This window comes from Rhinolophus sinicus, linkage group LG10 (genome assembly GCF_036562045.2).
Source record: "Rhinolophus sinicus isolate RSC01 linkage group LG10, ASM3656204v1, whole genome shotgun sequence".
NCBI classification, from domain to species: Eukaryota; Metazoa; Chordata; class Mammalia; order Chiroptera; family Rhinolophidae; genus Rhinolophus; species Rhinolophus sinicus.
In genome coordinates this window covers 12,818,204-12,958,750 of record NC_133759.1, presented here as the reverse complement: position 1 = coordinate 12,958,750, position 140,547 = coordinate 12,818,204, and the positions used below count along the sequence as shown (strand labels likewise).

The 140,547-nt window shown below is 43.8% G+C and overlaps 5 protein-coding genes, 2 non-coding genes and 1 pseudogene across 16 annotated transcripts; 7 read left to right on the top strand and 1 right to left on the bottom strand.

The window, feature by feature from the left end:
- Positions 1–20,032: 20,032 nt before the first annotated feature.
- Positions 20,033–89,025, bottom strand: CX3CR1 (C-X3-C motif chemokine receptor 1). 6 transcript variants are annotated; one of them, XM_074312589.1, is made up of 3 exons: positions 34,040–34,196; positions 24,910–25,059; positions 20,033–23,049 (listed from the first exon to the last, which is right to left on the bottom strand). In XM_074312589.1, exon 3 carries the CDS (start codon positions 23,038–23,040, stop codon positions 21,976–21,978), a length of 1,065 nt encoding a protein of 354 aa, XP_074168690.1. In that variant the 5' UTR covers positions 23,041–23,049; positions 24,910–25,059; positions 34,040–34,196; the 3' UTR covers positions 20,033–21,975. The 6 variants fall into 6 exon arrangements, 4 of the variants coding, with proteins under 4 accessions (XP_074168690.1, XP_074168691.1, XP_074168689.1 ...); XR_012489613.1 differs by lacking the exons at positions 20,033–23,049; positions 24,910–25,059; positions 34,040–34,196 and adding exons at positions 55,064–59,460; positions 59,823–59,968; positions 88,398–89,025; XM_074312590.1 differs by lacking the exons at positions 24,910–25,059; positions 34,040–34,196 and adding an exon at positions 88,398–88,542.
- Positions 80,139–86,871, top strand: CCR8 (C-C motif chemokine receptor 8). Its single transcript, XM_019727763.2, has 2 exons — positions 80,139–80,275; positions 84,435–86,871. The coding sequence occupies exon 2, from the start codon at positions 84,465–84,467 to the stop codon at positions 85,524–85,526; it is 1,062 nt and encodes a 353-aa protein (XP_019583322.1). The 5' UTR covers positions 80,139–80,275; positions 84,435–84,464; the 3' UTR covers positions 85,527–86,871.
- LOC109445397 (small ribosomal subunit protein eS6) lies at positions 81,916–83,069 on the top strand (annotated as a pseudogene).
- A 3,204-nt stretch (positions 89,026–92,229) lies between the features above and the next one.
- On the top strand, positions 92,230–103,983 carry SLC25A38 (solute carrier family 25 member 38). 2 transcript variants are annotated; one of them, XM_019727587.2, is made up of 7 exons: positions 92,230–92,613; positions 98,127–98,248; positions 98,862–98,946; positions 99,638–99,817; positions 100,084–100,252; positions 101,718–101,884; positions 103,199–103,983. In XM_019727587.2, exons 1-7 carry the CDS (start codon positions 92,545–92,547, stop codon positions 103,319–103,321), a joined length of 915 nt encoding a protein of 304 aa, XP_019583146.2. In that variant the 5' UTR covers positions 92,230–92,544; the 3' UTR covers positions 103,322–103,983. The 2 variants fall into 2 exon arrangements, with proteins under 2 accessions (XP_019583146.2, XP_074168688.1); XM_074312587.1 differs by lacking the exon at positions 101,718–101,884 and having other exon boundaries at positions 92,403–92,613; positions 103,199–103,421.
- Positions 103,984–107,166: 3,183 nt separating this feature from the next.
- On the top strand, positions 107,167–130,417 carry LOC109445320 (caspase-14). Of its 3 annotated transcripts, XM_019727586.2 has the most exons (7): positions 107,167–107,694; positions 109,649–109,701; positions 110,998–111,147; positions 114,262–114,487; positions 114,955–115,071; positions 124,070–124,179; positions 126,279–130,417. In XM_019727586.2, exons 1-7 carry the CDS (start codon positions 107,349–107,351, stop codon positions 126,378–126,380), a joined length of 1,104 nt encoding a protein of 367 aa, XP_019583145.2. In that variant the 5' UTR covers positions 107,167–107,348; the 3' UTR covers positions 126,381–130,417. The 3 variants fall into 3 exon arrangements, with proteins under 3 accessions (XP_019583145.2, XP_074168686.1, XP_074168687.1); XM_074312585.1 differs by lacking the exons at positions 124,070–124,179; positions 126,279–130,417 and adding an exon at positions 120,771–124,063; XM_074312586.1 differs by lacking the exons at positions 124,070–124,179; positions 126,279–130,417 and adding an exon at positions 117,277–118,396.
- A 364-nt stretch (positions 130,418–130,781) lies between these two features.
- Positions 130,782–136,044, top strand: RPSA (ribosomal protein SA). Of its 2 annotated transcripts, none has more exons than XM_019727585.2 (7): positions 130,782–130,918; positions 131,795–131,959; positions 132,837–132,955; positions 134,156–134,401; positions 135,214–135,342; positions 135,450–135,615; positions 135,879–136,044. In XM_019727585.2, the coding sequence occupies exons 2-7, from the start codon at positions 131,827–131,829 to the stop codon at positions 135,971–135,973; spliced, it is 888 nt and encodes a 295-aa protein (XP_019583144.1). In that variant the 5' UTR covers positions 130,782–130,918; positions 131,795–131,826; the 3' UTR covers positions 135,974–136,044. The 2 variants fall into 2 exon arrangements, with proteins under 2 accessions (XP_019583144.1, XP_019583143.1); XM_019727584.2 differs by having other exon boundaries at positions 135,876–136,044.
- Positions 132,624–132,772, top strand: LOC141567361 (small nucleolar RNA SNORA62/SNORA6 family). The gene has a single exon (XR_012489957.1). It is a non-coding gene; the product is annotated as a small nucleolar RNA SNORA62/SNORA6 family (small nucleolar RNA).
- Positions 134,462–134,615, top strand: LOC141567429 (small nucleolar RNA SNORA62/SNORA6 family). The gene has a single exon (XR_012490009.1). It is a non-coding gene; the product is annotated as a small nucleolar RNA SNORA62/SNORA6 family (small nucleolar RNA).
- Positions 136,045–140,547: the final 4,503 nt, after the last annotated feature.

Below are 140,547 nucleotides of genomic sequence, written 5' to 3'. Positions count from 1 at the left end.
TATGCAAAGCCAGTCATGGGAGGGCAGGCTTTATTTTCCTTTTTAACCACTGGGCAGGACTGGTTATCTGAAGATGTGTTTTATTTAACCCATTTATGTATTTATTCACAATGTTGTTGTTCTTGTTGTTGTTTTAACAATTTGAATTGGCTGCCAATTCACATAAGGAGATTTCACTTTTAAAAAATTCCTATTTCCAGATGTTAAACTATTTGGAAACACAGGTCCTGAGCTCCCCAAAGCACTGTGTCCTGAAGATGTCACGGCTGTCATCCTATGATGGGACATGCCTACTTCAGTTTACTCACTCCTATGTTACTTACCTGGCTCCGTCAGCATTGGGACTATGATCCCTGTTTTGGTGGTTAGCAGTCAGAAAAAGGGCCTCTGGGCAGGAAGGAATCTACGTGTCTGGGCTTTGGGGACCACCTGGGCCATGTCAAGGCCCCCTGAGCAAAGGACAGAGGATACTCATTATCCAGCAGGAAAACTAAAATAAATGAATTAAGTAATCTTTGTATGTGGAGTAATTATGAAAATAGTCTGAGAGACAGGTAATAAAGGGAGTGGAATGTACACCAAGCCTCCAATCTGCTTTACTGGCATCAAAGCAAAGCCAGAACAAGGGGGATTGTACTTCTCTGTGCCCACCTCTGTCAGAGCACAGGCCACAGGAGGCTGTAATGAGCTGTTGAGGATTTGCCTCTCACTAAACCTCATGTTTGTCATCTGTAAAACGAAGCTAGTAATCCTGCCGCACGCCAGGCACCCACACTTCTGCAAAGAAGCACCATATCAAAAAGGGCTCTCTCAACGGCAAAATGTTGTGCTATTAATTACTGAAGAATTATTAAGCTAAAAGCTAAAATAAACGAATGGGACTCTATGAAACTTAAAAGCTTCTGCACAGCAAAAGAAACCATGGACAAAATAAAGAGGCCACCAACTGAATGGGAGAAGATTTTTGCAAACAGTGCCTCTGATAAGGGGCTAATATCCAAAATATACAAGGAACTCATGCAACTCAACAACAAAAAACCAAACAACCCAATTGAAAAATGGGCAGAGGACCAGAAGAGACATTTCTCCAAAGAGGACATACAAAAGGCAAATAGACATATGAAAAAATGCTCAACATCACTAATCATCAGAGAAATGCAAATAAAACCACAATGAGATATCACCTCACCCAAGTCAGAATGGCTATCATCAACAAGACAAATAGTAACAAGTGTTGGAGAGGCTGTGGAGAAAAAGGAACCCTCATACACTGCTGGTGGGAATGCAGACTGGTCCAGCCGTTATGGAAGGCAGTGTGGAGGTTCCTCAAAAAATTACGAATAGAATTACCATATGACCCAGCAATCCCTCTCCTGGGTATCTACCCAAAAACTCTGAAAACATTTATACGTAAAGACACGTTTGCTCCAATGTTCATTGCAGCTTTGTTTACGGTGGCCAAGACATGGAAACAACCAAAATGTCCTTCGATAGATGAATGGATAAAGAAGTTGTGGTATGTATATACAATGGAATACTATTTGGGGGTAAGAAAAGATGATACAGGAACATTTGTGACAACATCATGGATCTTGAGAGTATAATGCTAAGTGAAATAAGTGAGACAGAAAAAGCAGAGAACCATATGATTTCACTGATATGTGGTATATAAACCAAAAACAACAAAAGAACAAGACAAACAAATGAGAAACAAAAGCTCATAGACACAGACAATAGTTTAGCGGTTACCAGAGGGTAAAGGGGGTGGGGGGTGGTAGATGAGGGTAAGGGGGATCAAATATATGGCGATGGAAGGAGAACTGACTCTGGGTGGTGAACACACAATGGGATTTATAGATGATGTAATACAGAATTGAACACCTGAAATCCATGTAATTTTACTAACAATTGTCACCCCAATAAATTAAAAAAAAAAGAATTATTAAGCTAAACTTCAAAGCATGTTGTAGGACTGCTGGGGAGCAACTGAATTCACGTCAACAAACCTGTATTGGAATGTTTACATTGCATTGGGGCTTGTGATGGTTAATTTTCTATGGCAACTTGGTTGGGCTATGGTATCTAGTTGTTTGGTCAAACACCAGTCTAGTTGTTGATGTGAAAGTGTTTTTATAATATATTATGAACATTGAAATCAGTAGGCTCTGGGTGAAGCAGATTACCCGCTGTAATGTGGGTGGACCTCATCTAAGCAGGTGAAGGCCTTAAGAGAAAACACAGGTCCTCCGAGGAAAAAGGAATTTTATCTCCAGACTGCCCTGCAGATTTCACACTTGCCACATCCTACAACTGCATGAACCAATGCCTTAAAGTAACTCTCTCTCATATATATAAATACACACACACGCATAATATATATAACCAATAGGATATATATATATATATATATATATATATATATCCTATTGGTTATATATATATTTGGTTATATATATATATATTTGGATCCATTGTGCATATACTTTTGAGAATGCTGGAAGGACAGGGAGATTAAGAAACTTTCCCACATCATAGGGAAAACAGGTGTTGGAAGGCAGGCATAGCTGGATGGAGAACCATCACATTGAGTCAGAGGCTGAAATAAGGAGAAAGGGGCCTTTTTATTCTACTAGATCCGTCTCTCCTTTCATCCTCTGTCAGGCTGTCCTTCTTGATCCCCCTCCAAATAACACTCATCAGGAGACCATCAGGGGGCCAAGGTGAACTGGACAATGACAGTGTCCCAGCAAGCAAAGCCCCTCGAGGGTGTGCGTGCGTGCAGCTTGGACAAAGGCACCTTGAGGCAAAAGTGGCTGAGAAAGTTGAGTCTAAAAGCTATCTCAGGGTGAGATTATGTTCCATGTTCTTTATTGCCCAATTCTTTAGGTTGTAAGTGATGAAAATTCAAATCAAACTGAAGTAAATAAAAAAAGGGAATTTACTGGCTTACGTAATGAAAAGTCCCAAAGTTTGGGTGTGATGGGATTCAGGTTTTTAAGCTATGTCATCAGGACTCAGTCTCTCTTTCATCATCTTTTGGTTCTGCTTTTCTTTGTGTTGGCCTCATTCTCTAGCAGATACTTAGTGGTAACAAAACAGTGATAAACATGTCTAGAGTGCCATTTCACCAACTGAGGCCAGAGAAGAGAGAGAGAGAGAGAGAGAGAGAGAGAGAGAGAGAGAGAGAGAATCTGCTTCCTGACAGTTCTCATGATGCCCTGAAATTGACTCTCATTGGGCCATCTTGGAACAGGCCCTTACCACGCTCTGTAGCCAGAGGTGTGGAATATGATGGCTTCCCCAATGGGGTCCATTGAAGTTCTGGACAGTTGAAAGTATATCAACGTCCTTCCTGCTTTCTGACATAACAGTATTCACAAAGGAAATAATTAGTAGATTTAACTAACTGAAAATTAAAAGCATTTGGATGTCAACATCCATGATAAACAAAACCAAAGTGAAAACAGAAAATTGGACAAAAATATTTGCCAAATTCATGGTTAACAGTCTTAAAAACATAAAGAGTACACATATTGATAAGAAAATGGACTCTAGGACAACGGGCAATTGGCAGCACCACTTAAGACATCTCACAGGCACCTCAAAATCAGCTTGTAAAATGGACCCTTCATGTGTACCAGATCAAATACTCTCAGAAGCTAGTGACAGAAAATCGGACTCATACCAGTTTAAATCATAAATATAAAGACTAGAGGTGTGTTGGCTTCAGATATGGTTTGATCAGGGCTCGAGTTCTATTTCTCTGACATTTCCTCTGCTCATTCTTTTTTGCCCGTAGCCAACTAACTTCCTTTTCAGGCTGGCTGCCCTCACAGTGACAACAGGCTGCAGCAGATACAGGCTTCCTACAGTCACACCATACTGTCTGAGACACTTGATCTTCATGTTGATTGGATTATTCTTGAACTCATCAAAAGATAGGGAAATGTCAATAGCTGATTGCCTTAGGCATGGTTTTTGAACGAGTCTCTATGGAAAGAGAGACGAGATGATCTTGTTTCATCTAAGTTCAGAAAGCAAGGACATGCTCAAATACTAATGGGGACATGTGAAAAGGACATAGGAACCAGCTTGAAGGGACTCCCATTGACCAAATCTGGGAGAATTTGAGCATCCAAAAAGAACAATGATGGGAAATAATTATAACACACTGAATTGAAAAAAAAAATCCATGAATCCATAGTAATACCCGGGGTGGGGGAAAGTAAGTATGAGTATGGGAGAAAGGCACCTTTTACAGAAGAATAGATATCACAGGATGAGTTCCCTAGGAAATAGACTAGAGAAAGGAGATTTGTATGCAAGACATTTACTGGGGAAGGCTTCTAGGATGGGGGGACTTAGAAGAGCAGGACTGGCAGAGGAGGGAGGTGAACTGTGATGTCATCATCGCCGGAGCAACAGCTGCTCTCATGAGGAGCTCTGGAGTTGAGATGACCCATCAGACTTAGCCCAAGTTGGGGCGAGTGGCCTGAGCCTTTGGATTCCCTCCCACCAGTGTTTGAGATGAGGGCTGCCCTGGGGGAGTGGCATGACCATGGGGAAGGGAGTTTCTTCCCACTGAAGGTAATTCCTGGGAAGGGCTCAGCTGAGAACTCTCAGCAGGGAACACGCTGAGGAGCTGGAGGAATGAGTGGCCCAGTCCTGAAGGGAGAATCAGGAAAGCACACCATAGCATCTGCCAGTGCCAGTAATAAATATAGAAGGAGGGATAGAATTAGAACATCAGTTTTGCAAATTTCAGTGTGATAAGTGACCTGGGCAAGGACCCTCAGTGTATGGATGATCAATGCTGAAACCATTAGGTAAAAGGTTTGGGGGAAACAAAATATTCATGTGGTCTGGTCTGGAAGTTTCTCCTCTCTTTTGAATTTAATTTAATTGCTTTTTAATTACAAAGGGGAAGAAAGTGCCTTTACAATGGAGAGATCTGACAGACATCACCTTAACCAAGGGGTCAAATTTAGTTTTACCAATAATGGGATGAACTGACCTCCTATGCCTCTTGGTGTGGTGCAATGGGAAGTACACAGTTTCATCTATCTTGCATTTTTGTTCAACATTTCTAATCTTTTCTAATCATGAAGAAACAATGAGACAAACCTAGTATATGGATATTCTTCAAGACAATTGGCCTGGATTCATCAAAAAGGTTAATGTTTAAAACTCATAGACACAGACAATAGTTTAGTGGTTACCAGAGGGAATAGGGGAAGGTAAAAAAAAAAGTAAAGGACGTCAAATACATGGTGACCGAAGATTTGACTTTGGGTAGTGAACACACAATACAATATACTGATGATGTACTATAGAATTGTACATTTGAAACCTATATGATTTTATTAACCAATGTCACCCCCAATAACTTTAATTTTAAAAAATGGTTTTGAAATGTCAGTGTTTTGAAAGACAAAGATGGTGGGAAATGCCTTAGATCAGGGGCTGATCAACTACAGTTTATGGGTCAAATCTGGCCGACCTCCTCTACTTGTAAATAAAATTTTATTGACTCACATCCACACCCATTTGTTTACATTTTGTCTATGGCTGCTTTCACACTGTAACAGTGGAGTTGAGTAATTGAAACAGACCTATCTGGCACTTCACAGAAAAAGTTTGCCAATCCCTGCCTTAGATTAAAGATGTCTGAAAGGGACAAGACAATCAACTGCAAATACAATGCTGAAACTTGATTGGATCCTGGATTTTTTTTTTTTAAAAGCTATAAAGGAAAATTTTGGGGCTATTGGAGAAAATTCAAATATGAACTCGATGTTAAATGAACTTTTTAAATCTATGTGAAATTTCTTGTGTATATTATAATGTCCTTCTCTTTAGAAGGACATTATAAGAGTCCTTCCCGTTAGAAGAGACACGCTGATGTAATCAGGAGTTAAATATCAAGATGTCTGCAACATATTGTCAAATGGGTTGGCCAAAGAAAAACCAATCTCTTTCTCTCTCTTAATCTCTCCCCACTGTCTCTATAAAGAGAGATCCAACAAACGTGGCAGGTAGTTAAAATTGGTGAATCCAGATAAAGGTTATATGGTATTTATTGTAGTACTCATTTGACTTCTTAGTTTTGAGATTTTTTTCAAAATAAAAAAATGGGGGAAATTAATGAAAGAAACTTTCTTAATCTTAATTCTTAATCTAGTTCCAGAGGTCAGTTTTCAGGCTGCTTGAAGCAGTTCATTTAATTTTTTTACATTTGATGAAAACATTTGAGATTAATTTCCTGAGTCCCTCTGACAGGCACTTTGCGTTCCTGCAGACAGAACAATAATTTTTGTTCAAGAGGAAAGAGCCAGGTGCTTGCAGCCTGGGTGAGGTCCAGGCGACACCAACCAGTGGGCTAAATGGGAAAGCTACCATAACTGAAAAATAACCAGTTACACACTGGTACCATGAGAGAGGAGGTGACCTCTCCTTTTAGTTCCTAATGCTTGGTTTTAAACTTTAAGCAATGGAAGTTTCCAAATTAAACACAGTGGAAAGGGTGTGACTGAACAGGAACATGGTACTGCCTTCAAGTCCCAGCCTGGCGACGTTCTGGTAGCTGGACATATCTAATGACAACCGTCAGTCCCACAGCTGATATTCATGGGATGTGTTATATGCCAGGTCCAGGTCTAAGAACTTCACCAACAGGAATCCACTGAATTCCTACAGCACTAGGAGGTGAGCTGTCATATCTCATTTTACAGAGGAAGAAAGAGTCCAGAAGCCTTAAGAGCTGGCCCAGAGTCTTGCCGCTGGTGAGTGAAACAGCTGGGATTTGCCAGGTGGTGTCCCTCTGGAGCTCCTACTTGTCACTCCTGTACCATTCGATGTGGCCTTAGGGAGAGGAGTTATGGTGAAAGGCAGCTGGCTGGTGGCTGGGTTTTGAGGAGAGGCCGGATCCTATGCACATTAACCTTTAACACCGTCAGGCAGATCATGCTCTCTGTTACCCGTAGTGGTCACCCTATGATTGGACCATTCCAGATACGGTATCTGCAAGGACAACCCCAATCCACAAAAGGGGAGATCCTTTCTAAGGAATGAACTAAAAGTCCATCAGATTCCATTCTGGGTGACAGGTGGGCCAGCCAGCAAGTCCTGGCGAGCTAGCCTTTGCACTGGGGGTATGTGCCTGCTCCAATTCCTCCTGAACGTCTGGGCGCTTTCTCATCTCCCACCATCCCCCACTGATGATGGGAAGAGAGACCCCAGAGTGGCTATCACATCAGCTCAGCCAGAGAGGCTCCCTGCCCAGGGAGTGGGGGCAGGAACCAGATAGTCTCAGAGAGTGAGGGCGTGAGCTCAGGGAAAGGCCACACACTTGACTTTGTCAACTTGAAGTCAGACCCCGCCCCCCGCCCCAAACCTCTTTATTAGCTTTTTGTGGGTAACAGCCAGCACAGTGGTGTGACCCTGACTTAGAAGGACACTGGGACTAGTTTCTCGGATTTTGGGGGCTGCCCTGAGGTTGGGTGCCGATCAGGCCAGGGGCTGTGGAGGGCTGCAGACACCGCTGCCACGGTTACCTAGCTCAGTGCCTCTCCATGGCAGACACACACAAATGGCAGTTCCTCTCTTTGAGTCAGTCTGTACTGGGATGCTGCGTTTCCCTGGGCAATGCCACTCTTCTGGAGTACGTGCAATTCCCAGACTTCCCAACCTGGCTAGGTTCCTTGAATTTGCAACACAAGAGAGGGAGTCAGCTTGTCCTCTCAGAGTGCTCCATGGCACTTCTCTTGTCCCATCAAGCATAAAGGTGACTCTTCAATCTCTTCGCTCCTCCGAGGGCCTTGAAAACTCATTTCAGGATAAGTCGTGGCTCCTTTTTTCCAGTCTTAGAAAGATGCGATGTGGATTTTTGCACATAGCTATGAAAGTCAAAACAGGATTTATTTTGCTGGGGATTGAGGAAGAGTTTTGCAACTCACCCCAAAGGAGAAGTATTGGCTTTCTCAGCTTCCCCCTGACAACGGGGATTGATGACTCTACCACCTTGGTGACTAGTAAGACATGGAAACTAAAATAGTCATCACGCAGGGAGGAGGGTGAAAGCATTGCAGGCTCTCAGCTTCCCTCCCTTCTCGGCTGAAGGGCTGACAAGTGAAGGCTGGATGCTGATTGGCAAAGTCTCCCTGTGGAAAATAATGTCGTTTAGAGGCCCAGGTGCAAGTCCTGTAGGCGGGGAGCGTGGCCACAATCCTGGAGGCAGCCTCCTGTGTGGACCACACTGTGCTGGGGGCCCAGCCTGGGGAGGAGGCGGTGTGTGGGCAGTCGGTCCAAGCCTTGTCGCCTCACTTTAGGGCCGTCCAAGCCCCACCCACCCCTCTGCAGCTTTTGTGGCTGGGGACTGTGGCTAGAGGGCAGGTCTTGGAAGGGACTCTACAGAGAAAGGAAAAATGAATAAGAAAAGGGTAAAAGAATAAAAAAGAGGTGGGGAACAGGCATTGAGAGGAAATGGAAGAGTAGGGAGAAGGAAGGTGGACCCAGGGGGCTGGACGTTGGAGATGTTTGTGGAGGCTCAGTATCAATCCAGCTCTATTCTAAGCACTTCTACCAGAGCTAAGCAACTCCTTAGTTCATCTGACAGCCCTGGTGGTGTGAGAAAGTGCCCTCAGACCTCTGACTGGGGGCGTAGTTGACCACTGCGCTCTGTCCTGGCTCCGCATCCAGTGAGTGTGGCAGGAACACTGGGACAAGTCCATTCCCAGCAGACATCAGCAGTGGCTTTGGCTCCATGACACCCAGTGGCATTGCCCAAACCGCCCTTCCCTCTCTCCAGCACGGGGGATGCACGTGCATGGTGGTCTGAAGGCCAACTCACCCAGAGCACCCTGGGTTCTCATGGAGCTTCCCTCTTCCTCTTCTGCAGACAGAAAATCCACCCCTCCATGGTGTTAAGCCACGGCCACTGCCCTCTACAAAGCTTACCCCTCTTTTTGCCATCTGGGAAGCTGTATGTGTGTGTGTGTATGTGTGTGGTACTTCAGGACTCTTCTCTGCCCCACTCACTCCTGGCTGTACAGCTCTCAGGACAAGAAGAGTGACAAGGTCACAATGTTAATGGTGGCGTAAAGACCACTAGTGCTGGTGGCCTTTTGAGGAGATGAGAAGAAGGAAAGTCACGCTGGCAAAGGTGATCCCCATGTCCTCTCTCAGGCTGTGGCCTCGGACTGGGAAGGCCTGGGGACGAGTGGTCATAAGGTCAGGGCTGGGGACTGAGGCAGGAGGTTCCGGTTTGCAGGAGGTCACTAGGCAGTGTGGGGCCAGCTTCTGTCAGCAGTGGAGAGGATGGAGGCTGCTCAGAGTGACAGCAGGGCCAGGCTGTTTGTGAGAGGCCCTGGGGATGCAGGACAGCAGGGAGAGGGCCACTCTGGGCTGGCTGTGAAGGGCAGGCATGGAGAGGACTTCAGCTGCTGTGTCCTGTGCCTCTGGGACGGCTCCTCCATCACCCCATCCACACTTGACACACCAGCCTCTTACGAGGCCCACCTGTGAGATTCTTCCAGCCTTCTTGGTCTCTGAGGCTGCAACCACAGTGCCCACATTGCCTCATTCTTCTGCCTAAAACTTCCCACCTTTGACCTGGGGTGGCCCTGAGGCTCGGCCATGCCCCCAGCCATACTGTCCTTCTTTTCTCTCATTCATTCCTTCTTTTTCAATCTATTCATATCTACCCAATACCCAGTTTGTACCAGGCTCTATGGGACATGGAAAGTCACGGGGAGTTTTCACCTAATTTTTTTTTTCTGGTTACACCTTTCAAACACCTTCAGCATTGGTAAAGAGGAGAGTTGCCCCTTTCCTGTCCTTCTAGACCCTAAAACGATACCTTGGTCAGGAGGAGGGAGTGGGGTGAGGAGCCAGGCGGTCAGGAATTTTGGACTTTGGCGGGTCTCAGAGAGGGAGGCCCTGCCCCTGCCTTCTGACAGAGCCCCGGAGATGCTGCAGCACCATGACCATCTGTGAGGTCCAGGGGTACAGGGGAACCATGCCCTGCTCCCTGAGCAGAGTCCTGGGAAGGGGTAAGAGCCTGGGGAAGGCGTGCATCTAGGCAGACAGCTATAACCAGCGTTACGGGAGGCCAGCTCTCTGGTGGGCTACGGCATAAAAGCAGCAGAGTGAATTCTGGGCCCGTGTTGTGGCGTGGAGAAATGAGGAGAGCAGCTAGACCGGAGGGCCAAGGCCAACTGGAAGGGAAGCCGGACCACCTGCGTGGCTCAATGGCTCGGCTGTGCGGTGTACGCACACAGGAAGGTGGCTGTCTTGTGAGTATTTGCACGGAGAGCAGGAGATGAAGGGAAGGGTACTATCAGCTAGGATGGGTGGAGCTGCAATAGCACAAAATCCAATCAATGGTGGTGTGAACAAGTGGGTACTTTGTGACGTCTGCACTAGGAAGTCTGGGGGTGGGCAGCCCAGAGAGGGCGCAGCATGCTGACTGCATCAGCCAGGACTCAGGCGCCTTAGTCTTCCTTTTATGAGGAAACAATAGTGACCGCTGGTTTTCAATTTAAGAAATCATTTAATTCATGCCAATGATCCATCCTCTAAACACAGAGTAAGTGCATTCTTCTTTAGACATGTTTAAATATAGCTCACAATATCAGTGCACCAGTAACTACAGCTACTCCTATACCTTCAACGTTCTTCTGCCTCAGTCAAATGTCAAGATTTTATCAGTGGAAACTTAGTCACTATTCCCCCCCCCCCCGTTTTATTGAGATACATTTTACAAAAACATTGCGTAAACTTAAGATGTATAATGTGACAATTTAATACAGGTATATATTGTCAAGTGATTGCCGCAATAAGGTTAGTTAATGTCGCGTCCAGCCCGAGGAGGGTTGTGGGGAGCAAGGAGAGCAGCACAGGGTTAAGAAAGACAGTAGATGAGAATAGAGTGCAAGTGGGGCCAAGGGACTCCGGCCTCAAGGACTGAGACCTGAATTGGGCCTACGCATAGCTTTTATTAGTTACAGAGAAAGTAAAGGAGATAAAGCTTGTCAATCTCAAGATCTGTGAATCCCACACATTATAATAGGAAACTGATGCAAGCCAATCACCCTTGCCTGCAGGCAGCTGAACTGAAGTCTCAGGATGAATGTACTTCCCCAAGGGACAAAACCTTTATGCATATGAATAGATGGAGAGCACATCACTGAGTCACTTCCCCTGCAGGTGGTGGGAAGGAATGCAGCCACAGAGGCAGAGGCTCTCCTTACCCAGGGGAAGGTGGGGGGCTGTGCCCACCTCTGTTGACCCCGTGAGTCCTCCAGTTGGTCCCCACTCGACTGCGCCTGTCTTAGGTTGCTTTCCACGTGGAAAGTCGTGCTCATCTTTGACTGTCCAGTCATATTTCTGGGGCCAAACAGGGAGACATAAGGTGTAAACACAAAGGTGAAGCAAAGTCCCTGAAAGGATCCGTCTCACAGACTCTCCTTGCTTTAGGGGCAGGTACAAGGGGACAGACCAGTAGGCTGCTGCGTGGCAACAAGTTGACCCATCATCCCTTACCTCACATAATTATCTTTCTTTGTGCGTGGTAAGAACCTTTAAGATGTACCCTCTTAAAATCTTTCAAATCCAGTAGTGTTAACGATGTAACTGGAAGTTTGTACCCTTTGACTGACATCTCTCCATTTCCTCCATCCCAAGGCCTCTGGCAACCACCATTCTATTATTTGTTTCTGTGCGTTCGACTTTTTTAGCTTCCATATATGAGATCATAACAGTATTTGTCTTTTCTCTGTCTTACTTCACTTCAAGTATAATACCTTGAAGTTTCATCCATTTTTTTTTGCAAATGGCAGGATTTCCTTCTTTGCATAATTGATTAATATGCCTTTGAATAGACGTTGTCCATCTTCTTAGCCATTCATCCATCGATGGACACATTTCTGTATCTTGGTCATTGTGGATAATGTTGCAGTGAACATTGGGTACAGCTATCTCTTCAAGATACTGATTTCATTTCCTTTGGGTAAATACCCAGAAGTGGGATTGCTGGATTATAAGGTAGTTCTATTTTTAATTTTTTGAGGAACCTCCACACTGTTTGTCAGAGTGGCTGCACCAGTGTACATTCCCACCAACAGTGCACAGGGGTTCCCTTTTCTCCACATCCTTGCCAGCACTTATCAAATCTTGTCTTTTGAGAACAGCCATTTTAACAGGTGTGAGGGGATAACTCAGGGTTGTTTTGTTTGTATTTCCCTGATGGTTAGTAACGCTGAGCACGTTCTCATGTACTTGTTGGCCATCGTATGTCTTCTTTGGAAAAGTGTCTATTCAGGTCCTTTGTCCATGTTTTCATTGGTTACTCACTACTTTTCTTGCTGCATTCATTTCATGCCAGTAAAAACCTTTATTACTTGATTCCTACTTTTCACATTTTGAATAGTGGCTGTTGAATTTCCCCAGCACATATCACTAAACACAGAAGTTATACATTTCCAAGGGCCCACTCATGCTGAATCCAGAGCAGAATAACATCCTCACGCTTTCCACCCTTCGTATTCTGATCAGCAGAACTGTGTTCGTGAAAATGTATATAAAACTTCGGGTTTTTATATAAGCCCGTAAGCTTATGGGAAGCTTTATATAACTCCCCGTAAGCCCCAAGGCGGGTACAACTCTGCACATGCGGCGTAGGCATTCTGGGGTATTACCACAGGCTACGTGTCCTCGCCCCATTCTACTCTCCTGAAAAGGTAAGAGAACTGAGGGCCCGCGGGCAGCTTCCTAGACACTAGAATAAAGGCCACCTGTGTCCCCACGGACCAGACAGTGGCAAGATGGCCTTGGGACCTTGCTCGTCTCCCTGAAGACTCTATGAAGTCAGAGATGACAGGCCCAGTGGCTGACACATCTGCAGGACTTGGAAGGAGGAAGGAGTATGTGTGGCAGGTGGTCCCTTAGCCTGGTGGCCATAGGTGGCCAGGGCTAGAGGAGTAGAGCTTCCCAAAAAACTGAGGTGGAGAACCCAGGCTCCTCGTGTCTCCTAATTCTCCCTCACATCATACTGAGGGTCTGCACAGAGAGTTTTGAATTGTCCTCTTTTGCCAGTAAAGGGACAAGAAATTTTAGAGTCTCAGTTTTTCATTGCTGCAAAGGTATCATCCCGAGACCAAGCATTTCAAAACCCTTCTTCTGTAAAGTTCTGGTACTGTCTTACTGGGTCACACCTCTTCAGCTAAAATACCTGCATGGCTTTAGAAAGTAGCCCAGAGGCGTGTGACAAATACTCCAAAGAACTGGCATTGGCATCAGCTGCTATTTATTTCCCAGCCTGTGTGTACCTGCCTGTTCTCTGAGTAACGATGAACTGAGACAGTGTGTTTCTTCTCCCTCGGGTCACCCTAGGTTGCTGACTGTGGTAAACGTGTTGGAACTAAGAGCCAATTTCTCGACTTGGAGGTTTGAACAGCATCTGGCTAGCAGCCTCTGGGCAGCCCCTTCCAATATTTCATTAAAATGCTAATAGATACAGAGGAAAAGATGAAAGTGCGCAACAATGTCACAGACTAAGACCAAAAACAACCTTGACAGAATTGGGCAGGAACCTGCACTTAGAACAAGGTAGGGTCATTTTTAAAAGAGAAACCACTGTGAGGTTTGCCTTATGAAACAGGAAAATAGTAAATGACAGCAGGAAAAAAAATATTTGTAAAATGTATGACAGACAAAAGATTCTTATATTTCCTCTATTATGAGCTCTTAAAATCAATCTTAAAATGTGAAATATAACCAATAAACATGTGCAAAGACACCAAGAGGCAACTCACACAAACATATAAATTAATTCACTCAGTCAGTGTTTGTTGAGTTCCTACTATGTGACAAGCACCATTTGAGGCACGGTGGGTCTGGTCTTTACATGCCAATATGGAAGATAAATAAGAAACAGACAAATATATAACATAAGGTCAGGTAGAGAAAAAGGGTAAGAAAACAAAGCCAGGAATAAGGATAGGGAGTGAGGGTGGTGATGAGGTCTGTATCTTAGGTGGGGTGATTTGTGAAGGCCTATCTGAGGAGGTGACATTGAAGCAGAGGGTGAGTGAAGTGGCAGGGTGAGCCATGCACAGATCTGGTAAAAGAGGCTCCAAGGCAGAGGCAGGAACAAGTGCAAATGGCCTGTGGTAGGGAAGAGTTCAGTTTGTGTTAGGAACAGCTAAGAGGACTGTGTGACTAAATGGAGCGTGGGAGGAAAGTCTTAGGATACAGGACTGGGAAAGGAGGCAAGGGCTGGACCACGTAGGACATTGCAGATCCTCGTAGAAGTTTGGGTTCATTCTAAGGGAGGCGGGAGCTGCTGGGTGGTTTTGAGTGGAGAAGAGACATGACCTGACTAGAGTGCAAAGAGGACCCCCTGGGGGCAGTGCAGTGAATGGAGAGTGGTGTGAAAGCAGAGAGAGGAGGGCAGAGATGCCCAGGGGACAGAGGGTAATGTATAGGATGAGGGGGCCGTGATGGAAGTAATGAGAATTGATCTGGTACAGGCATCATTTTGTAAACAATACTGGCTGGGACTTGCTGGTGTGTTGGAAATGGGACGTGGAAGAAAGAAGAGCATCCTCCCCCCAAGGGTTTTGACCAGAGCAGCCAGAAGAATGGAGTTGTCATTTCCTGAGACTGAAGACTGCAGAGTTTTGTGATGAGTGCTGGGAGATGCGTATTGTTTGGCCAAGGGAAACTGTTAAGGAATTGAATATAGATGTCTGGACTGAAAGAAAATGGATGTTGTCAGTACAGAGAGTGTGTCTAAAGCTTTATGCCTGGCTGACTCTCCAGGGGAGTGAGTGTTGACAGAGAGGACACGAGCTCTGGGGACCGAGCCTTGGGGCTCTTGATGGCTTAAGGTCAGGGAGGCGCAAAGGAACTACCAAAGGAGACTGTGAAAGAGCATCCAGTGAGGGGGTCGGAGAACTAGGAGACAGTGAGGTACCTCCAGCACCAAATCAATATTGTCACCTTCTGCGGAAGGGTCAGGTAAGGTGGGCCTGATGATGGGCCATCACATTTAGCCACATAGAGAGCATTGGTGACAAGAGTGTGTCTGAGGGACTGGTGAGAAGAAAGTTCAGGAGAGAGTGGGGAGCGGCCCAAGGAACTGAAGAAAATACTTTTGAGTATCTCTAAATGGAGTAGAGACATGGGACAGAAGCTGGAGAAGCTGTGGATGGTAACTGAGAATTATCCAGCAGAGAGGAGAAATTGTGCAGGAGAGGAGACAAATGCAGGAATACAGTCTTGGGGAGTTAGGAGGGGGTGACTTCTAGTGCACAAGTGGAGGGTTGGTTTTAGGCAAGAGCAGGGACAATTCTTCCATCGGACCAGGAGCCAAGGAAGAGTGTGTGGGCACAGCTGCAGGTAGGTGTGTGTGGGGAGCCTGTGGAAATTCTTTTCTGGTTTCTTCTATTTCTCAGTGAAATAGTGTGCTTTGAAACGGGCACTTCTCTGTTACTGATGGAAGTGGTATTAGATCTATTGTATTAGACTTCCCAGCTTGACAGCGAGGCATCCTCTTGCCCCAAGACAGGCCTACCTGCATGTGTGGAAGAGTCCTTAGAACTGGTCCTAATGGAGCTCCCTTGCTGATTGGAGCATCACCTCTAGGAACAAAAGCCCGAGTTATAGGATGTCCATAGTCACTATGGTTTGGGTTTCCAATGAGTTCACTTCCATCGAAGGTGTAAATAATTTGTGAAATGCAACCCAGCGAGAATTTACTAGCGGTGTAAATAAAGTTGCTTATGCTTGGTGCCTTCCTTTCTTTCTTCCTTCCTTCCTTCCTTCCTTCCTTCCTTCCTTCCTTCCTTCCTTCCTTCCTTCCTTCCTTCCTTCCTTCCTCCCTTTCTTTCATTTTGCAGGTAATGAGCTCTACATTGTACTATGATGGCGGTATCCCAGTGTGTTGCCAATGATGGCGCATGCATTGAAAGCCAACCTTCTTGCAATCAACTGTGCTAAATCTTGAATACATTCTCTTTTTTGCCTTTCACAGATTGTTTATATTTTGTATAGAAGTGAATTTTTTAAACATCCTAATTGCCCGAGGACTCGCTGGGTTCCCCCTTCATCTCTATTTCTTCTCCCTCCAAGATACCCCTCCTTCTCCAGAGCCAGTATCACCATCTCCTTCTCTTCCTTTTTTTTTATTGTGGCAAAATACACATAACATAAAATTTACTACCTTAACCGTTAAGTGTACAGTTCAGTGGAATTAAGTACATTCATACTATTGTACAATCATCATCACCATCCATTTCCAGAAATCTTTTTATCTTGTAAAACTGAAACTCTGTACCCATTAGACAACGATGTCCCGTGATCCCTTCCCCCAGATTTTGCATGGCTCAGAGGGCCTCTCCTGTGTCCCCTTTACTCAAGTCCTGAGCAGTCTTTGTTTCCTTTTTCTGTAGTGTTATTTGTCACTTTTTAAAATCCTCTTTTCTTTCCTTTTCTCTCTGCTAAAATGCAGGCTTACCATCCCCTCTCAAGTATGGAAGTCTCTCCCCATGCCCCCTTGAAGTTAGTAGCTGGTATTTCATAGGATAACAAAAGCCCACAATATCCTGACCAAAAAGACTGGGAACGTATGTGCATGTGAGTGTGTGTGTGTGTGTGTGTGTGTGTGTGTGTGCACTAAAGTCAGGGACTGGGGCTTTTGGAGTGTCAGCAACACAGTGTCATCTATCTGAAAAGTGATTTTGCAGTAGCTAGCAAGAGACACACAGATGCTTAAATCCACTAATCTAGTAATTTCTCTTATACAAAGATATGCGCAAAGATTTATGTTCAGTACAGTTTTGTGCACAATAGTGAAGAACTGGGAGCTGCACCCATGTCCATCTGCAGGGGCTCGGCTAGCGAGAGAAAGTCAACATGGACCCCTGTGCAACCATTACAAATCATGTTGGAGATTAATACATAGGAAAATGTTTATGCTATAATGTAAAGTGAACAAAACAAGATGTAAAAACGGTGTGTATGTAATGATCTCAAACCTTTTTTTTTAAAAAAAATCTATCTGCAGAGAAAGACACGGTAGGAAGTCTCAATATGAACAAATGGTTACCTCTGGGAGGTAGAATATTGTGTAATTCAAAATTTTTATACATCGCTTTACTTTTTATATTTTCTATGACTGTGCATCTTTCATAATCAGAAAACAATATAAAGAATATAAAACAAACACATTGAAAAGTGAACAATCTTACCTAATATTCCAACAAATGCAAATTCAAATTTATTTTTGTTCCTACCTAAATAAATGAGGAACTATGGGTAAAAGTAATTTTCCTGCCGAGACAGTTGTGTGGTTTCTAGAGCTGTCTAGGGCATGTGTGTGGAGGAACTCTGGCTGTTGCCTAACAACATCCTCCTACAACAGAATGGGGACGTGGCACTGTGTATCTCTGAGAAAACAACTGGGCCCTCCGATGGATGGAGGGTGTCTTGAAGAGAAACCAAGTATTTCTAAATTTGTTGAGAACTATTTTTCTTACTTGCTCTCAGATAATACTCCTTTGGGGTAGCCCAAAATGTGGTTGCTAACTCAGCAAGTTAAGCAAACAGTACTACAAGTGATGTTGAAATTAAAGTGATCTCCATGGTCTGGGCCAGTGGGGTACTGGTGGAGAAGAAAATTAGCTTCTGAGTTGGGACAGACAGCCCAGTTGTGAGGGGACTAATGAGATACCATCTAGGGGCCAGGTGGTACCCAAGATGAACCTCTCAGAGGCTGGTTGCCATGGTCCCAGGTGAGTTTTTGGCTTTGTGGGGCCAGAGGTGAATTCTGTCTCTGGGTGCTCAGGGACAGCATCTCAGAGAGATGATGGCTAGGCCACCAGATCCTATACACACTCCAGATGCAGTGGATTATGGGGGGTGATGGGCTCTTCCCAGTAACCCAAAGCACATATCCTCCATTTTCCTTCATGGCAAGGTCCCTGGGAAGCCAACTTCTCCCTTAGACGATCACTTAATGAGCATAGAATAAGCCTAAAGTGAGTAGGACTATCTGGAAGAGACTTGGCGTTTCTCCTAAGGGCTGGGGCAGCCCCCGGATGTGGCCATCCCTCAACAACGACCCCTCCTTCCTAAGGCTCCATCCACCCACCCAGATCCTGCAGGAGGTCGCTGATAACCTTTGCCTCTGGGACTCCTGCATCATTTGTGCATGAGTCTCTATCTGTGGACTATTTTTCATTAGAGAGACTGATGTCACAGAAGTTATTGCCAAAGGCTTCACCACCCAGGCTGCGTCTGTCACCCTGAGTACATTGATTCTGTTAAACTCTGCATTCTGGAGCGCAGACCTCCCCTCCCTGCCAAAGTCATCTGCCTACAGACCTTCTTTCTGGGCGTTTCCCATTGCACTCTTAGAGGCAGGATTGGTCTGTATCTTTTTCTTAGAGATGTAAGTGACATATGACAACGTATAAGTGTAAGGTGTACAACATAGCGATTTTCTATACTCATCCATCACCTCACATAGTTACAATCGTCTTTTGGGGTGAGAACTTTTAAAATCTATTCTCTTAGAAATTTTCAAATGCACAAGACAGTATTGTTAACTATAGATAGTCACCATAAGGTTGGTCTGCATTTTTACCAAGATGAGGAAGGAATCAGAAAAATTGAGTCAAAGGACCTACCTATGTCATTAACTCACGGTGATTTGGGGCTGGCCTCTGGTCCTCCTGAACCGCCTTTCCTTTCCTTGTAAAAGGTGGGTTTGGACCCAATTATTTCTGACCACCCACAATTCTGTGATTCTGGGACTAAGAAAAGCAAGAAGGCAAGGGCAAGAGTATATGAGTTCCTTCCCTGGGAAAGGTTCAATTTAATAAGAATAAGAAGAAAAAGAATCAAAATGGTTGCGACCCTTTATCTGAGCTTGCTTTCCCAGGCCTGTGCCGCGAGCTCTGTGGCGGCAATCGTACTAAATCCTCATAAGAATCCTAGCAGGGGAGCACTACTCTTATTCTTGTTTTCCCAATGATGAGACTGAGCCGTAGAGATGTTAAGCAACTTGCTCAAAACCACAGACTATGTTGGGACCCCTGTTGTAGATCTCCGTCTTTGGAGCCCACGTTTCCCTCTGCTTTTGGGAAGCCCAGAGCTCAGAAGCAGAAGATCTGATCCAATGGTGCTCCAGGACCAACCGTCCTTTTCAAATGTGACTTCCTTTATTTAAACACCACCATCACTGCTATTCAGGGTTTTGTTTTGTTTTAGAAACTTCCTTGCTTTCTCCCTATTGTCTTATTCAGCAAAATGAAAATGAATGAATATTTCTTACGATACACATCTAACTTTCTTCTAGAAATGAAAGTGTTTGTCTCTCTACTTTTGTATCTCAAGCCAAAAGAGTTTTTTCCTCTCTTCTTGGGAATCCAGAAATAAGTTAAAATTTAATTAAATGTTTCATGATTCCACAGCAGGAATGAGGATCAAGTAATAACGCAACAACCTTGTAAACAGCCTGAGGCGAACGGCCCCCTCCATGGGTTGTTTGGGCCAACAATTCAGAAGGTTCCCACCACCCACTCTGCTCCTAATGCCTTTCAGTGGTCACATACTTTTCTCTTAAGATCTTAAGATCCCCATGCGCTCACACATTTATTTCCTTTATATGTGCCATTGACTTACCCTTGAATGCCATCCCGTCCTCTGCCTGGAGAGCCCAAGCCTGACAGACTCAGTTCAGACGTTACTGCCCTTGTGTTACTAATTAATGCAAAGCGTGCTTATTTCTTCACTTCTCTGTTCTGCACTCAAAAGTTAAGCACAGAGGCCTGGGTTCACTCATCTTTGAAACTGCTCTGGAGCTGAGCTCACCTGTTGCATATATGCCTGATCAAGGTTTTGAAATATACTGCTTTCATATGTATGTGGCAAAAGCCAAAAAGCTCCCGTGCCCTTTGACCCAGTTATGCCCATGGCATGGAATTTATCCAAAGTAAATAATTGAAGAGGAGAAAGGAAATCACACAGGTGAAAGTACTGTAATATATGTATTTGCTATATATTGGAAATCAGTGATATGTTTATCAACAGAGTAATGGTGAGCAAAATATGATATAGCATCTTAGTGGGATGTGGTTCATTCTCTACTTGATTAAACAAACATACTGACCGCCAGGGACGGAGGTATCAGAAATACAGCAATGAGGCAGATGACTTTCATGAGGACACAGCCGGGCAGTCTTCTAAAGTGATCATCACAAAATTTTACAGAAACAGAGAACTATTTCTGGCCTCATGTCAAGAGGAGAAAAGCAGGTTACAAAATTGTCTGTACATGATAACTGTAACTCTGTACACATGAGGGTATGAACAAGGTCTGGATGGACAAATGATAGTACTGCGTGGTTAGATTGCACGTGACATTCTCTTTAGACTTATTACAATTGTTTCCCAAGCTTTGAAGTTTTAGAGCATCCCAAATGTTCACTGAAAAAAGAAAGCTGCTCCCGTGACGCTGGCTCTCCAGGTTGGCAGTGGCATGAATGATGGGGTTCTCTCCAGAACCAGGGCAGGCTTTGGCCACAAGATGATTGGGAGGGAATGTTCAAGGCAGTCTGGAGGGCTAGGTCAGGGAAGGCTATCAATCTGTATATCCAGGAGTGTCCACTGAGTGCCACTGGAGGAACTAGCCTTCTCTGTGTCTGGGCTACACAGGAGCCCGCAGGCTCCTCCAAGCTTTGTGGACACCACTGCTTAAGCACAGTGCCAGGTGGGTAGCACGCTGAAGTCTGGAACCCAGATAAGCATGTTGGGACCTATAACAGTTGGTGGCTGGTTCCTCATACTGGAAAGAATGCTACCCATGTGAAAAGTACCATTATTCTACAAATGAGAAAACTGAAGCTTGGTTGGCCCTAAGCTACCCAGTGGGCAAGTGACAGAGCTGGGATTGGAAACCATCCCTTCTCAGTTTGGGCCAGGGTTCTTTCTATTTCTCCCTTTAGGCCCAGGAGCATGTGGAGATACATGGGCCAGATGGGAGAGACCTGGATGACAGGCTGGGGGCAGTCCTTTGGGAAGAGCCAATGGGGAATCTGTTGGGGGGACAGCATGATGGAGGGTCTCATAGGCCAGGCATTTGAGGTTGGACTCAGTGTCGTTGGCAGTGGAATCTTTGTAGGTTTGGGGACATGATAGAAGGGGTTTAAGGAAGAGGAGGCTGGTAAAGCGTGGTGGCTAGTGTAATTGGAGAGGGGGCTGGGCCAGATACATGGGAAAGACGGTGGGTAGCTCTTGTTCTGTCTGGTCAAAACAGAACCCACCCCTCCAACTTCTTGGAAATAATGTCTCGCTGAACCTGTAGCCATGAGACTGGAAATGGAAGCTGCCATCTTATCTGTGTCTTTCCCGTGGATACTACCACCTGGTCTAGGGCTGCACATTTTATGCAAACTTAGCCAATCAGAGACCTTCCCTGGGAGTTTTGACCTTGAGACCAGAGAGGAACGGATCTCAGTCCTTTTCTGATGACAAAGCCGTGTTATGTGAGTCTGGGAGCTCTGTCACCACTTAGAGATTTGGGAGTCAGAGAGAGAGGAAATTCCAGCTACATTCAAGCCCTAGTTTCCACACTCTGAGGGTTCAGCCACTCCCTTGCCAATGCCACAATATAAACAATACTCACCACCTCCCTTTCAGCTAAGCTAGTCTGAGTTGAGCTTTTGTCATTTGTAAACAAAAAAGTGCTGACTTTTACAATATGAGACATGACTACCCTTTATCATTCAAATTTTGAGCACAATTCTCAAAACACCTTCGGGTTGTTTTGGAGACATTGGGCCCATCAATTCTTGCATGTAAGAAACAAACAAACAAACAAACAAACAAACAAACAAAATCTGTCTTCATTATATAATGTCAGACTCAAGAACTCCAGGCTCTCTGTAGGGACAAGGCTTTAGGGGTATCTCTTCAGAGAGCCATGGATGTCTCGCCATCACTGGTATAGTGAGTAAAATTGCTGCTCAGAACACTTTCGCGTCTGCTCCTTTGTGATTCAGGTGAGGAGAAACTGGCTTGGACAGAACGACAGCACAGGACAGCCAGGCATTTCCTATACAGGTGGTAAAGATATCTTCTGAACTTCTCTCCAGCAAATGCATAGATAAAGGGATTGAGGCAACAGTGGATAAATGCAATTGTCTCAGTCATATTGAGGGCCAATTTCAGATCCCTTTTCGTGTCACAATTGGGAAAGAATTCACAGAGATTGAGTGTCTCCAAGAAAATCATAACGTTGTAAGGTGTCCAGAAGAGGAAAAACACAATGACCACCAAAAAGATAAGTTTAATGGCTTTAGCTTTCTTGTGGTTCTTGCAGGAGATCAGTGTCCGCGTGATTCTGAAGTAACAGTAACTCATAATGAGCATGGGCAGCAAGAAGCCAAGAATATTTGCTTCCGCATTGCGGAGCATGGGCCAGATATCCTGCAGGACCTCGGGGTAGTCCCCCAAGCATTCATTTTCCTTATTTTTGGTGAACATGAACTGGGGTGCTGCCACCAAGATGGCTGCTGCCCAGACGCCTAAGCTGATGGTGACGCCATGCTGTATGGTCCGGTTGTTCAGGGAGCTGGCGGCCAGGACGATGGCCCGGTACCTATCGATGCTGATGATGGTGATGAAGAATATGCCTCCAAAAAAGCCAATGAAGAAGAAGGCGGTAGTGAGTTTGCACACAGCATTGTTAAAGCCTTCATCAGTTATCAGATAGTGAACCCAGAAGGGCAAGGTGGCTACAAAGAGCAGATCGGACAAGGCCAGGTTCAGGAGGTAAATGTCGGTGATAGTCTTGGGCTTCTGGCTGTGGTTGAGGGCACATATCACCAGCAAATTTCCCAACAGACCAAAGAGAAAGACAACAGAGTACGCTATGGACAGGAAGGCAGTCCCGAAGGCCACAATGTCCCCCAGGTCACAAGCCTCTGCACTCTCATCGTACTGAAAGTCTTCTGTAATTGATTCAAGAGCGGGCATGGTGAGGGCCTGTATCAGAAAGGAAAACAAGGAACAGCATTGAGTTCTCCGTGTAACAAAGGTGGAATTCTGTCTGGCCCCCCACACCGGCAGGCTGGAGGAAACAAGTATTAGCTGGTGCCTACCCAGGACATTTCCCGATCACACACATGCCGTCGCGTTGAATCCCTGTGACAGTCTCTGATGGAGGCTAGAACTGACTCCTTCGGCAGAAGAGGAAGCCAGGTCTCTGACAGGGACTGGCCCAAAGCTACACAGTCAGCGGCTAGATGGCATTGGAATCTAGGCCTTTTGAAGTGTGAGACAAACCTCTTTTTTTCCTGATTTTTCAAGTTTGTCCAGAAAGTAACTAGCTTTATCAGGGTGTGGGTAGGGGAGACAGGACCATGGGCAGGGAGGTGAAGGGGTGGGATGGTGGGGGCTGCCGCCATAATTCACACTCCTAGTCCAAACTTCTCTAAAGCACTTCTCCACCCCCTTCCCTTCTTCCCACCTCCTCCACTCTCTGGGCCCTAATCGCTTGCATGAAGCTGAGACTGGAGAGAAAGAGAGACTGCAGACCCTCTCCAGAGCCCCGAGCAGACTCACACCCAGAGGCCCTCATCTTTGTTTTGCGGAGCCATTTGGGAAACCTCAACCTCTCAGCAAGTCCTTCTCTTCCTTAAGGGATACGACACAGTCACACGCTCTACGGTGACTACCTTGTCTTGGTTTGCCCAGGACTTTTCTGGGTTTAGCACTGACAGTCTCCTAAGTCGGAAACCCCTCACTTCCAAGCAGACCCAGATGGTCGGTCATCCTACAACTCCTAGTGAAAAGGAGGTGTGGCCATCATATGGGCCATTGTCACCATGAAAGGGCTGATTGATCCATGATGGAGGGCTGTACTCAGCCAGCCCTCGGCGCTGGGCCTGGGTGGCTAACGAACCAGATAATTACCAGCCACACACTTCGCTTTGGCGTGGCTTTCTCCACTCTGATTTCCTGTTTCCTTCTAAACAAACATGAAAAGAGAAGACATCTCTGCCCAGGTTGGGAAGTAACACTTGTCCCATTCCCCCTTCTCCTCCCAGCCGGGACTCGCTCCTTCATTCTAGAGGCTGAAAGCGCTGCCCTCTCGCCCTGGTCCTCGGGGACCTTCTCGTCTTTCTTGTGATACCACAGAAGTGGCACTTTAGAAACACCAACTGTATGCCGAGCACACCTCTTGGTTGTTACTGCCTCCCTTCCCACCACAACTGAAAGCAAAGCTCATGCTTCTTTAACCAAGGGAGTGTCCACACCTTACTGCTTCCTTTTCAGGTTGGTTTCACCAAGACAGCGTCTCTACCAAAGTGAGGGCCCGCCCAGCCAGCGCTTTGCTGCTCCCTTCCCAGCCTCGGCTCTGTGTCCTGGCCCATCTCTGCATCTGACCCAGACCCTTCCAGAAGTAAGTGAGCCTGGGCTCTGACCTGGGCTATGTCAGGCCGGGATGGAGTTCTCAACCCCAGGGAAAGTCTATGCTTTCTTTGCTTTAGGCTGCATTTCCGTTTTCTCAGAGAGGAATCTCTGGCTGATACCTGAACGGATACCGTTTAAGTTGGACCATATAAAATGGCTGACAGGCACCATTTATGAACCACACAAATGCTGGTTTCAAGTGGCACAACTTGAGATATGGGGAGACAGAGGAATTGCTACTTGGTGCAGGGGGCTTGTTACAGATGCATAGCTTCCCAGACATGCAAATCAGAAGGCAAACAGTCCCGCCCTTGGTAGTCATAAGTCAAGGATCCGCTCTCTCTCCTTCCCACAGTGAAAGGAACGAGTAAAGCTGATCTCGAGAGGAGGTCAAAGCCACTAAAAATCATTTTGCATCTTTTTAAGTACCTGTGCTCAGTCCTGCAGCCCAGGAACTTCGTGCTTTTGGATTGGTTTGCTTTGCCAAATCTGCATGAGGTGGGTTTGATTTCCACTCTTGGCACTGTCCCTTACACACAGGGACCTCCTGAAAATCTTCAGACAGATGTCCCTGAGTCACTGAGGAAGGAGAACAGGGAGGTGGTCAGGAAGGGTGAGGGCTGCAGACTCGGGCACTCCTGAAATTGCATCCCCTGTCTACCCTCTCTGGCTGAGTGACCTTGGGTGAACTTGGAACCTTTCAGCCTGACATTCCCCACCTGCAAGATTGGGGTTCATTCTCATGCCTGCCCACAGAGCTCTTTTGAGGCGAGCACCTGGCACCGTGCATTGCATTCAGCAGGCACCTACTAAATGCATTAGGTGAGGAAGTGGAGGCATTTTAGAATCATCCAGGCTGCCTGTGGACTCTCATGGTTCACTCCCACCCTAGACATTGTGGAAATTTGGTCTGTAAAGGTTATTTTATTTATTTTTCCTCTCTGAAATAAAAATATAACTTTTTTTCCAGAACTTTTTTGGGGGAGGAGGAGCGAGTAAGCCAACCTTCACTGAGCTTTTACTAAGCTGTCAGGCTCGTTGCAGTTAGTCCCCCCTGCAATTCTGAAGAGAAAATCCCATGTTTAATTCACTGCCCTGCTGAATGGCCCAGGGATATCCACGTTGAGAGGAAGGGAAAGGCTGGGACCAGCAGGTGAAGAAGGTGGAGACGGTTAGAAATAAACAGCTGACTGCAGGGCTGAGTGGCAGGGAGGTCCAGATCCAGCCCCTCACTTGCTGGGTGCCCTGGCTCGGGGCTGCCACATGCACAGGGATACTTTCTCCAACTGGCACCAAGACGACAAATAAGCCAGAGGTGGTCCTGGTTGGGGGGCTTCAACATCCACTCAGCAAAAGTGTAAGAAGTCGCCACAGGCACTGGGTTCATCAGGGGGCACATGGAGAGACGAATCGGGCAGAGTCTCAGCCATGGACGGGCTGATCATCTCAGTGGGGAAAGTTCCCATAGACAAAGACTTCGATAAAGACAGAATTCAGAAGTGCGTCAATTCATCCTCTGCAGGTGGAATGTGATTCCAGGTATGCTATGGGAGGGATGATGTCACCTGACCGTTGGTCTCATTGCTTATCGAGAGCAAAATGGCTGATCAGGGCCATATCAGTCCAACTTGGGACTACTACCTGCCATCCAGACAATCCACTCAGGTGAAGGTTCAGCAATATCCACCAATCTCGTTCTGGCTCCCTGGTGGCTCAGAGTCCTCAGCAAAGACCCCCAGAACTGTCCCGATCTTCCACTGCTCTGCCTGAGCTCTTGCACAGTGCTGTGCACAAAGGAGGTGCTTACTCAGCATATTGGGGTCCCCTGTTATGAACAACTCTGCACCACACTACGGAGGACGGAATGGGAGGGACAGCGCTTTCAGTGAGCTCCTCATAGCCTAACACAGTCACCAGCAGCATGTTGTACATGCTCCATAAGTGGTAGCCAACACATAAAAGGGTTATTATCTCTACTTTGGGGGCAAGTAGATGCACTCAGAGAGGGTGAGTAACTTGCTTAAGGCCACACAGCTGGCATGTGGCAGGGCTGCAGTTTGGGCCCAGATGTGTCCAGTCTCAGCATTTTTTCCAAGCTTTGTATTACATCTCTTTCCCATCCCGTTCACCCCAAAACTGGGAGTTCCTAAGAGAACAGTGTGCTCTTTAGTTCCGTAGGCCACTGTTCAACAGAGGGAGAGATCTGGTACAGAGCAAATGCATGGGAATATTTGTAGGAGGATAAATATTGTACCCTAGGCCTTCATCCCAAGGAGTTCCATGGGGGTGAATGGTGACAGCAGGCCTTCAATTGCCCCATTCCTAGAGGTGCTCACAGGTGTCCTTTCTGATCATGGGCCAGGGGCTCTTGGACTCTGACAGCTTAGCAGGTCCCTAGTGTATTGAATGAATGAATGAATGAATAAATGAGTGAATGAGTGAAAGGCCTAGGGAAGTGAACGAAGGAAAACATCAGCCTTGCATTGCAGAGCCCCAGGAGACAAGCACAGGCCCACCAGCTCTTCACAGTGAGAAAAACACTTAGAAAGCACAGCTGCTCGTCTCAACACACTCAGATGCTGGGCTATGGAATGTACGGTAGCTGATCATGAGACAGATATCAGCACCAGCAATTTCAGTTCTCTCTTCTGTGCAAATGTCAAGGCCTCGCTGCTGCCTGGACTGTGTGACTTGGCGGTGGCCCAGGGTCTTACATGGCTGGGAAGGGGATTTGCCGTCTGTCTGAGGGCTCAAGCCAGTTCAAACCTAGTCTTGTGAGAAGCCAGCCCCAGAGCTTGTGAGGGCATTGTTTATGTTAGAAATGTAAAGATGAGGACTTTTCCTTCACATAGTTATTCTGCTGAACTTGACAACTTTAATCAAGGGAACCTTTCAGGAAGGATGGGCCCGAGCTGGATGGACCTTCTATTTCTGGATCCTCTGAGACGTCCAGGGATTGGGGATGAATGTGAAGGTAGGGCCTCCTGGCAGCAGATGGGAATAGGGCCTGTCCTGGAGGGTGGCCTTCAGGGGAGATCCAAAGGCTTCCAGGGATCAAATTGGCTTTCACTCAGGCTGGACACTGGCTTTCTGGGCCCCTGAGGACACCAGAAACCAAATGCAAGAATCCAATGAGATAGCCTTTGCAGTGCCTACTCAGCTAGGTTTCATACAGACAGGGTTGCAAGAGAAAGGGTGCGTGCCTGGGGGAAGCGCTAACGCAGGCACCGCCAACAGAGGCTGCACTGCACAGCTCAGGGCGGAAGCCAGCAGGAACGCGACCCCCAGGCTGTTCTCAGGCCTTCTCACCCTCTTCTCCCTTAAGTCAAACTTTTACTCAATGGTGTTGAGTCGGGAGGGTTTGAGCTGAACCTAGAAGCAGAGTTTTGTGTGCACACGCGTTTCATACCCAAATAGAAATGAATTTTGTAGGACCTGCTTTAAAAAGAAACCACCCGCTCGCCTCCCCGGCCGATTCTTTTCTACTTCCTCTGGCCCACTTCCTTTTCTCAGGCCCACTCGTTTATTTTTTAACTTTGTTTTTATTTTTGGTCATGTTGCCCATTGTTTCCAATCAGCTTCCCTTTTTTATACTTCCTCTCTCATTAGGTGGCCCATATCTATTGTCTTCTTCCGTCTGATATTGCGGACGTACTCCTCTGTCTTTTGGCTTCAAGTGCTGCTTACTGCTTTTTAGATCCAGTGCGTCTATTATTGATTTTTTTCAAACCTTCCTTGGTCTCTGTTTATGGCTTTTTAGGCCCTTGAGTGAAGACTGGGTTTGAGGTTCAGTCAAGAAAATTGTGAGGTTTAATTTTTTTCCTTTGGACCAAAGGAAAGTAGAGAATTGCTTGAGCCCTGATACCAGCTTTCCCTGTGGGGATCCCACGTTGCCGTTGATGGCCCAGAACCTGAGATTATCCTCAGAAGGCCCCAGTTGACAAGGAGCACATGCCTACTAACTGTCATGCTCCATGTACAAGCTCCCCTTTATTTCTCTATACGCCCCCACGTGAGCACTGATTACCTCCACCCTTTCCACTCCCCACTCTACAAATTAACCAACAGGGGTTCAGAGAGATTTGGGAAACTTGTTCAAGGGAGCAACAGAGTCAGGATTTCAACTCAGATGCATCGCTGCACAAAGCCCTGCTCCCTGCCCCACATGATGTGCAGGTTACTGCAGGACATGTCTCTAGGACTAGAACTAAAAACTGGGAGTCCTAACACACCTTGAAAAGAAGATGCTTCATGATGCAAGTCTCACTCTTCTGCGTTTCTCCCTGCTGGTCTCAGAAGCTGCTAGGCGGATCTCCGTGAAACACTGGGTAGGAAATTGAGCATGGGGCTCTCATTTACCTCTCCAGCTGCAGCTAGGTGGTTCTCACGGCCCGATGCCCAGAATCTAGCTCTTATCAATGCTGGTGAGAAAATCAGGACCCTTTTCTCTGGAGAAGAAATAGCTGAAGGCTGAAGGGTTGGCTTGTGTCCTGCCCGCAAATATATGCTTTTCAGAGCCGTGTACTTCATAAGGGCCCATACACCCCACGATGGCTGGGAAGCTGGGAAGCTCACTCCCAGTTCTGCCTCAGTTTCTTGATGTGTCCAATGAAATCCTTGGAGCAGACCATCTCTAAGGGACTGGCCAGCTCTGGCATGCTCAATTTTTCAAATAGAACTGAACAGAAAGAAGTATTTTTAAAGATCAACGTGAGTCCTGGGTCAGTGAAAGTGTGGCCTAGTGTCAACAGAAGGGGTTCCCCAGCAGCCTGCCCAGGAAACGTGAAGCTTCTGGGCGTGAAGACTGCCAGCGAGCATGCAGATGAGATTCTGTTAGGATGCAGGGAGAGCTAAGGCCGAGAAGATAGAATAGGGGCAGATGGAAGGGCCTTGAGTTGCACGCTAAGGAGCTCTTGAGGCACATTTTACCACTTGCATCCCACCCCCTGGGCAAGTAGATGAGTGGATCTGTATTTCTGTAGCAGAGTTCACCTAACACAACATGCATGACCCACACGCCAGTGTTTACATGAGGCCACACGCACGACTCAAGCCCAAACCAGCCGCAGGAGAAAACCTGTACCTGACAGTGAAGCCTCTGCTGAAGGAGCCACCCCTTACAGAACCCGCTTTGTCCTTCCCTTTTCAAAGCACTTTGTGGTGTTTACTTATCTCTGCCAAAGTAAACTATGAACTGTGGAAAGGAAATGCTTCACACGGCTTTTTAAAAAAACAATAGAAGAGATGGAATTGTTAATGAATTCATTATTTATTAAGCCAATATCAATTACGTATCTTTACCATCTGCTAGCGTAAGGAAAAATTAAAAGGAAAAATAAGAGGCTTAAAAATATGGGAGGCGATTCCGTCTGCCGCCTTTTCCCTAGTGTGTTTGCCTTAGAAAACTTGTCCTTCTCAGCTCTCTCCTCTCATTGAACCGTGGTTATAGATCCTTTTGAAAATGTGATAGGTTCTGCCCTCAGCTTTATGACCCAGGCATGTCTTTCTCAAGGAGAAACACCGTGTTTCATCAATTTGATGTGTAAACATCAAGAGACAGCACCCTATTCTCCCAACTTCTGTGGTGCCTAATGTGGGTGCGTGGGTGCATTGCTCCAAGTTGCAAAACTACCGACGATCAGAAAGATAGGAGAAGTTATTTCTTCTCTGGACAAATCCCATCAGCTAACACTAATGGGGACTTCAATTGCCATCGGAAAGTTAGGGTGAACTCTGTGTGACTGTCAAGTTCTCTGACTTGAGGACTGGTTATTGTTTATCTTGCAAAGGCGTATAAGGGGTTATATCGGCTTGGCTGTATAATACGGTGAGTATTTATTTATTTATTTTATCTCTTAGTGGATTGTCAAGTGATATACATCGTCTTCTGGTCAAATGTTTATTTCATAATAAAAGTGTTTTCTCTTTCTACTCTCTTTGTGGAGAGATTTTCCTAGGTTGGAGAAGATTTTGTTTTTAATCATATTTTCCCAACATGAGGCACTGTGCTAAATTCTGGGGAGGTAAAAAGGTTTAAGATACAGTCTCTGTAACTTTTTATTATTGTTTAGTAACAATATAAGAAAAGTTATGGGAAACCCAAGAATAGGACCATTCAAGCTGAGTCTTAAAGGCTGGGAGGATCTTCCAGGAAGGCAAAGATAAAGACAGGAATTGGGGATTGGAGCTGAAGCCAGAGGCCCTGAGGGTCTGCACGTGGGCAGCTCTCCTGGGGCCCAGGCCAGGCAGAGAGGGCGTGAAGGAATGTACTAGAAGCAGGAGGACATGAGGATGGTGGCGTTAGGGGGGGCCGGCTTGTCTCTGGAGCATTCAGGAAAAGTCCAGTTCAATCTGAGTGGAGGAGGCTTCCTGTAAGGATGCAGAGAGAGCCAAGACCGAGAAGGTAGAAGAGGGGTAAGCAGAATGCCCTCAAGGAACTCTAAGGAGAAATTATAAATGACTTTGAAATAGGCAAAAAAGAGAAAAAAATGACTGGTGTCCTATCGAGCACACCCTTTGGGACCTTTGTTGTCTGAGCTAATTGACTGCTCTGTAAGTTGTGGGAGACTGACGGCAATGAGATGATTCTCGTTCATGGAAGTGGAAATTGTGTCTGGTGGAGGCGCACTGGACAACCGCCTGGCAGACAGGGACCAATTTTGCACTTATCTGTGAATTCAGCCCGGCGTTTCTGGAAGGACGTCATCCATGTTGTTGCTGAGGCTGTGGTCTGTCCATCCCCGTTGCTGTATAAGATGCCACCATGTGAGAGCTCCATGGGGACTATCATTCTACTGTGGACACACCCCAGCCGGCTCTCAGTTTGGGGCCACCGTGAACAAGGCTGCCATGCACATTTGTGAGTCTGCGTCTACATCTCCTACAACATGGATGCATTTTAAAAACGCAGGCCAAAAAGCAGACCCTTGCATGAAACCACATGTGTGACAGGAAAGAAGCCGCAGGATGTCCCAGAGCCCAGTGATAATCCATATTGTTTAGGGCTGCATATCTAGGCGGTACCATCACAAGAACAAGCAAAGAAGGAAGGCTCATAAAAGTCAGGATCATGGCGACTTCTGGGCGGGCAGTGGTGGTGGTCAAGATGAGGTGGTAGAAGTGCCCACTGTGGCTGGAGAGCTACAAGAATTCCAGCCCTTGCAGTGGCCAGTGTAGTCTGAGCCCCCAAGGCGGGCAGTCAGGCAGGTCGAGGTCCAGCGGAAGCCTCGACCTTCCCTTGGCTCTCCTGGGCAGCCTTAGTGATGCAAGAGAGCGCAAGCCCATGGGATTCCTGGACCGTGCTTCTGGGAATCAGAACAAGTCCTCGGAATGGTCAGCGAAGACCTGGCCTGTGCCACCTGGCTGCACTGCCTGATAACTGTGACCCATGATGGGACAGCAGGCGTTCCCCTCCCTGTCGAGCTCATCCACGGCAGGTGCTGGTTTGAACATATTCCAGGGGGAACATTTGAGCTTGATGATTACAGGGGTAGCTGAAGACTCTTCCAGGTCAGAGGTTGGGCTGGGGAGGGAGCAATCAAATGCACCCGTCCCCGGGGAGTCTTGGAGGCCAGGGTATCTGACACTGCTGCCCTTCCACAGCCCAGCCAGGGTGGGAATGGGTGCCTCCTGGGGGATGGGAGGTGGGGAAGGGTTTGGAAGATGGTCCTGCACTGGGTTATCTCTGACCTGTCCCTTCCTTTCCCGCCCATCACAGCCTCATTTGAAAGCAGTCAATGATTTTAATGTGCACAAAATTCCAGAGCCTCAGTTTCCCATAATGACAACATGTATTGTTTCTTGAGCACCAGATATGGGGCCAGGCAGTGTGGTCGGAAATTCATATACCACGCCTTAACCCTCACAGAAACTCAACCTGGACCCCTCACCTGCCTTTGGCTTCAACAGATTATCAACTCACAGCTGATCTCCATTTTAAAAGAAGGACTTGGGCTTAGCAAGGTCAAACACAGATCCAGGGCTTCATTCCAAAGCCAAGCTGTTTCCTCCACCCCATCTGTGAAGCGGGGAGAGTGACAGTTGTTGAGCAGGGTGGGGGGTATGGCTGGCATGTGGCTGACACACAGTCAGTGCTCTCTTCTCAAGGGCATGGCGAAGAGCCAAGTCAGCCTGAGAGCTAAGAGGGATTCAATTGAGATGCGGCTGAGGCTGTTTCCTGCCCTGCATCCAGATATGAATGCACCCAGGACACACACACACACACACACACACACACACAGTGCTCCCCAAGGCCCAGCAGTCAGGTGTCACCTGCCTCTTCTCACAAAGCCCAGAGTCCCCTGAACAGACCCTGGAGCCTGGCTAACCAGGGAACATTTCTTGCCTGCTTTTCACACAGTCCAATCTTCTTCTTTCCTTTGGGTTCAAGTTTGTTTGTTTGTTTACTTATCTAGTTTACCTTAAGTTTTCTATCTCAGGCATTTGAAAAAGGAAAAAACCTTTTTTGGGAGGAAGGAAAATCCTAAATGTCCCAGGCATTTCTCTGGGCTCAGCTGTGGACTTACAAAGCAGACACTGCTGCATTCATTCAGGCTGTAACGGCCAGATAGGAGTTAAGCAATGAGAAATGACAGGTCCCAACCAGTCCTCAGCGAGGGACTCAATACATTTCTTCCCGTCTTTCACCCATAAGGGAATCCACTCATAATTTCCTTCTGAAGACCGTGTTTTCCAACGACACTAAGTGTCCTCACAATGATTAAAACAGCATATGTCAATATTGAACATCAAACTTGTGCCAGTAATTTAGTAATTAAAATCAGTTTCATTATATAATAAATGCAATAGCTGCTCTTTACAAAAACGTAGGTGCACAAAAAAGCATGGAAATAAAAAGAAAACAAAACCAAACTGTCCACAAGACAACTTTCCAGAATCAACCACAGCTAGCTTTTAGCTTTTTTCCATCCAATCTTTATGCATATTTTTATATTCATATTAAATAGATTTATATTTAAAATTCAGATGCTATTCTAAAAGCTTTTTATTATAAAATTTTCAAGTATATGCAAAAGAGAGAACCCCCCATGCACCCATCACTCGGCTTCAACAATTAGTATCTCATGGTCAATATTTCATCTGTTCTCCCCTTCACGTCCTACTGTATCATTTAAAAGTAAATCCAGATGTCATAGCATTTCACTCACGAACAGTTCAGTCTCAAAAAGAATAAGGACTTTAAAAACATAATAATAACTTTAATACTATTTTTCAACATAAAAAATTAACAATATTTCCTCAATATCATCCAGATGCATTTTCAAATGATGCCTTTTAAAAAAAATTAATGTCAAATCACGAGCATTTCTCCGTGCCCCTAAAATATAACTGGGAATGCTTCTAATCAGATTCCATCGTGTTGAGCGTATTGTAAATGATCTGATCACCCTCGACTCCTCAAGCCACTTGGTCACTTAGACTGGAACAGCCTCAGGTACACGGCCTCCCTTGCTGGCAGCATCATTACCCGACTCTGACCTCTGACCACAGTGCCCCGCCCTGCACACCCACAGGTTCTGATCGCCTCCTCTGCACCTACCTGGGCTGGGCGGGGGAAGGGGACGTCTGCAGGTGCCAATCAGCCACCCTGTCCCACGCAGACTCTGTCAGAGAGTACTTCCCTTTTCCTCCCTCTGAGGGCATCTTTATTTGCAGACTTAGCCAATAGTGTCTGGTTTCCTGTGAGGTAGGGTATCTTTAGAAAGTGCGGCGAGCAGACTCAAGCTCCAGCCTGGAGGTCAGCTGACCCCAGGAGGATCTGAATTCGCAAACCGGGAAGACCCAAGCCTGGGGGCAGACCAAGGGGGCGCTGGAGGTGATGATGATTTGGGGGCTGTGTTTCTTACCCCCACATGAGTGGAAGGCAGGGAATAGTGCAGTGCTCTTGAATGGCATGCCTTCAGGCAAGCCAAGAAAGCCTACAGAACGTCAGTTTTCCTGCCATGAAATGGAGACCATTATACTCACTGGACAACTTTGGGGTGCAGATTAAATGATCTACATATTTTCTCCTCAAAATGTGGTCCCAGCTGGGAGTTTCTTAGAAATGCAGCTCCTCAGACCCCTCCCTAGACCACTGAATCTGACTCTCCATGTTAATGAGCTTTGTAGGAGGTTGGTAAGCACGTTGGGTTTGGGAAACATTGACACAGAAGCACCAAGTGAGTGCCTGGCACCTGGTAGAAGCTTCAGGACTGTTTGTTCCCTCACTGCCCTCCTTCAAGGCATTTAGTGGCTACCTATACCCGTCTGTCAGGTTACTGTAAGTTCCGTCTCTGATAGGCACAAGCGTCACCCTTCACAAACTGGCCAGCCTCCTTTCTGCGTTCTCTCTCACTGCTGCCTCTGCTCCAGCCGGACAGGGAGCCACGGCTCCTCCAGGCCACACTCCTGCTCCCTGCCCCAGACGACTTGTTCTAGGCAACACACGTCTCAACCACCAGTGTCCTCACTGCCTTCTCATCGTGTCCTTAGCTGTCTGACTCATATTCAAGGCAATTACTACTTCAGGTCCATCCCTGTGCCAGGGTCTGGCCCCAGTGGACCCTCAGTCCACATTTATTAAATGGTCAGGGACTCCCCCTCCCAGCCCACCTCAAGGCGGGAGCCCCAGCACGGCCTTAGCTCTTGTCCCTGTGGTCTCCTGAGGGCAGGGGTGTACTGTGTACTCCCCACCTTGCCTGCTCCTTAGTCCCCATCACTGCACAGCCAGGACAGAGCTGGGGGCTGGGACTGCAGTGCTGCAGGCTTGGTGACCTGCTGGCATTTGAGGAAGTCCACCACTGGTTTCCTTTCTTTGTCTGCCCCTGGCTTCACTGTTAGACCTTCTTCATTGCCTTTGACTCCTGTCCCATTTCCCCGAGTGCGCCTTTCTGGGATTTGGCCAGAACTTTCTTCTTGTCACACACTCCTCCTGGACAATCTCATCTCAATGTCAGTGACCACCTGTGTGGCCACGTCTCCGTCTCCAGCAGGGCCTGCCTGACCTCCGATGCCCATCCATGTCCCTCTTACCTCTTGTCAATTATACCATCATCCAGTATCCACTCAAAAGCCAGAGACTTCTTTCTAGAGCCCAAACCACCGATAGAAACGCTCCAATAGTTCTGCTCACTGTAGTTCAAGTCCTTGGTGTGTAAGCATGGCCTTCGCATGGTCCTACCCCATTGTCCTTCCCACTGTGCTCTAACCACCTCCAGCTTTTCTGGAGTGACCTGCTAGCTGGTGTGTAAGTGGCTGCTCTTCCCTTCCCACCTCATCAAGCTGGGGGACCTGGAATTCAATTTTACCATCCTTTGAAGCGAACAAGGAGCCTTTACTCATCACCAATGCTGGTGGAAGACAGGAATTAATGACTCATGGCCCAGCCAGCAGCATATTTGTGTCAGTTCCCTTTTCTCCAAAATCCCACAGGGTGATGTGGTAGACCCCGATGGACACCTGTACACGAAGGAGCTGTATGATGGGAAAGGAAGTCAGAGCTTGGGGAAGGTGGCTCTTTATAGCAGGCAGTGGGCAGGCCGAGTTTCTGGCCCTGAGGGACACATTACCTCCACCCTCAGGCTGCAAACGCCACCCTGAGAAATGGCCAAGAAAAGAGCGGTTGGAGCTTTGCACTCATGGCACACTTGGCCAGACAGGGGGGCCTCAGCCACCTTCCCACTCCCACCACACCTCCACAGGCCTCGGTCAAGACGTCTCTGTCTCTGCCCTGGGGCCCTTCTCTTCCCTGGAGCCCTGTCCACCCCTCCCCAGCCCTCTCACTCTGGGTGCTGCCCCATTCTGTATGCCAGTCTTCACTCCTTGTCTCCCCGGCCCCTTTGGTCTCAACCTTTATCTGAGCTGTTTCTTACGAAAGGTAACAGAATGTGCTGTCCCAAAATTATTCCACTTCAACATATCGATTATTTTGAGCTGTAGACACTTGAAAAACAGCACATGTCGGGAGAGGCTTTCTCTAAACTCCTCCTATCTACCTAATGACAGAGCCTCCAAAAGGAATGCAATTGTCATAACTCCCCTCTCTGCGAGTTTCATCAACTAGGACAACTGACTCTTGTCACAGGAGAGATAGAAGTTGACACCACACCCACACAACTTTGTCACAAAGCATCATACCTCCATCTGTTTTCCTAACGGCCCATTCATCTTCCTTGAAAATCACTTACTCTCCCCTAAATTGTCCACATCCCCTCCTGCCTTTTCCCTATTAAACTGGTATTTAAGCCTGAATTCTAAGCCACGGGGAGTAGTTACTCATTTTTCCCTGGGCATCTCCCATCTATACATGAGGTATACATGTTAATAACTTTCTGTTTGTTTTTCTCTTGTTCATCTGTCTTTTATTATGAAGTCTTAGCCAAGACCTCAAAAGGGTAGAGGGAAAATTATTTTTCCTCCCCTACATTTCCTGGTGATTTGGGTGGAAACTTTGAGACAACTCACTCGCTCAGAGCTTGCAGATGGGATCCTGGGAAAATTGGCAGAAGCCAGCAAAGGGGGAAAATTATTTTTCCTCCCCTATGCTTGTCAACAAGTTCTTTATCACCCTCAGTTTCTCTTCTAATTGAGACGGTAACTGCTGACAACAGCCTGATTTCTGTTGGGTAGCGGGATGAGGGTGTGCTGGGCTGGTTTAGAAGCAAGAGCCATGGTGGAGAGGCCATGAGGATGGAGGGACCAGCTGGCAGTGATGGGCACAGGCATACAAGGCAGGTGAGCACTGGAGACTTAGTCTGAGTAAAGTTTTGTGGGAGAAACATGGCCAAGGGAAGTAAGGATACGATTAGGTCTTGAATGCCAGGCTAAGATATTTCCACTTTATGCTACAGGCTGTGGGAAGCTTTGGGGATGACCACAGCAAATCTTTATGCAGCATGGCTGTGTGCCAGGCAATGTTCTAAGTCCTCTATGCATGTGAACACGTGTAACCCAGGGACCCCAGAAGCAGGTACTCTTAGCCTCATTTATAGGTGAAGAAACTGAGGCAAGGAGAGGTCTTGTAACTTGCTCAAGTTCACACAGCTCATACGTGGCACAGCCAGGATTTGAATTTGGTATTTAAGTCTCATGTTCTGTGCCGTGCATTTTCAGTGGGGTAATGTTTCCTCCAAGGGGGTGAAAATTGGTTCTTGTGCTTTATGTCGAAAGCCCAGATAGGCACACAGTATATTAACAGATAGAAAGTATGTCTATGTTGTTAAAATTGCATGAGAGGTGAGTAAGAGTATAATGTCTATTCCAGATAAGAAAAAGCTAGAGTTCATCGCCAACAAACCAGTATCCCAAGAAGTGTTAAATGGACTTTCTTAAGAAGAAGAAGAAGAAAAAAGATAAATATGAATAACAAAGTATCAATAATTACATATCTATCAGCAATTATTTTAAATGTAAATGGATTAAATACTCCAATCAAAAGACACAGGGTGGCTTAATGTATAAGAGAAGAGGATCCTTATATATGCTGCCTACAAGAGTCTCACTTCAGATCAAAAGACACATAAAGACTGAAAGTAAAACGATGGAAAAAGATATTGCATGAAAATGGAAAAAATAAAAAAGCTGGGGTGACAATATTTTTATTAGACAAAATAGACTTTTAAAAAAAGGCTGTAACAAGACAAAGAAGGATCCAGCAATTCCACTTCTGGGTATTTATCCAAGGAAATCCAAAACACTAATTTGAAAACAACATATGCACCCCTATGGTCATTGCAGCGTTATTTACAACAGCCAAGATATGGAAGCAACCTAAGTGTCCATCAATAGATGAATGAATAAAGAAGTGGTACACTTCTGGCTGAACATTACTCAGCCATAAAAAAAGAATAAAATTCTGTCATCTGCAACAACATGGATGGACCTAGCGGATATTACACTAAGGGAAATAAGTCTGACAGAGAAAGACAGTATATGATTTCACATATATGTGGAATCTAAAAAACAAAATAAATGAAGAAACAAAACAGAAACAAACTCATAGAGACAGAGAACATTTTGAAGGTTGCCAGATGGGAAAGTGGTTTGGAGGCTGGGTGAAAAAGGGGAAAGGATTAAGAAGTACAAATTGGTAGTTACAAAATAGTCAAGGGGCTGGAAAGTGCAGCATAGGAAATATAATCAATAATATTGTAATAACTATGTATGGTGCCAGATGGGTACTAGATTTATCAGGGTGATCACTTGTTGAGTTATATAAATATCTCATCACTACGTTGTACACCTGAACTAATATAATATTGTATGTTAATTGTAATTGAAAAATAAAATAAAAAATAAACTTAAAAAACAATATAATGTCTAAAATCTTATTTGGGTATGATGATGAAAAATAGAGGTTGAGAAACCCTCATCTAAGCTGTTAATCAGAATACTCTGCTGCGTCTCATGTTTAAAGCCTAGGGTGACAGTGTCAAAAAAATAAACCAATGGTTGAATGGAGGTGAGGGAAAGCTATTGGAATAAAAGGAAAGGAACTACACGTATCAAATGCTTCTCCATGCCAGGTACATTGCCCATACGTCTTCTTGACCTTCACCTTCAAATTAGGTATTATTATTTCCATTTCCAATGGGAACACGAGGAGAAGAAAGCAATGGGTCCTAGGCCACACAGCTGGAAAAGGGCCAGGTCGGGGCTTGAACTTCCTGAATTGGAATGCAGGCAGAGAGCTCAGTGAGAAGATGAGGAGATGGCAGAGGAGAGAGGAGGGATTGTGATAAAGGAGGACGCACAGAACTGGTAAAAGATTGGACAGATTGAGGAACCAGTGAGCATTCAAAGGCTGTAAGTCAATAGCAATATGCAAAGATCTTTCAGAAGCAGAGAGCAGTTTCTCTTTTCTCTTTTCCCCTTTTATAGAAAGTTAGAAAGTTAGAAAGGAGTAAATCGAGACAAAATAAACTCCATTTACTATTTCCCTCTGTCCTATTTACATTTTTAGCATCATCTGTTGCAATTTCCTAGGCTTGTTTCTTAAATTCTGTTCAACAGTGATCAAAAGCATTCCTCTTTGAACAAAGCTAACAGGACCAGGCAAAGAGTTCCAATGGGAGTAGTTCCCAATGACCTATTTTTTTTTATCATATTAAAAAAAAAATCTGCTCTCCTCCCCCAAATATGGTGCGTTTTCCCAATAACGTAGAAATGACTAATAGAGAATAACGGAAGAACGAGTAAATTAACTACACATTTGAATTATAAAAAAATTTCCATTTTAGCCCTTTGAACTACGTAAGAAATTCGTAGAATGTGTTTCTGTGGCTTTTTGATGTTCTGGAACATTCATTGGCTTTAAGAAAAAAAATTAAGTAATGGTTGTCTCTGGCAAACAATGTCCTTAAAGCAGCTTTTCCTATTGTCACTGTATGGGTGATATAATGCTCAGTACTTAGGGGCAATAATTTCCAGAAATCCTGAGTCACTATCCTTGATCAGCTATTGAAAATAAGCCATCAGTTAAGCCTGCTGCCCAAGGCATAAGGGCACCTACAGGATAATTTTATATGTGGCATCTGTGACTGTAGAAGTGACAGATCTCCTGAATTCATATTTCCAAGAAGATCTTCTTTATTGCAAACACTGTCATTTCAACAACAATACAAACCAAGCCGTTTATAATGAAGTACAAAGGTGAAGGAAGGACTCCAGTAGCAGCCTGTATTAGTCAGCACAAGTGTACCTGGTCCACTTGACCCCAAGAAACTAACACCAGGTAATATTATGGGCTCATATCGTGCTTTGGGGCTGAAGCAGGCGCTGTCCAGCAGAAGACTATAATTGGTCCACAAAACTGAGGGTGGGACCGGGGGTCCAGTGCACCTAAATTAGCTCCCAATAAACTTTCTCAGTTGGATGGACTTGAGCCAAGAATTTAGACACCCCAGGTACACTTTTTAATCCTTTAGACCAATAATTTCCCTGATGTGACTGACACTTGTTTCAAAAGTACATTAAAAGGCACAATGATAGCAAAGACTGTGAAAGAAACAGTTGACCACCTAAATTCTTAGCATTCAGAATATCTGAGATTTGCAGTTGTTTGGATGCTTTTGTCATCGACAACTTGGATGGGATGAAATTGTGGCCGTGGCTCCAGGCGAATACTGGCAAAACCAGACCGGAGGACAGTCATGTTATTCCAGCAAGAAGCCCTCTTCTTAGGCATTTTTATAGATGTCTACTCTCTTACAGCAAAAGAAAAAGAAAGAAAAAAACTCCTGTTATAATAGAACAATCTATATTTTATGCAGAGCCAACCTCTGAGCTACTCATCTCTAAAACAGAACATCAATGTTTATTTCTGCATGAACCAGCTGCCCAAAGAATCAAGGCTGAGTAAATCACAGTGACATTTCTACCCATGTTTGAGGTCATGGTCTGGGTCCCTACGTGGTTGTAGAAGACAGTTATCTGACCGTTTACTGTCCTGCAGACATAGTTGATAAAATGATAGGTCCTCACGTGACAAATTGGCAAGAAAGGAGTGCTTGGTGCCCAGGGGGCAGTGCTGAGTTATTTCACTCATTCGACACACATGTTGGTGATGGAACCTGGAGAAACATTTCAGCTTCGAAAGAGCCAGTAATGCCAGCCTTACTTCAAAATTTCCCACATTCCACTTGGTAAACAGACCTCAGGTTACTTCAGAACCATTAGTGTTTTCACTTCAAACAAATTGGGAATCTCCTCGAATCTGAACTGGGAACAAGCAGGCATAGCTTTCCATATTTTGAAAGGCTTTAAATGGGAAATTTACTCAAACTCCTCTTTTCAAAAGTGTTTTAGATCAGTGATGCAGATTTTGTAAATCTACAATGTCAAGTCAATTTAACCTGCTTGCAAAAGAGGCTAAAAAGGTCTATTTCTTGAAGCCAGTACGTATCCCGTAGCTGAAGTGTATTTCTGGGTTCCATAAAGAAGCCAACATTTGTTGAAGGCAAATGAGTACATCAGCACCATGGCAATAATTCCTGCATTGTGATATCTCTTCCGATGGGGCATGTAGGACGTGAATTAGGCAACAGTCTGTCACATTTTAAAGCTTGTGTGTGTGTTGAACAGTGTGGGTTTTGTTTTTTTTTAAAGTAAATGAAATCCACCTGTGATTCATATGTGAAAATGTGTCTGTCAGAGAAAGACAAACACTGTATGATCTCTCATATGTGGAATCTAAAAACATCAAGCTCAGAGAAATAGGGTGTAGAATGGTGGTTGTCAGGAGCCTGGGGTGGGGGTGGAGTGGGAGAAACGGGGAGATATTGGTCAAAGGGGACAAATGTTCACTTATAAGATGAACACTTTCTGGAGAATCTAATGTACAGCATGGTGACTACAATTAACAGTATTGTCTTATACACTTAAAAGTTGCTGTGAGAGTAGAGGTTTGATGTTCTCACCACAAAACAACAAAACGGTAATTACGTGAAGGATATGGTAACTAACCTCATTGTGGTAAACATTTTGTAATATAGATGTGTATCAAACCCTCACACTGTGTACCTTATACTTACACAATGTTATAGGTCAGTTACATCTCAATTAAGCTAGAAAAAAAAGAAATACTTGGGCAAAATGTGCCTGTCATTTTTCTCCAGGAGTCTCATTTGGGTTGAATTATTTCTAAAGCTCAGTAGGCTGAGGCGGATAGGTTAAAGGATCACTGCAAACTAAGCAAACATGTCCCTTTAGTCCAAAAAACAAGTCGTCATTTGCATGTGCTGTTTTGCATTGCACTGTATGCACACCATGCATCAGAGCATGACTCATGTGTTCAATCACTCCCCAGGTGTTTATTAAACACCTACTGCAGGCCGTACCTGTGCTCAGGGCAGCACAAAGATTAATGGGGCAGGGTCTCTCCCCTAACCCTCCATGGTCTCTGTTTGGCTTCCACTCTTCAAAGTTGCAAAAAGAGACAGTGCAGGGAATGGGAAGCCATAGGCAGTTATCAGAAGGGTACAGCAGTGGCCTGTCTTGCCTCTGTCCACCACGCTCTGTCTTTCCCTTCCTGGGGTCTCTGCTTGTCCCCCAGCATGCTGCAAGGCCATGGGCATCAGGCTGGGCAACCGATCAGCAGACACAACGGCCCAGCCAATGGACAACCTTTGGCTGAGGGACACCCCTTCTTTCACTGGTTTCACTCAAAGCATATAGCTTTGTTGACAAAAACAGCTGTGGCAGCTGCCTTTCTTGGGAGGGAAGTGGTATGTGCAGGTGAAGCCAGAAAGCCTTTGGGTTATAGTTTTGTGACAATTATTTGGAGTCACATTGTCCTGGTTCAAATCCTGACTCTGCCACTCAAGCTGTGTCACCTCAGTCAAGTTATTTCTCTGAGCCAGACTTTCCTTATTGTGAAAACCAGGACAATAAAACCCATGGGGCACAGCTGGTGTGAGGATTAGGAATGACACTTGTAAAGTGCTTCTCACTGTATCTGGAATGTGTAGGCCCTCAGGAAATAATTAATACTCAAAGCAAGAAGGTCCCAAATGATGTAATGAGAGTACTAAAAATCTGTGTTCTGGGGACACAGGGAGGAAGGAACACTCTTTTCTTAGAGGTCTTGGTGGATGCATTCACCTGGGCAAGGCATGCCAGGAGAAGGACCATGCTGTCCAAAGGTCAAGAGGGTGAAGGGCTTCCCACATCCGGGAGCTGCTCAATGTGGTCCCCTTCTCCTGGGGGCCAGGGCTTTGACGATGTGCAGCTGCCTTGTCCCCTTAGAACTGTTTTCACTCTTTCTGGTCCTGTTCCATCCCAGGCTGCTCTCTCGGCAAGGATTTTTGAGTGACAGTGACCTTTTCTATTTCACCCTCTCAGGCAATCTTCTCACTTTCCTCCCCAAATGCCCTTTTTGCGATGCTTAGAAAAAATTAAAATCCGAGTGTTACGAACTGAACGTTTGTGTCCCCCCCATAATTCATATGGTAAAGCCCTAACTCCTAATGTAACTTTATTTGGGGCTAGAGCCTCTAAGGGGGTTAAATGAGGTCATAAGAGCAGGGTGCTGATTCAACAGGACTGGTGTCTGTACAAGAGGAAGAGACACCAGGGATGGGTGTGTATGTGAGGACACAGCAAGACGATGGCCATCTGGAAGCCAAGGAGAGAGGCCACAGGTGAAACCAAACCTGCCGAGACCTTGATCTTGGACGTCTAGCCGCCAGAACTTTGAGAAGTAAACTCTGTTGGTTAAGCAACCCAGTCTGTGGTATTTTGTTATGGCAGCTCGAGCACACTAGTACACCAAGTTTGAAGTCAATTAATCAGAGTAGAATTTTTTGCAGAATTTAAGAGCTGACGACCACTAGTCAAAAAGCTAGGTTTGTTTAGCCTGCTTCAGCAAAAGAGGACACATACCAGAGGATCCAGGGAGCGTCTCCATCAGGGGGAGTTGGGAGGTTCTTCTTATAGGATTTGGGCTTGTGCTAGAGGAGTCTCAAGAGGGCCATAGGAGGCAGGCTCAGTTCTGGATCACACGTTGTCACGAAGCAGGGGCATTCGGTAACTGGGTGTCTTAGTACGTTTTACCTAGGAGGTGACAGGATTGAAATAGGCTAGAGTCATCCCTGGGAAAGAGGCAGGATTCACTGATGTTGGCCAGAGGTGGGGGTGTTTAGTCATTTTGTGGTTATGGAATGACCTTGCCTGAGCTTCTGTGATGTTTAGGTAGGAACGTCATGGTCAGGCAGCCAACAAGCATGTTTTCCCTCTCTTTCCTTATGTTAGGGCATCTCACATGGTCCAACCCACCCAATGGGAACAATGGCCAGGTCAGCCAAGCTGTGCAGGTGCAGCTCCAGCCATGGGTTATAGGCACTCCCACACGTGCTCTTTCAGGTGAGGAAACTGAGGCTCAGGGAGATTAGAGGAGGAACTCGAGGCTACCCAGCTGGTAGGTTGGGGGGTGGGCAGGGACTGCACCCAGGTCAGGGATTTACCTACATCCAGTGTCAGGCCATTTCTCTCCAGGTTACCAAACCCAGAGCAGATGCCTTCTGGGCAGACTCAGGTTAAATGAGGTCATAAGAGTGGGGTCCTGATTCAATAGGACTGGTGTCCATACAAGAAAAGAAAGAGACTCAGGGTGGGCAACCATGGCTCCTCCCTGAAGGGCTTTCCTCCTGGCTCTGGGAGAGCAGCAGGCTGAGCAAACTGGAAAGGCTTGGGTATTAGGTCAGAGGGACTATTTCTTCAAGGAAGCCTTGGGGCTCCCCCTTGTGGTTGTCACGTGAATTCTGGCCCAGGACTGGCCCGAGACAGGTGGGAAGCACGGTTCCGGCGACGGCACCAAGAGCACCTATCCGAGTCGGACCTTGGGCCAGACATGCCCTCGTCGGAGGCTCATTTAACCCTCGACCCATTGGGCCGTGAGCAGCGTGTTCTCAGCTTGTGCCAGAGATGAGAAAACAGAGCTGAAGTCAGAGTTCACCCATTGCAAAGAGTGTCGAAGCTGGCCTTTAGGCCTCATCCGGTGAGCTCCTGGTGCTGTACAGACACCCTTCCCAGCTCTGAATCCGGCATGGTTCTTTAAAGTCAGACCCTCAGCGCGGCTGGGTAAACGCTGTAAAGCCCAGTGGGTGTCGCCCTCCCTCCCCTCCAGGTGGAGAGAACTGGGCCCTTCACAGCATCCGAGGTGCCCACTCTCCCCTTTCCCTGTCTCAGGGGGAACGAACCAGTGTGGAGAGTGCTCAGCTCTGTAGTCAGACCAGGATGGCAGAAGACGAGTGTGACAAGCTGGAATGTGAGTAAGAGTAGAGAAAGGCGAAGCTCACCTTCAGAAGAGCACATGCCTGACTCAGAAGGACTCCTGGGAGAGAAGGCTGAAAAGCAGGCTCTGAGGGAAAATTGAGGAGAACGTGCCATTAACTCCCCAGCACCCTCCTGCCCACCTCACACGACAGCGCTATGCGGGCAGACCGGAGTCTAGCACATCCTGTAACTTGACGGGTGCTCACAACAGGTCCTGCCCTGCTAGGCTTCTGCCTCGCACACAAACACACCTAAGTGACAGTAACATGGACCCATCAATGTTGCCAAAGATGGCGAAAATGATAAACCACAGGAGTAGAGAAGGGGTCTGCAGATCACTGCCCTGTACACCTGAAGCTGAAGCTGAACAATAATGAATGTCAACTACAAGTTTATATATATATGTATGTATATACTTACAAGAAGCGGAGCACAGCATTAGGAATAGAGACAGTGGAAATGTAATGGCTGTGTGTGATGTCAGAGGGGTAGTGGATGGGTGTAAGGGGGTTATCACTGTGTGAGGGATATAAATGATAAATGTCTAACTATTACATTGTTTTGTGTACCTGAAACTAATTTTAAAAAAAAGAAAAAACAAAAAAACCAAAGAAAGAAAAACAACTGAAGGAGGCAGCTATTGGATGGAGGAGGGTTCACAGAAGTTAGAAGGTCAGAGGGCCTGGTGGGGAGGGAAAGTGTGGGGCCTGACGTCCACAGGCCAGCTCTCCAGTGCCCTGGGGACTATCCAGGGGGCCGATTCATGTTCTGGGTAAAGGCTAAGACAGCCAGACAAGCGGCCAAGATTCCACCCTGTACTGTATATATGTTTCACTGGAGGCCTGATAGAAAACCTGTGTGACACCTCTTGAGCGTGAATTCAGCTTTGCCCATGGGACACGGATCCTCAAGGGAGGATTTGGAGACACTGCACTGTGGCTGATGCGACCACACAGGAATACCACTCAGGTGACATCCTAGCAGACAGCTGGCACACAGAGGAGTCACGAAACTACTCATTTCTCTCCGTCTTCACCTGCACATGCTGTTTCCTGACCCTCCATGCGCTCAGGGTAGTTTATTCTGAACAATAGGGACAGTGGCTCATAAAGGCCAAAGCTGGGTTCCACTGGGGGACTTCATTTGGAGTTTCACTGTGAGTAAATGACACAGTGTGTGTTTCTTTCCACAGGAAAGAGCTCTCCCTAAGCTGGCTGAGAGGGGTCATTGACAGCTGTTCTGAAAATTGCTTTTTGGTGGTCCTTTCAACCCTCCCTACATCTGTGTGAGAAGCAGGTTCTGGTTTGCTGGAGGGCTCAGCCCTTACCTGTCGTGTCTCAGTTTCCTGCTCTGCACAATGGGGAGTTGTAACCACATCCTCTGCAGGACCTGGCCAGCTCTATATAACCAGTGTGCCCGTCTGCTCTGTGCCTGACTATCCAGTTCTAGCAGATTTATAAAATTCTCTTACGGTTACACTACATGGAGCCCTGAGCCGAGGCTGGGGGTGAGGGGTGCAGAACTCTGAATCTCAGAGATTCAGTCTGGAAACTTTCCAGAGACACACCTTTGTCATATCCTGGGAGGGATGGAGACTGTGGGCCGATGGGAGAGGGGGAAAATGAGGGAGAGAGGAACAACAAAACAAAACCAAAAAAAAAAGGAGAAAGGAAGCAATTTTGCAGTTAAAATAGACCACAAGAATACCTAGAGGTACCTCCTGGTATAGAACACCTAAGATGCTGGATAATTATTTAAACATACCTTTTACAATAAGGCAGACAGATAAGGGAAATCCTCAGAGGCCAGGATGCAAATCCAGAGAGGTGAGGGAAGGCTGGAGCCTGCATTGCCCCGGGCCCCCTCTGGGCCTTCAAGTGGGGAGCCTGGTCTTTATGGGTCACACTCATGCAGCAAGGAGGGTAGAGACAAGGTTTGGGCTGGGAAGGGAGGGAGTGTTGTTTGAGGCCCACACAAAGCCCATACCCCCAAAGGGCCTTAGCTCCTTCCTTAGAAAACAGAGGCTCCAGCAAAGTCTGCGCACGACTGCCATCTTGGGGGTGTAATTCAAGGGAACACAGTGAAGGAAAAAGGAGAAGTGAGGCTGGGAGAGAGAGAAAGCAAATACAGAGCGGAGTGTTACTGAGCTGGCCACAGCATCCTGAGAAAGTACGACTGGTACCTGGTCGTGTGGACCTCTGCTAAAGACCCACGGAACCACTGCCTCTTGGAGCAGTTGGCTGTGCGATCAAAGGGTAAGCAATTCAATGCTCAGCTCTTTCTCTTCTCCTGTGTCTCTTTGGTCACTATTTCCCCCATGGGGCATCAACTTCTCTGCACTTTTGGGCTCTGTAACCTGGACTCTCTGGCTAGCCCCTGGGAAGGCCAGAGTCTCCGTGGGCCCGGGCAGATCAGACGTGGAAGCGGAGCTGCCATGTCTCCAGGTACTGTGGGCAGGACGGAGACCGCCCAGAGCCGCGCCCTCATCCCCGGGGAGGCTGGATATGGCAGTGTTAGGGACACAGGTTAGGGAGGTGGTGGCCTGGACTTTACAAGGGTGGAGATTGCATGAGACACCACTGGGGCACTCTGGCTGGGAAGCAGCCAGTATTCAGAAGGCCATATGGACATAAGAAATGTCCAAACCTGTAGAGAATTTATAATGCATTTATTTGAGCAAAATTGACAATTTCCAGGAAACAAAATCTCAACAGATTGAGAAAATGCTCTGGAGAATGGTAGTTTTGCAGCTTATTTTATACATGAGAATCAAAGGAGGAGGGTTACATGAAATCCATTGGTAGTAGATTAAGGACGCAGGGGAAAGCAAAGTGAGGAAATCTCTGGGGTTGGATAAAAAGCAAAACAGAGACACATCCTTCTTTTACATTGGTGGGTACAGAATAGTTAACTATTAATATTTACAGCACAAAGAGATGGTGTGGGAGGAAGGAGATAACAATGAGGGTTCTGTGGTCTTACGCTCTGGTGCCCTTGGTTGTGCCCTCAGAGGTCTGGAAAAGATTACTCTGAAATTTCAAAGGTATGTTATCTTAGATGCAAAAAGACAATAGATAAGCTCACTTAAAGCAAAAATTGACCTTTGTCAAGGAAGCTACAAGCCCTGGATGTGACTACCCGCCAAGGCCCACTTCTAGTTAGACATTTTTATATTCAGACCATCCTCTGTGGTTACTTTTGGTCTCTGGGTTTGTAATGCCCACCATGCTGGCCTCCCCTGAGCTTGCAGCTTTAGTAGGTGGCCCTTGTTCATCCACAGCCAGAAGGCTGAGCTGTCCTAGGGAAGCCATAGGCTGGGTCCAGTATGGGAGCTCAACCAGAGACAGATGGCTGCTTATAAAGGGCTATTTACAAATGTCTGGGCTGGGAAAGGCACACAGGGATGAGTGCAGTGACCTAGTTCCCACAGCAGAACAGCAAAATGAACTGCTACCACCTTTAGGCTTAAAAGCACAAAGGAAAGGAAAGGTTTATAGAAACTGACGGGAGGACTCAGTATAATAGGTATCTGCACACAAAGATGGCTCCCAGGTCCCTGATGAAAACTTCAGTTGTGAGACTGGTTATTATAAAGGTGTACATATATTTGAAAAGAACAAAGCAATTCCAATACAAAAGGGAGAGGGGAGAGAAGACTCTTCCCTTGTTTGTAGCAAGAAGAATTAGCCTTTTGATTTTATTTTTTATTTACCCCTGTACCCTCTAGTGTATTTTCTGTGGCTATTTTTACCCCCAACCTTGGCAATATACTGTATATAGACTTCTAAGTCCTAGGAACATTTTTTCACTTAACTATACACTATGAACACTTTTTATGTCATTGAAAATTTCTTCATAAATGCCATTTAAAGTACTTCTATTAAAGTATAGTTGACATGCAATATTGTATCAGTTTCAGGCGTACAGAATAGTGATTGGACATTTACGTATCTTACAATGTGATCACCAGACTACAGTCCATCACATAGTAACAAGTTACCACCATATTATTGTCTATATTCCCCTTCATCTTTTTTACTCACCCCCCAACCCCCTCCCCTCTGGCAATCATCAGTTTGTTCCCTATGAGTGTGTTTTTGTTTGTTTGTTTGTTTGTTTGTTTTTTAGATTCCACATATAAGTGAAATCATGCAGTATTTATCTTTCTCTGACTTATTTCACCTAACATAATATCCTCTAGGCCCATCCATATTGTCTCAAATGGCAAGTTTTCATTTTTTTTATTGCTGAGTAATATTCCATTGTGTGTATGTAGCATATCTTATTTCCCATTTGTCTATCCATAGACACCTAGGTTGCTTCCTTATCTTGGCTATTGTAAACAATGCTGCAATGAACATGGGATGCATATATATTTTTGAATTAGTGGTTTTGTTTTCTTCAGATAGATACGCAGAGGTGGAACTCCTAGGTGTATGGTAGTTCTATTTTTAGTTTTTTGAGTAATCTCCACACTGTTTTCCATAGTGGCTACACTAATTTACAATTCTACCAACTGTGAACACAACTGTGTACCTTTTCTCCACATCCTTGCCAACACTTGTTATTTCTGACTTTTTGAGACTAGCTATTCTGACAGGTGTGAGGTGATAGCTCATTGTGGTTTTATTTGCATTTCCCAATGATTAGTGATGCTGAACGATTTGTATGTCTTCTTTGGAGAAATGTCTCTTCATTCCATCTGCCCATTTTTTGATCAGATTGTTTATTTTTTTGTTATTGAGTTGTATGAGTTCCTTATAATTTTGGACATTAAGCCCTTATTGGATATATAATTTGTGAATATCTTCTCCCATTCAGTAGGCTGTCTTTCATTTTTTGATGGTTTTTTTTGCTATGCAGAAGCTTTTTAGTTTGATATAGTTTCATTTGTTTATTTTTGCTTTTTTTTTCTGTGCTCAAGGGGACATATCCAAAAAGGTATTTAAAAATTCCATTTTAGTGCATAATATTTCATTGTACAGAAATCTTTATTTAACTACTTCCTTATTTTGGAATTTTGGCCGATATCACTTTTTTTCTATTGTAAATAATGTTGTGAAAACACATTTGCACATACATTTTTAAAAACATGTTTCAACATCTCCTTGAGATTCTTAAATGTTGAATAAATGAATCAAAATACATATTTGTTTCTAAGATTTTTGATACTCCCTGTGAAATTGCTTTCAGAAAGGTTTTGCGCTCATTAGATAATCTAAAACATCAACAGTACTGGAAAGAGAGAAAAAAGAGGGAAGAAAATTCCCAAAGATATTGCCTTGAAAGAGTATGAATAAAAGAAGAATCACACCAAGTTAGACTGTCACAAAATTTCAAAACTCTAGGAATCACGGAAAGACCCTGGAGGAGCGGGAGAGAGCTGTGGGGAGAGAAACAGAGGGAAGGGTCACTTTAAAAAGATGATGAATTCTAGTGCCATCAGACTAAACAGCAGAAATAAATGGTGGGGAGCAGTAGAGCAATGGCTTTACGATTCTAAGAGAAAATGACATGTAACCTAGAATTCTTTACCCAGCAAATGATCACCCAACTGTACGAGTAGAATAAAGACTCTTTAGACATGCCAAGAACTAAATGAAACTGCCTCCCAGATGCCAGTTATTGCAAGGTGCTCGTCAGCAAAACAGAGAGGGAGCCAAGAAATCAAGATATGGAGTCCAACAAACGGGAGCTCCAGCCAGGAGGGTAGAGAAGGAAAATCCAAGAATATTAATTCTTGCATAAAGAGCAGAGTGGGGCAGGAGGAATGAGGGCGGACCAGGCCTGGTCTGGAGACGGAGAGGACAGGGGGAGGAACCAATGGAACACTGGGCGTTTGGAAAAAATTGCTGAAAGTCACTGGGTAGGCCTATAGGAACATTTGAAAAAATCAATTAGAGGCACGTAAAATGAAGATAGTTAAAGAAGGAAAAACAAAGAATAGTTTAAGAAACATAACAATACTTTTTACTCGTATGTTATAATTATTTTGAGAGGTTGAAGGAGAGGAAAGGGTAACAGAACTAAATCCTCCACCACATCAACAGGAAATCAATCAAAACTAAAAGCTATGAGTTGAGAAGTAGCAGTGTAAGCATATTATTTAGAAATTTTGATGGTAGGTACCAGAGGGGGAAAACAGTTAAATTAGTTTTTGGTGATTTTTTTCTGGAGACAGCTATATTTTATTATAAGCTTTTAGCACAGTTTAATTTTTGCATATATTACTGGGAGACAAGTAAAAATTAATTATCATTTTAAAATCCCCTACATACCACCCTCCACTCCAGGAAAAGCATATGAATTAACCTTTATGTGTCTCATAGGTCAGATAGTTATTTTTATTTCTGCTCTGATGTTTATCTGGAAATAAAACTATTTTGAAGTTCTCAATGAACTCTTTGACTCATACCTGGAGAGGTGTTAGCATTTATGATCTCATAGATTTCTAGATCTCTCCTACTCACGTGAAGGGCTTTGTCGTTCTTCTCTCCCTTCCTTGAATTGTGCAGCTCCTGACAGTTATCAAGGGCTGGAGAGAATGCTCATTTCACACCAGAGAGTGGGAGTGTTGTTTTGGTAAGAATGTTGAAATCTGACTTACTTATAAAATGGTTGGTTTGGGTGAGGGTTTGTTAAAAAAAAAAAAAGAGAGAGAGACAGAGAGAAAGAAAGAAACGAAAGGCCCAAGATGAAGTTGCTTGCTTCGAGCACAACAAACCAAGACTTAATTCCAATTTCAGTCCCTCCCAGGAATTCAACCTTAAGCCAGTTTTTGTTCATTAACAGTTCTGATCTACATCAGGTCACCCAGTAGTCCCTGAAACCTAACACTTTCATAGAGTATTGGTGTTAGGGCAGCTGGGTTTGTGCTGATCTTGCCATTTATTAGCTCTGTGACCTTGAACAAGTTATTAAACTGATTTAAACTTCTGCTTCCTCATTCACAAAATAGAGATAATTATAATGCTCCTGTTTCTTAGAGTTTTGGTGAGGATTCAATGGGACAATGTATGTATGTGACAATGTATGTAGTATTTACTTAGATTGGTCAATAAATTAGCTATGATCAGTCTTATTTATAAGAACAATGTTGATCCTATGCAAATAACCTGTATATGCAGTTAGCACATACTGAAGATAATGTAACACTAAAAATAATATTTCCTGGGGTTGGTATCAGATAGACTGGAGTTCAGATCTGAGCTCATTTCCTTGTCTTCTCAGCTGTGGAGGTCCCGTCTGAGGAGTGAGGGGTCTCAGTCCCACACCAGGATCCCCAGCCCAGGGTTTCAGTGCTGGGAAGAGAAGTCCCCATAACTTCTGGCTGTGAAAACCAGTGGACATTGTGGCTGGGTGAGACAGAGGGTTGCTAGTGTCCCAAGTGTTCCTCTTAAAGGGACTGATCATAAACTTACTCGCTGATGGACTCACTCACTCTGACCTCCATGGCTGGGGCAGCAGCTTTAAAGGTACCAGAGACATATGGGGAGGAACTGAATTGCCTGACTTCGGGGCAAGGACTGGAGGGGCAGCTTTCTCCCAGACAGAAGTGCTGGCAGAAGTCGTTGTTTCTTTGTTGAGTCCTCCATGCTCCCAATGTGCAGACACAGAGGAGCACCATATCTGAATCTTGATCAACCTGGCTAACACTGTTCATTCACCCCACCCTAATGATTACCTAAGACCCTGTCCCACCCAACTTACAGGCTCAACCAAACCTCTTCCAATGGCTTTTACATACAAACACCCTGTCTTGGCTTATGCTGCAGACTTTCCTAAAATCTCTCAAAGGTTCACAAACCCCAAAGAAGTGACATCTGGCCTTGGCATATGCCATACATCTTGCTGAGCAGCCCAAAGCCCAGGACTAGCAATAGCTGGTCTCTATTCACAGTTTAGCCTCTCCCAGGAACCTCCTAGACCAGCACAAGTGGCAACCATCTGTAGATCACTTTGTGGCTCATGCCAAGTGACCATGTGTAGGGCACCAGAAGTGGCTAACCTTGGCCTACAATAGAGCCCCTCCCAAGAGGCCCCAGAACCAACACACGCAGTGGCCAGCTTCAAACCCCACAGAGCACCACCTAACCACCTCCACAAGTGACACACCCAAAGGGCACACTGGGCAGGCACGAGAGCTCTGGTAAAGCGAATCCTGTATGACAGGGTCAGCCCCTGCACAACAGTTCCTCCACTGTAGTCACAGCCAGTCCTCACAACCAATCAGCCTGAAGGTCAATTCCTCCCACAGACATGCAAACAGCGACCGTCATTATTTCTTCAAATAGATTTTCAATTCCTAACACTCTACCCAAGACACATTATAATTAAAATTTCAAAGGTTAAAGACAAAGACAGAATCTTAAAAGCAGCAAGAGAAAAGCAATTAGTTACTTACAAGGGAGCTCGCATAAGACTGTCCCTGATTTCTCGACAGAAACTTTCCAAGCCAGAAGGGATTGGCAGGAAATATTCAAAGTAATAAAAAGCAAAGGCGCTCCAACCAAGATTACTCTACCCAGCAAAGTTATCATTTAGAATCAAAGGACAGATAAAGAGCTTCCCAGACAAGTAAGAGATAAAGGAGTTCATCACCACCAAACCAGTATTCAAAGAACGTTACGGGACTTCTTTAAGAAGAAGAAAAAAAAAAAGATAAAAAAATATGAGCAGTAAAATGGCAATAACTACATATCTGTCAACAATTACTTTAACTGTAAATGGATTAAATGCTCCAATCAAAAGACATAAGGTGGCTGAATGGATAAGAAAACAAGATACTTACATATACTGTCCACAAGAGACTCACTTCTGATCAAAAGGCACACACAGACTGAAAGTAAATGGATGGAAAAAAATATTTCATGAAAATGGAAAAAAAAACAAAAACTGGAGTAACATTACTTACTATACCAGACAAAATAAACTTTAAAACAGGCTATAGCAAGAGACAAAAAAGGACACAGTAATACCACTTCTGGGCATTTATCTGAAGAAACCCAAAATACTATTCAAAAAGATATATGAACCCTTATGTTCATTGCAGCATTATTTATAATAGCCAAGATACGGAAGCAACCTAAATGTTCATCATAGATGAATGGATAAAGAAAAAGTGATATGTACACACACACACACAAACACACACACACACACACACACACACACACACAAACACAATGGAATATTACTCGGCCACAAAAAAGAATGAAATCTTGACATCTGCAACAACATGGATGAACTTAGAAAGTATTACACTAAGGGAAATAAGTCAGACAGAAAAAGACAAATGTCATATGATTTCACATATATGTGGAATCTAAAAAACAAAATAAATGTACAAACAAAGCAGAAACAAATTCATAGATACAGAAAACATTTTGATGGTTGTCAGATGCTAGGGAGGTTGGTGGGATGGGTGACGACGGGGATGGGATTAAGAAGCACAAATTGGTAGTTACAGAATGGTCACGGGGATGTAAAGCATAGTATAGGAGCAGTCAGTAACATTGTAGTAACTATGTACTCGTATGGTATCAGATGAATACTAGCTTTATCACGGTGATCATTTCATAAGTTATATAAGTCTAATCACTATGTTGTACACATGAAAATAATCTAATATTGTGTGTTAACTGTAATTGAAAACTAAAAAAATTATTTAAAAAACTATGAACAAAAAAGAAAATCAGCTCTCATCTTAGAGGCATACGAATAGCGTATACAATGCAATGATGACCATGATATAGAAAGGGTTTTTATATGCCAAAAAGAAAAGGGCCACTAAGTAGAAAAACGGGCAAAGGATATATCAGAAGAAATAGAACAGAATGCTACCTATATGCAAAGATTTCCAACCTGTAATATTCAAATAAGTGAAAAAAGTTTTAATGATACAACTGGTTGTATTGGTATATAGAAAACACATGGATAGTGGTGTTTGTTTGTTTAAATTAGCCTTTTTATTTTGAGACAATCATAGATTTACATGGAGTTATAAGGCATAATACAAAGAGATCTCATGTACCGTTTTCCTAGTTTTCCCCAATCGCAATGTTTCACAAAACTGTAGTACAATATCCCGACCAGGATATTGACATCGATACAGTCAAGACGCAGAATAATTCTATCACCATAATAATCTATTACGTTGCCTTTTTATTTAATTTTCCCATTTTTTATTATTAGTTTTAGGTGTACAAAACAACATAATGATTAGACATTTACCCTCTCACAAAGTGATAACCTCAATAAACCTGCCACTCATCTGACACTGTAGATCGCTATTACAATACCATTGATTACATTCCCTATGCTGTATGTTGCATCCCATGACCATATATATATATAATAATAATAATTGACATTTGATACTATTTTATGTTAGTTTCAGGTATACAGCGCAGTGGCCAAGCATCCATACAACTTATGATGTGATCCCCTCATCAAGTTCAGCATCCATCTGACACCATACACAGTTTTACATTATTGACTATATTCCCCATACTGTACTTCACAGTAATTAAAAATGAATGAAGTTTTTGGCCTGAGCATCCAGGGGATGCAGATATCATTTATGGAGAGGCCATTCCCGGGGAAGCCCGGGTTTGTGGAACATGCATTAAGAGTTTTTTGGGGGATACATTACACTTAGATGCGTCAGATAGAACTGTTGAGTAGGTAGCTGCCAGTACAAACCAAGTTTAAGGAAGAAATATGGGCTCGACCAGGGAAATAAATGTTGGCCTCACCAGCCTGTTGATGGTATTAAAGCCATGGGAAGGGACGACTGCACCTAGTGGGGTCAACAGAAAGAGAAGAGGTCCAAGGGTTGAGCCTAGAATCTCCTGATACAGACTGAAATAAGTAAGGGATAGCAGTATGTGAGAATGCTGCTTTCATTCTTTTTTCTTTCTGTCTATCTTTCTTTTTTTCAGTGAAATCGGAAGCAAGGACATCGGCTGAGAATGAGGACAGAGGATCGGGGTGAAATGGCTGTCTCGGAGGCTGGTAGGCTGACAGTGAGTAGAATCTCCTGGAAGTGTTGAAAAGCCTACTTGAGGTTTATTGTCAGGAAATAAATGTCACTAGCTGGGAGGCTACGAGTGTCTCACTAGCTGCTGCTGTGTGGGGGTAGACGTAGAGCAGGAAGAAGGTGGGTTTAGGGGAGCTGAGCTTTGGTTGAGTGAGTGTAAGAGAGAGAGAGGTGGCGGGAGGTTCTAGTCTTTTGGGAATTCAGGTATCCTTTCTGCTTCCCCAGACCGTGGTCCTGTTTTCAACGCTGGTTGAATTTTCACTGGCGCCCTCCCTACCACTTTGCTCCTTGGCCACTTCCCTGCCCTGTCCCCACATTCGCCCCTCTGGGCATCAGTCTTCCTCCTCCTCTTCCCTTCCTGCCTCCTCTTTGGTTTTTCCTCCTGCCCACAAGCCAGCTCAGTCACAAGAACGGAACCAGCACTTCACAAGGCACAGTCATAGTGAGTTTCTGAATTTTATCAAGACTCCCACTAGCATGTCATGTCTGAACTGATTTTCTTAGAAGGCAGGCTCTCTGAAGTCAGAGGAACCTCGTCAGCCCAACAAGTGTGCTCTGAGTCTTACTGTTTGTTAGGTCCATTGTGTGATGTGAAGGTAGCCTCTGAGCCACTCCTTCCAGTGTTCCGTAAGGAGCTTTTTGTCCAGCAGAGGAGAGAATGACCCAGGTGGAAAGGAACCGCACTGGATATCAGAAACCACTCCCCCCCATACCCCACACTCCTCACCCTTGTCTGTCTTCAAACTAAACTTATTCCCCCAGCTTCTGGGAGTGCTGTTGGCAGATGGTCCCTGCTGTCAGCCTCGCCAAAGTTCAAACCCCTTCCTGGGACAGCCTGCGCGCAATGACTGGTCAATATCCAGTTATCGAGGCCTGGCTTCCTCAACCCAAATTGAGACATCTCAGCAGGGTCACTTCAGCTTCAGAGCTCCCTGGGGGTTGAACTGAGGCCATCACTGAGACTACGTCACAGCTTACCTTCTCCATCTCCCCAGTTCTTGCCTCCCTCCCCTCCCTTCCACAGGTGTTGATCCCAAGAGCACCCCTTAATAAATGCTGGCACTCCAACCTTCACCTCAGAGTCTGCTTCCTGGAGCAGCCAGCAAGCAACAGTCAGTGCCAGGAGTGGTCCAAGAAAGCAGGTGATGACAGAGGATTTTATTGCTTTTAGAAATTTGTTTTCTTGGCGGAGAATACCCCCACTCCAGTACCCTAAAATAATCCCTTCCCTGGATTCCTCCTTTTCTACAAATCACAATTGCATCTGTTATCTTCTGGATCTCAAGCCCAAATCCTTCATTAAATGTAATTTGTACCCACAGTTTTTCCTCTATTGCCCCAATCTCCAGACCATGACCTGGCTAAGTGGATAAGCATGGACACGTATGGTTGTGTCTGCTTCTGTCAGGCTGGCATCTTGTGTTCTGGGTTGAGGGACAGAGATCAGAATTCGGGGCCACCAGGCCAACTGGAAACCGTGGGGGTAGGAATGCCAGGAAGGAGAGTAAAGGCCGAGCCCTAAAATCGGTGTGGAAACTCCCATCCTGGTCTTGGCCTCTGCCTCAGCTGTGGGGTTATTTCTTAAAACTGAAGGAAGACCACCTATTATGTGATTCCGTTCATTTGAAAGTCCAGAATAGAGAAATGTATAGAGATTTTAAGTGTATTCATGGCTTCTTAGAGTTGGGATGGGGATGGGGCACAGGAGGAGATGGGCAGTTATAGCTAAAAGGTGCAGGGTTTCTTTTTGAGGTGGTAAAAATGTTTTCAAACTGATGGTGGTGATGGTTGCAATCTGTGACTATGTAAAAACACATTGAATTGTGTACTTTAAATGGGGGGTTGCCTATGGATTATATGTCAGCGAAGCTGTTTAAAAGAACGTAAGGGGTTCCAGTGTTGCTAGGACTCTTCCATCTCTTGGGTTCGCCCTTGCTGCTGGCAGGATGACAGGCTCAGGAGCGTTAGCAGCCATGCTTCTGCCACCAGAGAGAAGCCAGTTTACAATAAGAAAGACTGAAATCTAAATGCGGGCCTTGCTAAAACACCCAATCCTGTGAAGGTCTTGCACCCCAATCATCCCAGCAGTAGAGGAGATAAGGCTGACAGTTGACAAGGAGACTTTAGAAGGAGTCTTAGCTCTCCAAGAAGCAGAGCCTGAGGTAAAGACCTGGGTGTGGGTGGTTTATCTGAGCGGTGGTCCCAGGCAGCAGGAATCAGAAACTGAGACAGGCAAGGGAAGGAAACGACCCCAGATGTACCTGAGTAGCTTCTGATGTGAGCCCCTGGGGCCTAATCCGGCTAAGGACCTTGGAGACGGGGCCAGGACTTGCATGAGGCATTCAGAGAGCCACACTTAAGGAGGCACTCCCTTTTTAGGTGCTGACGTTCTGGCACAACCTTGGTTATAAGTGCTGCGTTAAATTTTGCACTTGGCCGGTGCCTCTGTTGCCTTCTCCTAGTCCCTGCCCTGCTCTGAGAGACTGTGCAGAACTCTCCTCACAATGGTCCCACCAAGCAACAGGGATGGTGGGGTATCTTGTCACTGCCCCTCTCCCCCACTGATCGAACACTGCCCCTGGGTCATTCAATCCTGGCACTTCCAGCCCTCAGGCAGGGAGTCAAGCGGGAGAAAGCTGCCGGCCTTGTAGGAACTGTCCCCCGTGGATGAGATGAACTCAAAAGTTGGCTGAGGGCACACAGGCCTGGCACCAAGGGCATCTGCAGTAGACGCTGAGAGTTTGTTTCGAAGCAGAGTTCAAGGATGACTGGAATATTTCACTTCTCCATGAGGATGTCGTGACTTGATGAGATCCTACCTGTGAAAGTGCTTGGAAAAATGTGGTGCTCCTAAAACTGTAATGGGGTGTTATTATTGTGGGGCTGGGGTGTTCCAAGGCTTGTCCAACAAACAGGGAGTGGCGCCTCCTCGCCTCCACTGCTTGATGCCACAGCCAGCAGACATGGCAGCTGAGCCCACCAGAAATGTCAGTTGTGCCAGGAGGACACACACCACTCAGACAGACAGCACACAGTGGAGAGGCTCGTGGAGAAGAAAGAGAAGATGGCAAAGCAAGGGTGCTCTGCGGTAACTGACAGATGTGCATGAGTCCAGCAACTTCCAGAGCTAACGGGGTGGGGGGAAATCTCTGCACACACAGGAAGTCCTGCAAGACAGCAAGGAAATACACACACTGTCCAAGCCCTTCTGTTAGTTTCATGGTTTCTCTAAAAGCTAGAAGCCAATTAACCCTAGAAGCTCCATAGAGAGCTTTGCACACAGCCCAGTCGAGACGGGCAGGTGCACAAAGGGGCAGATGGTGGGGTGGAGAAGGTGAGCCAGGACCACTTTGGTGTTGAACTCAGATTAGAGACCCTCCACAGCCTCCTGGGCCGATATCTGAGAGCCTTTTTGCCTCCCAGGCGCTAAGTCACCACTTTCCATGCTGGCAATTTGCTCTCAGATGCTGCTCATTTTTGAATAGGCAGCAGAGTGGATTGCCAGGTAGAAAGAGTTTAAACGACTCACCCAAGTCACAATGGGAGTTTCTGGCAGAGCTGATTTCCAAGTCTCCTGCTGTACGCTGCTCATCAGAAGAGCACGGGCAGTAACCTGGGTGACTGCTTAGGGATGCTGGGGAGTGGTGTGGGCTGGAGTATGAGAAATGTCAGCACCTGGCGTAGAGAGTAATAGAAAAAACAACAACTAATTCTTGCTCGTCACCAACGATGTATCAGGCAATGTTAACTAATTTATGCTCACGGTTTCATGAAGACACTATTTCTGTTAATTAAATAACAACAATAAAGGTTCTTATATGATGTATCCCACAAAAGAAAGTACTCAACAGATGTTTGGTTATCTCTGCTATTGCCCCATTTTACAGATCATGCAACCCCAGAGAATTTAAGCAACTTAACCACAGTCACATAGCTAAGTGGAGATTAGACCTCAGGTCTGCCAGACTCCGTGTTCTGCATTCTTTCCATTACATAGCGCTGCCTGACAAGTTGCTGGAAAGGGAATGGGCTGGGTGTTAGATAGAAGACTCATATTTAAGGGTCATCTTGCAAAGTATTTGGGCAAAGCATTTCTAATATGTACCTGTGGTGGCCTTAGGAATCTTTCCACCTATAGGTAAGACAAGTGTACTGGGTTGGAGGGTATCCCCCCAAAATTCATGTCCTTCCCGAAATCTCAGAACATGACCTAATTTAGAAATAGGATTGTAGCAGATGCTATTAAGATGAGGTCATACTTGAGTAGAGTGGGCCTTTAACTCAATATGACTGTTGTCCTTATAAGAAGAAGAGAATATACACAGAGATACAGACCATGTGATAATGGAGGCAGAGATTGGAGTGATGCGTCTACAAGCCAAGGAACACCAAAGATTGCCAGCAACACCAAAAACTGAGAAGAGGATGGAACAGATTTTCCACCAGGTCTTCAGAGAGAGAACGGCCCTACCAACACCTTGATTTTGGACTTTGGTCTCGAGAACTGTGAGAGAATACATTTCTGTGGTTTTAAGCCACCAGGTTTTGGTAATTTGTTATGGCAGCCCTAGGAAAACAATACAAAAAACACGAACTGAACAGAGTGACTGGTCTCGCACTGCCATCATTGTCTTGTGTCAAATGAAAAAGAAAAAAAAAAACTTTTAAACTGTGAAACCTGAGGGAGGAAGGCTTCGTCAGAGTATCAGGGACGTTTTAGTCGATGTGTTTGTTTATGCAGTTTCCATCACAGAGGCAGAGATGTCTGCTTGCATTCACACTCACACGCACCGTTCTTTCCCTCCTGCACACACAGTTGAAAGTAACCCTAACCCATTCAGTGTTAGCCTTACTGCTGGAAACCACTGTCTACAGCTGGGTGGTGGTTAAGGTGCAAGGGTGCTGTCATCAGCAGCCGTCTCACACACTGGCACAAACCTCACCTGGAGAGAATGACATTGAGCCTCATGTTTTGTCCGTGCAGTCATTAACTCTTTAACCACGTTTGTCTCCCATAAACAACACTTACAATGTAAATATATAATAGTTACGATTCTTACATGTTCTAAATCAATATTTCTCAATCTCAGAAGCTTATAAAATTACAGAGGGGATTTAAAAATGTCAGTGTCAGGGTCCCATTCCGGACCAATGAAATCAGAACCCCTGAGTTTTTTGCAACACCCCCCCCCCCCCCCATGTGATTCTAATGTGTGGAGATGGTTAAGAACCACTGTTCTAGATCTTTGCTACTGGAAATGTGGTCCATGGACCAAAGCATTGAAATCATGTAAGAGCTTGTTAGAAATGCATTCTCCTGGCCCCATTCTGGACTTGATGAAGCTAAGTCCGCATTTTAACCAGAGCCCAGGTGATGTGTACACACAGCAAATTTACAAGCCCTGAACTAGACGATCCCTTCCTTCTATGGCCTCAAGTTAAAAGGAGAGTTCCTTGCCACCCATCACCGACCACCAAGCACGTGGGTTCCAGCTTTTCTCAGAGATGACGTGTTAACTACGTAATACCTCTGCTGGCCATAGCCAGCTGGGACAGCAGCACCATGGGCTCCTGCCAATGTCCATTTCAGCCTTACTCAACATTCCAGTTCTTAGAGCTTCCTGTTTTGGCAGCTGTGATCATATCTCAACCTCTGGGGCCTCTGTGAGGAGCAGCAGGCACAACTGGTGTGGGGACAGAGCCCCAGAAAGCACTTTCCAGGCTCTCGGCCTCACATAGAAAGGTGCTGGCTCAGGTAGTAAATGGCCATCAACTGTGATTGGATGGCCATCAGCTGTGGCTAGTTGGCCGTCAGCTGTAACCAGTGAGCCATTGGCCACTAATATAACTGCCGTGGCTATGCTAGCAGAAAATGGGAGCTAGCGAGAAGATGGTGGCTGAGCTAGCAAGAGCGGATTGCAGTTAGCACGGCGGAGTGTGGGTTGCAGATTGCAGAGCAGTGGACAAAAGGTTGCAGACAGTGTGGCTCCTGCTTCCTGTGTCTCCAACCCAGCCGCCAACGAGACTATGGTGGTGTGACTCCCCTACCTATGGCTCCGTGGGTGTTCCTTTTTGGCCTCACCATGTCCTGCGTTCTTATGTGGGGAGCGGGAGCTGAGACCCCGCAGGCTGCCCCGCACGACAACTGGGGTGTCTGCTCAGCTCCCAACAACTCCATTTACTTTGGAATTAGTGTCAGCCCACAGGGGATGGCCCCTTGCTGGCTGTTGGTACTTCAAAGGTGTGTTCACCTTTGTGACTATGGCGAGTTATTTAAACTCTTTCTACCTGGCAATCCACTTTGCTGCCTATTCAAAAATGAGCAGCATCTGAGAGCAAATTGCCAGCATGGAAAGTGGTGACCTGGCGCCTGGGAGGCAAAAAGGCTCTCAGATGTCGGCCCAGGAGGCTGTGGAGGGTCTCTAATCTGAGTTCAACACCAAAGTGGTCCTGGCTCACCTTCTCCACCCCACCATCTGCCCCTTTGTGCACCTGCCCGTCTTGACTGGGCTGTGTGCAAAGCTCTCTATGGAGCTTCTAGGGTTAATTGGCTTCTAGCCTTTAGAGAAACCATGAAACTAACAGAAGGGCTTGGACAGTGTGTGTATTTCCTTGCTGTCTTGCAGGTCTTCCTGTGTGTGCAGAGATTTCCCCCCACCCCGTTAGCTCTGGAAGTTGCTGGACTCATGCACGTCTGTCAGTTACCGCAGAACACCCTTGCTTTGCCATCTTCTCTTCTCCACGAGCCTCTCCACTGTGTGCTGTCTGTCTGAGTGGTGTGTGTCCTCCTGGCACAACTGACATTTCTGGTGGGCTCAGCTGCCATGTCTGCTGGCTGTGGCATCAAGCAGTGGAGGCGAGGAGGCGCCACTCCCTGTTTGTTGGACAAGCGTTGGAACACACCAGCCCCACAATAATAACACTCCATTACAGTTTTAGGATCACCATATTTTTCCAAGCATTTTCACAGGTAGGATCTAATCAAGTCACAACATCCTCATGGAGGCTTTGTCCTCACTTTATCTTAAAGGTCCTAACCCTTTGTCAACATGTGATCTGCAGACAGCGTGCCTGGGAGCTGGTTAGACATACAGAATCTTGGGCCCAGACCTGCTGAATCATGACCTGCAGTTTAGGACGATTCCCCAGGTGCGTGTGCACATGAAAGTTGGAAGCACTGGACTAAAACTCAGAAAGGTTCCGTGGCTTTCCCCGAGTCCAGGGCAACAAGGGAGCTCAGCTCGGATGAGAACCCAGGCTCTGAGACTCCCAGAGAAATGCTTTTCCTACAATAATACTTTACTTTCTGCTTGAAGGCACACCCATCCTTCAAGGTAGTACATGAGCCACTTCCACATTCTTACCTGGAAGGCCCAAGCACAATAAGGCACCCTGCTTTTGCTCCTGAAGCCCTGGATGTGCTCCTCTGTCACAGTAGTGAACGCATCTGGTCTTGAACTGAAACAAGGCAGAGGAAATGGAATCACCAAGCATCTTGTTGGGGTGGCCATTGGATTTATCTGGAAGAGCTACGTCACTTGGGGTGGAGCCAAGGGAACAAACTGCTGTGCAAAAGGAGGAATTTATGTTGATCCTGAGAATGAAGAGAGTTCCAGAACCTCCTGGGAAGTGGTACGGTAAAGTTGCTAAATTCTTGGTGGGAGTGAATTGCTTTGTGTTTTTCTTTTCTTTTTTTGTGGTTAGTGCTGAGTAGGCTCTGTTTTGCACAAAGCAGAGGCTTGGGGTGACATATTCAAGCTGAGAACTGACCCATGCCAGCGCGTGAGAGGCTTTAGTGGACCTGGGACTACATGGTGACAGCTGTGGACCAGGTTCTCTCTCTCTCATTCTTCTGGGAAATGCCCAGGACCTAGCCCAGTGCTCCCCAAGTGTTTCTTGTACCAATGAATGAGCAGAAGAAGGCCATAAACATTCTCTAGTCCAATTCCCTCTTTTTTGTTTCTGTTTATGCGTTGTTGATTAAAAAAAAAAAAAGTTATCCTAAGGTACACTGAGTATTCCAACATGAAAATGTCAATGTGCAGTTTAAAAAATAATCAAATGAACACCACTCTACTCACTGTCCAAGTTAGGAACCAGGACATGACCGTGCCTTCTAAGTCTCCCTGTGCCTCTCCTCAGTCATGCCCCGCCCCTCCCCCACTCAAAGGCGAGCTGGCCAGACTTTGTTATGAAGGATTCCTGTTCTCTTCTTTGCAATTTTACCATGAATGTAAATAGCTTTGCCTTTTGGGAACTTTATAGAAACGGAGGAATACTGGATATACGTTTGTCTGGCCACTGCATCGTTACGGATGTTTGGGGTTGATCTGGGAACTTTGCTAATATGAACAATGCTGCAGTGACCAGTCCTGCACATACGTCCTGGTGCCCTAGGCAACTCTCCATCTACGGAATGTCGGGGTCACAGAGGATGCCCACACTTAACTGTTCTAGATAAGCCAAACTCATTTCCAGAGGGATTAAACTACCTTAGACTTCCACCAGTCCTATACAAGAGTTCCCAGAGCGATAAAATCCTTGCCAACGTTTGGTGTTGTCAGAATTGAATTTTTGAATCCATCTGAATGACCAGCACCCAGATCACGAGGCAGAACACTGCCAGAGCCTGAGTAGCCCTTTTACGTCTTATCATGCACCCAATAGGAGCGAGTTTTTGACTTCTGATGCCACAGGTTCATTATACCTGTTTGTTGGTCCCTTGTATACATGGAACCACACAGTATGCTGTCTTTGTGTCTGGCTTCATTTGTGCAAGATTATGTTTGTGGGATTCATCTATAGGATTTTGTATAATTGTAGACATTCATTTTCATTGTTGTAATGTGTTCTCTTGTGTGAATATACCGGAATCTATGTATCTGTTCTACGATTCGATGGGCATTTGAGTAATTACCAGTAGTCTACTATGAATATCTAATACTTCTCTTTTGGGGAGTGTATATATTGGGTTGGATGTATACCTCAGAGTAGAGCTGGCAAACCATAGAGTATGTACATGGTGCACTTCAGGAGAAAATACCAAACCATTTTCTAGAGTGGTTGCAAGAATTTTTACACTCCCACTGGCAGAGTTGGAGAGTTTCACTTGCTTCTGAATTTGACCAATTTTCCTGCATCTACTGAAATGACCACATGATCTCCCCGCATTGCCCTGCTCCTCTCTCTATGCTGGTGTGTGAGGCCCAGACTCACCCACTCCTGACTAGTCACTAACCACAATGCTCCCAAACAGGAAAGTGATGAAAAGAAACTGATGAAAATGAGAATTCATACCTCCTGAGCTAAGGCCATACAGACATTTTTCAATGTTTTATCTTTGAGCAAATTTCTTCCACAAAAGCTTCCTGAGCAGCACCCAGGAGAGTTTGATGGGAAATGGGATATTTTCATAGTCTCGAAGCCTTTCTCCATAAATGGCTTATTAATGACAAAGGGAAAAATGAGCAACTTTACTCCTGGCAGACATTTAATCCAATGACCAAGGTTAATATCACCAACATTGGAACTAACTGACATCATGTGTCCCCTGAGAAGGACAGCGGCCTCAGGAAACTGATGAGGAAAAAAAAGGGCTAAGAAAAGTGATCCTGAAGGAGGACTGCCCAGGCCTGCGTCCCCTGCCCAGGAACTACCCGGGCTCACCCCTTAGGAATACATCAAAGGTGTCCAAACACTCCTAAAAAGAGGAGATAAGACCCTAACCGGAGTAATCTGGTTTTGGCGCCTGCACAAACTGCTGGAACCTGTCCATTATTTGAACTCTAGCCTCATTATAATGAAAATAAAATGAACAATAAGGCTTGCTCCCTCCAGCCCCACGCCCGTAGGTTTTTATGTATGCATAATGGGTAAGAGCATGCGCAGAGAGAAGCTAGTTATATAACCAACATATGTCAATCAGATGACCTCAGTCTATATGTCATATCTCCTATTGTCAGGAAATTTACCTACCCTTTCTTATATAAGAAATAGCTAACCTAAAGTTAGGTGCAGGGGGCGGCTGGATGGCTCAGTTGGTTAAAGCACGAGCTCTGGGCAACAGGGTTGTCGGTTCAATTCCCGCATGGGACAGTGGGCTGCGCCCCTGCAACTGAAGATTGAAAAATGGTAACTGGACTTGGGGCTGAGCTGCGCCCTCCACAATCAGATTGAAGGACAACGACTTGGAGCTGATGGGCCCTGGAGAAACACACTGTTCCCCAATATTCCCTAATAAAATTTATATATATATATATAAAAAAAAGTTAGGTGCAGTTGTCTGCTCCAGCAACTTCTATGCCAGCATCCTTCTTCTTAAAGGAACTTTCTTAATCTCTTACTTTTTAAGGCTGTGAATTCATTCACCTTTTGCGAATGACCAGGGGTTAATTCCAAGAACACAACATAAACTACCACACAGGGCAAGGGCAGGTGGCTGCCCAGTCCTACAGAGAGCCTGGAACCACAGCGAGGGATTGTCCTTCAGTCATGGCTATACAGCCCTGTTCCCCAACCTTTACCTGGTCCCCACATCTACATCTTGCCTCCTACTCCATTCAACAGTTTACTGTGAAGCTGTCATGTACCAGGCACTGTGCCACGTATGGAGGAACAGCACATAAACAGATCTCAAGAAACTCACAATAAAGATTCCTTGGGGTAGAACTCGGCCCCAGAATCCCCTCCCCTGACTGCTTGTCCAAGTCAAGTTGCTTAGTAAAACTAGACCTCTACCAAGTGGTCCAGCTTCCTGGCGTTCAGGAAATGTGGATGGAAGCCAGCCCCCTCCCGCTGACTCCCCATAGCCTGCACTCAGTCACCTCGCACAAAGCACTACTTCTGTCCAGGCGCTGAGTTGTAATTCTGGCCCAACCTGGAAACTGGGCTTGAGGGTATTCCACATTCGTCCCTCAGACTGCTTGGCTGGGCTGGAAGGGGGTATGTGGCACCTTCCTCCCACTGTGGGTGAAGCAGGTATCATAGTTTCCACCACTGTGTCTTGAGTTAGCAGTACATATTGGCTGTAAGCCTCACTGACTGTGAAACATTGATCTTTGCTTATTAAATACAAAACTCTCCTAAAAAACCTGGGGTTTTCCCCAAACTGCGTCAGAGCACGAATGATGTTGGTGGGGGGAGTTACCCAGGTATGAATTCGGAATCATCATATATTTGTTTCTAACTGTTGAAATTATTCGGCAAAATAGATTAGATTCAGGGGTCCTGAAGCAAGACCTAGAGGAATACTTAGACATTCTAAATTGCATCTAAAGAAAGAAGTTGAAGTGTAACAGGGAAATGGGTGTCGTCTGTACGTGGGAACGCCTCCTCCCTCACCTGCGTTTCCAAGAAGAATTTCCAAATACCTCTAGTCTTCTTTCACTTAGCAATATACACAGGTGTCTTTTCGTGGCTTGATAACTGGTCTTTTATCACTGAATAATATTCTGTTGTGTACATTACCACAATTTGTTTATCCATTCATCTATGGAAGGATATCTTGGTTGCTTCCAATTTGGGGCAATTATGAATAAAGCTGCTCTAAATATTCATGCTCAGGCTTTTGTGTTTTCAACTCATTTGGGTAAATACTCAGGAACATGATTATTGGATTATATGTTAAGCCTTTTCTAGCTTTGTAAGAAATTGCCACACTGCCTTTCAAAGTGGCTGTACCATTTGCATTCCCACCAGCAATACACGAGTTTGCCTTGCTCTCCATCCTTTCCAGCATTGGTGCTATCAGTGTTGTGGATTTTAGCCCTTCTAATCAGTGTGTAGTGATATCTCCCTTTTTGGTTGAAATATAATTGACACACAATATCCTATTAGTTTCAAGTTTACATCATACTGATTCAATATTATGTACATTGCGAAATGATCACACAGTAAGCCTAGATACCATCTGTCACCATGCAAAGTTATCACAATATTACTGACTTTATTCCCTGTGCTGTACATTATATCCCCATGACTTATTTCGTAACTGAAGCTTTTACCTCACGATTCACTTCACCTATTTTGCCAGCCCCCTAACCCTTCCTCCCACTGGTAATCACCAGTTTGTTTTTGTATCTATGAGGCTGTTTCCATTTTGGTTTGTTTGTTTTGTTTTTAGATTACACATATAAGTAAAATCACACAGTATCTGTCTTTCTCTGTCTGATTTAGTTCACTTAGCATAATAATCTCTAGGTTCATCCATATTGTCACAAATGGCCAGAATTCATTTTCGTGTGTGTGTGGCTGAGTAATACTCTATTATGTACATAAAATGATTTTTTTCTTATATTATAGTTATAGATGAACACTTAGGTTGCTTTCATGTCTTGGCTATTGTAAAGAGTGCTGCAATGAACATAGGGGTGCATATATAACTTTGAATTAGTGTTTTTGTTTTCTTTGATAAATACCCAGAAGTGGAACTGCTGGATTGTATGGTACTGTATTTTGCCGTGTATAATGTGCACTTTTTTGCCCAAATTTGTGAAGGAAAAATAAGGATGCGCGTTATACATGGGTAGTACTAATTCCATATCTAGATCAATGTTTTTAATTCTTTTATTTATCTTATGAGTTAAAAGTGCAACTCTAGAAATCAATAACGATATGCAAAATAATACCCTGGAATATAATAATCGGTTTTGTTGAACTTACGACGAACTTGCAACAACGAAGAATTCTTGGCTTTCTATGATGCATAAATATCGGTAAATTTGTACATAAAATTTCTTGTACCCTGTATCTGTTGTTGTGTTTTGTAATTATTTTTTACATAAAATTTCTTGTACCATAATGTTAAACATAAATGCTAAAATTCCTTTATGATACAAAAAACAAGTACTAAATGTAAACAAATAAAAATTTTAATTAGAAAATGAAAATGAAAGATTTTTTCCCTGAAAGTTTGGGCCAAAAACATGGGTGTGAATTATACATGGGAAAACACGGTAGTTCTATTTTTAGGTTTTGAGGAACCTCCATACTATTTACCATAGTGGCTGTAACAATTTACATTCCGACTAACAGTGCACAAGGATTTCCTTTTCTCCACATCCTCACCAACACTTGTTATTTTTTCTCTTTTTGATAATAGCCATTCTGACAGGTGTGAGGTGATACCTCAACGTAGTTTTGATTTACATTTCCCTAATGATTAGTGATGTTGAGAATCTTTTTATGTGCCAATTGGCTATCTGTATGCCTTCTTTGGAAAAATGTCTATTCAAGTCCTCTGCCCATTTTTTAAAATGAGGTCGTTTGCTTTTTAAAATATTAAATTGTGTAAGTTATATATGAATTTTTGATATTAACTCCCTACCAGATGCACGATTTGCAAATATCTTCTCCCATTCAATAGGTTGCCCTTTCATTTGTTGATGATTTCCTTCACTGTGCAAAAACTTTTCAGTTTGATGTGATCCCATTTGTTTATTTTTGCTTTTGTTGCCCTTGCCTTAGGAAACCGGTCTAAGAAAATATTGCTGAAACTGATATCAGCGAGCTTACTGCTTATGTTTTCTTCTAGAAATTTTATGGTTTCAATTCACTTTTGTTTTAATTTACAGTCCCCTAATGACGTAATGTGTTAGGCATACTTTCATATACTGATTTGCCATCTGTATGTGTTTTTTTGGGGTAACAATACTTATATCAGACTAAATAGACTTTAAAATGAAGACTATAATAAAAGACAAAGAAGGACATTACATTATGATAACGGGATCAATCCAATAAGAGGACATAACCCTAAGAAACATCTACCTACCCAACATAGGAGCACCTAAATATATAAAGGAAATATTGACAGACATAAAGGGAGAGATGAAAAGTAACACAGCCATAGTAGGGGACTTTAATACCCAATTGATACCAATGGACAGATCTTCCAGACAGAAAATCAACAAGGAAACAGTGGCCTTAAATTACACACTAGACCAGATGGATTTAATTGGTATTTTCAGCATTCTATCCCAAAGTAGCAGAATAGACATTCTTTTCAAGTGCACATGGAACATTTTATAAGATAGACTGCATATGATGCCACAAAACCTGTCTCAATAAATTCAAGGAGATTTAAATCATGTCAAGCATCCTTTTTGACTATAATGGTAGGAAACTAGAAATCAGTCAGAATTAGCATTCTGAAATAGGTTGCATTTTTATACACCAATAATGAATAATCAGAAAGAGAAATTAAGAAAACAACCCAATTTACAATAGCATGAAAAAAACAAAGAAACCTGGGATTAAATTTAACCAAGGAGGTAAAAGACCTGTACTTGGAAAACTGTAAGACATTGAAGATACAAATAAATGGAAGCATATACTATGCTCATAGATAGGAAGAATTAATATAGTTCAAATGTCCTTACTACCCAAAGCAATATATAAATTCAGTGCAATCCCTATTAAAATACCAATGGCATTTTTCACAGAACTAGAACAAATAACCCTAAAATTTATATGGAACCATAAAAGACCCCAAATAGCCACAGCAATCTTGAGAAAGAAAAACAAAGTTGGAGGTATCACGCTACCATATATCAAGCTATATTACAAAACCACAGTAATCAAAACAGCTTGGTACTGGTATAAAAACAGACACATAGGATCAATGGAACAGAATAGAGAGCCCAGAAATAAACCCATGCCTATTTGGTCATTTAATTTATAACAAAGGAAGCAAAAATATACAATGGGGTAAAGACAGTCTATGGAATAAATGGTGCTGGGAACACTGGACAGATACATGCAAAAAACGTGAAACTGGACCACCTTCTTGCACTGTATACAGAATAAACTCAAAATGGATTAAAGACTTAAATGTAAGACCCCAAACCATAAAATTCCTAGAAGACAACATAGGCAGTATATTCTCTGTCATTGCTCTTAGTGATATATTTTTTCTGATCTATCTCCTCAGGCAAGGGAAACAAAAGAAAAAATAAACAAGTGGGACTGCATGAAACTAAAATGCTTTTGTATGGCAAAGGAAACTGTCAGCAACACGAGAAGACATCCTACTGAACGGGAGAAGATATTCATCAATGAGCAACCTGATAAGGCGTTCATATCAGAAATGTATAAAGAACACATACAACTCGACACCAAAAAAACCAAACAACCCAATTAACAAATGGGCAGAGGACCTGAGTAGACATTTCTCCAAAGAGGACATGCAGGTGGCCAATAGATATATGAAAAGATGCTCAATGTCACTAATCATCAGAGAAACACAAATAAAACCTGCAATGAGATATCACCTCACATCTGTCAGAAAGGTTATCAATAAATCAACAAACAACAAGTGTTGGCGAGGATGTGGAGAAAAGGGAACCTTCGTGCACTGTCAGCAGGACTGCAAATTGGGGGAGCTACTATGGAAAACAGTTTGGAGGTTCCTTAAATTAAAAGTAGAACTACCTAATGACCCAGCAATTCCACTTCTGGGTATTTATCCAAAGAAATCCAAAATACTAATTCTAAAAGATATATGCATTCCTATGTTCGCTGCAGCATTATTTATAATAGCCAAGTTATGAAAGCAATTGAACTGCCCATCAGTAGACGATTGGATAAAGAAGAGGTGGTACATATATTCAATGGAGTATTACTCAGCCATAAAAAAGAAAGGAAATCTTACATGGATGGACCTAGAGGATTTTATGCTAAGGGAAATAAGACAGAGGAAGACAAATACCATATGATTTCACTTATATGTGGAATCTCAAGAACAAAATAAATGAAGAAACAAAACAGAAACAGACTCATAGATGTAGAGAACAAACTGATGGTTACTAGATGGGAGGGGGTTCAGGGGATTGGGTGAGAAAGGTGAAGGGATTAAGAAGTACAAATTGTTCATTACAAAATAGTCACAGGGATGTAAAGTACAGCACAGGGAATACAGTCAATAATATTGTAATAACTATGCATAGTGCCAGGTGGGTACTAGACTAATCTAGGGATCACTTCGTAAATTATATAAATGTCCAACCACTACACTCCATACTTGAAACTATTATGAAATAATATTGAATGTCAACTATAATTGAAAAAAGTAGACACAGGGATGTAAAGTACAGCATAGGGAATATAGTCAAACTATTGTAATAACTATGTACAGTGTCAGATGGATAATAGACTTATTGGGATTATCGCTTTGTGAGGTATATAAATGTCTAATCACGATGTTGTTTTGTACACCTGAAAGTAACATAATGTTGAATGTCAATGGTAATTGAAAAATAAATTTTTAAAAATTAAAAATCAATCACCATGTTATACATCTTAAAAAAAACAACACACTTGGCCTTATTGAAATGTTCAGCAGCATCGTAAACAGAAAGCTCTCCACTTTCTGAAGTATTTAGAAAGCAACAGATAGGAATGGCGGCAGCGGGGTGCACTTTTTGAGTTCTCTGGATCTTATCACAAACGGGGCATCTATAACCCATCAAAGGACTCTCTGCTCATCACGCAGAACAGCTAAGAGACTCGTGCAAGGATTACTTGAAGGTGGGTGAAGCAGGGCAATTACAACTGCGGAGGCACTCCCAGGGATCAGCAGTAAGCGGCAGACGTGGCTCTGGGCTTTCAGCAGCTCAGAAATCTCCCGCCCGCCACACACACACACACACACACACACACACACACACACACACACGGAAGAAGTGCCCTAAGACTCAGGAGAACTGGACACAGGGTTGGTGGTGCTACTCTCAGTGCACATATATGTAGGCAAGGGCAGAAACTGCACTGACTTTGTAGAAACTACCATCCAGACCCCTCAGCCCCAAGCATCTAAATCTGCAGTCCCAACATCACTCTGGGCACCAGGTGACCGGCTTTGCCTGCACAACACACAGAGGACTCTTTGGTACAGCAGAGGACAACCTGGACATTACTTGGTGGGCTTAAGCCAAGACTGGCACTGCTTTTTTTTTTCTCTTCTGTTTTGTTTTGTTTTGTCTTTATATCTTTGATATCTTTGCCTGTGTTGAGTGTGGGTTGTCGGTTGTTTTTACGTGTGAATGTATTTGATTTTTTCTTTGTTGTTGTTTTTGTTGTGCTTGGTGATTTGCTTTGTTCTGAAATTGCCCTACACCAAGGCCCAGCATAAGAGGCACAAGATTCAACATACCCAGAGGCCAACTCCAGACCAAACCAGAATACTACCGGGTTTGACCTACAAGTGACACACCCAGAGGGAATTCTCTACAGGCACAAGAGCCCATAGAGGCCAAACCACATTTAAGTGGTCAACCCTCATGCAACAGAACACCCTGCAGTGGGCAGAGCCAAGTCTCACAACTAGTCAGCCTAGGAGTTAACCTCACCTACTCACAAGTAAAAAGCAATTAAAGATCTTCTTTAACAGGAAAATATACACAACACAAGAGTTACCTTTGGAGCACACGCAGAGGAGAAGAATGAAGTAGTGCAAGTCAAATATAAAGGACACATACTACATAAGATAATCCAGCAAGAACTAAGAACTCTAGGGAATCTACCTAATACATCGAAGCAAACACAGAGAGTCAGCCAGAAAGGGGAAACAAAGAAATATGTCCCAAATAAAAGAACAGAAGAAACCTCCAGAAATGGAACCAAATGAAACAGAGGTAACCAACCTGTCAGAGACAGAGTTCAGAACACATGATAAGAATGTTTAAGGAGCTTAGAGACGACATAAAGGATAGAGAAATCATAATGAACAACCAGTTAGAAATAAAGAACACAATTACTGAAATAAAGAACTCACTTGAAGGAATTAACAGCAGGTTAGATGAAGCAGAGGATTGAATCAGCAACTTAGAAGACAAGTTAGCAGAGATCACCCAAACAGAACAACAGAAAGAAAAAAGAATAAAAAACATGAAGATGGTTTAAGAGACCTCTGGGATAACATCAAGTGCAACAATATGCGCATCATAGGAGTACCAGAAGGTGAAGAGAGGAAGCAAGGGATTGAGAACATATTTGAAGTAATAATGTCTGAAAACTTCCCTAACCTGATGAAGGAAACCAACATATAAGCCCAGGAAGTGCAGAGAGTTCCAACCAGGATAAACCCAAACAGGTCCACACCAAGACACATTATAGTTAAAATGGCAAAGGTTAAAGACAAAGAGAGAATCCTAAAAGCAGCAAGAGAAAGACAGAGGGTTACATACAAGGGAACTCCCATAAGACTATCAAATGACTTTTCTACAGAAACATTGAAGGCCAGGAGGGAGTGGCAGGAGATACTCATAGTGATGGAAAACAAAGGCTTACAACCTAGATTGCTTTATCCAGCAAGGCTATCATTTAAAGTTGATGGAGAGATAAAGAGCTCCCCAGAAAAGAATAAGCTAAAGGAATTTATTACCACCAAGCCAGCATTGCAAGAAATACTAAAAGGACTTCTGTAAATAGAAGAAAGATGAAAACAATCTAACTACAAATTTAAAAATAGCAATAACTATGTACCTATCAATAATCACCTTAAATGTAAATGGATTAAATGCTCCAATCCTGCCCGGTGGCTCAGGCGGTTAGAGCTCTGTGCTCCTAATGCTGAAGGCCACCAGTTTGATTCCCACATGGGCCAGTGGGCTCTCAACCACAAGGTTGCCAGTTCAATTCCTCAACTCCCGCAAGGGATGGTGGGCAGCGCCCCCTGCACCTAAGATTGAACATGGCACCTTGAGCCCAGCTGCCGCTGAGCTCCCGGATGACTCAGTTGGTTGGAGTGTGTCCTCTTAACCACAAGGTTGCCAGTTTGACTCCTGCAAGGGATGGTGGGCTGCGCCCCCTGCAACTAGCAATGGCAACCTGACCTGGAACTGAGCTGCGCCCTCCACAACTAGACTGAAAAGATAACAACTTGAAGCTGAATGGCACCCACCACAACTAAGATTGAAAAGACAACAATTTGACTTGGAAAAAGTCCTGAAAGTACACACTGTTCCCCAATAAAGAACTGTTCCCCTTCCCCAATAAAAAATCTTAAAAAAAAAAAATATATAGAGAGAGACATAGGGTGGCTGAGTGGATAAGAAAGCAAGACCCTTGCATATGCTGTATACAAGAGACTCACCTCAAATCAAAAGACACACAGAGGCTGAAAGTGAAGGGTTGGAGTAAGATATTTCATGCAAATGGAAATGAGAAAAAAGCTGGTGTAACAATACTTATATCTGACAAAATAGTCTTTAAAATGAAGAATATATCAAAAGACAAAGATGGACAATACATAATAATAAAGGGATCGATCCGACAAGAGGACATAACCCTAGTAAACATCTATGCACCCAACAAAGGAGCACCTAAATATATAAAACAGATATTGACTGACATAAAGACAGAGATCAATAGTAACACTATCATAGTAGGGGACTTCAACACACCTCTGACAACAAGGGACAGGTCTTCCAGACAGAAAATCAATGTGGAAACCACAGCCTTAAATGACACATTGGACCACTTGGATTTAATCAATATTTTCAGAGCATTTCACCCCAATGCTGCAGAATACACGTTCTTCTCAAGCGCACATGGAACATTTTCCAAGATAGACCATATGTTAGGCCACAAAACAAGTCTTGATAAATTTAAGAAAATTGAAATCATACCAATTGTCTTCTCTGACCACAGTGCTATGAAATTAGAAATGAACTACTACAGAAAAAAACTGGAAGACACACCAATTCATGGAGGCTGAATAACATGTTACTAAATAATGAGTGGGTCAACCAGGAGATCAAGAAAGAAATCAAAAGATATCTCGAGACAAACGAAAATGAAAACACGACGACCCAAAATCTATGGGATGCTGCGAAAGCAGTCCTAAGAGGGAAAATCATAGCATTACAGGCCTATCTAAAGAAACAAGAAAAATCACTAATCAACAGTTTATCTTCACACTTAAGGGATCTGGAAAAAGAACAGCAAAATAAGCCCAAAGGGAGTACAAGGAAGGAGATAATAAAGTTCAGAGCGGAAATAAATGAAATAGAAACCAGAAAAACAATACAAAAGATCAATGAATCCAAGAGTTGGTTCTTAGAGAAGGTAAACAAAATCGAAAAACCTTTAGCCAGACTCATTAAAAAAAAGACAGAGGACACAAATTAATAAAATTAGAAATGAAAGAGGAGAAGTGACAACAGACACCGCAGAAATACAAAAAAATTTAAGAAATTACTATGAGCAACTATATGCCAACAAATTTGACAATCTGGAAGAAATGGACAATTTTCTAGAGGCATACAACCTTCGAAGGCTAACTCAAGAAGAAACAGAAAACCTGAATAGACTGATTACCACCAGGGAAATTGAATCAGTAATCAACAATCTCCCAACAAACAAAAGCCCTGGACCAGATGGCTTTACAGGTGAATTTTACAAAACATTCAAAAAAGAATTATCACCTATTCTCCTCAAGCTCTTCCAAAAAATCCAGAAGGAGGGAAGTCTCCCAAAAAGTTTTTACAAAGCTACTATCACCCTGATCCCCAAATCAGACAAAGACACTACAAAAAAAGAGAAAACTACAGGCCGATATCTCTAATGAACATAGATGCAAAAATCCTCAACAAAATATTAGCAAACAGAATTCAGCAATACATTAAAAAGATCATACACCATGATCAAGTGGGATTCATCCCTGGTATGCAAGGGTGGTTCAACATCCGCAAATCAATTAATGTAACACACCACATTAACAAAATGAAAAATAAAAATCACATGATCATATCAATAGATGCAGAAAAAGCATTTGATAAAATCCAGCAGCCATTTATGATAAAAACCCTTAAGAAAGTGGGAATAGAGGGATCACATCTCAACATAATAAAGGCCATATATGATAAACCCACAGCTAACATCATACTCAATGGGGAAAGGCTAAAACCATTCCCCTTAAGATTAGGAACAAGGCAAGATTGTCCACTTTCTCCACTTCTATTCAATGTAGTGCTGGAAGTTCTAGCCACAGAAATCAGACAAGAAATAAAAGGCATCCAAATCAGTAAGGAGGAAGTAAAATTGTCATTATATGCACACAACATGATACTATATATAGAGAACCCTAAAGACTCCACCAAGAAACTATTAGAGCTGATAGATAAATTTAGTAAAGTAGCAGGATACAAAATTAATATTCAGAAATCAGTTGCATTTGTATATACCAATAATAAAACATCAGAAGGAGAAATTAAAAAAAAATCCCATTTACAATTGCTTCAAAGACTATAAAATACCTGGGAATAAATTTAACCAAAGAAGTAAAAGATCTGTACTCAGAAAATTATAAGACACTGAAGAAAGAAATGAAAGAAGATACAAATAGATGGAAACACATACCATGTTCATGGATAGGAAGAATTAATATTGTTAAAATGTCCATATTGCCTAAGGCAATATACATATTCAACGCAATTCCTATCAAACTACCAACGACGTTTTTCACAGAAATAGAACATATAATCCTAAAATTTATATGGGACCATAAAAGACCCCGGATAGCCTCAGTAATCTTGAGAAATAAGAACAAAGTGGGAGGTATAACAATACCTGACATCAAATTATACTACAAGGCTACAGTAATCAAAACAGACATAAAAACAGACACATAGCTCAATGGAACAGAATAGAGAGTCCAGAAATAAATCCATGCCTATATGGCCATTTAATCTACGACAATGGAAGCAAGAATGTACGCTGGAGTAAAGACAGTCTATTCAATAAACGGTGCTGGGAAACCTGGACAGACACATGCAAAAAAATGAAGCTGGACCACCTCCTTACACCATATACAAAAATAAATTCAAAGTGGCTTAAAGACTTAAATGTAAGATCTGAAACCATAAAATTCCTAGAAGAAAATATAGGAAGAAACTTCACATATATTACCCGGAGTAAGATTTTTTTTTTTTTTTTTTTTTTAAGATTTTTATTGGGGACAGGGAACAGGACTTTATTGGGGAACAGTGTGTATGTCCAGGACTTTTTTCTAAGTCAAGTTGTTGTCCTTTCAATCTTAGTTGTAAAGGGTGCCATTCAGCTTCAAGTTGTTCTTTCAGTCTTAGTTGTGGAGGGTGCAGCTCAGCTCCAGGTCCAGTTGCCATTGCTAGTTGCAGGGGGTGCAAACCACCATCCCTTGCGGGAGTCGAACCGGCAACCTTGTGGTTGAGAGGATGCGCTCCAACCAACTGAGTCATCCGGGAGCTCAGCGGCAGCTCAGCTCAAGGTGCCATGTTCAATTTTAGTTGCAGGGGGTGCTGCCCACCATCCCTTGTGGGACTCGAGGAATTGAACTGGCAACCTTGTGGTTGAGAGCCCACTGGCCCATGTGGGAATCGAACTGGCAGCCTTCGGAGTTAGGAGCATGGAGCTCTAACCGCCTGAGCCACCGGGCTGGCCCTGGAGTAAGATTTTTACTGATATATCTCTTCGTGCAAGGGAAGTAAGAAAAAAAATAAACATGTGGGATTACATCAAACTAAAAAGTTTTTTCACAGCAAAGGAAACCATCAATGAAACAAAAAGGGATCCTACTGAATAGGAAAAGATATTTGCCAATGATATATCTGATAAGGGGTTAATATCACAAATTTATTAAAAAACTCACTCAACTCAACTCCAAAAAAAACAAACAACCCAATTGAAAAATGGGCAGAGGACATGAAGAGACATTTTTCTAAAAAGGACATACAGATGGCAAACAGACATATGAAAAAATGCTCAAACTCACTAATCATTAGAGAAATGCAAATAAAAACCACAATGAGATACCACCTCACCCCAGTCAAGATGGCTATCATCAATAAATCAACAAACAACAAGTATTGGTGCGGATGTGGAGAAAAGGGAACCGTTGTGCACTGTTGGTGGGATGGCAGATTGGTGCAACCACTATGGAAAGCATTATGGAGGTATCTCAAAAATCTGAAAACGGAACTGCCTTATGATCCAGCAATTCCACTCCTAGGTATCTATCCGGAGAAATCCCAAACTCTAATTCAAAAAACTTTATGCAGCACTATACACAATAGCCAAGACATGGAAACAACCAAAATGCCCATCGGTAGATGACTGTATTAAGAAACTGTGGTACATTTATACAATGGAGTATTACGTGACCATAAAGAAGAAAGAAATCTTACCATTTGCAACAACATGGATGGACCTAGAAAACATTGTGTTAAGTGAAACAAGTCAGACAGAGAAAGACAAATACCATATGATCTCACTTATATGTGGAATCTAAAGAAAAGAATAAGTGAATGAACTAATCTGAAACAGTTTTGGAGACATAGAGGAAAAACTGAGGGTTGCTAGATGGGAGGGGGGGTGGGGATAAGGGGGAAGGTGAGGGGATTAGGAAACAGTCAGTAACCACAAGATGGCCACGGGGTTCTGAAAATTAATTTGGGGAATGTAATCAATAATGTTGTAAAGATTTTGTAGGGTATCCGATGGACACTTGGTCTCATTAGGGAGATCACCTCAGGGATGATGTAGATGCCTGATCACTGCACTGTACACCTGAAGCTGAAGCTGAACAATAATCAATGTCAACTACAAGTTTGTATGTATATGTATGTATATGTGTGTGTGTGTGTGTGTGTGTGTGTGTGTGTGTGTGTGTGTATGTACTTACAAGAAGCGGAGTACAGCATTAGGAATAGAGACAGTGGAAATGTAATGGCTGTGTGTGATGTCAGAGAGGTAGTGGATGGGAGGAGGGGGCCTGTCATTGTGTGAGGGATATAAAACATAAACATCTAAGTATTATGGTCTTTGTAAAAAAAAAAAGAAAGAAAGAAAAAAAGCAACAGACCCAACCCTATTTTACCACAGACAGGTACCCAGTATGCTATTTTATCCAACCACCAGATCGGTATCTTCAGAGGAGCTGTTCTGATACCTTGAGATTTAAGACTCTGAGAAGATAGAAGTAACAACTGAAACAAAGGCTCTAAAAAGGTATGTACTAATAAGCATCCTGGGGGAAGAAGGATCTAAGTAGGCAGGGACACTTTTATGGCCTTGGGAAAGAGGGAAGGAGAAGGTCAATATTTCAAAGATCTGGCATAAAACATTCTTTGCACGTCGCCAGAGTGCACATTCCTGCATGTCTTAGGGGCTGCCCGCAGCTCTGGTCGAGGGAAGCAAGCCATGCCAGTGTTGTCTTCAGGGTGCTAGGAAGGAGTCAAAGCTCCTCCAATAGTGGGAAGGTAGATAAGAAAAGATACTAGTTATTGGGGGATTGTCCTTGAGCTGAGTACAATGCTTCTATCGGACAGCAGAAGGCCATGTGGGTTTTGTTCTCCAGGAAGAAAGCTGGCAATCAAACATTTATCCCTGACTAGATGCTAACTTAAATAATTTCACTCAATTCTCACCAAACCCTGAAAAGCTTTATTAGCCCCTTTTAATCGATGAGGAACCTGACGCTCAGTTTGAAAAAACAAGCCCAAGTTTACTTGGCTATAAAGTAATCTAGAACTGGAAGTCAGGTGGCCTAGACTCCATAAGACTGGAGCTTTTTACTCTACCCACAACATGGAGAAATGCAGCAAAGAAAAAGGGTTTGGGGTAGACACATGTGGTTTGGAGTCCTGTCTTTATCCCTCCACTCATTGTGTAACTTCAGGCACTGGCCAGAGCGCTCTGAGGTTCAGATAAAATCGTAACTCCAGAAATGGAAAGGATATATGAATATCCCTGCTTCACAGGGATTCAGGAGAGATAAATGTTGCAATGCATGTAAGATTCCTGGCCCACTGTAGTAAATGGTAGGTATTGGTAATACTCCCCATAGATGGTACTGACAGAAGAGTTTGGAGGAATGTGGATTGGGTGTCACTAGGAAGGTACATGGGAAAAAGCAGGTTTGAGGACCTACTCTTATTCCAGGGTGTTAGGAGAGCAGAATGAAAGGAAGGTGAACCAACAATTGATTTGGAAAAACAACAACAAAACTATACAAGACGAGTAGGAAGGAAAATGTAGGGGGAGAGACTATTGTTTTTGAGAGATGCTAGCCACAAAAAATTTTAAAAAGACCCACCTCCATACTTCAGAAACTTTTAAAAAATCTATGCGGGGTAAATACTTAAATGAAATTAGTATTCTTAAAAATGGCTAGGTTGCTTGGCATTTCAAATTATAGAAAGGTGGCGTCGTGGCTAGGGATGCCTGAACGTTCAGCAATCAAAGGCTTTGAAAAATAATGTCTAGATTGAAATTGCCTTGAGTGTATATAGCAATTTGAGAATTATCACGTTTTAAATGTCGCGTCTTCCTTTCCATAAATGTAGTACATATTTCCCATTAATCATGTCTTCTTTAACGTCCTTTAACGAAGTTTTATAACACTTTACATAACTGAATTGCAGCTTTTATCAGGTTTGTTCTTAATAAGCCTAGCAGTATTTGTGGCTAGTATAACTGGGATCATTTTTTCTACTGCACTTTTAAATTAGTTGTTTATGGTGCATATGAATGCAGCTAAAAGAATGAGCTAAACTTGTTAGTATTGCATGGCTGTATTTCTAAAACCACATGCTGGGGGAAGAAAAGCAAGATAGAAACTGAGAGATGTCCTCTTTTTCGTGGCACCTTGGAGGCGATCAGCTACTTCAGGATGAAGCTGAATGTCTCTTTCCCAGCCACTGGCCGCCAGAAACTCATGGAAGTGGACGATGAACGCCAACTTCGTACGTTTTATGAGAAGCGTGTGGCCACAGAAGTTGCTGCTGACGCTCTGGGTGAAAAATGTGTTATGTGGTTCGAATCAGTAGTGGGAATGACAAACAAGGTTGCCCCATGAAGCAGGGTATCTTGACCCACGGCTGTGTTCGCCTGCTCCTGAGTAAGGAGAATTCCTGCTATAGACCAAGGAAGACTGGAGAAAGAAAGTGCAAATCTGTTTGGGGTTGCGTTGTGGATGCCAATCTGAGTGTTCTCAATTTGGTCATTGTGAAAACAGGGAGAAAGATATTCCTGGTCTCACTCATACTACTGTGCCGCGTCCCAAAACAGCTAGCAGAGTCTGCAAACTTTTCAATCTCTCTAAAGAAGATGATGTCTGCCAATATGTTGTGAGAAAGCCCCTAAACAAAGGTCAGAAACCTAGGACCAAAGCATCCAAGATTCAGCGTCTGTTACTCCACGCGTCCTGTAACACAAACATCGGCATATTGCTCTTAAGAAACAGTATACTAAGAAAAATAAGAAAGAAGCTGTAGAATATGCTAAATTTTTGGCCAAGAGGATGAAGGAGGCCAAAGAAAAATACTAGGAACAGATTGCCAAGATATGAAGGCTGTCTTCTCTGGGAGCTTCTACCTCGACATCTGAGTCCAGCCAAAAATGAGATTTTCTAAGAGTAAAAAAATACATAAGGTCAGATATCAAATCTCAAAAAAAAAAGAAAGGAAAGAATGTGAAAGATGTGATGTTAGACCACTTATGTGAGTTAAAAGTGAACACAACAATATCATATAGTTTATGGATACATATTAGTATGTAAAAGTACGGGGGAGAAATTGTTTAAAATGATACATATGAAATTGGGCTGTGGGGATAAGCTGTGCAGTGTAAAGGGAACCTTAGCTTCATGTCGATTGCATTCGGAAGGAAGGGAGGAAGGAACGAAGGGGGGGGGGAGGAGGGGAAATTAAGAAAAAAGAACCAAAAGTAAATATAAATAATATGTTAGCAGTTGCTAATATGTGGGTTGTGGAACTATAGGTATTTAAATTTTGTTTTTAAAATTTGGCTTTTCTTATCCCACCCAACCCCCTGTGTTATTTATTCAGCTAGGGCAGTTTTCAATTTTTAAAAAGTGTTACTATCACCCCAATAAATTTTAATTAAAAAAAGTGTTAATAGACTTTATTTTTTAGAGAAGTTTTAGGTTTACAGAAAATTTGGGTAGGGTCTGGCCCGGTGGCTCAGGCAGTTGGAGCTCCACGCTCCTAACTCCAAAGGCTGTTGGTTCGAGTCCCACCAGGGCCAGTGGGCTCTCAACCACAAGGTTGCCAGTTCGACTCCTTGAGTCCCGCAAGGGATGGTGGGCAGCGCCCCCTGCACCTAAGATTGAACACGGCACCTTGAGCTGAGCTGCCGCTGAGCTCCCACATGGCTCAGTTGGTTGGATCGCATCCTCTCAAACACAAGGTTGCTGGTTCGACTCCCGGAAGGGATGGTGGGCTGCACCCCCTGCAACTAGCAACGGCAACTGGACCTGGAGCTGAGCTGCGCCCTCCACAACTAAGACTGAAAGGACAACAACTTGAAGCTGAATGGCACCCTCCACACTAAGATTGAGGAAACAACAACTTGACTTGGAGAAGAGGCCTGGAAGTACACACTGTTTGTTTCCCAATAAAGTCCTGTTTCCCTTCCCCAATAAAATCTTTAAAAAAAAAATAGGGGTAGAAACTGCGAGTTCCTATATATCCTTTGAGTTTATCTGTTTAGGCTGTCATGACAAAAAACCACAGGCTGGGTAGCTTAAATGACAGAATTTTTCATAGTTCTGGAAGCCAGAAGTCCAAGATCATCAAGGTGCCGACAGATTGGGTTCCTGGTGTCTTTTCTCACTTTGTCCTCACATGACCTTTTCTCTGCACATATGCAAAGAGAGAGAGAGAGGTCTCTAGTCTCTTGTCCTCTTCTTATAAGGACACAGATCCAATCAGATCGGGGCCCACCCTTATGATCTCATTTAACCTTAATTATGTCCCTAAAGCCTTCTCTCCAAATATCGTCACACTGGGAATTAGGGCTTCAATATCTGAATTTGGGGGGGACACTATTCAGTCCATAACATTCTGCCCTCTGGCCTCCCAAAACCCATGTCCTTTTCACATACAAAATACCTTCACTTCATCCCAACGTCCCCCACAGTCTTAACCCATTTCAGCATCAATTCCCAGTCAAAACTCTCATCTACGTATCATCTAAATCAGGTAAGGGTGAGACTTGAGCTATCATTCATTTTGAATTTAGGGGTGGGGCACCAACATTTAATCCATAACAGGGCTTTAGGACTCCAACATATCAATTGGGGGGAGGGACACATTCAGTCCATATTTTTAAATAAAAACATTTTTAAGGAATGAATGTCTCTTAGGTGTCTCTGTGACCCGGTCCTCCTGCCTTGATGGATTATACACTCGAGCCCAACGTGACAGCAACTGACTACTACTATCCTGATATCATCTCAAGCCCCTGTGATGGGGAACTCATCCAGAAAGGGAGCAAGTTGCTTCTCGTCGTCTTTTACTGCCTCCTGTTTGTCTTCGGTCTCCTGGGAAACAGCCTGGTGATCCTGGTCCTTGTCATGTGCAAGAAGCTGAGGAGCATCACAGACGTGTTCCTCTTCAACCTGGCCCTGTCCGACCTGCTTTTTGTCTTCTCCATCCCCTTTCAGACTCACTATCAGCTCTACCAGTGGGTGTTTGGGGCTGTAATGTGCAAGGTGGTGTCTGGCTTTTATTACATTGGCTTCTTCAGCAGCATGTTCTTTATCACCCTCATGAGCATGGACAGGTACCTGGCAATTGTCCACGCTGTGTATGCCATGAAAGTGAGGACAGCCAGAGTGGGCACAGCCCTGAGCCTGGCAGTATGGCTGACCGCCATCACGGCCACCGGCCCACTGCTGGTGTTTTACCAAGTGGCCTCTGAAGATGGCATCCTACAGTGTTACTCGTCTTACAACCATCAGACTTTGAAGTGGAAGTTGTTCATCCACTTTGAAATGAATATCTTAGGCCTGTTGATCCCGTTCACTATCCTCATGTTCTGCTACATTAGCATCCTGCACCATCTGAAGGGTTGCCAAAACCACAACAAGACCAAGGCCATCAAGTTGGTGATTCTTGTGGTCATCGCATCTTTACTCTTCTGGGTCCCATTCAACGTGGTCCTCTTCCTCACTTCTCTGCACAACATGCACATCTTGGATGGATGTGTCATGAGCCAGAGGTTGATTTATGCCACCCATGTCACAGAAACCATTTCCTTCACTCACTGCTGTGTGAACCCTATTATCTATGCTTTCATGGGTGAGAAGTTCAAGAAACACCTCTCAGATATATTTCAGAAAATTGGCAACCACATCTCCCTCTACGCAGGGAGACAAGTCCCCAGAGAAGGCTGGGAGAGATCATCGTCCTTTCAGCACTCCTTCCGTTCCTCCACCACAGACTACATTTTGTGAGGAGGGGGTCTCAGGGTGAGCTTCTGCTTTCACCACCACTCTTCCTTCAAAAGACAAACATGATTTATATTGGAGTCTGAGGTGCCATGAAATGATATTCTTGGAAATTTGGTTACGGACACAAGATACATTTCAGATTAAATGAATTCCTACTACTGCAAGTGAATCTCAACTTTCAAAGACTTTGTTACACTCTTCTGGAAATAGTCTATGTATTATGCTATTAAGTAAAATGTTGGTTGTAAGATTTTTTTTGGTTTTTGTTTTTTTTAATTTTCTAAGTGTCTTTGTCATATATGAACTTAAATTTTATCAAATACTTTTTCCTTATCTATTGAGGTGAGCATATAACTTTCTTCCATTATTCTGTTAATGTGGTGACCTGCATTGATTGGTTTTCTATGGTAATCAACCTGTATTTTCCTGGGGGAAACATGTTCATTTTAATAAATAACTGGATTCTCTTAGTATTTTTGTGTCTGTGTTTATAAGAGATATTGTCTTATAATTTCTCTTCTTACAATGTCCTGATCATGTTTGACGTGAAAAAATGTGTTGGGAAGTACTCCTTTTTCCACTACTCCCTGAAAGAGTTTGTGTACAAAATTTGGTGTTATTTCTCCCTTAAGTGTTTGGTGAAATTAATTAGTAAAGCCATCCAGGGTTTCTCTGTGGGAAGAATTCAAATTACACATTCAGTTTCTTTGGCAGATAGACATTATTCAGATTTTCTATTTTTCCTCGTCTCACTTTTAGAAGTTGTGATTTTTAAGGAATTTTCTCACTTCATCTAAGTTGTCAAACATATTATTATGGAGTTTTCCCTAATATCTTCTCATAGTCTTTTCAATGCTGGAGGATATAAAGTAATGTCCCTTTTCATTGCTAATATTGGTCATTTATGTTTTTTCTCTTTTTTTTTTTCCCCTGATGGGGTTTATCAATTTTACTAATGTCTTCAAAGAACCAGCTTTTGGCTTTCTTGATTTTCTGTTTTTGTCTTCTCATTAATTTCTGCTCTTATCTTTATCTTACCTGTTTCCTTTGGCTTTAATTTGCTGTTTTATTCTAGCTTCTTGAAATGGAATCAATCTTATTGATTGTCAACCTTTGTTCATTTCTGAAAGATGCCTTTTGTTGAGCCATATTTAGGCCAGGAGCAGAAACCTTATCTTAAAAGCCATCTTGTCTTGATCCTGTCTTACTTTATCTCCTCGGGGCCTATGATCAGTGGGCCTGGGTAGTCTGATGGCATCCTGGGGCCAGGGTGTGGAGCTGGAGGGCTTGGTCACGCCCTGAAACCCTTTGTCAATGAAAACCCCCTGAAGCTTTGAAGGAGGAACAGCCTCAGTTTCTCCTCCTATAAAACTCCACGCCCTCGTTTGCTCGGGGAGGTTACAATCTTTTCCCTCTGCTCTAGGCTGACCTCCCGCAGCTCAAACACGCCAAATAAATTCTAATGGACCAATTTTGGTCTCCTGCCACTCATTCTTCCAGCTGTGCCTATAAAATTCCCTCTAAGCACTGCTTTGGCTGTATCCTATACATTTGTCATAAAGAGTTTTTATTAATTTTCCATTACATTATTTTTCCATTGTGAATACTTCTTTGAATCATGAGTTGTCCCATGCAAAGGACACCTCAGAAGTCCCATCCTGGGCCCTGCTCCTTCACTTACAAGCTGGCCTACACTGACCTCTCTGAGCATCAAGTCGTCTATACATGGAAACAACCAAAATGTCCTTCGATAGATGAATGGATAAAGAAGTTGTGGTATATATACACAATGGAATACTATTCGGTGGTAAGAAAAGATGATATAGGAACATTTGTGACAACATGGATGGATCTTGAGAATGTAACGCTGAGTGAAATAAGCCAGACAGAAAAAGCAGAGAACCATGTGATTTCACTGATATGTGGTATATAAACCAAAAACAACAAAAGAACAAGACAAACAAATGAGAAACAGAAACTCATAGACACAGATAATAGTTTAGTGGTTACCAGAGGGTAAGGGGGGTGGTGGGTGGGGGGTGGGAGATGAGGGTAAGGGGGATCGAATATACGGTGATGGAAGGAGAACTGACTCTGGGTGATGAACACACAATGGGATTTATAGATGATATAATACAGAATTGTACACCTGAAATCTATGTAATTTTACTAACAATTGTCACCCCAATAAATTTAATAAAAAAAAAAAAGAAAGTCGTCTATAAGATAAGGATGATGAAGGGGGTGATGATGCCATCTATCCTTCCTGCTCCACCAAACTGCCTGATGTCCAGTCTGTAACCCGTAACCTCTTTGGACACATAAAATGTTGATAATTATTACTGTACTAAAAATACACAGTGTATAGCCATGTACTAGCTGTGTAACTTTGGGCAACTTACTTTAACTATTCTGTGCTTTGGTTTCCTTATGTGTGAAATGCATAACTCTGATTCACGGGAGAGGGTTATACAGGGTTATGAAGCTGTCTTCTGACGCCACCTACCTTTCACTAACCAGCAGTAACGACAGTCACCTACAGAGAGGATGGAAAGAATTGGAGCTCCTTCCTGAATACGTCTGGGTGTATAAGTGCAATGTGTTAACAACATGTCTGTCAAGGAAAGGCTGAAAAACTGCTGCGGATTAAAGGAGACTAAAGAGACATGACAACTAACTAAAGTATATGATCCTAAGCTGGATTCTGGTTGAGGGAGGGAATACTAGGAAGGCTGGGCTTGGTACAATTGGTGAAATATGAATTTGGACTGTCTATAAGGTGAGTGTTAAGATAAGTATTAGAAGAGAGAAAACAGAGATACACTTAGAACAGTGCCTGGGATCTAGACAGCACAACGACCTGTTGTTACCTACCAGGATGTAAGCCCCATGAGGACACTGACTTCCGCTGTTCTACTCGCTCCTGTATCGCCAGAGCCTGGATCAGTCCTGGCACGTAATATGTGCTTAATTCATATTTGTTGAAAGGATAAATGAACTGGCCCCTGTAACAAGACAGAGCTAAGAATTAGGGTGAGGTACCCAGAGCCACCTGTTTTCACATGCAGAGACTGAGGTTATCCACTCTGGTTCCTGGTAACTGTTGGTCACCCCAGGGACTCTGGCCTGCAAAACATTCTGAGATTGAGTCAGCTGTTCTAGGAACCCGATTAACACAACCAAAACTATGTCTGGCAGCTTCCCACATCAAAGTGCTTATAATGTACTAAATGAGGATTGCCTACGCCCCTTCTGCTTCTGTTCCTCAGTGCTTTCCTGGGCGAGGAGAGAGGGAGTGGATGTGTTGCTGTCCTCAGGGGACAAAGACAGGCTCTGATCAGGGAGTCTGAGCCTCAGGCCAACGCACGCTGGCTAGGAGGAATGCTTGCCTTTGTAAGGTTTCACTGGCAAATCTCAGCTGGATGTCATGCTTCAGAGAGGTCTCAGATGGCTGGTGGGGCAAGGCCACGCAGCACCTCTTCTCCGAGCTCTGGCTGGCCAGCTCCAGCTCCCAGGTCAGCCTGGAGGCCAGCCAGTCTATTACTGAGTATCCTCATTGGTTAGCAGACACTGGGCAGTTGTGAGGGTGGCCACAGAGTCCCAGTCTGAGAGCGATGGAAGGGACCTCAGACATCTGCTCTCCTTTGACAGAAGAGAAAGCAGCAGGATCCAGGTGGGTGGCCACTGACCTCTGAGACTTTTGCTGAGTAACTCCAGGCTCAGCACTGGCAGCAAACCAGAATTTACATTAATCTGGTGACCACAATTCTTCCCACTCTAGTGACTCCCTGATACCCTGTTCACCCAATTTGTGAATGGCAGGAGGTTTCATCATGGCTGAATCTTAAGGTAGCTGGCAGGTGGCAGTAGGTCTCCAGGTGTCCTGGCTTTTTGAGAAGTCACCCCTGGCATGGTACTGGTGGCAGATGTCCTTGGTTTGCAGCATGGCCTCTCCCACGGGCCTCCAGGTCCAGCACAGGCAGTGAACAACTGAGGATCACTTTGTAGCTCCTACCAGGTAGCCCCCGAAAAGTCAGTGCCTGACCCAGGCCTGCACCAATAGGTCTCAGAGCCAACATACTTGGAGGTTGGTTTAGACCACAGCAGAGCACTGCCCAATTAGCCCCAAAAGTGACATACAGAGAGCACTCTAGCAGACACCAGAGCCTGTGGGGATGAATCTTACTCAGTGGGGTAAGCTTCCCACACAGCAGCTCATAAGTTGTGGATGAGGTCAAACCCCACAGTCAGTTAGCCTAAGGGTCAATTCCACCCACTGATGTGCCAATAGCAATCAAGGGTCAACTACAACAGGAGAATACACACAACCCATACAAGGGACACTCCTGGAGCACCCGGCTCAGGTGACCAGGGAGACTGTGCCACTGAGCCCCACAGGACACTTACTATAAAAGGCCACCCGACAAAGACTGGGAGATATAGCAGATCTACTTAATACATAAAAACAAACACAGAGAAGCAGCCAAAATGAGGAAGCAAAGAAATGCATCCCCAATGAAAGAACAGGAGAAAAATCCAGAAAAAGAACTAAACAAAATGGAGGCAAGCAACCTACCGGGTACAGAATTCAAAACAATGGTTATAAGAATGCTCAAGGAACTTAGTGAGAACTTCAGCAAAGAGATAGCAAGCATAAAAAAGGACATAGAAACCATAAAAAAGAACTAGTCAGAAGTGAAGAATAGAATAAATGAAATAAAGAATGCACTAGAAGAAATCACTAGCAGGCTCAATGAAGCAGAGGACTGAATCAGCAATTTGGAAAACAAGGTAGCAGAAAACACCAAATCAAAAAACAAAAAGAAAAAAAATATCCAGAGAAATGAGTATAGTGTAAGAAACCTCTGGGACAACATCCAGCATGACAACATTTGCGTCACATGGGTATCAGAAGAAGAGAGAAAGCAAGGGGTTGAGAACCTATTTGAAGAAATAGTGATTGAAACCTTTCCTAACCTGGTGAAGGAAATAGACATACAAATCTAGGAAGTGTGGGATGAACCGAAACAGGCCCTCACCAAGACACATTGTAATTAAAATGGCAAAGGTTAAAGACAAAGAGGGAATCCTAAAAGCAGCAAGAGAAAGGCAATTAGTAACTTACAAGGGAGCTCCCATAAGACTATCAAATGATTTTTTAACAGAAACTTTGCCGGCCAGGGGGATTGGCACAAAATATTCAATGTGATGAAAAGCAAGGACTTACAATCAAGAATACTCTACCTAGCAAGGGTATCATTTATAATTGAAGGACAAATAAAGAGCTTCCCAGACAAGAAAAAGCTAAAGAAGTTCATTACCACCAAACCAGTATTACAGGGAGTGTTAGAGGGACTTCTTTAAGACAAAAAAAAATAAAAAAAAAAATCAAAATTATGAATATCAATATGGCAATAGCTACATATCTACCAACAATGTTAAGTGTTCTAGGAGTCATATTAAAAAAGTAAAAAGAAAGAGGTAAAATTAATTTTAATATATGTTACCTAACCCTAAAATCCAAAATATCATTTCAACATGTAATAATATAAAAATTATTAGAGATATTTTGCCTTACCAATACAAGTCTTAGAATTCCGGTGTGTGGACAACTAATGTCAACAAAAAAACATTCAGTCTAAGAGAAAGCTTATGAGTTTATTTGAGCCAAACTGGCGACAATTGCCCTGAAGCAAAATCTCAGTGGATTGAAAAAATGCTCTGGAAAATGGCCGTTTTGCAACTTATTTTATACATTAGAATCAAAACAAGAAGGTTACATGAAATCCATTAGTGGTAGATTAAGGGGGTGGGAGAAAGCAAGGGGGGGATCTCTGGGATTAGATAAAAAGTAAATTTGAGAAACAGATACTTCTTTTACGTTGGTGGGTACAGGGTAGTTAATAGCATTTTATAGCACCTAGAGTTGGTAATCAGAGGACAAGAATAGCAATGAGGGATTCTGTGGTCTCTTGCTCTGGTGTGGCTGGTTATGCCCTTAGAGGTCATGGAGAAGGGGGATTACTCTGACATTCCAAGGGTATGTAGGGTAGATGCAAAAAGACAATAGACAGACTCACGTAAGGTAAAGGTTGACCTTTGTCAAGGGAGCTACAGGCCAAGGATGTGACGACCAGCCACGCTTTTAGTTAGGACTTTTTATGTTCACACCGTCCTATGTGGTTACTTTCCCTGTCTGAGTTTGTAGGGCTTGCCATGCAGGTCTCCCCTGAGCTTGTCAGGTTTAGTGTGTGGCCCCGTTTTTCATCCACATTAACTTACAGCACATGTCAATTCCGATGCTAACTTTTCGGCGTTTAAAGGGAAATATAGGTCTGCCAAACAATGAAGATGTGTTTAACAGAAAAATATTCCACCCAACTTGTTTTTAAATATAAACTAATTAAAATTAAATTAAAAATTCAGTTCTTCAGTCATAATAGCCACATTTCAAGTGCTTAATAGCCACAAATCTGGTAGCTGCTGGTTACCTGTCTCGACGTAAATACATTTAGACGTTGCCCCCCAAAACAAAATTCCCCTCAGAAGTGCCAATTAAGCTCCGGTTTCAGGGGAAACTGTGGGTCCTGCAGTTCCGGATTTCCTCACGAGAGGGCACTAAAGAGCACACTCTCACCATCGCTAGGCGAGCTACCGACCCGGAAGCTAAATCCCATTGTTCTGTCTAGTTCTTCCGGCTTTCTCCACCCCCTCGGAGACTCAGCCAATTCACCGCAGGCCCTGAAGTCTCCGAGCCCGCAGGATGTGTCGGAGAACTTAGCCGCGGTGTCTGTCGAGCAAGTGAAGAGCTGCAAGTCGTTCCCGGGTGCAGGATTGTTGGCACCCTGGAGCCACGCGCGGGTAGTGGGCGCGGAGCCCCCGGACGCGCAGGTCCCTTACCCGACACACGGTAGAGAGCCCGGCCTTAGAACGCGTCGCCCGGGCTACCTCCATCACGTTGTCTTCTCCAAGGCCTCCAGGGCCGGACCTGAGCTCCCAGTGCACTCGCAGGCCTCCTCCAATGATTCAGAAGTCATGCCCGGCGCTGCTGCAACCTCAAGATGTCGGAGACAGGGTGGAAACGCTTATGGTAAACTGCCGGGAAGGGGAGGCAGGGGTTCCAGGACCTCCGGCTCGGGCAGGTTGCCAAGGGTCAGCGGTCCGAGGGGGGACTTTTCCGCGCTCCTCCGTATGCGCGCAGAGTTGGGGACTTGGCGGGAGAGATGGCGGGGAAGGAGGAAGGCGAGAGGCGAGGGCTGCAGCCCTTCGCTTGGGAGAGGAGAGCAAGGGTCGCGCTGCTGCAGTGCCATCGGAGTAGAGACGGGAGGAATTGCCGGGGCCTTGGGGGGTTTCGGGGGAATGTGCCTGAGAGGCCCCGCAAGAGGTGCGAACGCTACGGGATGTTGCTTAAAGTTGGATGCCTGGAGTGACAGAGGTGGGACAACACCCGGGCAGATATTTGGACCATCTCAAGGCCCAGTAATAGCGCCAAGACCGAGAAGCTAGGGTCACTGGGGGCGGGGAGAGGGGGAACCTTTGGATCTCCAGCCCCCAGCCCCCAGCCGGGCCGGACTAGATAAGGTCCACCGCGCTGCTAGGCCACGCCCCCAGGCGTCTGGATTGGCTGCCGTGGTCGGGCCGCCGGGCCGCCATTGGTGGAGGCGGAGGTGGGGCTACGCAGTACTTTCCACGAGGACGCTGGGGCTGGGTCGCTGCTGGTGGTGGGTGGAGGCGCGAGTACAGCCAGGCATTGGGCTGGGTAGGCCTTGGGCTTGCGGCGGCTTTCGTCATTCGGAGCCACTTTCGCCCGGGTTGGGGTGCGGATTTTTTTTTTTTAATCCTTAAAAAAAGGCGGCTGCAGCTGTACATTTACATATTTGAAAACATGCTTACGGATTTCTCTTTCTGGGCCCTCCAGCTCTGGCCTCCGTTGTATATCCTATCTGAATTGGATAGACTATTTTTTAAAGGGATGTAGAAATTGCTTGGGGAATGATTGCAAACTGCTATTTATTGCCTTTGTGTACCTGTGTAGTATTGTTTGGTTGTTTTTGTCCTACCCACCCCTGGAAAAAACAAAACAAAACTGGATTACTAATTTTTTTTAACTTGAATAACTTTGGACTATTTAGAAAAAATCAAATATGCCCTTAAAGGATGTGCCATTGACAATATTTTAAGACTATTCAAAATGAAAAGTGTAATTTTTTTTTAAACAGAGGTTAATCCATACCACTAGTTGTGGATGAAAAAGGGGTTCTATGGAAAGTAACCTCACAGGGTGATCTGATCATAAATTCCTAACGGGGCAGGTGATGGGTAGTCACGCACCAGGCATAGAAACTTTTTTAGTAGAAGGTTTATCTTTGCCTTAAGCAAGCCCTGTCCATTGTTTCTGTGCATCAAGGTTAGCACACCCTTGAAACAACCATCCTCAAGAGAGCACACAATCCTGTTAACTATCCTGTAATCCAGTTCCCACCCTACTTTCTCCTACCTTCATGTAATCTTTACTTCCCTCCTTAATTCCAAATGCATACCGTGTTTCCCTGAAAATAAGACTGGGTCTTATATTAATTTTTGCTCCAAAAGACGCATTAGGGCTTATGTTTAGAGGATGTCATCCTGAAAAATTATGCTAGGGCTTATTTTCCGGTTAGGTCTTATTTTCGGGGAAACACGGTAAAATAAATTGTAAAACTGTTATTCTCTGGAGCATTTGAGATCTTATTTCCCAACAATTGTCTGTCAGTTTTGCTCAAATTCTTGTAAAAATTGTCCATAGGTCTGGACATTCTTACGTGGATGTAGTGTATATTTAGCATCTGCTGCATGCTAGTAGGCCGGGAAAATTATAAAGTTAAAAAAGTTGTGGGCTCTTCTCATTTATTCAGCAAATACTTATGGAGCCAACACTGTGTCCAAGTACTGTGCTGTGAAAATAAAGACATAAAGAAGATAGTTCCTGCACTGGGGGAGGGTGTGAGTGTGTGTGTGTGTGTGTGTGTGTGTGTGTGTGTGTGACAGCAGCCTTAAAACAAATTTCATGCAATACCTGTGAAAGCATTGGGGAAGCAGCCCCTAGGAGAGCTGCTCGGAAGCTGTAACTACAGGTCCTTCCTGCAGCCTTGCTGGAGCAAAGGGCTAGAGGGAGCCAGGGGATGTTATCCTGTGGGATTAGGCTCAAGGGAAAGCCATGTGCGGGTTTCCTGGTAGCTGATTCATTCATTCTTGACAGTTGAGCACCTACTGTGCACCAAACTCTGGTCAGTACTGGAGGTACCACCATGAACTGCAAACCAGGAGTGAATGGCCTCTCTTGTTCTGGACCCTCAGTTGTAAGGGAGATGGGCTCAGGTGCGATGGAAGCAGTGAGAGGGGGCTTTCCCAGAGCAGGTAAGGTCTAAGCAGAGGCCCTCAGGGATTAATTGGACCTGGGAGGAGCTAGGGCAGGGTTTTCAGAGGTGAGAGGAAGGCAGAGAGTCCATTATATCTGCAGAGTGTATAAGTGTATATCTGCCGAGAGCACCGACCAGAAAGACTGGACCATGGTGATTCAGGAAAGGCCTTGCAAGCCAGCAGTTTGGACTTTATCCTGATTGGAATATGGAACAATTAAAGGATATTGTTCTACATTTTTAATTCAAGACTCTCACTGAAGGTGTTTGCACCTGGAAGCTGTGGGGTCAGATTTGTAGTTTGAAAAGACGGCTCTAGCTGCAGGGTAGACAGTGGATAAGAGGGAGCAGAGACGAGGTGAGTGAAGAGGTGGTGGCAGTCGCCGAGGATGACGGTCTCTGAGCTAGGATGACAGAGGTGAATTTGAGAACCTTTAGGAAGTAGAATGAGCAAGTGCATTAGAAAATGCGTCGGGTGCTGCCCAGGTTTCTGGCTGGGGCAGCTGAGTAGATAAATGGCAGGGTAGTCGCTGGGATGGGGCACCCTGGAGAGGAGCAGATTGGGGGTCAGAGAGACATGAGTTCAGGTTTGGAAATGTCTGAGGTGCCTTTGGGACGTCTGCTGAGTGCTTCGTGACCACGTCCTGCTGATGACCCTCGTCTTCCCAGAGCCTGAGTTAGTGCTCATGCGGGTCTGAAGCTCTGGGGAGAGGTTGTGTCTCCCATATTTCCTAGTGGAATATCTCAGCGTGAATTGGAGAAGAGGGAAGTGTGTGCAGTACTGTGGACTGAATTCCCACTGTGGAATGCTGAGTTGGAGATGCCTGTGTGCTAGTGGGAGGTGGAAGAGGCGTGGGATTAGCAGAGTCTGGAGAGAAACTGCATGGGATGACGGTATGGGTGTTGTCAGCACGTGGGTGTGGTGGGGTGGGGTGAGGTTGCCCTGAGAGGCTGTATGAAGCCCCCGGAGATAAGAGGAACAGCAATATCTTCCAGCAGGCAGAGGAAAAGGAGACCTCGAAGGGCAGCCGGAAGAGGAGCGAGAACCCCAAAACTGAGAGGCGAGGCGGTCAGCTGCTTGAAATGCACCAGACAGGCCAAGTAAGAGAAGCAGAAGGAGATAGAGAGGACATTTTGATGGTTGGTCAGTGGTGGGGGGTTGGGAGGATGGGTGAGAAAGGTGAAAGGACTGGGAAGTACAAATTTGTGAAATACAGTATGGAAAATATAGTCAATAATGTTGCAAAAGCTATGACTAGTGTCAAATGGGTACTGGGCTTATCAGGGGGATCACATCATAGATTATATAAATGCCTAACCGCTGCACTGTATACCTGAAACTAATATGAAATAATAATGAATGTCAACTATAATTATATATATACATATCGTCACGGGATGTCAAGTACAGCATAGGGAATATAGTCGGTGGTACTTTAATAGCTGTGTACGATGTCAGAGGGGTAGTGGACTTGTTGGGGTTATCACTTTGTGAGGGGGGTAAATGTCTAATCACTGTTGTTTTGTACACCTGAAACCAATAGTGAGAGAGAGAGAGAGAGAGAGAGAGAGAGAGAGAGAGAGAGAGAGAGAGAGAAGGATAAGTGTGGAAAGGGGTTCTGGGGTGTTGCAGGTCCTTGATGAGCACGCAGGGCAGGGCAGCTTCAACGTAGAGGTGTTATTACAGCTGGATGGCAAATGGTGGGGGCCTGAGGAGTGACTAGCAAACGGGGAGGAGGTGCCCTTCCAGGCAGCTGGAAAGATAGGAGGCCCTTCAAGTTTGTTTCCAGGCAGCGGAGAAGATGGCACTGGAGGGGGGAAGAATGGCTCATGGAGGTCACGAAGTCGAGGATGAGACCGAGAAACAAACCTCATGGGAGGATGGGTTAGCAGAAGTGTGGATGAGAGATGACACAAGGGGGTGGAGAACTGTCAATTGAATGTACACGTTTTGCTCGGTGTCACTTGTTGTCTTAGCAATTCTACCACCCTTTGATACTTCTACAAGCTACTTGAACGTGGTTATAAGCTCCAGTACCGCATTGCCCTGAAAATAAAACCCAACTGGAAAATAAGCCTTAGCATGATTTTTAATAAGACATCCCCTGAAAATAAGCCCCAATGTGGTTTTTGGAGCAAAACTTAATATAAGATCCGGTCTTATTTTCAGGGAGACATGGTATTTACTATCAGAACTTATCTAGTCCTTTCCTCAACAGTCTTAAATAATTCCAGTTATAACTTGAGACTTGCTCATTTGGTGGAATGTGGAGTAATATCTCTTCTCTGGGAACCATACCACACAGATTAGAAACATTTTGGTTATGTGATGTGTCTTACAGGCAACTTTATATTCATCTGATAGTGTTTTAGGGCAATAGTATGCCATTTACTTAGAAATAATGAGGGGAGAGATCTTTGGATGGAGCTTGCCAATATCTCCTTTGGCAAAGAGGACTTTTTTTCCTGATTAGATTTCTAAGAGTGCCTTTTCACAACCCTGTGCGATTAAGGCTGGATCCTGGGGCATGCGGTGGGGGCACGAGAGTGGGCCTGGGGGAAGTACATTTAGTCTTTGAAGGAGCCCTGCCATTCCGGGACTGCCTCAGGATTCTCCCGTGTATGTGTCTGTCCTGGCTTAAAGGAGAGCCAGCAAACCCAGGAGTGGCCACTGGTCCATGGCGCCCTCTGTGGGCAGCTTAGGTCCCAGAAAGCTGAGCGGGTATAAGAGAAAGTGAAAGTTTTAAAGTAAGGAAAGCCATAGGTTTTACAGAGAGTGGTACATATGTTTTGCTGCTGAGTTTAAGGTTTCATTTCCTTTATCTTGCTCCTGTAAGTATTTACAGGTTCTGTAGCCAAGGGAGCTTGGAAACCTGCAGTTCAGAGTTAAAACACCATGTTCAATTGATTTTGCTTTTGTGAAGACAGGTGGCCAATAACTTTTGTTTTCGGGACACAGGGGGAAGTGTGGTTGGTGGCATAATTCACAGATGCAAATAGACATGTTGCGCGGTAGGAGCAGAGGTATTGTGACTACTAAGGCCGGAGCGCCATCTTGCAGTGCAAGGTGTTCTCGGCATCCCAGTACTGCTCACTCCTGGCTACGCCTTTCTCTTCTCTGAAGCATGAAGGTGATACCGGATGAGTTTCTAAGAGAGAAGACTTGCTGTGGCACAGCTGCTGACACTGTTCCCTTGTCCTGCAGTTGCATCCAGCGATCAAAGCTTTCCTGTGTGGCTCCATCAGTGGGACGTGCTCCACCCTCCTTTTCCAGCCCCTGGATCTCCTCAAAACGCGCCTGCAGACTCTGCAGCCCTCCGCCCAGGGGTAAGGCCTGCGCCCCCCATTTCACTGAGGAACTGGTTTCAACAGCTTCTCTCAGACACAGGAGTGTCTTTACTGTGTTGAGCCAACTTCCGTTCTGTTGGATGCTCCAAGAGAAGCAGGCCGTGCCCAATACTCACGGGTTTTGTGTATATTATTTTCTGGGAATATTTTTTATATTTGACATTTCTGGTTCATTAAAATGGGGACCTTCCCTGAGCAGCTTCCTGGGATCTGCCTCAGTGACACCTGCATTTATTGTGCTAGCCTGTAATATTATAACTGTGCTGCCTGGTACGAATAGGGGTGGTTGTCTAGAGATAACGTAAGTATTGTCCCTTTTGTGCCCCCGGATTCAGCATTGTGGGAAGTATATAAAATAAATATAAAATGGAAGGATATGAAATCGAAGGTTATCCCATTGCTTTGAACAGACGGATGAACACTTAAGTGTCAAATCATGAACCATAGGAAATCTAGGATTCCGAGAAGCATTATAGAGATTCTTAAGGGCCCTAGAAAAGAGTCCAAACAGAGAAGTCTTTGAGTGGCGAGTTTGTTTATGATGCTGTGGTCTGAGATTTTTCCTCCCCTGCCTTATTTTGTCTGTCCTCAGATCCAGACGTGTTGGGATGTTGGCTCTGCTTCTGCAGGTAGTCCGCACGGAGAGTCTTTTGGGCCTTTGGAAAGGGATGTCCCCTGTAAGCTGCCATTTTGATCTTCTCTTGAACTCTCTCCTTTAATAACTAGCCATTTCTCCTCTACCTCAAGTGTCCTTTCCTTTAAGCAAACGTGAGAGTTGGAAGTGGTGGGAGGCCCTTCGTGGTCTTCCTGACCACCTTATACTGCTGCTAACTTCTGTTTGCGGGCAGGGGACGGGGATGTCACAGCTGTGTGCCCTCGGAATGAGCTATTAGTCAGCACGCAGTCTTTAAAGCAGACGCAGCTGGTACCCCGCCCTCAGCCTGTCCTTGCTCTGCCCTCGGCCGAGGCCTCCGCAGCCCAAAGGGTTTTTCTGGCCTTAGGAAATCACTTTGGAAGTGCCAGGGAATTAATGCTCACCCCAACCCCACAGTAGCCCCTAACCAATGAAAGGTGAGAGGTGATGTTTAGGCCTCACTGCCCTCCCCGGGTAGAGGGATTACTCGGAGCGTGTCCTGCAGTGATGCCCCAGTTCCCCAAAGGGATTAGGTTCACCATGGCAGTAACTGGTTAGATAACACACCCTTTGTTGACTGCCATCCCTCCCACCTTACTTCCCACTCTCCCGTTGCTGTTCCCCCACACCTTAAATCAACTACTTGCATGCCAATCCTGGGTCTTTTGGGGAAACCCAGCTAAGATCATCTCTCACAGTGTGGGTCTCCTTTCCTCCTCTGACCCTTTCCGCAGTCCATCGTGCGGTGTGTCCCTGGCGTTGGAATCTACTTTGGCACGCTCTACTCTCTGAAGCAGTACTTCCTGCGAGGCCACCCCCCCACAGCCATGCAGTCGGTCATACTGGGGGTGGGCTCTCGCTCGATTGCAGGGGTCTGTATGCTGCCCATCACTGTGATCAAGACGCGTTACGAGGTGAGTTGGACGGCTTTTGGCCGTCGGGGTGGCTAAGCAGAAGCACTGGGCTCTTGAGTCAAGTAGCCACTGATGTCAACTCCCAATTTATAATCTAACATCGAGGCTGATGTGGTCAGAGAACCCATTTGTGTGGGCAGGCCAAGCCACGTGTGAGCCAGACCCCCCATTAGGTGCCCTGCTAATGCCACCTCTGAAGCTGGCTTGGTTTAGTGCTTGAACCCATGGCCGCCAGGCCCATCACTGGTTCTGTGCTTTCTTTGCAGAGCGGGAGGTACGGCTATGAGAGCGTCTACGCAGCCCTGAGGAGCATCTATCGCAACGAGGGGCACCGCGGCCTCTTCAGTGGCCTGACAGCGACACTCCTTCGTGATGCACCCTTTTCTGGAATCTACCTAATGTTTTACAACCAGACCAAAAACATCGTGCCCCACGGTATGGATAGAGGCAGGTGTAGTGGAGAGGTGATATCCCCAAGACAAACATTCTCACCACTTTCCCTGTGATATGAGACTACCTGTTGCTCTTAGCAGTTCCAGATTCTTAGCAGAGTTGGAGGAACTGAGCTTGAGCCTCGTGGCAGGCATGAGCCGGTGCTGGGGTGCAGTGGTGGACAGGCCAGACATGGTGCCTGCCTTCCGAGTTCAGAGCCTGTTAAGGCAGAGGACTGAAGGTGCTGGGATTGTTGAGTTGGGGGTGGGGCTGGCATGAAGCACTTTTCATAGGTCCTGCAACAATACTTCCCAAATTTGCCTGATCTTAAGATTTCTGGGCCCCACCCCAGGCCTCCGAAATCAGAAGCTTTGGAGTAAGGCCTGGGAGTCTATTTCTCAAGAAGCACTTGATGTGATTCTTACCAGACAAGCTGGGGATCTGCCAATGGATTAGGCACTGGAAGAAAAATATGATTTTCGCCTCCCTTGCTGTGTGCCCAGTTAATGTGGGTTTGAGCCCTCCATTTGGGTGGAAAGAAAGGTGCCAAACCTCAGGCATTCTGGCAGGCCCACCCTACCAGTGAGCTCATGTTGGGCAAGACCGCGACAAAAATCAAAGGGCAGTAAAATCCACCCAAGTGAGCCAGGTATTGCTAGATACACATCCTGTAGAACGAACCTGCATTCGATAAGGTGTCTGGATGATCTGAGCAAAGAATTGCTACCAAGGTCATGGGATAACTGGAAGGGCTGGAATGCCAGCACCATGACAGTGGTGATCAGCTGCAGTTGGGGGGCTTTGGGAGATTGGCTGCTTGTCCCCAGGCTCCAGGAGGTGTGACACTGCACATCACAGCCTTATTTTGCAGTAGAAAGAAAGTTAAGGCAATAAGGGAACTTGGATGTACATTTTTAACTTCTCAATCCATCTTTACAAGTTTTCTTTAATTTAGTATTTAGAAATCATTTTAAACTTATAAAAAAGCCACAAGAATAATACAAAGAACTCCACAGCCCTTTATTGTTTTCTTTTTATGTGTTTAATTGTTTTTTCCAAATCATTTAAGAGTAAGTTGCAGACGTGATGCTTATCGCTTGGATAAGATAGCGTCTTCACTGAAAACTCAAGTTATTTTTTTTTCTTTTGTAATTTGTAAGTATCTCTGTAGGAAGATACTTTGAATCTGTATAAGTCCATATAAAACATCCTGTTCCTTTCACCCATGTTTTAGCATCAGTCGTTGATTCTTGTCTGAATCTATGATGATAATTGTAAAAAAGTGAATTTTTAACTTCATGATTCCATCTACATTTATTAGTCATACCTTTAAATTTTTAGTTCTTAACCTTGTTTGAATCCAGACCTTCTGGCTTTTGGGAAGAATTAGTGGGCAACTTGGCATTGATATTTATCTGATGAATGTGAATTTTGTTTATAACTGAATGTTGCTTCTGTCCTATTTCAGACCAGTTGGATACCGCCCTCATTCCCGTTGTAAATTTCAGCTGTGGGATATTTGCTGGTATTCTGGCCTCACTGGTAACTCAACCTGCAGATGTTATCAAAACTCACATGCAGCTCTCCCCAATGAAATTTCAGTGGATTGGTCAGGCAGTGACAATCATCTTCAAAGTAAGGCTATAGAATAAATACTTGTTCTTATTGTGGTTAAGGCTCTCTCCCTCCCTAGAGCACTAGGTCTTTACACAATAGAATCACCTGAGAAGCTTTTTAGAAATCCCCATTCTCAGGTCACGACCTGGGCTGATTATGTCAGAACCTCTGGGGGGTGGGGGGGAGCCCAAGTATCAGTATTCTAATTTCTTCAGTGTTTCCAGGGTGTTGCCAAGGTTGAGAATCGCTGCCAAAGACCTATGGTTGGTTTTCTTTGGGTGGGGCCCCTACCTTAGGACAACCTGTGATAAGCATGCAGATTGCTGGGCTCTCCCCCACCTACTGAATCAGGCCATCTGGGAGGACCTAGTAATCTCATCAAGGACCCAGGAGGAAATAATGGTCAGAAAAAAATCACAAACGCATTATTTTGTTTCTAGGAGTTTGCTGTCATACAAATGGTAATACTGAAGATAAAAAGTACAGTAGATGTAAAGTGCACTAAAGTACTATTTAAAAGCTACTGAATTGGATTGGGTACCGTTATCACCCACCAGATAGTCTAGTCATGGTAAATTTATCACCTACCTCTTTAGATTTTTCTGTACTCATTTTTCTCTGTAGCAGGGGAAACATGTTAGCATATGCACCAAGTATCTGTCTCACCTAGATAGAAGCAAATATTTGTGAATCTGATCACATTCCTCAATTGCTTAGTTTGCCTGCTTTTCCTCCATACCTCAAATCATAAGGTTTGAAAATATTCTTTAATACATATGAAAATATATGTACTAAAGAGTATAACAATAGGAATGACTAAATCAATCCAGATTATGAGGGAAAAGTAAGAGGTGTTCTGTCTTTAATTCTTATATAAGGCCACCAAACACATATAGTGAATTACACACAAAAATGCTCCCTCTAGGCAAATTGTCAAAAAGGCACCTTTCCGTCAGCCTGGAGCCAGGGCCCAGGGCTTGGCGAGCCGACCTTGGCTGGATGTCAGCTGCCACTTGGGGCCTGGTGTTTCTGTGCACAAGCTGTACACCTGTACACAGCCACCCTGTATGAAGACTTTCAGCTAAGAAATAAATTCCCCTGGATGGAGCAAGCCTAAAAAGATAAAACTTAGCAACTGTTCGAAAAAAAGTTTAAGGCCATTGTCTCCTTGGACCCATTAGTCATAGTTTTGACATTATTTATAAAAGTCTAAAAACTAAGACTCAGAAATGGGGTCTTAGTTTCAGAGACCCCAGAGAGATCCTCACTGTCATGCCAGTTGTATAATTGCCTTGCTAATGAACTGAGTTTCGATGTTCATTTTCCTCATAGGACTATGGGCTGCGTGGCTTCTTCCAAGGCGGTGTGCCCCGGGCCCTCCGCAGGACTCTGATGGCAGCCATGGCGTGGACAGTCTATGAAGAGATGATGGCCAAGATGGGACTGAAATCCTGACCGAGAGGGCACTGACAAAGGATGGGATCTGTTGCCCTGCCTGGTTTCTGCCAGGGCTGCTTCATCCTCCTATTCTGGAGTACGATGAAGTCCTACTTGGAAAGCCAGGCAGGCAGATGTGTCACCTTGTTACCCAGTTGAAGTAGAGAATAGATGGGCCTGACTCAAGGCTTCAGAATCTCTCAAAAGGAGAGTCACTGATACAGCACACTGGGGAGTTGGGAAAGGGTTTGCGTACCCTGCAAAGCTACCCGAAAGCATTTCCTGGGAGGGAGCTGTCAGTGGCTCCAGCCACCCACCTACACCACAGTACCCACCGGACACCTGTTCTTGGGCAAGGGATCGTGATGCCACGGAAGCTGTGGCTGGGGAGCTCCAGCTGGGGAGGTTGGGTCTGTGGAGTGAGGCGTCACTGTCACCAGGCTGAATTCTGCATCTTAAATGGTAGTGATGTCAGGATAAGGAAGAAAAGGTGTCATTATTCAGTCAGTTCCTAATCAGCGTCTCTGAGGCTCTGGAGAAGGGAGGACAGTGGTTTCCTAGGCTCTAAGTGTCCAAATAAAAGGTTTTGGTCTTGGCCCCAGCACTGTGTGAACTTTTAAGTTTGGCATTTTTCTGCAGCTGAAGTTCAAATAAATAAAACACTGTATCATTGAAAACTGTTTGGAAAAGCTAAATAGTGTCATATCTGTTTTAAAATCACAGAATAGTCTAAGGTGGCTGGCATTTGAGCTGTATAGGTCCTAAAACCTAAAAAAAAAAACAGCTTTATTTTACTTAGCAATTCATGCATTTCGAATATACAATTCCCCTTTAGTAACTCGACTGAGTGGTGCGACCGTCACCATAAATCAGCTCTAGAACACACTTATCCCCTGCTTAGATCTCATTTACAATTGGTCCTCATTCCAGGCCCTAGTTCCAGGCAGCCACTGACCTGCCTTCTGTCTATAAATCTGCCTTGTCTGTACACAGTGTTTCTGTGGTTTACCCACCATATGGGATATTCAAACTGGCCTCTTTTTATGGCTTAATAATACCCTATTGTATGCCTATGCCATATGTTATTTATCCATTCATCAGTTGACTAATATTTGAATTCCCACATTTTGGCTCTCAGGAATAATGCCACTATGAATATGCATATACAAGTGCTTGTGTGGACCTACTGTTTCATTTTTCTTGCGTATATGCCTAGGAATGTAATTGCTCGATCATGTGGCAACTATGCTTAGTCATTTGAGAAACTACCAGACTTTTCCAAAGTGGCTATGCCAGTTTTCCTTCCTTGTAGCAGTATGAGGGTTCTGATTTCCCCTCATCCTCCTCAACACTTGTCCGTTTTATTTAATGTAGCCATTGTAGTGGGCCCAGGGTGAAAGCCTGGCTCTCCACTTAACACAGACACACTTGAAATTGTGTCTAGGAAATGGGGATAGTAGTATGTCTTTCCTCCTAGTGTCATGGTGAGGGTTAATGAGCAAATGTTTCTGCACATTGTATTGGTTTCCTAGAGCTGCCACAACCAATTACTACAAACTGGGTGGCTTCTGACAACAGAAATTTATTCTCACAGTTCTGGATCCTCCAAGTCTGAAATCAAGGTGTCTGCAGAGCCATACTCTGAAATCTCTAGGGAAGGGTAGTTCCTTGTCTCTTCCAGCTTCTAGTGGTCACTGGCAGTTCTTGGCATTTGTCACTCCAATCTCTGCCTCTGTTTTCACAATGCCTTCTCCCCTGTGTGTGTCTCTGTGTCCAAATTTCCATCTTTTAAGGACACCAGTCATTGGATTAGGGCCCAGCTACTCCACAATGACCTCATCTTAACCTGGTTACTCCTGCAAAGACCCTATTTCCAAATAAGGTCACATAAAAACGGGATTAGGACTCCAACATATCTTTGAGGGACACGAGTCAACCCATAACATATATTCAGTTCAATGATTTATAAATTTAAGTTTATACTTTAGGTTTAGGTTGAAACGCCCCATTCAAAAAATGATATGGGGAGGAATATAGGCTAGAATGAAGTAGGATACTCATAGTGGCACCCAAGCCACAGTGCTTGGTGTCCTATGTGTGAGGCCTTATGCTGGGCAAAGCAGGGGAGCACTTAGGACTGGAGATGGAATGCTGGGACAGGACTGAAGGGAAGGCAGGTTAACAAATGATGGATGGAGCGCTGCCTCCTTCGAGCTTAGACTCTGAGGCAGGGTGTTCAGGGCCACTTCAGTCTCCTTTGACACCTCATCTTGGGCCTTGCAGGCCTAATGCCATTGAGGGCCCTGCCAGGGGACCCTGGGAGGAGAGGGGCAGAGGTGTGGGCTTCCTCCCAGTGCAGATAAGCTCAGCTTATACCAGAGACCCCTTCTGTGTTCCTCATTTATTCTTTTTGGGCCAAATAATCATTAGATTTGGAGAAATAGTCTAATTTTCTCTAAACAGGGTAAAACTGAAATTGCCCTTGGTGAACATTGATTCCAGAGGCAAGTGGCCCCGAGATCTGCATATCTCAGTCCCCAATGATTTGTTTTTTCCTCTTGCAGTCTGCCACGGGTATTAAAGTTCAGAAAGGAAGTGGCTAGTGAGCTTCAGCCAGCTTTGTAAATGTGGCTCAGTGCCCCTTTTTTTTTTCATTATTGATTCTTGGCTGCCTCTGACTTTTAAGTAAATTATTTAGAGGCAGGGCTTTGTGGGAGGAAGCAGTCATCTGGCAACTAGAGAGAGATGGCTTAGTAAGGCAGAGCCAAAAGGACAGAAGCAAAGCTTTCAAGCTGCCATTATACTCAGTTTCCAAAATATATTGTGAAATTTTTCAAACAATCACAAGATGGGAGCCAATGGTACCTGCCTTCCATCCACATCACCCAGATGGAACAGTTATCAGGACTTTGCCACTCTTGCTTGTTATTTCCAGTCTTCCCCCACTGTTTCCTTTGTGAAGCTTTTAAAGGCAGACCCCCAGACATCACACCTTTCACCTTTCCATACTTCATTGCCCATCTCTAAAAACTATGGACATCTTTCTTACATAACTGCAATGTTATCCCACTCAAAAAAAGTTAACTTTTTTGCATATCCAATACCCAGCCCATATTCACATTTCCCTGATTGTCTCAAAAATGTGTACAGTTGGGTTTATTTGAATCAGGATTCAAACAGGTTTTGAGATTCAGCTATTCAAAAGGGTAAGTAGTTTGGGGGCAAACCATGATTATGAGGGCCTAATCAAGTCAGGGAACTTAGCAATGACTATGGGGGAGTTTTCAAGCTAGTCAGATCTGCTCACCAAGGCAACGCTCCCTACACGTTCCCCAGGCTGAGCAGTGTGCATTTCTAGCTTCTTGCTGACATCAAAGTCTCAAAACTCAGCCCTTGTCACCACGCCCTCTCAAAAAGTTGGGCTGGTTCAATGCAACACCTTCTAGGTGTTATCTCAGCTTCTGAGTTATGGCTCCTTGCTGATAAACACTCTGGAGTCCAAGATCAGTGGTTCTCAAAGTTGGCTGTCCATTGGAATCATCTGGAGAGCTTTAAAATTAAAACAACCGATGCTGGGGTCTGCCACCCAGAGATTCTAATGTAATCAGCCTAGACTGGCCTGGGCACAAGGAGTTTTAAAAGTTCCCCAAGAGGTCCTTAACGCTCAGCCAAGGCAGAGAACCACGGAGGAACCCCGTATAGGGCCGGATTCACCACTCAGTTCCCTCAACCGGAGCTCCAAGGGTTAATTAAAGAAGGGTTCTTTGGGGTGGCGCTGGAAGCAGAGCCCCTGCGCAACCGCCGGGGAGGAAGGGATGACCTAGGTGAGGGGCGTGGCGCCGGGCGTGGGCGGGGCCCGAGAGGAGGGAAGGCGGGAGCTGCCTGGCTGCAGCCGAGCCCCGCGGACCGATCCGCTGCAGTCTAGCGGAAACGCCTCCTTTTTTCAAAACAAAGAGCAGAAGCGGGTGGCGTGTGAGGCGCGCTGTGCTGGGGCCTCCTCGGATTGGCCCCTTCGGCCTAGGAGCTTCGGCAAGGTTGGGCGCCCATGGAGGGGAAGCCCCAGGAGCGGCTGAAGCTCGCGGTCACCTGGGCACCTCCGAAGGTCGCACAGGCCATGGAGAAGCTGCAGAGGGAATTGCAGGAGACCCTGGAAATGCTGTCCCCGCAGGAGCTGAGCAACTTCCGCGCCATCCTCAAGAAGCTAGACGAGGAGCCTCGCGTGAGTCCGGTGCAGCTGGAGCTGGAGGGTCGCCCCGCAGCGGGGCTGGCGGCTCTCCTCGCCAAGCACTACTACCTGGAGGCGCCGCGCGTCCTCGCCAAGGTGCTGAAGCAGCTGCCCCGCGCCGACCTGCTGCCGCGCTGGCAGAGCGACCCCACAGCCTGCAGCCGGGGTAAGCTCGGACACGACCCCGCGGCCCAGCAAGTCCTGGGCTGGGGCAGGGGGGAGGGCGGATACAAACGCGGGCGTTCTCGGGGAGCGTGGGGCTTGGTCCCGCCGCCTCGGGGTTCCCGGGCGGGTCCCCAGGGGGTGCTGGAAGCCCAGGTGAGCGGCGCGGGAAGGGGAGGGGTAATCAGAGCAAGGAGGATGCAGCCGTTGAGGGACCAAGTGGAACGGCGGCGAGAGGTGGGAGCCCGGGAGTAAGCGGGCAGGAGAGTCACCATTCCCAGGCTCGGATCCGAGTGTCCAGTGGAAGAGTAGCCATCAGGGTTCGTTTTGGGGTGGGCTCAGAAATCAGATTGATTCAGCAGACCTGAGATGCATTTTTGACAAGTACCTCCAAGTGATTATGATACGGGAGATTTTTAGATGCAGAGAAACCCAGTGTGGGAATGCCCTCTGCCACATCTCCAGTGGGTGTTTTTTTTTTGGGGGGGGGGGGTCCTCTTCTCCTTATACACCATTAGACCATTTGCTGTAAATCTGGGAATGTGGCTTAGGATCAAGAAATGCCTGTGTAACAGGTTGAAGGAGGTTAGGGCTTCCCCTACCCTCAATTTAGTAAGTGTATGTGTGTATACGGTATTTCGCCGTGTGTAATGCGCTGTCATGTATAATGTGAACCCACGTTTTTGACCCAAACTTTCAGGGGGGAAAATACCTTTCATTTTAATTTTTTAATTCAAATTTTTATTTGTTTACATTGAGGTATTTGTTTTTTGTATCATAAAGGAATTTTAGCATTTTTTTTTTAACACATTATGATACAAGAAATTTTATGTAGCACAAGAACAGATACAAGGTACCAGAAATTTTATGTTCCGGTACCAGATTTACGATATTTACCCATCACAGAAGGCCAAGAACTCTTCGTTGTTGCAAGTTCGTAGTAAGTTCAGCAAAACCGGTTATCATATTCCAGAGTATTATTTTGCATACAGATATCGGTATTGATTTCTAGAGTTACACTGTAAGCTCAGAAGCATAAATAAAAGAATTAAAAACGTTTATGTAGATACGGAATTAGTACTACCCATGTACAGTGCACATCCTTATTTTTCCCCTTCACCAATTTGGGCCAAAAAGTGTGCATTATACATGGCAAAAATACGGTAATATTTATTCATGGAGAGAAGCACTGAGGTAGACATTAAAATATACTCTTGATGGTCTGTGCTGTCAGCCTGCTTATGATCTCGTTGAGTTTTGAGTCGTGTAGCTGTTGCTGATTTTTGTCGATTTGTAATGAATGAGAACTACAGCCCACAAACGTGTCCTGTAGGCAGGCTACTGACCCCATTGAGCCTTTGATTCTCTGTTCCTTTACTGCACCTGTACAGGACTTCCCTTACCCCTCCCAGGTCAGTTGTTTATGTATCACATTTTTATCCCCATGTTAGACTGTGAGTCACTTGCTGTTAGCAAAGTGGTTTTTTCCTTTCTCAGAATCATCCAAACTATACAATGTCATGGCTACACACTGTAGGGACCCAGTAAGTATTTGAATTCAATACTAAGATATGATAAATAAAATAGGGTCTAGTGCCTTTAATTCATCTTTCCCTTTACTGATGTTGTGGTTTACTCTTCAGGAAGTGCATGTGCAGTAATATCAATTAGTCCCTGTCCTTTCTGGCTTGGGTCTTTCTGCCCCTGAACTTGATGGGGGGTGCTAAGAGAGATCTGTTTTAGGTTTTCAGACTCATGAGTTTGGGAGGGGGTGTTCCTAATCCAAGGAACCTGGTCTAAAATGAGATCCATTGAAGCCTGCTGGGCCCAAACATAAGAGATAATTGAATTTCTTCGGAGAGCTTCCGGTTAACAGGAACAACAGATCTTGATTGAAAAATGAAAAAAAAAATAATGCTCTTTTTCTGTTTTCTTTTTCATGAACCTTCATTATTCAGTGATCCCAACAAAAATTCTGAAGAGAAGTTTTGACTATGTGGAAAATGAATTGGTAAGCCTACCTCTGTGGTTGTCTGAAGTGGTCAGACCTCACTCCTTTCCGTTGTAACATAAAAGTGAAACAGGCAGTTAGAACGACTGTGCATGCATTAACCAACCAGAAGAACTAGGCACTGTTATTATTTCCATTTTACACATCAAAGAAAGTGAGACACTGGAGATAAAAGAATAGGGTGCATGGCCTTAGGCAACTACATCAATTGCTGGCTGCAGGGTTGATTTCTTTTTTTAAGTTTTATTATGGATATTTTAAACATACGCTAAAATAGAGAGAGGAGAAAAATGAATCTTCTAAACTTCAGCCCACCATATTTATCATCCTGCGTCAACAATTAGGAATATAATGACCAGTCTTATTTCATCTGCTCCCCACTCCTAATTCTTGTAAAGCAAGCAAATCCAGATATCATATCACTTTCATCTACATAAACTTTAGTGTGTATCTCTGAGAAAGACTTTTTTTCAAAACAAAACCGTTATGTCCTTAGTCTACCTCAAAAATCAATAACGAAAACAAAGTCCTTAGTCTTGGCAAAGATGCAGTTAGCATTCACGTTTCCTTAACTGGTTGCTATATCTTTCACAGTTGGTTTGTTTGCGTCAGAGTTCTGATTCAAACAAGGTCTACACAATTAAACTTGATTGGTTTGTCTCTTAAGTCTCTTAATTTATGATACTTCTCCCCTTTTTAACCTTTTCCAGTTATTTGTTGAAGAAACCAGGTTATTTGTCCTGTAGAATGTCCCACATTCTGGATTTTGATGACTGCAGCCTTGTGTTGTTGTTATTAATCATTTTCCTGTATCAGCTCTATTTTTTTAAACTGGTAGTTATGGATGTATATATATGTATATATGAATTTAATGAGGTTACCCTAGTAGTCCAAGTCTGAGAAAGGTATTTGAAAGAATTATAAACCAAGTCATGCCTCCTTCCCTCCTCCCCCACAACTGGTAAGAGAGGCAATCAGTTTTGTGCCCTGATCCTAACTGGGAAACCTCCCCATTAATCCCAGAAGAAACTCATCATTTCCTATACAGGTGACCCATGAACAACATGGGTTTGAATTGCACGGGTCCACTTATATCAGGATTGACCCACACAGTTCCTACCCATGTTGAAGGGTCAGCTGGCGGTTGGGAATCCGTAAATGTGAATGCTGAGGGCTGACTGCGCAGGTCGGTGTCCCTAAGCCCCGGGTGGTTCGAGGGTCACCAGTATATGGTGTATTTGGTTTTCTGAGTGTGGTTTGGTTTAAATATTGTTTCTTGGCTTTGCTGGAAAACAGGACCGTTATGACCTGAGTGGCAAGCGGAAGGCTTTCCTAATGTGTGTAAAAAAGGACAGGCCAGGGTCTGACCAGGACATCCGACAAATGGAAACCTGGCTTGGGAAGTGCCAGTTTGAAAGGACATTGTGCATCGATCCTGACAAAAAGGTAACAAATTAAAAACCAATGAAAAATTGTAGCTTGTATTATTTTCTCCCTTCCTTCCTGCCTTCCTTTTTTAAATGGGCTTTTACTACCTGGCAAGAACCAAGATCTACTGAGCAGTGACATGTATATCCTGATGAAATTTCATAATACTTTTGTAATCTTAAGTGTGTGATACCTCAGCTCTCCTTCCAGTCAAGCAGGACCTCTTGGGTTTTAGTCTGAGCTAGGGCTGTGCGGTTGAAGAGGGAAAGGAAACCCAAGAAGGTGTCTAGGCAAGGTGGGCAAGGAGGCCCAAGGAGAAGCTATGAGTCCAGACTGGGTAAGGTCCAGGGCATTTGGGAGCAGGGAAGACCAACGAAAAGAGATTTGAGAGGTCATCAGGAGGGTAGGCCAGAGGGATTACAGCAGCATCAGAGCCCATGGGCTTTGAAAAGTCCTTGTGGGACTTACTTGGAACCATATAAGGGGTTAGGGGAGAGGGGCACTCTGAGAGTCCTGGGCAGAATTGTATTGTGACTTAACTAGATGACACAGAAAAAATAAGATTGAAGAATAGTGGTGGTGGGTGGATTCCATTTTGATCTCTCTGACCCTAGCTCAATCATGGCCTAGACCTTCCCGTATTTTGGGATAATGACATAGGAAAGCCCTTCAAGTTTCCAGAAGTCACTGCTAATGAACATCAAGGAAAACATAGCAGTGTGAATGCAGTGTGGACTGCCAGAGTTGGAATCCTGTCTCTTGCTAGTTGTGTTACCTTCTCAACTGAGAGTGATTTTGTTCTCCCCCCGCCCCCCCCCCGCCCCCCCAGATGGCATTTGACAATGTCCGGAGACATTTTTGGTTGTCAAAACTGGAAGCCAGTGGGTAGAAGACAGTGATGTTGCTGTACATCCTGCAATGCCCAGGACAGCCCCCTATAGCAAAGAATTATCTGGCCCCAAATGTCAATAGTACAACAGTGTTAGAAACCCTGTCTTAAATTAATTGACTACTTTCTTATCTCTACAAGGGGGTGGGGGCGCGCTGATGATAGGAAATTATCATGTAGGGTTGTTGTGAGGATGAAATGAGGGTCTCTGTGTAAACTTTCTCAGAATAGTAGCTGACTTATAGTAACTGCTCAATTTTGATTTTATTATTTTAAAGCTAAAAACACACTTCTTCATTGTCCCCAAAGATTGTACCAGAATCTCTTCTATTGTACATAATATTTAATCAAGCCCCTTCCATTCAGATGTCAGACATTGTCAATGTTCTTTTGGTTGTTATTCTCTCAAAGGTCCAAAAGTGGTCTCTTTCTCTACATCCTGTCAACATTTATTTATAAACATGTAGTAATATTTACTAGCAAAAGTATTTCCGTTTTAAGTTTCATTTTCCATTTTTCCAGGTTATGAAGTTTCATTTTCACAGTTGGGCATCTTTTGACCACTTTTTTTCCGTCTGTAAATTAACTGTTTGTATCCTTTGGCCTTTTTCCTACTGGATTTTCTTTCTTTTATCTTATAGTTATTTCCTTGAATGTTATTCATTCGCAGAATATTGTGCAAATATTTTTCTCCTACCATGTTAGTTGCCTTTTGACTTGTGGTCTTAAGTCATATGGAAGTTTTGTGAATAAACTTGACAGTCTGTTTGTCAGCTTCTTGGTTTTGTGTCTTGATTAAACCCCAGTGCCTTCCCAACTTGGAAATTTTAAAATTAGTTTTTCTGTGATATTTTTATGGTTTAAGGTTTACCTTCTATGCTCTGGAATTTTATTTTTGGAACAGTGTGGTATAGGAGGTCTAACTATTTCCAGATGGATAGTCAGTGGTCTCAACATGTGTTGAATGATATGTCCTTCACCCACATGTTTGAAATTCCACCTTTATCATGGACTAAATTCCTGTGTATAGTACTTGGATTAATTTCTGGATTCTAAAATATTCCATTCATATATTTGTTTATATTTATGTCAGTATAGCACTGCTTTTTTTCACCATGATTTTATAGTACTATTTGATATCTGATAGGACCTGTCCCCCAATTATTATTATTATTATTATTATTATTATTATTTTTCCTTCTAAATTCTTGGCTATTCTTGATCATTATCTTTCATCTATGACCTTGAGACTCATCTGGTTAAGTTTTGTGGAAATTCTTTGGGATTTTGGTTGACATGACATTGAACTGAGATGAATTTGGAGTGAACTATAATAGCAAATTGATAGTATTGGCGGCATTGTAGTCAGAAACATTGACATATCATGGTTTGTTTATATTGCCTCTTCACTGAAGTTTATTTTATAGTTTTCTTTATTTAGGTAATGTGTATTCCTTGTTAGGTTTATTCCTAGGTATTTTAGTTTTATTATGACCACAAATGGGATCCTTTTTTCCATTATGTGGCTTAAATGATTATTGCTGGACAATTGGGGAAATATAGATCTCTGTAAATTAATTTTATATCTAGTCAACTTGATCTCTAGTTCTAATAGTTTTTTAGGTGACTTATTTTATATTTCTCAATAGTCATATTATCTGTAAATAATGAGTTTGGGCTCTTTGTTTCCAATATTTAAATTTCATTTAATTTTCACTTTACTTCATTGAGGTGGGTAGGATCTTTATTACATGTATGGGAGTAGTGATAGCAGCCATTCCTGCCTTCTCTTTTAATGGGATGGATTCTGATGACATTTACGGATAGATCCTGGCAGGTATATACTATTGGGTGGACTCCCCCACTCCCTTCCATTTCTACCTATTGAGAATATTAATTTTATAAAGTCACATTTTTATATATTAAAATAAGTTAATATAAAATTTAAATACATTAACCCTTTGGGGAACTATAATTCTGTTGTATTTTGTGGTAGAGAATCAGAAATGCCCTAATTTTGTCAAATAAGAACCAGGAACACAAGAAGAAGTCAGATGAATTCTGAGAGCAACCAAAAGGGAGTGACAAGTCAAGAAACTAATATTTATCTCATACTAATTCTGTTAGAAATGTAGGTATTTTCATATTTATCATCTGGATCACCTAGTAGTAAAGGGGACACCTCTAGCATTTCTGATTTTTCCCACCTTCAGTTCTTTATAATATATTATCCTGTATTACAGGGATTAATTGAGACACTAACAGTATTTCGTGATGGATTAAATGAAATTAAAGATGAAATTGCCTGTTGCCTTGTTACTCTTATGTCCCATGGAGAAAACGGCTTTATTAAAATGAAAAATGGTGACAAAGTCAGCTTGGAAGATGTTTTTGAAATGTTTAACAATAAAAATTGTCCAGCACTTCATGAGAAACCAAAGATCTTTATAATTCAGGCCTGCAGAGGAGGTAAGTAAAGAGTGCTTTGTAATAGCCATGTTTCTAGGGAATTCTCATATTGATGATTGAGGAAAGAAAGTAAGTCAGTTTAAAAAAATACATATGTGAATATTATATTTTAAATTAGAGGACCCTTAGATGACATAAATTCAGTTATGTAGTATACTGGGGACTTTGAGCTGGGAGGAAGGGATGGACAGAAAACTTACTTGGGTTAGAATAGCTAACTTAGGCCGAGGGATGGTCCTTCGTGAGGTGGGTCTGAGAGCCTCAAATTCTGAGACAGGCATGTGCAATTTCCAAGAGACATCCCACCATCCATGTGATTCCAGGTGGCTTGTGGGACTGACATCTGACTTATATAGCTTTTGTGGGTATTTCTCTTGTGGAGATACAAGCTTGTTGTGACTTTCATTCAGGGCTCCTGGTGTCAGTGATGTATTATTGTAGTTTGTATTTTCATTCCTCAAAAATAGAGAAAAAAGATAATGGGATTGAAACGGATGATGAACCCATGGAGTCAGATGACATATCAGAGAGGAGGAGGCTGCCCACCTTCAGCGACTATTTCATCATCTATCCCACCCAGCCGGGTAAGACGGTGAGGGTAGATGACCATGAACTACAGATTGTGCCAGAGGGTTTTGGTTATTGCTAATGATTTTTGAATCTTTAAAAAAAGTGATCCGTGCTTTACAAATTGACGTTTATAAGGAGAAATTTTCATTAACCCCTCCATCTCCCTTCAGAAAATGTTCCCATTTTCAGAAGGGCTGGTTGGCATCTTAACTGTGCATTTTTTCCACAAAGATACGAACCGCTTAGCAAAGTATCACATGGTAAATAAGATCATTGGCTCTCATGTGAAAAAGGTGTTGGCCCAAATGCTAGCTCTGCCACTTGCTATCTTTGAGAACTTCAGTAGTTTTTATCCTCTAGAGATATCAGTTTCTTCATATAAAATGAGACTGATAAATTTTACTTATGTCATTAGGATGTTATATAAATTATGTAATGCAGTTATTGCACTTATCATAGTGACGTGTAATAAATACCAAAAAAATTAGCTACTACTATTACTAACATTATGCAAATAACATTGTTATTACTAATACTATTACTAATAATAAGTTAAAGTCTAAAACAATCTTGTGTGCTGGATGGACTTGATTCACTCATGAGGGGAAACCGGAAAATGTAGAGAAGATAGTAAGTAGTAAATGGTCAAGGACATATATTTAATTGGTTTTCCCTTGACCTTCTTCAAGAAGGATTAAGGTAGTTTACAAATGCGCAATGCAAGATAAAATGTTAGTGAAAAAATGGAACCAAAGGAAAATAAGGGCAGTAATGAAATATACTTAATGGTGAGACATTAAAAATTTCCTCATTTGTGGTGGCCAGTTAGCTCAGTTGGTTAGAGCGTGGTGCCAATAACACCAAGGTTGCCGATGTGATCCCCGCATGGGCCACTGTGAGCTGCGCCCTCCTTAAAAAGAAAACAGGGCCAGCCCGGTGGCTCGGGCGGTTGGAGCTCCATGCTCCTGGCTTCGAGGGCTGCCGGTTCGATTCCCACATGGGCCAGTGGGCTCTCAACCACAAGGTTGCCGGTTCAACTTCTCAGGTCCTGCAAGGGATGGTGGGCAGCGCCCCCTGCAACTAAGATTGAACACAGCACCTTGAGTTGAGCTGCCGCTGAGCTCCCGGATTGCTCGGTTGGTTGCAGCGCGTCCTCTCAACCACAAGGTTGCAGGTTCGACTCCCGCAGGGGATGGTGGGCTGTGCCCCCTGCAACTAGAAGACTGCGGCTGGACCTGGGGCTGGGCTGCGCCCTCCACGACTGGGACTGGAGGGAGAACAGCTTGACTTGGGGAAAAAGAAGAAGGCCTGGGGGGTGCACACTGTCCCCCAATAAAGTCCTGTTCCCCTTCCCCAATAAAATCTTTTAAAAAAAGAAAACAAAAATTCTCCATTAAAAGTTAGATGTAAAATTCCTGTCTTTGAGGAGCTTTTGAGATCTTGCTTCCCAGCATATGTTGTCAGTTTGGCTCAGATAAGCTCTTATAAAAATTAGAAAGAAAAAAAAAGATTCCACTCCTTGGTTATTTACCCAAGATGCTTGCACATTGCTTTATGTGAAATAGTCAAAAATTCGAAAAGCCCAAATGACCATCAACAGGTGAATGGATAAGCAAATCATGGTATATCATACATGGAATACTCCTCGGTCATAAGAAATGAGCTCTTGATACAAGCGACAACATAGAGGAAGCTCAGAATAGTATGCTGACTGAAAGAAACCAGATAAAGTACATACTGTGGGATTCTGTGTATATAAAATGATAGAAAATGCAGACCAATCTGTACATAGTGACAGAAGGCAAATCGGTGGTGTAGGGGATGGAGGATGGAGTGGGAGGAAAGGATTACAAAGGGACAAAGGACACTGGGAGGCTGATTAGAATGTTCATTATCTTTACTGTGGTGATGGTTTCATGGAAGTTTACATATGTCAAAACTTATTAAATTGTACACTTAAGTACATATAGATGATTGCCAGTTATCAATTATACTTTAATAAAGCTGTAAGATTTTTTAAAAGTTAGTTGTGAGACAAGCATGCCCACTATCACCACCACTATCTCACACGGCAGGGGTGGTCCTAGCTAATGCATTAACGTAAGAGAAAGGGGTAAGGATCAGTATTCTAGAAATTAATAATTTGTATACAGTAACAATGATAAATTAGAACATATAATAGAAAATAAAAAGATACCACATTATTTCTCTTGCTTTAGTGAATCATGCCTAGGAATGACTAATAAAAGATGAACAAGAACTTTATTGGAGAAAATAACAATACCTGAATAAAGAATGAGAAATACCATGCTCATGGATGGGAAACTTCAATATCATAGAAATGTCAGTTTTTTCCAAATTAATCTATAAATTGAATTCCAACATGTTTTTTTCTTTTTTCATGGAATGTGACAAACTAATCACAAAATTATTATGGAATAATTAAGGGTGAAGACAAAGAACCTCGTGCTCCAATATTGCCGAATGAATGAATTTTACAACTACATCCTAGCCTATATATGTTTGAAGGCTAGAGATTCAGTAATGATTGAAAGATTAAAAACTCTCTGTCTCCACTGAGTTTTATGTTCTAGGTGGGGAGAGACAGACAATAAACACATAGAGAAAATAGATATTGTGTTCCTTTATGATTGCATTTGTATGCAGTTCAAAAATAGGCAAAACTAATCCGTGGTGTTGGAAGTCAGCATACTGCAGAGTGTTTGGAGTGGTAATGATCAGAACGGGCAAGTGGGGACTTCTGGAGTGCTGGTACCATCTTGTTTACTGATGAGAGTGCCAGTTATGTGGGTGTGTGTGCTCTATGAAAATATATTGAGCTATTATATGCTCTTAGGCTTTGCACATTTTTCCATATGATGGGTACCCTTCAATGAAAAGTTTACCAAAAATAAAATATGTTAGATGGTGGTAAGTGCTACAGAGAAAAATAATGCAGGAATGGGATAGAGAGTGTTGAGGGGTAGGAGTGGAGATTGCAGTTTTAAAATGAGATGTATAGAGATGTTTCTGAGAAGAATCAACAAAAGTTTCTACACAAGAATCAACTGAGAATCAGCTTCTCAGTTGATGCTTGTGTAGAAACTTGAAGGACATGAGAGTGAGCTGTGCAGATGTTTGAGAGAATGTGTCTTGTAAAATATGAGTACTAGGTATAAAGGAATAACAAAAACTATCAGCCTAGGTACAGACAAATAGACCATTGGGATGGAATAGAGAACTGAGAGGTAGAATTAATGTACAGGAAAGGTAGATACACAACAAGGAAGCCATTACTAATCAATGGTGAAAGCATGGACCCTTCAATAAATTGTTCAGGGTGGGGGTGGGGGGGTTGCTTCTCAATGGGGGCAAAAAAGTTTATTTGCAAATTTTTTTTGGCACAGTTCATTGTATCTTTAATCATGTGAAAGCTCTAATCTATAGTTCTTTTGCCTTTTTTATCTTTAATATTTGTGGCTTCTTTAATTCTTGATGAGTTTTACCAGTGGTTTATTTATTTGTTTAATATCCCATTTTTAGTTTTGTTAATCCTCTCTAGTATTATGTTTGTTTTTTATTTCATTAATTTTTGGCTCATATTTCCATTTTTTTCTCCATTTTGGGGCGGGGGGTTATTCTATTCTTTCCAACTATTTCACTTAGGTACTTGACTCATTATTTTATATCTTTTCAAAAATACAAGAAATTTTAAAGCTATAATTCTGCTCTAAGTAGTGCTTTTACTATATTACTTGCATTTTAATGTGTAACATTTTTGTCTTTCAATTCTAAGAATTCTTAACTTTCCATTATTTTTTTTTACCTATTAGTTATTTAGAAATATGTCTCTAAATTTCTGGTGTTGAAATTTTAAAATTAATCCTTTTGTTATTGATATCTAATTTATGTGTGCTATGAACTGAGAAAGACTATGGACTATGATATCAATTTGAAATCTGTTGAGATTTGATGATTTATGTCTTGGTCTGTAGTAAATTTTTTTTTTTTTTTTTTTAAGATTTTATTGGGGAACGGGAACAGGACTTTATTGGGGAACAGTGTGTACTTCCAGGACTTTTTTCCAAGTCAAGTTGTTGTCCTTTCAATCTTAGTTGTGGAGGGCGCAGCTCAGCTCCAGGTCCAGTTGCCGTTGCTAGTTGCAGGGGGCGCTGCCCACCATCCCTTGCGGGACTCGAGGAATTGAACCGGCAACCTTGTGGTTGAGAGCCCACTGGCCCATGTGGGAATCGAACCAGCAGCCTTCGGCGTTAGGAGCACGGAGCTCTAACCACCTGAGCCACCGGGCCGGCCCAGTAGTAAATTTTTTAATAGCTATCAGATTACCATAAATATTCTATATAAGTTTAAGAATATGTAGTCTCCACTTATTGAGTTCAGGGTGTATGCATTTCTATTAAGCTTAATTGTGTTTGTTGTTCAAATGTTTTATGTCTCTACTAAATTTGTCTGCTTGACCTGCCAGTAATTGAGGTTGTGTCTTTATTAATATGTCATGTTATCGTGGTGGATTTGTCGGTTTCTTCTGCATTTTCTATTGTTTATTTTTGCTTATATAGGTATTTTGAGGCAACTTTAATAGAGCATAATTTTAGAATTGTTACACTTTTTGGTAAAATAAATATTTTTTGTCATTGTTTAGCAAATCTACTGTCCCAAAAAGTGCTTTTTGGTATAATTTATTTTGTGTGATACTAATAGAGACACCCCAATATCCGTTTAGTCTGTATTTTCCTGTTATATCTCCTTCAGATCTTTTTCTATTAATTTTTCTGGGCTCTGATATTTTAGACTTTAAAAAAAATATGTAGCTGGATTTTGTTTTTTAATCCAGTCTGACATTATCAATCTTTTTACTGCTTAGTTAGGACAATTTATTGTGACTATTGATATATTTGCACTTTTGTCATTTTACTTTATGCTATTTGTCCTATTTTTCTTTGCTTCCCCCACTCCTTTATGCTCTTGTTTTTCATTGAGTATGAGTTTAGTTATTCTTACATTTTCTCCTCCTACTGACTTGATGGATTCCATATCTTTTCTTCTCATGGTTACCTGTGAAATTTTATACATGTGTACTTACTTGAGAGTTAATAAAAAGGCTTATTTTTACTCACTGATGATAAAAGGAATGTTAGAACATTAATTCTCATCACCTCCTTGCACACTTGAGTGCTACTTTTGTTTAACATTTATTTCTGTTACTTAATTCTCCTTTCCCCTGATTTTCTTCTGAATTAAGACATTAACACATTTTTATCAAATATGTTGGCATACACTAGGGTGGCAAGCACTATTCTAGGTAATGCCTATTCCTATTTTAAAACTTCACAAATTAGAACATTATTGTAATATTTAACACTGTCTGTATTTGTGTTTACCATTTTTTTTGTTCTCTATTACTTCCTGAATCTCAGACCATTTTTCTGGGATTGTTTTCTTTTTTCCTGAAGTATATCCTTTAGTAATTTAAGGAAGATTTATAGGTGGTAAATTCATTTTATACCCAAATCTGGCTATTTGACAATATCTTTGCTTGTTCCTTCTTGTGATTCCATCTTTTCTTTCTTTCAACATTTCAGGCACAGTTATTTTATTTTTGTACCCAAGTAGCCAATAGATTATTAGCTTTAAACTTAGCATTTATATCCTAACTACTTTTTTAAATGGAACTCTATTTTTCTTGGCCTAGGAGCACTGTGCAAAAGTTACTGAGATGCTAAGGCTACCGTGAACTGAGAAAGTCTTGAGACCTCCGCCTTTCCGTATGTGTATACCTGGGATAGGGTGACCAACTGTCCCAGTTTGCCAGAGATTGAGGGGTTTCCTGGTATACTGGACTTTTCAATGTTAAAACTGGGCGAGTGGGCAAAGCTGGACGAGTTGGTCACTCTAACGAGGGTGCTCCTTTGAAAGTTTACAGGAGGGAGAACTGAAGTGGAGGAGGCGCTAACGTCACTGGGAATGGTATACAGTCATGGGCTGCTTAAGGACCGGGCACACTTTCTGTGACATGCATCATTAGGCAATGACGTTGACCATCATAGAATGCACTGACGCAAACATAAGTAATAGAACCTACTACACACGTAAGCTATGTGGTAGCTAGAGCCTATTGCTCTGTCGGGGAAGAAAAATAATTTCCCTTGACCCTTCTGGGTTCTTGGTTGAGACAGCCCTGTAATCAAACACAGACTAACGGGGGAAAACAAAAGTTTCATAACATGTATACCTTTTGTATGCATGAGAGAGACCCAGGAAAACTGAGTAATTCACCAAAATGGCTGAAGCCACCACCTTAAATACCATTTTCAGCTGAAGACAGAAGATGTTGGTGCTGGGGGGAGCCAGTGATGGGAGGTTACAAGGAAAAGCACAGTAAACAAGGGTAAATCTATTATGCAGATTTAAATCATTGCCTTCTCCTCTGATAAGAGTTTCTAGAGATTTAGGTTCATTCTTCTCTTTCGAATACAAAGAGGGAGACACCCTTATAAATGGAGATTTCCCTTACAAATGTGAATGTCTTTTACAAAGGATAACTTCTGCTTGGTTTTCAGAGCTTCTCCCATGTTTCTGCTGCTTAAAATTAACCTGCCTAAAATAATCCTATGCCAAACAGACATATTCTGTTCCAACACAGCTCCTAGACTGTAGAGCATGTTATTGTACTGAATACTGTATGCAATTGTAACACAGTGGTATTTGTGTAATATGTTGTGCCAGGACCTTACAATGGCTATGATGTCACTAGGCGATAGGACCTTTTCAGCTCCATTATAATCTTACGGGACCACCGTTGTATATGTGGCCTGTCGTTGACTGAAACTTGTTATGTGGCACATGACTATTCATACAGTAGAACCATGCAGCAGGTGAAAAGATTCATCATGGGGAAGTTTTAAATGTAATGCTAAGGAACAAAATTCAACTGAGTAAATTTGAAGATCTAATTGGCTTTATTATGTGAGTCACAAACTGGGCAGCATCCTACCTAGCAACTAGAAGGGCAATCTGAGGGTTTGTACAAAATGGAAGTTTTTTTATAGGAAGAAGGGTGGGGCAAGAGAGTTATTAACAAATTAAGAAAAGATTACTTTGGGGCTAGGATATCTTTTGAGGGAGAGGGGAAGAGAATGGGAAGGGATTTTTATCATGCAGATTGCTTCTTTCCAAGGCGGATGGAGAGGGCCCATGTGACAGATTTATTTATTGGTGCTTGACCAGAAAATTCCAGACTGGTTGATTAAAATTCCAGACTGGGAGAGGTTGAAACTGCAGCTATATGCGTAGATAGAGGGTCAAGCTTTGTGATACGGTGATTCTAACTCAGATTTACTCTAAGAGGGGCAATACTGAAATTTCCTTACACAGATATATTCTGTGGATTCTTTTACAACACTACAGAGGTATAATTAAAATATAAATTGTGTATATTTCAGGTAAACAATTTGAAGAGAAATAAATATACCCTCGTGACACCATCGTGATACTCAAAATAAGCAAATATTTCCTCATGTTCTGGTTCATTCCCATCCCTAGGTCACCACAGATCTGCTCTCTTACCACCGATCAGATTACATTTTTTTCTGGGAATTTTATAGAACCAGAATTACACAGTATGTTTGGGTTTGTCTGTTTGTTTTTGGCCTGTCTTCTTCCACACAGCATAATGGTTTTGTGATTCACCCATGTTGTTTTATATATCAGTAGTTCATTCCCTTTTATTCTTGAGTAGTATTCAGTTGTATGGATATAACAATTTGTTTATCCTTTCACTTGTATAACATTTGAGTTGTTTCTAGTTTTCAGTTATTACAAATAAAGCTGCTATGAACAAATGTGTGCAAATCTTGGGGGCATATGTTTTTGTTTTCCTTGGGTAAATACCAAGAAGTGGAATGACTGGTTCACACAGTAGGTACATGTTTAACTTTTAAAGAAACTGCCAAATTATTTTCCAAAGTGGTTGCACCATTTTATACTCCCATCATCAGTGTCCGAGAGTTTCAGTTGCTCCATATCCTCATTAACACTTGGTATGATCTGTTTTTTAAATTTTTAGACAATCTAATGGGTGTATAATAGTATCACCTTGTGGTTTTAATTTGCATTTCCTGAAAGACTAATAATGATGATGATTCATGTGCCTTTTGGCCATTCTTTTCTCCAATTTTATATTTTTTGTTTGTTAATTTGTAAGAGTTCTTTACATATTCTGAATACAAGTCATTTCTCTAGTATGTGTTACAAATATTTTCTCCCAATCTGTGGCTTGTTTTCCATTTTCTTAACAATGTCTTTCATAAATCAAAAGTTCTAAATTTTGATTAAGTCCAATTTATCACAATTTTTTGTTATGGTTTATGTTTTTTGTGTTCTAAGAAACCTTTGCCTACACTGAAGTTGCAAAGATGTCCTATATTTTTTCATTTCCAACCCAGATTTATATTGAGGGGTGCAATTTTGATATTTCCATTGAATTTCCACATTAAACAGACATGTTTTATGCTTTTTATTCTAATAATAATTTCAATAATTAAACTTTTGAGGACCCTAAAATAAATTCCATATGGAATATTTAGGGGTATTCAGCTTAAAATACTATAGTAAAAGCAATAAAAATATAGAAGGATACAATGAAGCAAATGGCAAAATGATGATAACTTGAATCAGAAGGATGACTATATGAGGGCCTGTTAAATTTTGCTTTTTTATTTTTGTGTATATTTGAAAACTTTTGTTTAAAAAAATGCATGTTAAAAAGAACGCTCTATTGATAGGTTTTTGTCACACGAGTCCCTTGTGAGGCTCAGGTGCTTCCTCTGTTTGTGCCCGTGTCTGTTATGGCCCCAGACACACTCCTGCTAATGCAAGAGTATTTTTGTACTCTCAGTTCAAAGTTATTTTCTGGATTTTAACTGTGGGTAAAAGAACAATTGAGCTGCAAGTAGAGGAAGAAAATGGACCAGATGTTCTTGTTCTTTGTAGATCATGTTGCTTTACGTCATTCCCGCAATGGCTCTGTGATGATAGCAGCAATGATTGACGTCTTTCAACAGTATGGAAATAAGTGTCACATCGTTGACTTTTTCACCAAAGTAAGTAAATTCCAAGTGACCACGTTCTCTCTGAAGCTAATGCACTTGACAACATTTTCCTGAGGAGACCGACGTTAGCCATGAAAACATGAGAGAGACTGAAAAGTTGCTTGAAAACTGTGGGCTGATTGTGAGTTTAGAGGACTGTGGCTGCATTGTTCAGAAGACACAGTTGAGCCAGATACCAAGGAAAACTGATAGTGACACTTTCTGTTCATTGGTAATATGTGTGAGTGGCCTATTGGATGAGCTTTGTAGTTGCTACTTGCTCTATAGTTCTGTCATTGCAGTTGGCTTCGGCCTGACTCAACTGGGAGAGGGGAAGACCTGAGGGCTTCCTTAAGGGCTGACACTGGCTCGCTTGTGTCTCCCCACTTTTTGTAGCCTGTGGTCAATGTTCACTGGATGAATGAGTGGCCAGGAATTGTAGCAGATTTATACACAAATTGTAGTTTGGACAATGGTCTGATTATAGTGGTTTATTATAGCAGGATTGAAGAGTAATTTTCTTCTTAATCTGGGATTTTTACCCTCAAAGAGAGCTAATTAGGAAAAGCTATAAATGAACACAGTAACAGCAATACTAATATCTGTGGCATGGCTCACTGTGCCAGTTCCTGTTCTCTGTGCTTTACAGATATTAATCCACTTAGCACCCCCAACAACCTCACAGGTAGGTACTGGGATTTGCATCCACTATCACTGATGGAGAGCTAGTAAGTGGCGGAGTTGTCATTCCAGGCCAGACAGAATACTTCTAGCATTCATGCCCTAATCACAATTAAGTGTTACTGTGTTTTGCCGTGTAGAATGTGCTCCCGTGTATAATGTGCACCCATGTTTTTGGCTCAAACTTTCAGGAGAAAAGAAATCTTTCATTTTAATTTTTTAATTCAAATTTTTATTTACATTTAACACTTGTTTTTTGTAAAGGAATTATTAGCATTTTAGCTATTATTATAAAGGAATTTTAGCATTTATTTTTAACATATGGTACAAGAAATTTTATGTACCGATACCAAATTTATGTCATTTATGCATCATACAAGGCCAAGAACTCTTCGTCATGGCAAGTTTGTCCTAAATTCAGCAAAACCAATTATCATATTCCAGGGTATTATTTTGTATAGGATATAGTTATTGATTTCTAGAGTTACACTTTTAACTCATAAGCATAAATAAAAGAATTTAAAACATTTATATAGATATGGAATTAGTACTACCCATCTATAATGTGCATCCTTATTTTTCCCTCACAAATTTGGGCAAAAAGGTGTGCATTATACACGGCAAAATACGGTAATTACTCCTCACTTCTCTCCAAGGGATGGTAACTGTTTTTATTTCTTAAAAAAAATTAATGTTAATACTTTACATATGATGCTTAACAGCTTTCAAAACTCTTTTTTTACATGATTTAGGTAAGCTGTTGGGAAAAATGTTAAAGGGACAATTTTGACAGTCATTCCAACCATTTTCCCAAATGTCTCATATTGCTCAATTTCTCTCTTTAAGAAAATAGAGATTTCTTGTCAGCATCTCAGGAATGTGTAACAACAATAAAGTTTTAAGTGACTGTAAATAGAAATCCACTCAGTTAATGCTAACTGAAAACTGTTCTGCTGACTAATGTTCATTAAGTCTTTATTGAACACTCTTCAGTGTTAAAGCACTTGTTGAGTAGACACTGGTGAGAAAAAGTCTGGAGATGAGCATGAGGTGGCCTTTGCATTAAAGTTGCAGTAAGATAGCAGCTAACGTGCTTATAATCAATCCTGGAATTGTAGAGCTGTTGGATACTTTGGATATAATATAATTCAACTCTTTCATCTTACCACAAGTTACCACGGTTCAGGAAGGGTTAATACCTGGTTTAATATTACCCAGGGCAAGCTTGAGACTGAACCCAGGTGTCTGTGGACTCTTGAATACAGTGCTTTTCCATCCCACTGTGGTGTTGGGATATCTGCTTATTATAATGTTTGCATTGTTTTCCTGGTGGGGTCAGAATTTTGCCATCTCATCCTGTGGAGTTTACTAAAAGGCTTTTGCTCAGGGCTGTTACATTCTTTTGGACAGTTTGTGCTTTTCTCTTGCAGGTGAATAACAAAGTGGTGCACGCTGAATTTTATCTACATGAAGAACCAATAAAAGTGTCACTTGTAATGGAATCGACTCTAACTAGATCCGTGTACTTTTGATATCGGGAAGATTTAAAAATAAGGACTGCTTCATAGTCGACTTTGTAAAGAACTGGGAGGCTTTGTAGTATAGTGCTAATGGTTGTCACTTTGCATTATTTCTGTCACTAGTTATATTTCTCCAATTTGTTTCCTATACATATATACATATGTCTTTCTAAGATTTAACTACTTGTTTGGAACTTGTAAATAATTTGACTTTTTTTTTTTTTAATTGGGGTAGGGGAACAGGACTTTATTGGGGAACAGTGTGTACTTCCAGGCCTTTTTTTTTTTTTTTTTTCCAAGTCAAGTTTTTGTCCTTTCAATCTTAGTTGTGGAGGGTTCTGTTCAGCTTCAAGTTGCTCTTTCAGTCTTAGTTGTGGAGGGCGCAGCTCAGCTCCAGGTCCAGTTGCCGTTGCTAGTTGCAGGGGGCACAGCCCACCATCCCTTGCGGGAGTCGAACCGGCAACCTTGTGGTTGAGAGGACATGCTCCAACCAACTGAGCCACCCGGGAGCTCAGCGGCAGCTCAGCTCAAGGTGCCGTGTTCAATCTTAGTTGCAGGGGGCAGAGCCCACCATCCCTTGCGGGACTCGGGACCGAGGAGTTGAACCGGCAACCTTGTGGTTGAGAGCCCACTGGCCCATGTGGGAATCGAACCGGCAGCCTTCGGAGTTAGGAGCATGGAGCTCTAACCGCCTGAGCCACCGGGCCGGCCCTGACTTTTTTTTAAAGATCACTGTTTACTGAAATTTTTTTTTCCTAAACTGTTATCAAAACATGGAGGTCCAGCTCTATGTATGTACTATTTTTATCATGTGCGTCTCTTGTTATTACCCCCCTTCCTTTCCCATCTCGATCTGAAGCCTCATTTCCTTGGCTTCGTATTCAAGAACTATCTTTATGTGGTCTTGTCCCCTAGGTCGCCTTATTTCCCCTGCATTGTTGTCTGCAGGCAGACCGATCTCCTTTTCCACTCTATGCCATCCTCAAGTCTTATCTAGGTGTCTGTGCTTGTACTTGGTGCCCGTGATGCCTTCCTGTTTTCACCCCCATCCATTCCCCAGCTTCCTTCTTGCTGCCTCAGTACCTTTGAACGGCAGGTTTCACTGTCTGGAACACTCTGTTCCACCCCAGGTAGATAAGTCCATTCCATCCTTCACAGTTTGGTTCAAGCATCACCTGCACAGGAAAGCTTTCCACAACCCCTCATGCTAGGTCAGCTCTTTCTAAGTGTTCAGAGACCCTACACTTTTCTTCTGTAGCATTTAGCACTACTGTACTTAAATGACCATGTAGTGGCTGTTTAATCTCTCTCCACTTCAGTTGTAACAACCAGCCATCTGTGCTGTTTATTAGTGTATCCCAGCTTCCACCTGTGCCTTAAGACACAGAGAAGCCCTGTCATAAATGTTTAGCAAATTCCTGTCTTTTCATTATTTCATCCATTCCTCAGACCTTACCTCATGACATCGGTGCATATCAAGCCACCTGCGAGTCAACCCCACCTGCTTGCCTGTCCCATGGACATTTTAATGGAACAAGTTGGAAGTTAACCTGTTTCCCCTAAATCTCTGTATAAAACCCATACCATTGTTAATAATCCTTTGACTCCCCACTGCCTGCAGAATATTCTCGATTCCCTTAGGAGAATATTCCAAGTCCTTCTCTGTCAGGCTTTAACCTGAAGTACCTGTGTACTGTTTGGGTCTTGGCCATACCAGGTGATTTGCCCTTCCCTCCGTAATCCCCTCTCGCAGAATTGGGCTTGTGGATTAATGAATGTTGGCTGAACACTTTTGGATATGTTATCACATCATAGTTCACTCTCTCTGCCTGAAATGCCCTTTGTTCTCACGGTGTGCTTCTTCTATACCCTCAATTCTTCAAGATGCAAGTTGGGTTCTATCCCACTATAAAGAAAACCTGTATGTAGACCAGTGTTTTTAGAGAAACAAGCTGTGGACTGAGCATGAATTTTAATTGTAATTATAATTATGCTCTAACTTTTTCTGTATCTTTGGACTATATTTGGACCTCGGTTTCCCCATCTGTTTAAAAGGAGATTTGGCTCAGCTGACTGAGAACTCATCCAACTCGACCTGTGAATTCTGACTTCTTATGAACATTCTGCAGATGTGGCTATTCCTTCAACCTCAGGATTCAAGCTAGCAGCTGCGTAAGACTCTTGCACCTGTGTGAGGATACAGGTGTTTGGTGAGAACGGTCTGAAGATTGAGGGCCAAATTGAAGTAACACAGAATCTCCAGGCCTGTCTCCATTTCAGGGATAATTGTGTCCTTTGTAGTTAATGTTATTTCTTAAGTATATGTGATTTAATTTTTAAGCCTTTGACTTCTGATATTTAATATGTAACTTTTTTTTTTTTTATAGACCATTAAAATGTCTCCTTGGTTCATAAAATATCAGGTGAGCCTTCTCCATTCACTTGCATCTGCAGGATTTCCAGGCTCAGGGGCTCGTTTTAGGGGGATGGCATCAGCTGAAACATCAATAGCTATTTCCTGGGAGAGGTGAAGTGACATGTTCACAGTCACAGTTAGCTGGGATTCTAGTGCATGAACAAATACACGGACAAAGTACCAAGTGACAGAGAAAGTTATAAGACAGAATGTTTTCATTGGACAGAAGGGACCATGCCATTTAACTGAAGAAATAAGAACTTTGGGACAAAGGAGGGAAAAGTGATTTTGGAACATTGCTTAGGCCACTACAGAGGACTTGGGATAACTGGATACCAGGCAAACAGGGGACGAGGAACAAGAAGTCTGGTCAGATAGGGAGGTGGGAAGATGCCCAAGATGAACTCGATGTCTGGGGCTAGTTCCTCTCTCAACTTCAAATCAGAACAGGGCTCTCTTAGCCACCCATGTGAAGTGTAGTCCAAAAAAACTACAGTCCCTAGCACAATTTTATATTTAAAAAAAAAAATTTAAGCTCAGTTTTCTAAATACAAACCCCAGAAACCAAAGTTTCCAAAAGGAAGGCTCTGAGATTTTTATCAAAAGTGGGCATGAATAAAAAATGGTGGAGAAACTTGTGCAGAGGACCAGGAGGCTGCGAGATGGGGAGGTGGACAGCAGGCTGGGAGCTACAGCCATTCTTTGACAAGTGCCTCTTAGGCCAAAGGCTCTCACCGTGGCTTGCTCTCCCTACTGTACGTTTTTCATCTTTGGACTTTTCTCAACTCATTTCTTCACCAAGAATTTTCACCATGCAGATCAGTTCTTAAGGACAAAGTTATTTTGTAGGAAAAGGTCTTGTGGAGAAACAAACACCTAAACATAATTACTGTGCATGCCCTGATGGTCCTAATGGAAATATTCTCAAAACTCTGGTGCATAGGGGAGGAAGCTGCTGTTATGGTTTGGTATTGTTCTAGAAGGCTCTCCAGAGAAGTCCTGCAGCGACAGAAAACTGTCCATAAAAGCCAGCCATTCAGTCTCCATATAGCTATTTTGAAGTCTTCCCTTTTTTTGAGAGCCAAAATGTCTCCAGGTGTTTTCAGCAAAGATGCTGAAAGCCATGACTAAGTTCATGTTTTTTCCATGTCAGCTCTTCGTTTAAACGCGGTGGGGTATTGTTTTGTCAATTTAAAAACAATCTGGTCCTTACAGGAAATTTAAAAAATACTGAAAAATGAGGGAGAAAAACCCACCGTTTTCTGTACTTGTGTATCACAGTGGTTCTCATCCCGGCTGCACATTAAAACTATCTAGGGAGCTATTTTTTAAAAATCAGATTTTCTGGTTTGGGATTGGGCATCTTTGAAAGCTCTGCAAGTGATTCTAAGCGCAGCTGGCTTTGAAACCTATTGTATAATTATGAATAATTTGGCTACTTATTTACAATCATCTTTAACACATAGGGCTTTTAGTTTTTAAAATAATCGCCCTCTCATCCTGTAACTCTTTTTTGTACCATAGAATTTTATTTTTGAATAGCTGTATAGTATTGTATCGATGGAATACATTTTTACTAACGAATCTATTGAATATTGTAATTTTTTTATATACTAATAAAGATTCTCACGCATCTGTGCAGTCTTGTCCTCTTTATTTTTTCAGGAAAATTTCCCGTAAGTGAACTTGCTAAATTGTCCTCCAAAAAAATGAAAATAGTTTCTGCAGCTTTTGTTCATCTAACCCTTAGGCTTGCTGGGTTCAACACTCCTTCCCACGTTAGGAAACTGCAGTTTAGGTGAGGGACCCGCTCAAGTTCTTGGTAGATACGAAAGGCTGGGAAAGACCTCGAATCCTGGCTGGCTGCCGCGCCGCGAGTAGGTCCCCAAATCGCAAGCTGTCGGGCTCCACCCAGGGCGCCCCCACCCGCCATTTCTCGAGAGCGCGAGCCCTTCGCGACCAGCCCGCCTTCCGGAAAGAGAAAGCCCGCCCACCCAAGCGCCCCTCCGGCTCCGCCCTTCTTCCGCCCGACTTTCGTTGCCATTGGCTGGAGGCGGAGTATATAACTACGTCATTTCCGCCCGCCTGTCCTTTCCGCGCTACCCAGAAAGGGATCCACACGGCGTTGTACTCGGTGAGTTCCACCGTGAGGTCCCCTGCGAGGCCCCTTGCGTCAATCTGGGCCAGCGGTACGACCGTCCTGCTCAGATGAGGGGTGCGAGGACTGGGGATGACAGCCAGGAGATAGAACGGGTCCCTCTCGGCCCGGTGCAGTCCGCCTCGGGCCCGCACGTGGCCGGGCCGGGCCCGCGGATTCCCGCGGATTCCCGCAGTGCCCCCGGGGAGGTCCGAGGTCGCTGCATCGCAGGCGGTGGGTGGGGGTTCAGAAAGCCCGTCCGGCGCCCAGCGCTGCGTTCGCTTGGGACCCGACCCCGATACTCGGCAGTGAAGCCAGAGGCCTACGCGCCACATTACACCAGCTGCTTGGGCCCGTCGGTTTTTCCTATTGGTGTTAAGGTTCTTGACAGGGTTTTGAGAAAATTAGTTGTGACCGCAGGAAAGAGGACTTCCAACGCGCCCATCTATGTACAATCTGTTTGAAGATAAGCCAGTTCACATCGCCCTACCTTTGCTCAACTTGTTCCCCAACATGGGTGCTTTGCTTACATCTGGTGGTTATCCTTGCTCTTCTATAACGTCTACTTAACTCCTGGGTACCTTGAGAAGTGTTGAAAGCCTCAATTCACTGTTTTCATTTAATTACCAAGTTGTTTGCCCGTCTCCACATCACTTTGTCCTCAGCAAGATTTGCTGCCGTTCTGTATGTAACGTGTCTGTCCTATTGTGTTTCATCCCACTAGACTGAGCTCAGTCTGACACTAGGTGTACCACTAGGTTGCATTTAAATAGGAAGTAGCTTGACTCCAGTAGTTTAATTCACCTATTCCCCCTCGCCCCACTTAAGTCACTGGAATGAAAAGGACTAGGTTCTCACCCTATTGTTTTTCAGGTTCCCACGTAACTTAAAGGGAATCTTTCACAATGTCCGGAGCCCTTGATGTCCTGCAAATGAAAGAGGAGGATGTCCTCAAATTCCTTGCAGCAGGAACCCACTTAGGTGGCACCAACCTTGACTTCCAGATGGAACAGTACATCTACAAACGGAAAAGTGATGGTCAGTCGTTGTTATAACTTCCTAGCTATTCCAGCTTTAAGACAAATTTTGACCCTGTTCTCATGGATAGTGCTGGTGAAATAATTTGTAAATCTTTGGCTCTCTACTAAATGATGAATGAAACCAGATCCCTGGATTGGAAATGGGCTTTAAAACTCAAAAGTGTCCTGGCTGTTTTCAGAAGGAAAGTTTTCTGGGCTCCAGTGGAAGAGTGTGGCATATGCTAGGTTATGGGACTTGAGTCATGAAGGAGGTGTGAGATGAGATGAGGAAGCTTGTTAGCTGAGTTCCTAATAACTTTGCTCACATAGTGCCTTATATTTCATAGGTCCTGATACAGGTTCAACTCAATTGTGGGAAAGAGCATAAGAGGGGGATAAACATTTTGGCTTGGGAGGTATTAGCAAAGGGAAGGTAGGTTGCCACACGAGTATGGAAGGCGTTAGGATGGGTAAGGCAGTTATTAAGCTTCGAGATAGAACCACTGAAGAATTTCAGCCTGAGAATGGTATACTGTACATGAGCTTTAGGTTGAATTTGAGATCAAGGCAGGTAAGAAAGAATGGTAAGCCAGGAAGTGGGCACGACCCTGTAGAAATCCAACTGGGGGCCTGGTGGAGAATTACCACAGGGAGAGAAGATGTACTTGGCCTACTGAATCGAGGCTGCACACTATTAAAGCTCAGGGTGGAGGTCAGTCTTGGCCAGTGAGCTTCTGAGTGTCGGAAGTGTGCTATATTAATGGCAGGATTTTCACTAACACCAGTAGAGCTTGCCTCTGACTGGAGTTTGATAGTACTTTCTGCCACATTCAACTTTTAAGAAGATTGTCCATTTGCAAAACTAGGTCAGGTGTTTAAAGCCTTCTGTTAACTAGGCATCTACATCATAAATCTGAAGAGAACCTGGGAGAAGCTTCTGCTGGCAGCTCGTGCCATTGTTGCCATTGAAAACCCGGCTGATGTCAGTGTCATATCGTCCAGAAATACTGGCCAGGTTTGTGGAACAATATGCTTGGTTTTTATTGTATGAAATAAAGCTTATAGACATTTTAGCTTATAGAAGAGTATAAAAAAACCTGTAATTTCACTGTTAGGAAATCTTGGATTGCCAGTATTTGACATTTTCAACATACCACTCAGTATCTGACGGTATATTGAGCTCGTTTATCACGTGTATTTTCTTATGCCTCTAAACATCAAGAAATTCCCTTATTAAAATAGCTGCCCGGTTTCTGTTCTGGCAATTCTTTGTTTTTCTGTTGAAAACATGGATTCTATAAGAATTTGTTTATGAGCTTCAACAAGGATTTTCACCCCATTTCTGATTTTTTAAATTATGTAGGAAGAATCATTTTGTATCTGTTGTTTAGATTGACAGTAAAACTAGTTCCCATGAACTTATGATGTGTTTTGCAGGGGGTTTTTCCCCAGAGGCTGGCTTGTGACTGGACCCCTATAGTTTGGTGCTTGGTAGAAGCCAGCTTGAATTACCGCTGTAAACAGTGACCACTCACTCTCCTTAGCAAAAATGTACCACACACTTAGACTCGTCTAGGCAGTGTTAGGTGCTTGGGATATAGCCAGAAAATGGCTAGTCTGCCTTTGGGGAGGGAAGCAAGAAATAAACTCTGGGAGAAAAAAGTAGGGGAGGGTAAGGAAAGTTGGGTGTATTTCTGCTTAATATAGGGTAGCTATGAGGAAGTTGTATCAGAGTGGAAGTGCTTCCTGGGTACCAGGCACTCTTCTGTGTTGTATGCATTGATTTGTTTAATTTTTACCCTGTGAGGAACTTGGAGGCACGTGAGTAACTTGCCCAAGTCTCTAACAAGCGGCCTGCTTGGGACTAGATACCAGGCAGTGTGGCTCTGGAGCTTCCAGAAGCAAGGAAGCCAGTGAGCCTCAGACACCTGAGGGGAATAGGAGTGGGGAGAGCATTCCAGGCAGGGGGACTGGGGACAGGGACATGCTCAGCATGTTTCCTCGCTTCCAGTTTTGTGAGTACTTTTCAGGTAACATGGAGGACAGGAGAATTGCTGTGATTTGATGCTTTCATTTTTGAGGAAGGGCTATTTGGGGGTTCTGATTAGATAGGCTGCTTCATGTGATGATAGAACTGGTTGTCGGCACATTTACACTCGGAGGCGTGCTACGACCCATCTGGAGCACTGCTAACTCTTAGTGTTAATTCTTTAAGCGAGCTGTGCTGAAGTTTGCTGCTGCCACCGGAGCCACTCCTATCGCCGGCCGCTTCACTCCTGGGACCTTCACTAACCAGATCCAGGCAGCCTTCCGGGAGCCGAGACTCCTGGTGGTGACCGATCCCCGGGCTGACCACCAGCCTCTCACAGAGGCGTCTTACGTTAACCTGCCGACCATCGCTCTGTGTAACACAGACTCTCCTCTGCGCTACGTGGACATTGCCATCCCTTGCAACAACAAGGTAATGACTTCGGTGTAACTACAGCTGGAGAATGAACACCCTAGAAACAGTGGGCGTTCCTCTGCACATTGTTAGAGCTTGGAGTGGAGGCCAGTGGCTGGCCGATGAACTCCCAAGTGTAGGTGATGTGCTACATGAAGGTCAAGTTTTTCGCTAACACCACAAGGGTCTCTGGCCCAATGAGTGGAGTTTGATAGTAATCCTTGCTACAAGTGTGATTTGAATGTGTTAGAATTTTGATGGAAAATAGTCTGTTTTCTGTTTTTCTCTATATTTCTTGTTGTCTTGGGCCTCAGGCATTACTTGGCCTTTCTGTTTTCAGACCAACCGATGAATCCTGCTATAAGATCATAAGGTGGGTTGCATATGGTTCAAGTTTGTCCAGGTTCTCAAAACCCCAATTCCACATTGAGTCACTCAAAAAGATCTCCCCCCTTCTTTCACCTGCCCCCCACTCCGGTTCAAGCTGTTGTTTCTCAGTCTAGTTGTGTAGGGTGCAGCTCCCTGGCCCAGGCTGGTATGATGAGCCTTCAAATATTTTTTAAATAACCCATGTCCAGGCACCGATCCCAGGGGATGTTCATTTTGTTGCCTAGGGTGGAGCCGTGACAATAGTGCTTTTTAAAATCTGCATGATTCCAGTGGCGATCAGGGTTGAGAACCAACTGATTTATTTATTGAATAATCTTCTTTGTTATGCTTTCAAACTAAGACACGTCTGTTCTCCTGGTACCAAGGACCTAGGTGACGTGGAGCCAGGTTAGGTGGAATGGGGAGGTGCTTGCTCTTGTGACCAGGTGACACTCTTGCAGGGAGCTCACTCCGTGGGTCTAATGTGGTGGATGCTGGCCCGGGAAGTCCTGCGCATGCGTGGCACCATCTCCCGTGAGCACGCGTGGGAGGTTATGCCTGATCTCTACTTCTACAGAGACCCTGAAGAGGTAAGCTTCTGCAAAGGCTTATGGCTGTCATAAGCAAATTGAACACCTTGGTCTGCTTGGAGGTAAAATTTGTCAGTCCCTGTAAACCTTTTCTCTTTTTAAACCAGATTGAAAAGGAAGAGCAGGCCGCCGCTGAGAAGGCTGTGACCAAGGAGGAGTTTCAGGGCGAATGGACTGCTCCAGCGCCCGAGTTCACTGCTGCTCAGCCTGAGGTCGCAGACTGGTCTGAAGGCGTGCAGGTGCCCGCTGTGCCCATTCAACAGTTTCCTACTGGTATGTGTCATGATATAAGTTCGTCGAGCTGTGGTTTGGGACATACGAGTTTTCAGTCTGATGATCTCTGTGGCTTTGTTAAGAGTTGATCTCAGTATGTTGTAGCTGTGCTAATAACTTGACATGCTGAATTCAGGTTCATTTGAAGTGTGTGGCTTTGGTCTATGCTTGAAATGTGTGTCTGGTGGAATGCAAGGCAGATGGTGGTGGGGTGAGGTGACATGGGAACAGAGCTCATGGCTGTTTTGGTATTTTCTTAGCAGAAGACTGGAGTGCCCAGCCTGCCACTGAAGACTGGTCTGCAGCCCCCACTGCTCAGGCCACTGAATGGGTGGGAACGACCACTGAGTGGTCCTAAGCTGTTCTTCCACAAACTCTTACGCAAAATGGAAATAAGGTTGACGGAAAATAAACAGTTTTTAAAAAGTATGTCTTTCAGTTTTTCATTCCAGATGAAGATGCTGGGATTACTTTTGGTCTCTAGATACCGTTTTCACTTCTAAAGCCCAGTGTAGATAAAGGATATTGTTTTTCACTTGGGAGTTTTCCTCAGTTTCCTTTTTGTGTAAGGAACACCTGTGTTCTGAAAAGAGATGTGAATAATATCACATAAGTGTTAACCCTAGAAATGTTTTTCCAAGATCCTGATAATCTTGACTTATTAGCATCTATAGGTAAATTCTAGAGTCCAGATTTTAAAGTAATTGGGTTTTCATTGACAGCCCTGTTTGCCAGCTGTGTGGCCAATGTATGAATAACATCTGGTATTTAAAAGACACGCCTTGGGCAAAGGTAGAATGTAGTCTCCAATTCTGGAACCTCTGGAGGGGTCATGGCCTTCCCCAGCTTTGAGAGACATCTGTTTCCTGTCACCTGGTCAGCTTACCTACAGGGTGTGGGAGAGGGTTACTTATAGAAGTGTATAAAAATTTTATGTAATATTACATTATGCTCTCCATACTTTCCATTTCCCATGCATTTCAGTTCCATTAAAAGTGGCTCTACTGGATTGATCAGCAGCGCTGAGCCTATTGAAAAATATTGTCTTGAATGGGAAGGAAGCAAATAGGGTGGGTCCAGGTTTTGAGAAGCCTGAATTATTTACATGGATTAATTCATTATACCCTTGGAAAATGTATAAGATAAATGTCCGAGTGACTATATTCCCAGGGCCCCTACCAGTGGTGCTGAGGCAGTGAGGGAACCCCGCAGCTGGGGCATCACTACTTCACAGCAAATCTGCCACTAGCTCTGTAAATGCAAAAACAAGTTTAGACAAAGCTGCGCCATCATTGAAGCTCCAGTGCGTGGATCTTGAACCCATGGTGGCTTCCACAGCTGCAAGTGGTCAGCAACACCTGCAGTAATTTCTGGAATTGGGATGGCTGAAGGCGGGCGGTGGGGGTGTGGGACTGAAGGAAAGCACGGGAAGGGAGGCTGGGTGGCATGGAGGGGTTGAGCCTGAGTAGGACCGTAAGGGCTACAAATCTTATTTGTTAGCATGGCCTGGGGTGGAGGAGGCTGTTCGGGTAACAAGGAATAGGAAAATGTATTTCCTGGTAATTTCATCTGTATTATGGAAAATAAATCCTGTCAACATCCTGTCACCACAGATTGACTCATGTGCAGCTGACCCCTCCAGGACTATCCAGCCCACCCTGTTCTGTACCTCAGCCCGCCTTGAGTCTTGCGTCTTAATACCCAGTATCCAACCGATAGACCTTGCTGCATTCCTATTGCTGGGGTGCCTGCCTTCTGGCATTGCCACAAGAGTTTCATAAACAACCTTTCACCCCCCATGGAAATCTAAGTTTAGGGGTGAAATGTCCTCTGGCAAGGTAAGTAGCATAGTTGAACCCAGAGATCCTAAACTGATCCACTCCCTTCACCTGCGTTTAGCTGGCCCAGGACCTCACCATCTCTGCCTCCTGGAGAAGGAAATCTTGCTCATGTCAACAGCTGCTACAGATCCTGCCCCAACCCAGGACCACAAGCTGGCCCAGACCTGAGGTCACCCCACTCTGGGACTCAGTAGGTGCCCCATGGCTGTGGAGGCTGGCACAGACTAACCAGTCCAAGCCTAGTATTCTCAGCCTGGTGCCTACCTAAAGGGCAGTCCAGAAGCACTGCTGCATCTAAGTGATGGGGCCCCCTTGGACCACCAGATGTTGACTCCGCAACCTGCCCCTGGCAGCTCTCCCCTATTGGGGTTAGTGAAGGGGACGCCATCTGCCCAGCCCTCACACTGCACTGGGTTTGGCCCCAGGGAGCCACCTTCCCCTAACACCCCTCCCTCCATCTGTCTGCTGGGAAGCAGTTTACCTGGGAATAGCTCATTCAGTTTCCTGTCCTGCCTGAGCTTGGAAACAGCTTGGGGGATAACACATAGTTCACGTGTTTTTATTTTCTTGTGGAAACGTGAGATTTACCCTCTAGCTTAAGATTTTGTTCTATCACAGCTTCCAGCTCTTGATACACTTCTTGGGGCTTTGTCTTCTAAGCTAATAGAAACGGAACTCCACGCAGAACTTTTTAGAAATTCGTTTCAGGGGTACAAAACAACATAATGATTAGACGTTTACTCCCCTCACAAAGTGATAACCCCAACAAGTCCACTACCCCTCTGACATTGTACATAGTTATTACAATACCATTGACTATATTCCCTATGCTGTACTTTACATCCCGTGACTATATTTTTAATTACAGTTGACATTCACTATTATATTAGTTTCGGGTGTACAGCACAGTGGTTAGGCATTGACATAATCTAGGAAGTGATCCCCCCCTAAGTCCAGTACCCACTTGACACCCTATATAATCTTGCCAACATTGACTAGATCCCCATACTGTACAACTTTTGAGTTCTCCCCATTTTTCTAAGCTTTCATAGGACACATTTTCCTAGTTAAGTCCCATTTAAATACAAAGGTGAATCATCCCCATTGGGTTCAGCCTGTCACAGAATTTGACACTTGGTAGATGCTAGTAATTACTTTCTCAGTGAATAGGGGACGTGGTTATGAATAAATCTCAGAGACTTAAAGAGCATTTGAGAAAGCTGGAGGTAAATTCCGTTTGGCAAGCCTGAGACTTGCGTGGTGTCCAGGGGCACACAGCTCCCCTCATGGGGGGCTGTATCATCTGCTTTGAACTTCACTGGGCTGTTACAATCCAGTCCCCTACTGTTGGCCACGGGGTGTTTTGAGAATGAGCTGCACTCCCCCCAGATCGGGTGGGTTGTGGTGTGGTGAGTGGGTGGGTGAGATGGTCTGGGCTGGGCATGGCTGGCGCCAAGGACACCCTCACATCCAGGTGGCCTGGGAGGGGTCTCTGGCCATTGCATTACCAGCGATATCATTTGTTGAGTAATGAGGGTGATAGAGGAGTGTGGGAAGTGGAAATGCCTGAGACTAAAGCGCTGCTCGGCCCATTCTTAGTGTGTCTCTGGGCAAGAGACCATGTCTCCTGGCCCAAGTGCCCTGGGCATCAAATGGGGACAATCATGAGGTGATTCAGAGATTGTCATGCAATTAGCTTGGGTCTGGGGACATAGCAAACACTCAGTCTATGGATCACTTTGTCCTTTGTTACTGTATAATTAAATTTTATTGTAAATGTATCAATCATGCAGATAGTCATACAGACATAGCCATATGTTCTTGAAGAATCAAGTGAAAGCCCCTGTAACCATTGCGCAGGTTATGAAATAGAAAGGTGCCAGGACCTGAGAAAGTCTCCGTTTGCGCCCCTTGGCCCCTCTGTGAGCTCACACTGCCTGTCTCCTGCAGTCCCCTGGTTGACTCGATCGGTTTAGGCAAGTATGCCTTTTTCAATCAGCAATTGTTTAGTTTCCCTGTTTGTTTTCCAGCTTCCTACAGATGGAATCCTGTCTTCTTGTGTGACTAGCTTTTTTCCCTCAATGTTATTTTCGTGCTTTTAATACCGTTGCCATGCTGCTGTAGAGTCATTCATGACGTCAGAGTACAGCAGTGGCTCTTTGGGTTGTTTCCAGGATCTGGCCATTACCAACAGAGCTACTTTGAACATTTTTGATAGATCTGGTGCACAGAAATTTCCCCACTGTGGGTTTCACACTCTGACTCACCAGAAAGTGTCAAATGGTTTTGCAATCATGTGAAACCTACAAAGACACAGCCACAACTCTTAGCACTTTCTGTTGAAAGCACAGTCCTTTCTTCACTGATCCTAACTGCTGCTTCTCAAAAATCCAGGGTCCATCCATGCTGGGCCTGAGCCTGGCCTCTCTATTCCCCTCCCACGCCCCTTACTCTGTGAGTCTGTCCCTGGGCCAAGGCCACAATCCTTCCTCTTGACTAGAATTGTATACTGACAATGGATGGACCAATTCTCCTGCCTTCCTCTTCTCCAAGAGAATCTTGGCTAGTGTTGAACCTTTTGTATTGTCTCATACATTTTTAACCAACTAGTAGAATCCCACTATAAAGCCAGTTGAGATTGCGTTCATTTTATAATTTAAAGCAGTATGGCCTGATGCAGTCAGTGAAAAAAATCCATGTATCTTGCCAGTTTCTCATTTTTATGTCCCTTAATTAAATTTTATAATTTTCCCAAAGAAGTTTTGCACATTATTTGATGTTTATTCCTAGATACTCAAGATGTTTTAAATTGTACAAGATATTTAAATTGTTAAGAAACTACTATTAGGGATCCTGTTGGAATAGCTCAATTCTTATTCTAAAGAACACAGATATCCAGTGATAAATGTCACTATTGCCACGGCATTTCTGATCCTGCCTGAGCATTCTAGGCCTTTTGTGCAAGTCAGGGATGAGAGAAGAAAATTCCATCCGTGAAAAACCTGTTCTAAACCTACAGGCCAAACACTGTACTCAGTAGAGCAGAACCTGCTGTACCTCTACTTATGCTAAGGCAGCGGATTTGACTTAG

Coding starts and splice junctions, on each gene's coding strand:
- CX3CR1 (XM_074312590.1), bottom strand. CDS start 23,040: ATGCCCGCTCTTGAATCAATTACAGAAGACTTTCAGTACGATGAGAGT.
- CCR8 (XM_019727763.2), top strand. CDS start 84,465: ATGGATTATACACTCGAGCCCAACGTGACAGCAACTGACTACTACTAT.
- SLC25A38 (XM_019727587.2), top strand. CDS start 92,545: ATGATTCAGAAGTCATGCCCGGCGCTGCTGCAACCTCAAGATGTCGGA. Junction 99,818..100,083: donor TGATCAAGACGCGTTACGAG/GTGAGTTGGACG, acceptor CTTTCTTTGCAG/AGCGGGAGGTACGGCTATGA. Junction 100,253..101,717: donor CAAAAACATCGTGCCCCACG/GTATGGATAGAG, acceptor GTCCTATTTCAG/ACCAGTTGGATACCGCCCTC.
- LOC109445320 (XM_019727586.2), top strand. CDS start 107,349: ATGGAGGGGAAGCCCCAGGAGCGGCTGAAGCTCGCGGTCACCTGGGCA. Junction 109,702..110,997: donor ACTATGTGGAAAATGAATTG/GTAAGCCTACCT, acceptor GCTGGAAAACAG/GACCGTTATGACCTGAGTGG. Junction 115,072..124,069: donor CATCTATCCCACCCAGCCGG/GTAAGACGGTGA, acceptor TGTTCTTTGTAG/ATCATGTTGCTTTACGTCAT.
- RPSA (XM_019727584.2), top strand. CDS start 131,827: ATGTCCGGAGCCCTTGATGTCCTGCAAATGAAAGAGGAGGATGTCCTC. Junction 134,402..135,213: donor CCATCCCTTGCAACAACAAG/GTAATGACTTCG, acceptor ACACTCTTGCAG/GGAGCTCACTCCGTGGGTCT. Junction 135,616..135,875: donor CATTCAACAGTTTCCTACTG/GTATGTGTCATG, acceptor GTATTTTCTTAG/CAGAAGACTGGAGTGCCCAG.